The sequence below is a fragment of the Dryobates pubescens genome, chromosome 19 (assembly GCF_014839835.1).
Source record: "Dryobates pubescens isolate bDryPub1 chromosome 19, bDryPub1.pri, whole genome shotgun sequence".
Classification (NCBI taxonomy): domain Eukaryota; kingdom Metazoa; phylum Chordata; class Aves; order Piciformes; family Picidae; genus Dryobates; species Dryobates pubescens.
In genome coordinates this window covers 8,567,120-8,711,298 of record NC_071630.1, presented here as the reverse complement: position 1 = coordinate 8,711,298, position 144,179 = coordinate 8,567,120, and the positions used below count along the sequence as shown (strand labels likewise).

The 144,179-nt window shown below is 43.3% G+C and overlaps 1 protein-coding gene across 2 annotated transcripts; it reads left to right on the top strand.

Annotated features, from left to right (window-relative positions):
- The first annotated feature begins 29,108 nt into the window (after positions 1 to 29,108).
- On the top strand, positions 29,109 to 118,872 carry CDH11 (cadherin 11). Of its 2 annotated transcripts, XM_054169992.1 has the most exons (14): positions 29,109 to 29,127; positions 29,345 to 29,496; positions 74,539 to 74,669; positions 94,390 to 94,788; positions 95,736 to 96,030; positions 96,795 to 96,914; positions 98,065 to 98,232; positions 100,954 to 101,141; positions 102,634 to 102,887; positions 104,295 to 104,431; positions 104,634 to 104,755; positions 107,062 to 107,179; positions 116,202 to 116,453; positions 117,701 to 118,872. In XM_054169992.1, exons 4-14 carry the CDS (start codon positions 94,561 to 94,563, stop codon positions 118,195 to 118,197), a joined length of 2,379 nt encoding a protein of 792 aa, XP_054025967.1. In that variant the 5' UTR covers positions 29,109 to 29,127; positions 29,345 to 29,496; positions 74,539 to 74,669; positions 94,390 to 94,560; the 3' UTR covers positions 118,198 to 118,872. The 2 variants fall into 2 exon arrangements, with proteins under 2 accessions (XP_054025967.1, XP_054025966.1); XM_054169991.1 differs by lacking the exon at positions 29,109 to 29,127 and having other exon boundaries at positions 29,176 to 29,496.
- The last annotated feature ends 25,307 nt before the right edge of the window (positions 118,873 to 144,179 follow it).

Sequence of the window (144,179 nt, the reverse complement as noted above, 5' to 3'; positions counted from 1 at the left end):
CACTCCCCTCAGTCTTCTATTTTCCAGACTGAAAATCCCCAATTCTCTCAGTCTTTCCTCATCAGAGAGATGTTCCAGTCCACTCAGCATCTTTGTAGCCCCTGTGGATCCAATGGAGATTTTTATACATTTGATTTTTCCTTTATCTTTTCATTTGTTATTTCTAAGGCAAGTAATTAAAAAACCCCATACAATTAGCCAAGTAGATGCAATTTAAAGCTTTTTTGGTTTGTTTTTCTGCAGGATGGTGACTTAATTTTTTTTTTTGGAGGTTAAATATGGAATTTTAGAAGTGTCCTGTTTACTTTTTCAAGTAGATTGAAGGCAGGTCCTTGTGGCCCTTTTTTACTCTTACCTTTGCAGCTGCAATTATGTCTAAGCTTTATAAAATCAGAATCTTATCTCTGAAAATCTGTTTCCTTCATGGCTTTTGTGAGAGCATCATCAGTTTAGATCTTTCCCACACATGTTCATGATTATGTCCTAATGAGGAGGTATTTTTCAAACTCGGGAGTTAAAAAAGAGGGGAAACTGTGTATCTGATTCTTCAACCCCAGGAGGTAATGTGGGGTTTGCTTTATTTTGACTGGAATTCTTCCTTCATTATGTACAATTCTAATCCAGAACACATTTGTATTTCCCTCAGACTGACATTCCTTCAGCATGTGCTTGGATGGGGGTCTGCAAAAAGACTGAAGTACCCTTTCACAAGGCCATTTATTTATTTGTTACATTTTAAAAAAAGAGAGAGAGAAAAGTGTTGGTGAGTCTCTATTCCATATCTTTATGCAGTGTGCCCAGGTGGCCAAGAAGGCCAATGTCATCCTGGCCTGCATCAGAAATAGTGTAGCCAGCAGAAGCAGGGAAGTCATTGTGCCCCTGTACTTGGCACTGGTGAGGCCACACCTTGAGTACTGTGTCCAGTTCTGGGCTGGGGAGAGGCCTCAAGCACAAGCCCTGTGAGGAGAGGCTGAGGGAGCTGGGATTGTTTAGCCTGGAGAAGAGGAGGCTCAGGGGTGACCTCATTGCCCTCTACAACTACCTGAAGGGTGGTTGTAGCCAGGAAGGGGCTGGTCTCTTCTCCCAGGCAACCAGCACCAGAACAAGGGGACACAGTCTCAAGCTGCACCAGGGGAGGTTTAGACTCGAGGTGAGGAGAAAGTTCTTCACCAAGTGAGTTGTTCGTCATTGGAATGTGCTGCCCAGGGAGGTGGTGGAGTCACCATCCCTGGAGGTGTTCAAGAGGATGTGGCACTTGGTGCCATGGTCTAGTCATGAGGTCTGTGGAGACAGGTTGGACTCGATTATCCTCGAGGTCTCTTCCAACCTTAGTGATACTGTGATACTGTGATCAGCCCTGCCCTGCCACCAGAGCTGTTTTGAGAGAATAGAGGATTAGGCTGTCACAAAAATCAAGATGCAAGGGACTCATAAATTCTTTGATGGATTGGTCTGTTATACAAAGATATTTATTAGGTATTTCAAAATTAGATTTTTTGGGGGTTGATGTGGCTTTTTGCTGGTGTTGATTGGTTGGGTTTTGTTTGTTTGTTTGTTTTCCAAAATTATATCATTTTGAAATGATGTCATTTCTTCCCTTTACATAATAATGTCTGCCATACTATAATAATCTCTTCCATTCACATGAATGCCTTATTTGCTAATCCTGGAAAGCCACATCTTGGACAGTTCTGTGGTAAACAGACATTTAAATCCTGATGTCTTTTGTAGAAGACACTTAAATCCTAGTTCTGCTCGTTCTGAGAACCTATCTTGAAGGCATCCTGATATATTTTACTCAGAAGAAAACCCAAACACAAAACCTCATCTTTTTGGATTAAACCAGTCAAAATTATCAAATTCCCACCAACAAAATAATGCAATCTAAACTTTTTGTTTGAGAAATGTTAAATCTTTTTGCAGTGTGAAGGGCCTGGGGCATCCTGTGCAACGTTCACACCCTTTGTTGGTGAGGAATATTAATGCTGAAAATAACAGCCATGAGGGACTGGTTCTATAATCTCTGTTTAAAACAAATCAAAACAACAATTAAAAGACCTCTCTTGATATCCTGTTTCTCCTCCATTCCAAAACTAAAAATTAAAAGACCTCCTCTGGTATCCTGTTTCTTCTCCATTACTAAAAAGAATTTTGCAGCTAAAATAATCATGGAGAAACAATAGCTGCAAGTAAAAGAGCACTAGGGGAGAAATTCCTTCTGTAGCTCAGGCATTTGTGAAGACAGGCATTGTGTATATTGCTCAGAGAACAAGTAATCAAAAAGTGGCTTTAATTTCAGGATTGGATGGAACCATTTGATTATCTGGTTTGACCTTTTATGTGCAATAAATCTTGCCCTTTTCCTTGACTGTGTTGGGCCCCATGATGCGAATGAGGTAAGAGCATGTTAATAAGAAAAGCATCTAGATGGGAAACGATGAAGACACTGCAGATTATTGTAGTGCTCAATTATCCATTACCCATAGATGCCTAGTTTGGGTTTGTCTGCTTTCAGCATATTTTCTGTCAGGCATGTTTAGGATTTTTCAGCTAAGTTTGCTGCTTGAGTTCACTGTGTTCATCAAAGAATTTAACATTATTCTTCTGTAAAGCACAACATTTGGTCTCAAATGTTCTCCATTTGTCACTGAAAGTTCCCATTGTCACTGTGACATTACTGAGGCAAATTAAGAGTTCATTGGTGCAGTTGTAGCTACAAATCAAACTGTTAAATTCTAGTCTTGCTTGGGTGGCTTTGCCTGTGTGTCTTGTTAAGAATCATGTTTCCTAAGTCATCTCCTTGTGGTATTTCATCTTCTGGGAGGGGACCTTACTAACTTCTATAAATACCTGAGGGGTGGGTGTCAAGATGAAGGTTCCAGGCTCTTTTTGGTGGTGCCCAGTGATAGGAAGAATTTCTTCACCATGAGGGTAGTTAGACACTGGAACAGGTTGCCGAGGGAGAGGGTGGAAGCCCCATCCCTCAAGGTTTTTAAGGCCAGACTGGATGTTGCTCTGAGCAACCTGATCTGATCTAGTAGAAAGTGTCTCTGCCCCTGGCAGAAGGGCTGGAACTAGATGATCCTTGAGGTCCCTTCCAACCCTGACAATTCTGTGACAAGGAACAATGGGTGCAAGCTGGAACACAGGAGGTTCCACCTCCACATGAGGAGACACTTGCTTATGGTGAGGGTGATGGAGCCCTGGAAGAGGTTGCCCAGAGAGGTTGTGGAATCTCTTTCTGTGGAGACTAAAACCCACCTGCATGCATTCCTGTGTGGCCTGCTCTAGGTGATTCTGCTCTTGCAGGGATTCTGGACTCGATGATCTCTAGAGGTCCCTTCTAACCCCTACCATTCTGTGATTCTGGAGGGCACATTACCTTCAGCATGCTTAGTCACCTTAAATTAATTACCTAACAGCATTTCTGTGAGTGAAACTCAACTATTTCCTTAAAATGAAGAGCCAGCAGAAAGACTGTTATTTAATTTCACAGTTTCATTTATAGGCACTGTTTGTTTTAAACATTAATGTTAATATTGTTAATGCTTTACAACATTTTTTGCTACTACTTTCTTAGTAACCATAATACTTATGGCTATTAATTCTGTTAAGATTATGTTTATACTCTGCAGAAGTGAAAGCATAAAAGTTCCTGGTAATAGGCAATATAAAAGAATATCCAGAATTACAGCAGCACTGAAACATAGGTATGGTTTGGGGTTTTTTTCTTTAAGCCTGTATTTCCCCTTAGTGGCAGAGCTACATCAGCACCAATATTCCGATACCTCCCTGCCCACCCATCAGTGGCAATTCCAAACACTTGTAAGTAATTCTTATTTAAATTTTGAAGGAAACAATGGACTTGAAAGGTTACTGTCTTACAATCAGTTGTAGAGTTCTGCACAGATCCAAAATAAGTCACTGGAAAATAAATGAAAACACTGCAAATAAAAACCTAGAATCACAGAACTGTAGGGGATGGAAGGGATTACCAGAGATCATCAAGTCCAACTCCCCTGCCAAAGCAGGATTACCTAGGGAAGGTTACACAGAAGTACATCAGGTAGGCCTTGTGGAGTCTACTTCTCTGGAGACTCCACAACCTCTCTGGGCAGCCTGCTTCAGAGCTCCAGCACCCTCACAGCAAAGCTTTTCCTCATAGTGAGGTGGAACTTCCTGGGTTCCAGTTTGTATCCATTGCCTTCCACTTTTTCTTGTTGTACTTCATTAGGATCCCCTTTGCCCAGCTATCCAGCCTGTCTGGTTCTCCCTGCATACGCAGCCTGACGGTGTATCAGCCAATCCTCCCAGTTTGGTATCACCAGCAACCTTACTGAAGATACACTCTTATCCCCTTCTCCAGGTCACTGATGAAGATTTTGAATAAGACTGGACTGAGTAGTGACCCCAAATACATTCTTACTACACTGGAGGCATTAAGAAAGTGAAGTTAAAAAGCAGGAACCCTCCTGACATTAATGCCCAAAGCAAGTAGGCCCTGTACCACGCTATCGATTGCATACAATTATTCACTGCTTACTGATCTGGTTAGCTGAAGGTTAAATAAGAGTAGTAGTAACGTGGAAAGAAGAAAAGGAAGCAGAGGAAAGAGACAGAATGATGGAGTGGAATTATTTTATTGATAGCTTGGATCAATTAGTTGTTTTCCCCAGGAAACTTCACAAGTTGTCCTATCATCATCAGTAATGATCTCCTGCTACAGCAATAGCTTTTTCTCTCTTCTAGCAGCCAGAGAGCTCTGCATCTACAATGTAGAATCCAATTTAGTTTTATGTTGCATTCTTCATTCAAGGCATAACAAAATGCTTTTCAAATAGAGGCAGAATTACTTTACTTCCCCCCCACCCCCCTCCATATAATTTCCATTGCTGCTTTCCCCAGTGAATTTTCCCAGATGGAAGCAATGCTCACTACAGCAGTAGTCCAAGACGTGTAACGTACAGATGGGTTGGGATTGGATTAGCTGATGCTGCTGCATTGTAGTGAGCAAGTCAATATCAACAGGTCACAGATGGAGTTAGACTAACAGAAGATTTTAATAAGAATGTCTAAACCAAACATTTCTCCACTGGATGTTTTAGTGTGTTCTGCTGGATGTTTTAGTCCATATAAATCCCTTAGCGCTGTCGAAGTTAGAGGATTACTTTGGCTTCCTCCAGGGAATCTGTAAATGCTGGGACTTTTATCACTACAAAACCTCAAGATGATGTAGAAGGTTTTACTCAAGACTTGTGGAGCATGTGCTGTTTATTCTTCTCCTAATAAATGAGTCATTTAAAACAGGAAAATTCAGAAGAGGAAATTTGCCATGGTGCAGCACTTCTCATTCCACATTTCAGCTGAAATGGGATGCATGTTTCAAGGTGAAGCCAAGTTCCTTCAATATCCCTGAAATATAGGAAGATTTCATAGAATCACAGAATGTTAGGGGTTGGAAGGGACCGCTGGAGATCTTGTCCAACCCCCTGCTGAAGCAGGATCATCAAGGGCATGTCACACAAGAACAGGTCCAGAAGGATTTTGAAGAGCTCTAGAGGAGGAGACTCCACAACCTCTCTGGGCAGCCTCTTCCAGTGCTCTTGCACCTTTAGAATAAAGAAGTTTTTCCTCATTATGAGGTGAAACATCCTGCATTCTGTTAACATTTCATGAAGATCAAGTCACAAAAGGCAAGATGGAGTCAGGTATGCCCCACCTTTTTGTGCAGTGGAGGGCATTGTAAAGGTTAGAAACCAGAAGAGTAATGGCTAGGTAAGATTCAACCACTCAATTAAGGTCCTGAGTGTAGAATAAGAACTCCAAGGCTTCTCCATTTCCTTGACTAGAACCTGTGGAGCTGAGAGTACATTTTCCTGCAAATCTCTGTTGGCTAAGTGAATGTGATACCTAAAAGTCAAGCAGAAAGTGTGTTGTGATGTGTTTACTCAAACAGTAAATATAAGGCTTAGTTAGAATGCAAACATTTTCTTTTTCAAAGTGATAGTTTAGGCAAAACTTTGACAAGCATTATAAAGGAATAAGCCCAGGGATTCCTAAACTACATTTTTCTGTATCTCCAGACAGTTGTGCTGAATGATACAAATAATCATGTTAAGCCACTCACTAAGAATCATAGATTCATAGAATTGTTTGGGTTGGAAAAGACCTCTAAGATCATTCAGTCCAACCATCAACCCAACACCACCCTGGTCATTAAACCATGTCCCCAAGTGCCATTTCCATATGTTTCTGGAACACCTCCAGGGATGGTGACTCCACCATCTCCTTGGGCAGCCTGTTCCAATCACTGATCACTCTCGCAGCAAAGAAATTTTTCCTCATCTCCAACCTAAACCTCCCCTGGCACAGTTTAAGGCCATTTCCTCTTATTCTATCACCTGAGACTAGGGAGAAGAGACCAACCCCACCTCACTCTGGTCTCCTTTCAGGGAGTTGTAGAAAGCAATGAGGTCTCCCCTCAGCTTCCTCTTCTCCAGACATTACCTACAAAGGCTGGTGTGATAATTAAAAGCATTCTACTACATTCTCATACTTCATTTTTGCAAGTCAAATGAGGTTTGGTGCAATTTACATCAGATATCCTGGGCTGGTTTTTGTTTGCTTGTTTTTTGATTTGCTTTTTAGATGTTGTTTGGTTGTTTTGATTTTTTTGTGTGTGTGTTTTGGTTTGGGGATTTTTTGGGGTGTTGATGTTGTTGTTGAGGGTTTTTGGTTGGTTGGTTTTGGGTTGGGTTTTTTTTGTTGGCTTTATGTTTGAAACATATTACCTGAAATGTTATTTTTCCATGGTAAAAGGGAGAGTAGGGCTAGTCACAGTGCTTTGGAAACTTGCATACCTTTAAGACGAATGCCAATTAGCACCTTTTTATTGTAGGGATTTTGTAATATCTCTTTTCTTTCACCTTTGTTCATTGCCTTGTAGCTATTATCCTCCCTTTTTTTATATTGCATTTGATGTCTTACATGGTTGTTTGGGGGTTTTTTTTCCTGCCTTGTGATTTAAGCATCAAGTGTTTATGGTTTTTGTAGGTCACTTGAATGTTATACTCACACTGCGTTCTTGCAGGCAGTCTGTGCTTTGAACAGAAGCAGCAATATCTAGTTTCTTTCTAGTCCTTTCCCTTCACTTTATATGATTCTATTTGGTTTCCTGAACAGTGTTTCATGTGTCTCTAAGTTTTACTGGAGGATCAACACTTTATTTTTTATAATCATGTTGTGAACTGGAGAGGGACAGGGATCAACATACAAATAAAGAAACAGAGTTATTTCTCTTTGCCAGTGGCATAAATATAAATGAGTTTAGTGGTGGCTTGAAGAACAGCAGCCTGAGAAGAGAAATTGTGTTCTGAATCAGAGGAGTGATCCAAACATGTACCTGTGGAGAGCAAATAGTGCTTTAAGCAATAGTGCTCTCTGGCCTTTTGGCCTTTCTGTTAAGACCTGGTACTCCACAAGCCAAGGACCAGTGCACTGCTGGTACTTATACACTGCTGAGAAGCTAGCACCTACAAGCACTTGTGGAGATGGCACCTCAGTCAGAGCTTCCCACGATGTTGGTTGTTTGGTCTTCCCTGAGTTCTGGAGCAATAGAATAGAATAGAATAGAATAGACCAGTTTGGAAGAGACCTTCAAGATCATCGCATCCAACCTAGCAACCAATCCAACCCATCTAATCAACTAAACCATGGCACCAAGCACCCTATCAAGTCTCCTCCTGAACACCTCCAATGATGGTGACTCCACCACCTCCCCAGGCAGCCCATTCCAATGGGCAATCACTCTCTCTGTGTAGAACTTCCTCCTAACATCCAGCCTAAACCTCCCGTGGCGCAGCCTGAGACCGTGTCCTCTTGTTCTGGTGCTGGCTGCCTGGGAGAAGAGACCAACCTCTGCCTGTCTACAACCTCCTTTTGGGTAGTTGTAGACAGCAAGGAGTTCTCCCCTGAGTATCCTCTTCTCCAGGCTAAGCAACCCCAGCTTCCTCAGCCTCTCCTCATAGGGCTTGTGTTCCTTTGTGTATGTCCTTTGTGTTCTGCACTGCTCTTCTCAATGAGGAATAGAGTTTGCATGGCTGCAGGGCATGGCGCTACCTAAGTGCCCTTATTTGTGCTGGTGTGAGGAGAGGAGAGAGTCGATTGATTTGTCCACATTTTCAGATTTGTGTATTGTCTTTCAGAAAGCAGTAGGTAGCTGTTCTGTAACATGACTCTTAAGTAAGCAAACAGGTTGAGGCCAGCTTGTGGTAGACAGATGTATGTCTGTGGTGCGGAGATGTGATACTGAACTTCCCCAGGGAACAAAATCCTAGACTTCCTCAGTCTGCAGGATTAGCACCGTGATTATCAGTTAGCTGGCAGGATTAGCACTATGCTAATCATTCCTCTGAATGATGAGCATGGATGTCCAATTTGCTCTGATGGCTGCTCAGGGTCAGAACAAATAGCGATGTCATCTGCTTTTCGCCCTTTGGACATGGCATATGTGTCCTTTAATTGCCTCAAACCACTCTGTGCTAAGAGCTGAGAATGCTGATAATTGTTTTCCATCAGAAAAAAAAGCAAAAGGAGCTGCTCCCAAACTAATCTACCTGTTTTTTCTATTAAAAGCATCAAACATGTTAGCTTCCAGTGTACTCTAATGGAAACCTTTCTGTGTATCTGATGTGATGTTTCCACAAAGAATTACTGTTACCTTGAACATTACCAAGGCAAAATGAACCCATCATTCCTTAGAGGAATTGACATTAAAATGAAGCTATTCCACCCCCATATTGTAAGTAATATAGCAATCTACACTTTAGACTCCCTTGGCTTTTTAAACTGTTTCTAACATGTTGTGCAATACAATACACTTGATTTGGAAAAGAAACACAACTGTCTCTTGATAAAAAACAAGGAGGCTGATGGAGCTTTTCTAGAAGTATGCATCACAAATAATAGCATCACAGGATGGCTTAGCTTAGAAGGGACCCCAGTGATTATCTGTTGCAATCCCCTCTGCCGTCCAGGCCTCATCCTATCTGGCCTTGAACACCCCCACAAAGGAAGCACCCACAACCTCCCTGGGAAACCTGTTCCAGAGTCTCACCACACTCATACTGAAGAACTTCTTCCTAAGATCCAGTCTAGGAGGTTGGAGTGAGGTGGTGGTTGGTCTCTTCTCCTTACTGTCAGGGGATAGAAAGGAAATGCCCTGAAATTGTGCCAGGGGAGGTTGAGGTTGGATATTAGGAAACATTTCTTTCCAGCAAGAGTGGTCAGACTTTGGAGCAGGTTGCCCAGGGAGGTGGTGGAGTCACCATCCCTGGAGGTATTGAAGAAATAAGTAGATGTGGCACTTTAGGACATTGTCTAGTGGTCATGAAGATGTTGGGTAGAAGGTTGGACTTGATGATCTTGGATGTGTTTTCCAACTGCAATGATTCTATGATTCTAAATTTCATCTCCTGGATCCAGGTTTGGATCTAATAGTAGCAGGAGCTTTACACTGGAATAAGTAAGCTGTTAAACTCACAAATGAATTCATGTGTAAAAATGCCCTTTCCTAAGGCACTTTGTTTGATGACAATGATACCACTGCTTTATAATTATGATGATAATGCTTTGCATTTCCTTGGCATCTTTCATCTCAGGATTTCAAAGGACTTTCCAAACCTAAGGAGTGGGGCTTCATGGCACCTCTGGAGAGGAGAAGAATGAAAAGTCTGGTTTTAATTGCTTTGTTACAGAGCACTTCTGTTCAGTGGAGTTATGGTTTATGGTGTGTGGAGAAGGCAGATTTCAATATTGACAAGGCAACAGATTTATACAATCCTAGAATGGTTTGGGGTCTTAAAGATGATCTAATTCCAACCCCCCCCCACCATGGGCAGGGACACCTTCCAGTAGACCATGCTGTTCAAGGCCTCATCCAGCCTGGCCTTGAAGACCTCCAGGGAGAGGGCATCCCCAACTTTCAATTCATTTTGTATTAACTTAGTTACTCTTCTCTTCTCTTGGGGTGGATCATCTTGCTGTAGACATCAGTATGATTAGGAATCTGATTAGATTTGCTGGGTTTGTTTGCTTTCTGCTTGCCACTGCTAGCATTTAAATGATTTTTAAAAGAAATACTTTGGAAACTCTCTTTGTTCTGACCATATATTCTTCCCCTTTAGACAGAAGCCATGCGTTCCTTTCTTATGCACTGAGATCAAGTTTCTTCTCAGCTCTCAGCCATCTTCACAAATTCTTCTGTTTTTCTGGTAGCACAGAACACAGGTCACCAGTGCAGTTAATATTTTCCTGTGCTTTGCAGAACTATTTCTGTATTTGGGGCAAACATCTATTTTGGATGTATGGATCAAGCACTTTTTTTTTTCTCTCCTGAGCATCCTTACACAGATTACAAAACAATAGAAGCAGTATATTATGTAATTATAAGCAATGCTTAAAGCACACTTCATTTTCCTCTTCTTTTTAGGCATTTCCATGATTTCCTAGTTACATAATGTTTTCTAAGCATAGATTATCTGACCTTTCCTCTTTGCTATTTAGCCAGGTTTTCAAATATGTGCTTTGAATGACACGGATTACAATGCAATATTGTGATGGCAAATGAGCCTTACCTGTGAACTCCATCCAGAAAATGCATAATGGTTATCTTAAACACCACACTGCTTTTAATAGAACTTCACTTAACCATCTTCATCAGTCATCAGATGTCATGTAATCTGCACCATGAATGACTTAAATCAATTATAGAATGGCTTAAGTTGGAAGGGACCTCAAAGATCATCTGCTTCAAACTCCCCACCATGGGCAGGGACACCAACCTGGCCTTGAACACCCTCAAAAGAAGAGGCACCCACAACCTCTCTGGGCAACCTATTCCAGAGTTTCACCACCCTCATACTGAAAAGCTTTATCCTAAGATTCAGTCTAACCCTACTTTCCCTCATCTTTAAACTATTTCCCCTTGTTCTGTCTCTAGACATCCTTATGAAAAGTTCCTCTGCAGCCTTCCTGCAAAATCCCTTCTGGTATTGGAATGCAGCTCTAAGGTTCTCCCTGAATCTTCTCTTCTCTAAGCTGAACAACCCCAGCTCCCTCAGCCTGTCCTCCTAGCAGAGGTACTCCAGCCCTTGCGTCATCTCTGTGGCCCTCCTCTGGACTCACTCCAAGAGCTCTGATGCTGGGGACACCAAAACTGGAAGTAGTAGCAGAGCAAAGGGGAACTGTGTTCTCAGACTTGATTATATCATTAGGAATGTTTGGGTTTGCACATTTTAAGTGCTCCTTTTATTTCCACATTTCATTGCCTTTTACATATCTAATATATATGAAAATTGATGCAAATGAGCTATTTTTGGCTCTTTTTTCCCCTTTTTTTTCTGGGAAGATGTAAATTATAAAGAAATATTTTTATACAGGACACATTATCAAGAGAACATACCCATAAGCTCCTGGGGAACAAAGCCATAGAAGTACTTTATTATCAAACCAGTGAACTCTATAATTTGAGAGTTCAGCAGAATATTTCTGTGCACACCATTATCCTATTAATTGATGCACTCCACTCTCAGAAAACTTATTTAAACTGAGTGGAGAACTGAATTTTTCCATTTTGTTAGCTGAATGAAACAGTTTAAACATTGATTTTTTTTTTTTTAGTATTTTTTTTTCCCCCTTAATGCAATGGAAATTCAAAGTGTTCTCACAGTTGGACTGCAGTCTGCTCCAAGAGGGCACTACAGCTAAGTTCTAACCACTCAGATTGGTCAGTTTAGTTCTCGCTACATTTCATTTTGGTTTCTATCTCCAAACAACAGTTTCACACAATTTGTTTCAAATCTCACAGAATCTCACAGAATCACCAAGGTGGGAAGAGAACTCAAAGATCATCAAGGCCAACCTGTCACCACAGACCTCATGACTAGACCATGGCACCAAGTGCCATGTCCAATTCCCCTCTTGAACACCTCCAGGGATGGTGACTCCACCACCTCCCTGGGCAGCACATTCCAATGGCTAACAACTCTCTCAGTGAAGAACTTTCTCCTCACCTCGAGCCTGAACTTCCCCTGGTGCAGCTTGAGACTGTGTCCTCTTGCTCTGGTGCTGGTTGCTTGAGAGAAGAGACCAACTCCCTCCTGGCTACAACCACCCTTCGGGTAGTTGTAGACAGCAAGAAGGTCTCCCCTGAGCCTCCTCTTCTCCAGGCTAAACAATCCCAGCTCCCTCAGCCTCTCCTCATAGTGCTTGTGCTCAAGGCCTCTCCCCAGCCTCGTTGCCCTTCTCTGGACACGTTCAAGTGTCTCAATGTCCTTCTTAAACCGAGGGGCCCAGAACTGGACACAGTACTCAAGGTGTGGCCTAACCAATGCAGTGTACAGGGGCACAATGACTTCCCTACTCCTGCTGGCCACACTGTTCCTGATGCAGGCCAGGATGCCATTGGCCTTCTTGGCCACCTGGGCACACTGCTGGCTCATGTTCAGCTGGCTGTCAATTAGCACCCCCAGGTCCCTTTCTGTATGGGACCTCTCCAGCCACTCCGACCCCATCTCCAAACAACAGTTTCACACAATTTATTTTAAATATATAGATAAAAGTAAAGCTTGAACCTCCCAAAATCATTTCCCTTTCCCAACTCCTCTTATTCAAACCTGCACACCACATTTAATGCCAATTTGCCAATAATTTGTGGTCTAAACCTCAGTTTGGCTGATAACAAATGAAACTTCAGGTAAACCTGTTAAGGTGGTGGAGTCACCATCCCTGGAAGTGTTCAAGAGGGGATTGGACATGGCACTTGGTGCCATGGTTTAGTCATGAGGTCTGTGGTGACAGGTTGGAGGACTTGATGATCTTTGAGGTCTCTTCCAACCTTGGAAATTAACATCCTCAACAACTGTAGCTGATAAAAAAAAAAAATCATGAAAATGAAGGCCCAAATCAAACAAGGCACTGAATATTTTGTGCTGAAAGAGCATTTTTATTAATTGGGATTTTAATTGGAGGTTTACAGAAGCTGAAGTGCCAAATGCTTTGGAAGGGGAGAGAGTGAGTGCCACAAGGGCTGTTGGTTAGGACAGAGAGGTGAAATGCATGGAGGCTGTGGATGGAACTTGAGGCTAGGAATCCTCTACTCAAAAATGTGTTTTATTCCATGGACTACTCAGGAATGTCATGTAGGACATGCTTCAGTACATGGTGTAGTACATTTTGGTCCTTTTTTTTTTACCCCACTGTAGTGAATAAAGAATACCACTATTATATTTCTTGGTGACAACTTCATTTCTAGGAAATGAAATTATACTGAAATTTGAATACTTCCTCTGGTCTTTTGTATCAGAATCTGCAGCCTGGATGTCTGATTTCAGGCTGTAATTGCTGTGGGCAATGAAAATAAGCTATTTTACTCTGCACATTTCAGTTCCATTGTTATGTCTGAAAAACTGCAGCATAACTGCATGAAATGTGAACTTAGAGCATTGTTGTGCCATATCTAAATAACAATATAAAAACCTTGCTTCTGAATTAGGGAAGGTGCTCTCTTGAAGGTTTATCTTCAGCCAAATTGAAGGGCAGTAGAATTGGGAGACTTCAAACTAGCCCATTATATGGTGTTTGATGTTTAATGTGGAATGTCTCTGTCTAGTTTAGGTTATTTAAAATTACTCTCCCCTGGTACCTTTTAATTCTCAGTTGTCACTTACCTGAAGAGGATGATTTACAGAGCTTGATTTTCAGGGTTAAAGGTGCAAAATAGTGTGTATGCCCACATTGTTTGGGGTTGAGGCAACACTTTGGTGTACAGAACCATTATAGCTGTGCTCAGAAAGCTTATCTTTATCTGCTCAACCCCATGCCTAGGTGCTCTGTACACGTGTGCAAAAGCAAATTGAAAGGACACACACCACTCAAAACTGGCACAAGGTTTGAGATACAGCATTAAGCTCTTAAAATTTGTTACCTATAGGTCAATACCACAACAGAATTCCCTGTTTATTTTTCAGTTCTTTGGGATTGTCATTTATTCAGGACATCTTTGTGTCCTCTTATGCCAGATGAGAAATTGATTTGAATGCAATGAAAATTGTCCTCTGCCTAAAGAATTAAAGATTGGACTGTTGCACTCACCTCCTTGTTGCTCTTAGAGTATCCTGCAAATAACAGCTACAAAGGTCTAGAGCCACAGGCCAGAAATAATTCTTTCCATTAAATCCTATAGGAGTATCACGTAATGAACGAAGGGAAGGAAGATGTAGAAGAGGCCTCAAGCACAAGCCCTATGAGGAGAGGCTGAGGGAGCTAGAATTGTTTAGCCTGGAGAAGAGGAGGCTCAGGGGAGACCTTATTGCTGTCTACAACTACCTGAAGGGAGGTTGTAGCCAGGTGGGGGTTGGTGTCTTCTCCCAGGCAACCAGCACCACAACAAGAGGACATAGTCTGAAGCTGTGCCAGGGGAAGTTTAGGTTCAAGGTGAAGGGAAAGTTCTTCACAGAGAGAGTTGTTAGCCATTGGAATGTGCTGCCTGAAGAGGTGATGGAGTCACCGTCCCTGGAGGTGGTCAAAAAGGGATTGGACATGGCACTTGGTGCCATGGTTTAGTAGTCATGAGGTCTGTGGAGACAGGTTGGACTTGATGATCTTTGAGGTCTTTTCCAACCTTATTGATTCTATGATTCTATGAGCATCACTGGAATCCGTATTCTGTTGTGGAAGTTCTGAATATCACTCTTGAGCCCAGGAAAGAGCAAAATAACTCATGCCAAGACACTGAAATGCCATCTGAGTGGATTTGATTCTGTAAGTGAACAGGAATTAGACAAATCTGGGCCTTGATATCTAAACATATCTACCAGTGCTTTAAACCTAAACTGATCTTAGAAAGCTTTTCCAACCAAAACTATTCTGTGATTCAAAGTTTGATTGAGTGAGTTGCTAGAAGAGTAGCCTAAACCTCTCCAACAGCTCAAATCAGATGACTTCAGTAATGTGCTGTCATAAATGGCCTCGGAATTCCCTTCCGCTTGCTTAGCCCTCCTTGTTCTGTTACACTCTGCCATGGTGTGCAGTTTCTCTGCCAACTTCCAGGTCCTTAAAAGAGGTTCTTTTGGCAGTTGCAGATGCCCTTATGAGCAACTGCATTTGAAATTTATCCAACTCTCAGACAGTTGTAAAGTCTTGCAAATTGAAAATCCTTGGATCTCCTGGGATGTCACTGTTTAAGATCATGTTTAATCTCCTTTTAATATCCTCTCAGCAGTTTGATCCCGATCTCACAGGGATGTAAATTCAAAGTAACTCTCCTGAAGTCAGTGTAAAATCTGAGTAAGCCAATGGTGTTATTTTGGATTTGTGGCATGAGAACAGGATCTGGCATGGCATCCTTATGGTTGAGCTCATTGATATAAAAAGTTTCATGAATCACTTTTCTTCCTTCTTTGTCTTTACTAGCCAAAAGGGTTTACTTTTGCTGTATTTGAGCTTGATCTGAAGATTACCAACTGTGATAATTAATCCATTATATTCTCTAGCTTCTTCACCTCACTTTTTGCCTCTTTATTTTGCACTTCTCGGTTTTTGGTCTGTTACCTTTACAACAGAAAAGGTACTGAAATGGTCCAGGAAAAATGTGAATTTAGTTGCATGAATCACTTCAATAAAAGAAAAAATAAAATCTCCTTTTCTCTGCATGATCAGGAAAATCTAACCATTTGGGAGAATTAGAATAGAATAGAATAGAATAGACCAAACCAGGTTGGAAGAGACCTTTGAGATCATTGAGTCCAACCCATCATCCAACACCATCTAATCAACTAAACCATGGCACAAAGCACCCTATCAATCTCCTCCTAAACACCTCCAGTGATGGCAACTCCACCACCTCCCTGGGCAGCACATTCCAATGGCCAATCACTCTCTCTATGGAGAATTTCTTCCTAACATCCAGCCTAAACCTCCCCTGGTGCAGCTTGAGACTGTGTCCTCTTGTTCTGGTGCTGGTTGCGTGGGAGAAGAGACCAGCCCCCTCCTGGCTACAACCTCCCTTCAGGTAGCTGTAGGCAGCAATAAGGTCTGACCTGAGCCTCCTCTTCTCCAGGCTAAGCAACCCCAGCTCCCTTAGCCTCTCCTCATAGGGCTTGTGTTCCAAACCCCTCCCCAGCTTTGTTGCCCTTCTCTGGACACATTCCAGCAACTCAACATCTTTCCTAAACTGAGGGGCCCAGAACTGGACACAGGACTCAAGGTATGGCCTAACCATTGCAGTGTACAGGGGCAGAATGACCTCCCTGTTCCTGCTGGCCACACTGTTCCTGATGCAGGCCAGAATACCGTTGGCCTTCTTGGCCACCTGGGCACACTGCTGGCTCGTGTTCAGCTTACTATTGACCAGTACCCCCAGGTCCCTTTCTGCCTGGCCACTCTCCAGCCACTCTGACCCTATTTTAATAGTGACATTGTTGAACTCTTGTAGTCATCACTACTACTGATTTGAGTATTACAATTAAAGGGCTAAAGGTCTTCTCTTAGATGTGTGAGTCTGTGTAACTCTTGGGGACATAAAGGGGTTGTTTAGCACTATTGTTCTTAAATTCTCTCTTTCTAGTACTCTTGAATCAGAGTTTTCAGATACTGTTGAGCTACCCCAAGCAGTGCAATGTGATTAAAACTTCAAAATGCCATGATCAAAGTGAAACGTGCTTGAGCTATAGTATATAGCCACATACTTTGTGTGGCACCCTAAAAAATCAGGTTTTAAGGGGCAGATTCATGATTTCTTTTGCAGAAGGCTGGGTGAAATGCCCTTGAAATAACTGGATTTTAAAATCTGAGGAATCTAGCTGGCTCATTTTCCCAGTATCTTGGTCCATTCAGGACAGGTCTCATTGCCTGTTGTGGAATACAAAGCAGGCAGCAATGGAGGAGAGTGTCTGCTGCTTTCTGAAATGCCACAGAAGTCAACTTCTTCCAAGGTGCTTAGAAAAGCTAAGGAGAGTCAGAGTAATAAACACACCCTTAAAAGCAGAAAACACCTACAGAGAACCTCTTAGAGGTTACTGCATGGGAGAGTGCTGCAGTTACTGCTTTCCATGGAAATGAGTTCATCTAGATGCTAAACATTTTAGTGAGGGCTTCTTGCACATTCCTAGACTGCAGCAGTGGAAAATGAAGAAAGATGAGGCTTGCTCTGCATAGGTCTGATGGAAATGAAAGCATTGTCCATGGATTAAAGGCTCTGCAGATCCAGAACGTATGTAATTTTCTCCAATACTCCTAGGAAAGAGCTATTCAGATGTGTTAAATTGTATGGAAAGCTTATGTGAAACATTTCTGTGTGTTGTGTAACCTGAACATTGGCTGAGGATGTCTAGTCCATGTCAAGATTCACCTTAGCTTCTCTTTTAAATATGCAGTTTTTCTTCCTTCCTTGTTAAATTAACAGGGGTGGTGTATTGGATTTTCCAATGGAAGAGATTTCTCTCCTAGCTGTATTTGACAGTGTGGCAGCACAGTCTGAGCATGTTTTCCACAATTCCTTAGCACCCACAATATTTCACTTGGAAGGAAAAAAAAATTGTTTGGTTCTTTAAGCATCTGTGTTAATCTGTATTCTGATTTTGAAGAATGGAAGGCAAACAGTAGCATATCTCAGCTATTGAATCAACAGAAGATTTGTGGAGGTCCTTTTCCTTTTCCTTTTCCTTTTCCTTTTCCTTTTCCTTTTCCTTTTCCTTTTCCTTTTCCTTTTCCTTTTCCTTTTCCTTTTCCTTTTCCTTTTCCTTTTCCTTTTCCTTCTCTTCTCTTCTCTTCTCTTCTCTTCTCTTCTCTTCTCTTCTCTTCTCTTCTCTTCTCTTCTCTTCTCTTCTCTTCTCTTCTCTTCTCTTCTCTTCTCTTCTCTTCTCTTCTCTTCTCTTCTCTTCTCTTCTCTTCTCTTCTCTTCTCTTCTCTTCTCTTCTCTTCTCTTCTCTTCTCTTCTCTTCTCTTCTCTTCTCTTCTCTTCTCTTCTCTTCTCTTCTCTTCTCTTTTTCCCTTCCCTTCCCTTCCCTTTTTCCCTTCCCTTCCCTTCCCTTCCCTTCCCTTCCCTTCCCTTCCCTTCCCTTCCCTTCCCTTCCCTTCCCTTCCCTTCCCTTCCCTTCCCTTCCCTTCCCTTCCCTTCCCTTCCCTTCCCTTCCCTTCCCTTCCCTTCCCTTCCCTTCCCCCTTCCCCCTTCCCCCTTCCCCCTTCCCCCTTCCCCCTTCCCCCTTCCCCCTTCCCCCTTCCCCCTTCCCCCTTCCCCCTTCCCCTTCCCCCTTCCCCCTTCCCCCTTCCCCCTTCCCCCTTCCCCCTTCCCCCTTTCCCCGTCCCCCTTCCCCTTTCCCCTTCCCCCTTCCCCCTTCCCCTTTCCCCTTCCCCTTCCCCCTTCCCCCTTCCCCCTTCCCCCTTCCCCCTTCCCCCTTCCCCCTTCCCCCTTCCCCCTTCCCCTTCCCCCTTCCCCCTTCTCCCTTCTCCTCTCCCTTCCCCCTTCTCCTCTCCCTTCCCCTTCTCCTCTCCCTTCCCCCTTCTCCTCTCCCTTCCCCCTTCTCCTCTCCCTTCCCCCTTCTCCTCTCCCTTCCCCCTTCTCCTCTCCCTTCCCCCTTCTCCTCTCCCTTCCCCCTTCTCCTCCCCCCTCCCTCTCCCCGTCTCCTCTTTTTTTTTTCCTCTCCTTTTCGTTTGCCTCAGAAGCTACAAAACATCACCAAATATACAGAACAAACAATCACAGAACCATAGAACTGCAGAACCGTTTCAGCTGGAAAAGATCTCTCTTAAGATCATTGAACTGCTGAAGCAGTTCAATGAGGAGGCCACAAAGATGATCAGAGGGCTGGAGAACCTCCCCTGTGGGGACAGGCTGAAAGAGTTGAGACTGTTCAGCCTGGGGAAGAGATGACTCCAGGGACACCTGATAGTAGCCTTCCAGTACCTGAAGGGGGTCTACAAGAAAACTGGAGAGGGACTTCTGACAAGGGCTTGCAATGATAGGGTGAGATGCCACCTCTCTGGAGTTGTTCAAAGCCAGGCTGGAGGAAGTCTTGAGCAACATGGTCTATGTGGAAGGTGTCCCTTGCCCGTGGCAGGGGGGTTGGAACTAGATGGTTGTCAAGGTCCCTTCTAACCCAAACCATTCTATAATTCTATGTCTAGAGAACCCTATGATTTTTAGAATCTTGTTAGATAATCTGTCTAGACACAAAGATAACTATCTCTCTGAGCTCCCTGAAGTGAAGCCTGGCATTTTCAAGCACATCTGTCATCTCCTGTCTGAGTGTGATCTATAACCCTTAGCCTCCAGGGACGGGGACTCCACCACCTCCCTGGCCAATTACCTCTACCACATTCCAATAGCCAATTACTCTTTCTGTGAAGAACTTTCTCCTTACCTCAAGCCTAAACTTCCTCTGGTGCAGCTTGACACTGTGTCATCTTGTTCTGGTGCTGGTTGCCTGGGAAAAGGGACCCACCCCCACCCGGGTACAACCTCCCTTCAGGTAGTTGTAGACAGCAATAAGGTCTCCCCTGAGCCTCCTCTTCTCCAGGCTAAGCAACCCCAGCTCCCTCAGCCTCTCCTCGCAGGGCTTGTGCTCGAGACCTCGCCCCAACCTCATTGCCCTTCTCTGGCCATGTTCAAGAGTCTCAACATCCTTCTTGAATTGAGTGGCCCAGAAGTGGACACAGTTCTCAGAGTGTGGCCTAACCAGTTCTGAGTACAGCTAAGCAATGCTGGCCTTAGGTTATTGAGAAATACGGAGAAAAAAAATAGCACCAGACTCTTGAAATAATTGTCTGAACTCAAACAAAACGATGCCGCCTTACCCAGAGGAGCCAACAACAACACAACCTTTTACTGAGTGATCAACCCAACTCTGAGCCGTGTGGCAGCTTTGTAGTAAAGCAGCACCATGTCATTTTTCAATAAGTGTAACAGCAGAGATTGTTTTCCTGTTTTGTGATTGATTGTTGTGTGAATCACCTAATGTTTTTCAGCCATGACTCATCTGCCCAACTCCAAAGTCTAGTTATATTTTTATCTCCTGATAAAAAGCCATCTTAAAGAATTAGCCTCCCGTGGACTTTAAACAGTCAAGGCAACCTATATGCCTTTTGAAACCATGTTTTTCACTACTCCAGCTCATTAGAGAAAAGTTGCTTAGTGTTCTTTTATTTTTTGTGGGATTTTGTTTCAGTAGCAGATGGGTCTTAATGCAGTGATAGTATATCACTGCTTGAGTATCATGCATGAGTTAAAGTACAATTTATGGCTAAAGGCTTGGAATTTGGTCATTATTTTGCTAGTTTGTACCCAGCAGCTCCATTTTAGGGTGTCAGGTAATGATAGGACTAGGGGGAATGGAAAAAAAGAATAGAAATGGGTAGATTCAGATTGGATGTTAGGAAGAAGTTCTTCCCCATGAGGGTGGTGAGACACTGGAACAGGTTGCCCAGGGAGGTGATAGAAGCCCCACTCATGGAGGTTTTTGAGGCCAGGCTGGATGTGGCTCTGGGCAACCTGCTGTAGTGTGAGGTGTCCCTGCCCATGGCAGGGGGGTTGGAACTAGATGATCCTTGAGGTCCCTTCCAACCCTGACAGTTCTATGACTCAATGATTTACAATTGTTTTCTGAATCTTTGCAATCATGAGAGTGATTGATCTCTTGGGTCTGTGCAAGATGGTTATTCATATAGTGATGTAAAAAATGCCTCTTGATTTTGCCCTTGTATGGATAGATAAGCAGCTACCAGCTCATACTACTTGGGACAGCATGGGGACAGACACAAAAATCACAAATAACAATCTGAGATACTTGAGGCACATGCTGGGCAAGATTGACTATCTCAAGCTGTGGGCATTAAATGAAGAAAGATCTTTGTGCTAGATAAGCATGACTGCCTGGTGCTCATCAGTGCAGAGGGGTTAGCAGCTGAGATTACAGGAACATCATTCTCCTTTAAATCTTCTTGGGCACAGTTTGGGCTATTTGCAAACTGACGTGGGACAGACCCAATACACATGTGAAGGCTATTTGTAGCAGAGCAAGAAAGTGCATTCTAACAAATCAGATGTGTATTCTTTAAACAAAACACAGGAAATTGGGGGTGGGGTGGGGGGGTGGGGGGGCTGCAGAATAGAAGCAGCATAATCCTGCACAAAATAAGTGACAATAAGAAATGGAATTAAATGTCATTATTCCCAGTTATTTGGCTAGGCTGTATCTTACTCTGAGATGATGTGTGTACAAAGCCCTGCATGCTCTCTGGGAGGATGCAGTGATTATTTTTTTTTCTTCCACACTTATTTTCTAATAGAACAAATGATATAAGCTATAAATGGAGTGCATTAGAGGCATATATTTGGAGGCATATACTTGGAGGCTTCACCCTGCTTGACAGCCCGTGCAGAAAGTGCCCCACACACAGATAGATGTGTGTGCATGCACATGTGTATACAAACGCATTGCTTTCTTCTAATGCACAGGGTCAGAAACAAATGAGTCTCCAGTTCCTAAGTAAATAACCCCTTGTCTACATTAGAAATTTAGTTTTCTGATCTGTATTTCTAAAAACACATTAGCCATAGACATGCAAAAGTTGATGAGGTCTGTCTGACTCAACATTTAGGCTTTTTATTTTTTACCCCCAAATTCCTTCATGCTGTAATTTTTTGGTACTGGGTTGAAACAATAAAGAGAGGCTATGGTTGTGAATCTCCATGGGTCATCAGACTCTTTGCATACAACACTTTTCAGTTAATATCCTTATGAATACTGTTCTCTGATAGGTGACTTCAGTACTGTAAAAAACACACAGCTCCTTGGTGGGGTCAAATCTGTAATCCAGGGCAACCAAAATGCTCTCTCAGTGCTTCTGGAGATTTCCCAGGCTTGAGAGAACCCTTCAGAACACAAAAGCTGACTAGTCCAGTCCTGTCTGGTCTTTGCTATGTCACAGTAGAGCAGAATAGAATAGAATAGAATAGACCAGACTGGGTTGGAAGAGACCTTCAAGATCATCACGTCCAACATAGCAACCAATCCAACCCACCCAAACAACTAAACCATGGCACCAAGCACCCCATCAAGTCTCCTCCTGAACACCTCCAATGATGGTAACTCCACCACTTCCCCAGGCAGCCCATTCCAATCGGCAGTCACTCTCTCTGTATAGAACGAACTTCTTCCTAACATCCAACCTAAACCTCTCCTGGCACAGCCTGAGACTGTGTCCTCTTGTTCTGGTACTGGCTACCTGGGAGAAGAGACCAACCTCTGCCTGTCTACAGCCTCCCTTCAGGTAGTTGTAGAGAGCAATAAGGTCACCCCTGAGTCTCCTCCTCTCCAGGCTAAGCAACCCCAGCTCCCTCAGCTTCTCCTCATAGGGCTTGTGTTCCAAACCCCTCACCAACTTCGTTGCACTTCTCTGGACTCACTCCAGCAAGTCAACATCCTTCCTAAACTGGACACAGTACTTGAGGTGCGGCCTAACCAGTGCAGTGTACAGAGGCAGAATGACCTCCCTGCTCCTGCTGGCCACACTGTTCGTGATGCAGGCCAGGATGCCATTGGCCCTCTTGGCTGCCTGGGCACACTGCAGGCTCATGTTCAGCCTACCATCGACCAGCACCCCCAGGTCCCTCTCTGCCTGGCCGCTCTCCAGCCACTCTGACCCTAGTCTGTAGCACTGCATGTGGTTGTTGTGGCCAATGTGCAGAACCCGGCACTTGGATGTGTGAATCTCATGCAGATGCCGGGTTCTGAGGAAATGGGATGTTGGCCAGACTGTTGCTGCATCCTTACTTAGCACAACAGTTTTTAAAACTGAATAAAATAGTCCCTGAAGATTCTGAGGGCTCTGTCAGGGTAAGATAGTCTCAAAGCTCAGAGAAATCAGGTAGAAATGTCTAATTGTTCATACTCAATACATATCAAAACACTTACTTGGATTGTATCAAACAAGGTAGGTTCCCTATCAAAGTCTTGATGATAACAGACCTAGATTTAAAAGGTATCTGAAAACTGGAGAACAGAAGACTTCTGTTCTGCTGCAGCCTAAATGGAATTGGACTCAATTCTGTTAAGGGTAGGCAGGTGCAGTCTGAGTCTGACCACTTGGGTTGATTGAAGATGGGGATTTTCAACTTCATCATGAAAATGAGTTAAAATGTGCAACACCATCAAGGCCAGACTCCATTGGCAGATTAGTGAGAAGACCTTTACTTCGCTCTGGCAGAGCAGTGAGACCTTTCTTTTTCTTTGTAGTGAACAGGGAAAAGAGATAACCAAGCCCAAAATATGATTTCCTCCTTGTTATACTGAGCACACCAGTCCTGTATTTAAAAGTACCAACTGGGCATTGCTTGGAAGAGGTGAATCAAGCTGATGATTTGTCATTGCAGCTAGTAACACTTGCAAGGATCTCCATGTGCACATAGGAAATGTAAAAAGCATCTCCCCCCGCCCCAAACCCCTGTGTAATATTTGTGTAGTTCAGTTTGGGGTTTACTGCAATCCTCTTCCCACTGGGGAATTTCCTTTTCCTTTTTGCCTGTTTTAACCTTTCTCAAGTAAACACATGTTGTTATATTTTTTGCATTTCTACAAGGAAGACATTTGTTGTTGGAAAAAACCCACCAAAACACAAGAAAGCAGCTTTAGACACCAGCTGCTTTGAGCTGCCCATTTTTCATTGTGTAAAAGCCTGTCTCCTTGCCTCAAGATGCACAATTCTTCTGTGCTTGTCTTCTCTCTGTGCTGCTTTCCCTTTTTTTGGACTCATTAAGAACAATAATTTTTCTCTCCTTCAATCCTGCTCACCCTTTGCATTTTCATATAGGAATCAAATTTTCCTTTGCTTTGTGATTGATTCTATGGCAATCAGGCTGGTGAGAGGTCTCAAGCACAAGCCCTGTGAGGAGAGGCTAAGGGAGCTGGGATTGTTTAGCCTGGAGAAGAGGAGGCTCAGGGGAGACCTTATTGCTCTCTACACCTACCTGAAAGGAGGTTGTAGATAGCTGGGGGTTGGTCTCTTTTCCCAGGCAACCAGCACCAGAGCAAGAGGACGCAGTCTGAGGCTGCACCAGGGGAGGTTTAGGCTTGAGGTGAGGAGAAACTTCTTCACAGAGTTGTTTGACATTGGAATGTGCTGCCCAGAGAGGTGGTGGAGTCACCATCCCTGGAGGTGGTCAAGAGGGGATTGGATGTGGCACTTGGAACCATGGTTTAGTTAGTCATGAGGTGTTGAGTGATAGGTTGGGACTTGATGATCTCTGAGGTCTTTTCCAACCTTATTGATTTCATGATTAGCAAAATGACAGTGAAGTTGAAGGGCATTTGGGGCAAAAAATCTCTGTTTGGACTATGTGAAATGTACTTTGTTGTAAATCTTTTTCTTTTCTTTCACTGTCTCTCTTGCCTCTTTCTAAACTCCTAGCTCCTGTGGATAGCAATATACTGTTCATGTGCCTTTTAAATGTCTAATGCTTTCCAGGTGAGAAGAAAAGTGAAAGCAATTGCAGGTCTCTTAAAGGTAGCTGAAAAGGAAGAGAGTCTATTGGAAGCCATGTGGGAAAAAGAGCCTCTAGGGTCTGGAGAAAATAGGCTCAAAAGATGGAAAGAAGTTTCTTCTTTCATAATTATTGTGTAGATGTGCCCAAACTATTGAGTAAATGCGACAGTGATATATTCTTCTTTGTGGAGTTTCCTTTCCAGAGTTCACAATTCAAGCTTTTTCATGCACAAATGTCCATCCTAAATTTACAACCTGCCTGCTTATGCTTATTGCATGAGCTCAGCTGCACTGTTTGCTGGAGCAGCGATTCCATTCTGAAGCGCCTGTACCCCTTCAGCTGCTTAGAAAACAAAGCAGCCAACTTATTTTCAAGTGATAAACGGGTTAACTGCCCAAGTAATGAGCAGAATCCTACCAAACTTCAGATTCTGTAAGCCCACAGCAGATAAAGAAGCATTTTTATTTATTTATTTCGGGGTTTTAGGTTTTGCAAAGTTATCACAGATGTTCTTAACCTAAATATATGGATATGCAAAACCAAATGCTGTTTAAAATATGTATAAACTTCCTTTATTTATGTCTAATGCTGATTTCATTCTGACACCATGTTGCAAGCAGCTGCAACTGCTAACTCCAGACCTCAGTGTGCTCCCTTGCTGCTCTGCCATGACTTCCATGGCAGCAGAATAACTAAGGCCAGCCTTTTTAGTTTGCATCTAACATTGAGTACTGTGTCCAGCTCTGTGGCCCCCAACACAAGGAGGACATGAACAGGATGGAGAGACTCCAGAAAAGGCCCACAAAATGATCAGAGGGCTGGAGCATCTCTCCTACAGGGACAGGCTGAGACAGTTGGGGTCGTTCAGCCTGGAGAAGAAAAGTCTCCAGGGAGACCTTAGCTGCACTTCAATATCTGAAGGGGACTGACAGTGGAGCTGGGGAGGGACTGTTTAGAAGGGCTTGAAGGGACAGGATGAGGGGCAACAGTTTGAAACTGGAGCAGGGGAGATTTAGGTTGAACATTAGGAGGAAGTTCTTTACAAGGAGAGTGGTGAAATACTGGATCAGTTTGCCTGGAGATGTGGTTGAGGCCCCATCACTGGAAACATACAAGGTCAAACTTGGTGGAACCCTAAGCAACCTCATCTAGTTGGAGCTGTCCCTGCTCAGTGCAGAGGAGTTGGACAGGATGACCTTCGAGGTCCTTTCCAACCCGATGCATGCTGTGATTCTGTGATTTTTGTGAAGAGAGGAGGCCACCATAATGAGAAAGATTTCCCACTAGTTAACCTGATAGTGTCCACACTGATGTTACATTGGCTTCAACAAGCTGTTTGTAAAGTTACTATCTAGCCTAAGGCTTTGTAGATGAAGAGTTAGCAACCATCAGAAATACCCTGCAAAGGCAGAAATTTGCTTCTTTCCCTCAATGTGGTATGTGGGAAGTATGGCAAAGTCTGACCTGGGCAGCCTATGGGAATCTCCCATCTAGCATGATGTGAATGCACGCAGGAGCACTGGTTGGAACTCAGTGGAGGTGTTCTGCAGATGTTTTGGGGTACTCTTCTTCCCTGTATGACTCTTTTGTGTGGCCCACTGTCATTTCTCACTCAAGGATTCTGTGCAGTGTTTCTCCTGAAATGATGGCAGGGTGATTTGGAACTGCCTAAATGGAAAGGGTAATGGATAAAGGGAATCTATACCAAATGTTGTAATTTCTCAGCATCACATGTTGATTTTTATTTGACTGCTGCTTAACTAACATAAAAAGTAGGACTCATCTCATCGGACTTGCAGGTGGTTGTAGGTATGTTTCTAATCTGAGCAAGTTAAGAACCTTTTGGTATAGAGAGAAGCACCTCCAGGTAGTGGCCTGTCCCTGTTGGAAGGACTTCTTTTTGTTGACATTAAATGAAATCTTGCTATAGATAGCCTGTTAGATATTCAATTTTAAAATGACTTAGGGTAGATGAAATTAATTCCACAATGGTTATTAATGTAATCAGACTTGGGACTTAGCCAGAGGTGCAAACAGGAGGTTTGGGTTATTTTGTTTGCAGATAAGAACCTAGAGGAAGCTGGTGGGAAAAAAAAAAAGAAATGAGAGAAAAATAATAGCAGATTCTGATTAGTTTACACCAACATTTCAATGCAGAAAGGAGGGTGCAAGCCACTCACCAGATCAGATGTGACCATACTCATTTGTTAACGTGCCTCCTTGAATGGAATTAATGAAACCTTTCATTGTAGATCAATATGCTCTTTGACTAGAGAATATTGTGGGTACCTATTGTATATGCTTAATTAGATTGAAATTGCTTTCACATTTCCTTTATATTCCAAAAAATCTGATCTCAGCAGTTTAAAAAAGGGAATTGCAAAAGTCATCCCTTCCACTGCACTGCTAATGCCAGCAGGAGAAGGGGAAAAGGGAAAAAAACCTCGGCCAGATGCCCAGCTCTGGGCTTCTGCTTAGTGGCAGTTTTGGCAGAGCTACACTAAGTAGTACTCACTACAGTGTATCCATAAAGAAAACAAATGGTAATTCTCATACTATCATCAGAGGAGACTGATGGTGTCCATTAAAGGCAATAGGTTTGGACTGGAACTGCATGGAACTATTTTGAGACATATTTCCCTTCCTTTCCTATTTTCTGTCCAAACCACCACTTTCTTGACAAAATTGTTCCAAATTCATGTGCATCCCTCTCCTGCCTCAACTATGTCTCCCCAAAAACACTCTTAAATGGTCCTTTCCATGTTTTTTTTCCCCATAATTAATTACATTTTTAATTTTCTATCAAACCCCACTCCTACAACTAGTTTTCTCAGCACCACAGCCCTACTCCTATCAAGATAAAGCCCAATACCAATTAATTAGCTGTCTTATTACCTGATGCTTTCTGCTCAGCCCATGGTGTTTCTGGGTTTATTCCATGGTTTCCCCTGTCTGTCCCAAGCTCTGAGTTTCCCACACCAGGATTGATCTCCATGCTACTTGCCTGCCTGTGCTCAACAGCTGGGACCCACACTGCTGTCCTAGCTGCTTTGTCACTGCTCCAAGTAGTGCCTTGCCCTGCATCTAGAGCTGAGCCCTCCTGCCTGTGCCCTTCCACCTCACAGTACACACAGACCTCTCCCTGGTGCATTTGCAAATCAAACTGTGAACTCTCAGAATACCTCTGAAGCAAATTAATTGGAGCCCTTAATTCTTCAAGGCCCCCATCTCTGCAGTCAGAAGGCTCCTGCTCTTTCCCTGGGGCTGACATCAGGCAGGGCTTGCTACTCTGTTGTGCTAACTTCAGTGTCCCTCAGCCTCCTTAGGATGCATTGTTTATCAGCTTTCCTCCTTCCAAATTCTTTGTTTGTACAGTGGCAGGTTTTGTGCCAATTTTTTTCCCCCTCTTTGCCTGGAGTTATTGGCAGAGCTAATTAACCACAGAATATAAAAGCCTTGTTCTTCGGGGCCAAGTGGTGTGGTCACAGAGCAGCGTGAGTGCTGCCTTGTGGCGTGGGGGTTGAACGGTCCGATGGGTTGCCTGAGGATGGGCACATTATCTTGACAAAGAGGCACCTAGTTATTTCCAACAGCGAATGCTCCTGCGGGGCTGAGCATTGCATCCTTCCTCGCTCTGCTCTGCTCTTCAGCTACACAGATGGCAGCGACTGTGCTGACAGCCACCTCAGAGCACATGGGTCTTGGCCACTCTGAGGGGAGCTGATGGGTGAGAGGGGACCTGCAGGCTCATGTGGGCTAGACGGGAGGGGATGGCTGGACTCGATCTTAGAGGTCTCTTCCAACCAAAACAATTCTATGATTCTATGAATGCGTGCTGCCTCTGGGCTTGGATGAGTGTATCAGCTCAGAGCACTTCTTCCTGGGCTCACAGAGCTCAGCCTTACCTGGGGATCATGCCTGGGTGTGTTACATTAGCGAGAGTAGCAGCACTTGGTTCAGGTGTGTTTGAGAAAGAAAGGGTCACCCCCTCCACCTCTAGCAGTCTGCCTGGGCAGAGAGGCCCTGCCTCAGCCTCTGTCTGGGAGCTACAACAGACCAAGATTTTCCACATCCATAAATGCTTGGGGAACTTCGTTGTTGTGGTTTTTTGGTGGATTTTTTTTTTCCTTTCCCCTGGACAAATGTCTGATCATGACAGGAACCATGTCTGGGTTGGGTATAAAATGCCCCTGCTGTTTGTCCAGCTCAGATGATCTCTCTGTGAGAGTCATGAGGCAGGGGTAGCCCCCCAGCTAGAAGACTTGCAGCAGAAGTGGCCGCGGTTGGCCGTGCCCGGGGCTGTTCCGTGGGTTCCAGCCCACCCGCACCGCCGTGGGGTGGTCCTGGGCTGCCTGCAGAGGAGCAGTGACAGAGAAGGGACAGGGCATCCCTCCCGCAGCCTGCCAGCACCGCAGGGTGCGTGTCCCCGTCCCCCTCCTGTGGGTGCCTGTATGGCTGAAGGGTTGCAGAACCGAGCGTGGGGTGGGGACAACGTACCCTACCCACCCACGGACTGCCTGGGCGAAGGGAGAGAGTACCCTGGGCTCCTCGTCCCCTCGCTTTGCTCTTCCTACCCCAACTTCTCCCCCGTAGGCATCGGAGGGCACTCAGGATGCGGGAGGGCAGGCTCTGGGGTCTGCTTTCCTCTGGGGGTGGGGGGAAGGGAGAAGAAAATAGAGAAGAAGCAACAGCCTCCAGCTTTTCCCTTCCTCTAATCTTGCTTCACTCCTCCTTGCTCCTTCTCCCTCCCTCTCCCCTTTCCTCTCCCCTTTCCCCTCCCTCCCTCTTTCTAATTCCTGCCACTAGCTCGGAGCCTCATTCAGCAGCCGCTGCCCGTGGAGTGTAATAGGCTGAAGATGCTGCCGTGTCTGCTCAGTGTCTAGTTGTGAATGGGACTTGCCTCCTCTCCCTCCTCCGGAGGTGGCCAAGGGAAGCAGCCAGCCACGCCGGACCCGCAGGTAAGCGGCGGCCGCAGGAGCGTGCCGCGGGAACCAGCCGGGGCACGCCGGCGCCGGAGTTGTCTGGGGTGAGCGGGGCGGCGGGGTGCGGGACGCGCTGCTGCCGGGCGAGGAGGCGGCTTGGCGAGGGGGAAACGAAAAGAGCTCGGGGAGACGAGCCAGAGGAACGAGCAGGAGGATGCGTGCGGTGCGCCTGAAACTTGCGGCTAGCAGCGGGGCTGGGGCTCGGGCGTGCGGCGGGGGCCGAGCAGGTGTGCGGTGGGCAAGGCTCCGGGAGCGGAGCTGCCGGCGAGCGGCGCCGGGGCCGAGCAGCGCCTGGAGCGGGGCTACCGGCGAGCGGCGCCGGGGCCGAGAGAGGTGCGCGGCTCTGCCGCAGCTCCGTGCGGAGGCGGCCGGCGGGCTCCCGGAGGGGCGAGACAGTCTCGCCACAGGGAGAAAGGAAACGCTGTCGCAAACGGTATTGTTTTATTATTTTTTTTCTCTCTCTCTAGCTCTTCTACGGAGGGTGGAGGCGGGGGAGTGGGGTGAGGGGGTGGGGGGGGAGGGCGAGTATTTGCCCGTTTTAAAATGTTCCTCCGGAGAAGCAGATATTGAAAGCCCCGAACTGAAAATCTGTTACTTGCACTGTAGCTCCCAGGCGTGAAATGGATATGCAGAAATTAGGAGTGCATGAAATGAAGGATACTCTATCCAGAATGAAAAAAAGGGGAAGACTTTGATTTATATATTTCTTTTTATATTTTTTTTTTAATAATATATTTTGCTTTCTGGTTTTCAAATGCATTACTATTCACAAGGTACCAAAATGGTATCTGTCTGTAATGCGGGCTAGCCCCAAAAGCATTAGACTCTTGGGTGATACATGCATAAGCACATCCCTAAGAGACATAAAATAGATCAGGCTGTAGGTCTCCATAAATACCATTAACTTTTAGAATAAAAGTGCTTCCTGTGCAGTCCTCCGGGAGCACATATAGCAGTCTGACATCATGATACGAATGCCTTCACCTCCTATAGAAGTCCCCCTTTATTGTCTACTCTTTTAAATATTCATTTGGTGAGGAGAGGACCAGTATGTGCTAGGAGATCTTTGTACCATTGCTACTAAGGACCGTGTGGCTGTGTAACACAGTATTTACCTACTAAGATATCTGTGACAAAGGAACCTCTTTAGCAAATGAGGTCACTAATTCAGAAATTGGCCCTTTATAAGGAGAATGCTAATTTCTTTTTCACATTCCTATGGCTAGTAACTCCCTGGGAAAGACTTTCTTCCTGTTGATTTGTGATGGTGATACAACAGGAATTTTACAGACTCTGTGTTCCTCTGTTAAGAAATGAAATGTTTTTAGCTAATTAATAATGAAACTGTTGAATGAGAAAAGCACTAACAGATTCAGAAGCAGGGAAGCATGCACTCAGTCATTACTGAGTGTCTCTCTCTCTTTTCCCTCCCTCCCTTTTTCTTATGCTTGCTTTACTGTTTCCAAAGTGTGTGTGATTCTCCAGGTAAATACTTTGTTCTTTTTTTTTCCTATGCTGGCTAGAATATACCAATAAATACATTCGTTTTCAGTGTAGACCTTCTGCAATAATTAATCTGACATCTGCCTCAGCCAGGTCCGTCCACTGAGGTTTGGAACACAAATCGATGATTGTACTCAGTCCTTTGGATGATTTTATGTGGGGAAATACACAGCAGTATATGGAAGTGGAATTGCAGATGCCTGCTTATGAAGAGCATTTTCATAGCAGAGCGGTGAGATTCATGTTGCTGGGGAGATGGGCAGGAGGAAGAGTAGAGAGACTAAGAGCAGGGGATCTGGTTTGAGCTTCATACCTTAACACACAAAACATTTTTCTCACCTATTTCTTCGCCTACCACACTCTAGAAAACCAAAGTTTCTGACTGTACTTTTAAAGCAGTTCTCCCTCCCCTTGTAGGAGAGCAGCAAAACAAAGTTTCAAGACCTTCACTAAAAGAATGGGAAATTCTTTAGGAAAATTACCTAAAAGTCATCCTTCTTCTGCAGACAGGCTCTTGTTCTTAGGCCCTGGAATGGGATCTTGTTAATTTTTTTTCACCTCAGCCTTGCATTAGGCCATCAGAGAATGAGCATGGACAGAGAATGCTGTTTATAGACTTCTCTACATCAGCTTTAACTTTGCTGAATTTTTAAGTGTTGGCTGTCCAAAAAAATCACTGAGAACTCGATCGCTTCATTACCAGAAATGCTGCTACGATAGATTATGTCAAGAGATGGGATAAGTCGTTGCAATTTGGCATCAGCGGTTGCAGAAGGAAATCTGTATGGAAATGGTTGATTGAGAGTCAGGACAGCCAAATGAATTTTTCTTTCACATGACAACATGGGCAAACTATGAAGGTTAGAATGGTTTTTTTATGATTTGTCTGATCAAAAGCTTTAAATGTGGTTTCAGCTTCTACTAATACGTTATCCTGAGAACATTTGACACATTTAATTTAATTGAGTGTAAGGAACATATGTGAAGTTCAGACTTCCAGTAGACTGAGACTAACATTTCTGTTTTCTGCAAATGCTGCAGTGAAACAAAGCATAACTTGAGAAACAAATCTTCTGTTGCTGAGATTTCCACACTGTAAGTTATTTCTGTCTCAGATGTCATAGAAAATCTAAGCCATTTCAAACTTTCAAATGTCTTTGTTTTTATGAGCAGCCTAAACCAACTTGGAATCCATTTTGTGAGCTGGATGCTCAGCAAAATATCTTCAGCCTGTGAGAAAGAGAGGTCACATCTGGAATCAATTATTTGGAAACAGTTTAACAACATAGTTTCTAGACTTACTCTTTTTTTTGTTTGTTTTTGGTATGTCTCTGAGTTTTTTATGCAATTTCCTACACTACACCAATTTTTTGTTTTGTTTTTAATGGTACTTTAATTTTCATTGTCCCTTTTTGGGGCCATCCTAAAGCTTAGGGAGATTGATGGAAAATTGGTCATTGGTTTAAGTGTAGCATACACCCTTTTTTTGGCTTGTTTTTAATGGTATTTCAGTTTTTGTTGTTTCTTTGTTGAGGTCAACCTAAAGCCTAGGGACATACATGGAAAGTTTGCCATTGATTTTAAGTGTAGCTTGGACTTTGTCCATGTGAATTAAGAGGACTTTACTCTTAAGTATTGTCAGTTTGTCATATTTGTATATTATTTTATGTATATTTACGGATATTTCATACTGTCTTTTATCAGTTAAGGAACACTGCAGCCATTTATTTCTAAAACTTTGACACTATTTGAGGAAAAAATGTGGTTTGGGTTTTGATGCTGAAGGCTAGGACATTCTTAGACTGTGAAATGATTGATTCATTTCCGTGCAAGCCTGTGTACGCCAAATTATTAAACCCATTCATTTTCTGTCCCTGTGCAAGCAAGGACTTTGTAGTCATTTCAGCGTTACCGAAGGGCAGCAGATTTGCAGACGGGACTCCCGGGGGAGAGATTTCACTCGGGGAGCCGGGATTTTTGGGAAGCTTTTCTTCTCTTTGTCGCTCCGCTTTGCTCAACAGGTCGGTGTGAAACTACCGGAGGCGCTGCCGCGGGGGCAGAGGCGCGGAGCGGTGCGGAGCTGCGCGGTGCGGGGCTGGCGGTAGGCGGGAGGGCACTAGGGGGCGCTGCTGCTCCGCGCTGCCGCCGCCCCGCCGCCTTTCCGGGCGGCGATGAAAAGCCGTTTTGTTACCACCGGCATCGCTCGGCCCTCCCGGGGGAGTCGGGATTCAATCTCGCTGTGGTTCGGGCTAATGCGCAGGCAGTTTGTCAGGATTAACGTCTCTCTAGCCAGTGGCTCGCGTTACCTTCGGTGTCCCCTTCCCACCTTGGCGCTCGCTGCAAAGTTTGGGAATGCTGTAACTTCAGATGGTCTGGAGAGTGCCACAGCTGCAGTCTGGGTGTCAAACGAGCAGCCCTGTCCTCTCCCTGGCAGCCGTTTGATAGCTGTCTCTTCCTTCTTCGAGACACTGGAGTTTTGCTATGCCAAAAGAAGGCATTTAGAAAGAGAAACAAAACCATAGAAGCATTAAAGTAGGAAAAGCCTTCTAAGATCAAGCGCAACTTTCTATACTACACCTCCATGGCCACTAGACCACAGAATGGTTTGGGTTGGAAGGGACCGCCAAAGGTCATCTAGTGCAAACCCCCTGCAGTCAGTAGGGACATCCTCCACTAGATTGGGTTGCTCAGAGCCTTGTCGAACCTGATTTTGAATATTTCCAGGGATGGGGCTTAACTACCTCCCTGGGATACCTGTTCTGGTGTTCCACCACCCTCATGTTGCAGAACTTGCTCCTAACATCCAGTCTAAATCTACTCTTCTCTAATTTCAAACCATTGCCCCTCATCCTATCACTGCAGGCTGTTGGAAGCAGTCCCTCTGCAGCCCCCTTTAGATACTACAAGGTCACTATTAGGGCTTCTCAGAGTCGTCTTTTCTCCAGGCTGAACAGCCCCAGCTCCCTCAGCCTGTCCTCGCAACAGAGGTGCTTCAGGCCCCTCATAATTTTCATGGCCCTCCTCTGGACCCCCTCCATCAGGTCCGTTTCCTTCCCGTGTTGTGGCCTCCAGAACTGGACACTATTCCAGGTGAGGTCTCAGCAGGGGAGAGTCAAGTGGCGGAAGGGATAGTGACTCTTCACCTTGGGCAGCTCCGCTGGTGCTGAATACAGGAGCATGACCACTTCCTTACTCCCGTTGGCCATGCCATGGAGGCTTGAGTGCTCTTATCAAGGATGCCTCCTTGATAGAAGAAGAAGAACAACAGCAACGAAGACATATTAGGCCAAATTGGTCTAATTTTACCCATACACATCTAGGTCAGCGGAGCTTACAGCTGAAGAACTGAAAAGGAGATTAGTCCAAATAGTTTCCATGTATCCTGTAGCACCTTGGGATGTAAAACACATTGTTACAACCTATCAATGCAAATACTCGTCAATGGCAGTGCAGATGTTAAACGTTTCCAGGCTGGGAAGGATTCTTGTTTCCACCTGTCTTGTTCTGCTGTTCTTCCCTAGACATCCACTCAAGGCAGGATGCTGTTCTGCACAAATCTTTGAACTGATCCACTGACCAATCGGATTCCTGTGTATAGGACATATATTATATAAGTATCAGAGTGCAGAACTTCCTCTTATTGTATTCTGTCCACTGGGGCAGGTATGCTGCCAGAGGAGCTCATGTGTCTAATAGAAATTGTCTGCAACTTCAATGCCAAAAAATGGGCAGCACAGTCCCACAACAGTTGTACAGCTTCCTGGCAATCACATCAGATTTAGGATATTAATTAAGAATTATCTTAAATTAGCAGCTCTTGGTGAGAGAGTAACTACTGCACTGGAAAAGCAGCACTGCTTTGCTGGGGAGCACTGTGTTGTAAAGAGTACTCCAGTGTTTGTTAACAGCCCATCCTCAGTGCTCCAAGGCAGGGAACATCTCTTAAGCTGCTAGATGCACTCAAGGTGGGTGGAGAAGTCAGAGCTGCCAGTCATCTTTAAGACCCTCTAGAGAGCATTACACATGGATGGGGCATTAGCAGTGCCTTGCAAGCCAGCAGGAGTTCAGGGACAAATATCTGGAGCAGCCAGCCCTGCTGCTGAGCAGGGCCCGTGGGGAAGGTGACATTATGGTTAATTTTGCCTGACAAAAGCATAAGGGCTTCTCCCATAACTGCTTGGGTGGTGTGGTAGCTTTCAGGCATCCCATTCCCACTGAGCTCTGCTGGCTTCATGAGCCATAATTTAGCACTTTAAAATTAAAGTGCTGGCTTAAGCAAATTCTAAGGGGGTTTTGTGTTGTTGCTGTGGGTTTTTTGTTGTTGTTGTTGTTTTGTTTTTTTCTCTCTAAAGTTTGGCAATGAGTAAGAGCCCATTCCCTTCTGAATCAGCAAGAGTTCATCAGAATACTTAATTGCAATGAAATGGCAGGCAGAGTTGGAGTAGGAGAAATCAATGTAAATGAATTAAAAGGAAAGGACCAAGTAACTGAATTTAAAAGAGGAGCCAGGATTTTCCAGAGTGACTGGGGAGCAGTCCAACAACAGGTTTCCAAATACAGCTCAGTATTACACCAAGCATTTAATTGTTCATCCACAGATAAGACTGTAAGCCACATCATAGATAAACCAACTTAGGAGGCAGTTGTGGATCATGAAGTGTTATGAACTGGACAAAAGTGAGCAGAACTTTAACACATGATTGTAAGCTGTTGGAAGGACCTTTCTAGATCAGTGGTTACGCTTAAGCTTCCATTTAATTGTGTTGGTGTGGTCTGACACTCTTCCACTGTACTCCCAATGGTGCTGTGGAGACACAGGGCCACACAAAGACTAGAGTGATGAGCAGAAGGAATTCTGTCACCCTTTAAAATGCACTTTGCAGATTTATTTATGGTTATGATCTTCATAGCACCAAGCATTTAACTCCCTTAGGTTTGTATGGTGCCACTAGAGCAGGTTTCCTTGTGCTATCAGAGTGCGTTAGCACTACCCCACAGCTTGAAGACAGCCTGGCTTAGATGGCTGTGCACAGGTTTATTAGAATCGTAGAACTGCTTGGGTTGGAAAAGCCCTCTAGGATCATCAAATCCAACCATCAGCCTAGGACCACCATGGTCATTAAACCACGTCCCCAAGTGCCATAGCCATGCTTCCAGGGATGGTGACTCTACCACCTCTCTGGGCAACCTGTTCCAATCCCTGACCACTCTTGCAGGAAAGAAATATTTTTCTAACCTCCAACCTAAACATTTCCTGGCACAATTTCAGGCCATTTCCTCTTGTTCATGCTAGCAAGTGAAACAGAGGTTGAATTTATGGCTTGCAGCCTTCATTTCTTGTCATGGGATCTCCTCATCACACAAAGCCTATGCTAGTTTGGTAAGATAAAAAAAACTCCTTGAGGTCAATCCCGTTGATGTGCTGCTTCTACACTGCATTCCAGTCCCCTTCTACAGTGTGATCAGCAGACATTCCACGTGAAAGTATTTCATTTAAGGTTAAACTGGTGCCATAGAAACTTGGCTTTGACATAATTTCTATCCCAGGGAGGCTGCTGATATATATTTTAAAATAAAATAAAACTCCAGAAATGTATTAATTGGTCTCAGTGGTTAAGTTAAATAGTTAAACACATGCATACAGCTCAGTCTGTCAAGGAGAAGTCATTAGCTCAGTAGAAGCCAGAGATGATAGCTCTATTTGAAGCAGGAGACTAAACCCTATTTCCATTCATGCTAACTGTTTTATTAATACATGTATGTGTTGGCATTAAGTCATGCATTTAAATGGTCTGTCCCTTCTTGATTTAAAGTAATTATCTCAGAGCTCCTGGCTGCTGGATGAGTAACTGCATTACTCCTTTCATCTTTTATTAACAAATATTTTGTGTTATTGTGTCCAGTTCTGGGCCTCTCAATTTAAGAAGGACATTGAGACTCTTGAACATGTCCAGAGAAGGGCAACAAGGCTGGGGAGAGGCCCTCGAGCACAGCCCTGTGAGGAGAGGCTGAGGGAGCTGGGGTTGTTTAGCCTGGAGAAGAGGAGGCTCAGCGGAGACCTCATTGCTGCCTACAACTACCTGAAGGGAGGTTGTAGCCAGGAGGGAGTTGGTCTCTTCTCCCAGGCAACCAGCACCAGAACAAGAGGACACAGTCTCAATCTGCACCAGGGGAAGTTTAGGCTGGAAGTGAGGAGAAAGTTTTTCCCAGAGTAATTTGCCACTGGAATGTGCTGCCCAGGGAGGTGGTGGAGTCACTGTCCCTGGAGGTGTTCAAGAGAGGATTGGACATGGCGCTTGAATCCATGGTTTAGTTAGTCATGAGGTGTTGGATGATAGGTTGGACTTGATGATTTCTGAGGTCTTTTCCAACCTCATTGATTCTATGAATGACCAATATTAAAGCAGTGCAATGCTGCTGGGTCTGTTCAATACCTGCAGCACAGTGCTCAAACCTTCCAGTGTCATGTTGCATGTAAGCATCATTATTTACCTGCAGAGATTACCAGGCTAATGTAGCTGAACAATCAGACATTTATCCAATGCACACAGTGAGCAAAGCATTTTGAAAGATGACATCTCCTTCCCATCCTCTTCCAGGAATTGAAATTCCAGGGAAGATCTTTAATATTTTGCATGAGTGCATGCTGCTGTTCATTCACAGTTTCAAACCCAATTTCTGCAGACAAGAGAGGTCCCACAATTTTTGCAAAGCAGTTGAATAATAATTTTGCTAGGGGGAGTGTGTTCTGATTCAAATAGAAAACCTTGTCCACCACTGATTGTAGCCTTTTTATTTGTTACCATTCCAGTTATAGCTGGTATAGCTCAGAGAATAGAGCTGATTAGTATGCATTTCAATTCCTGGTGGCAATTTACAGAGCATTTCTGTTTCTAAAGCAAGAAGAAAACATAGAAGGCATTGGCATTTACATGCAAACAATTTATCATTTGCATACAAAAAGGCTGATTAGGTACCAATGCAAGTGACTGTTAGGTCAGACTGAGAACTGATAGTTCTTTCTGTCCTTAAAATTGTCAAATTTGCAATATTTATATGGGAGGGAAAAAAATTGTTCCTAAACTCTGAATATGTAGTCTTGTTTCAAGTACTACAAGCAACTGTCCCCTTAGAGCTCTCTGAGGTTCTTCTCTCCCCCCTACTCATAGAATCATAGAATCAACAAGGTTGGAAAAGACCTCAGAGATCATCAATTCCAACCTATCACCCAGCACCTTATGACTAACTAAACCATGGCTTCAAGTGCCACATCCAGTCCTGTTTTGAACACCTCTGCCCCGCTGAGACCATACATGGAATACTGTGTCCAGTTTTGGGATCCCCAGTTCAAAAAGATCTGCTGGAGAGAGTCCTATGGAGTCTATGAGGATGACTGGGGAACTTGAACATTTCTGCTCTGAAGAAAGACTGAGAGACCTGGGGCTGTTTAGTCTGGAGAGGAGAAGGCTGAGATGGGATCTGATCAGTGTCTAAAAATATCTGAGGGGTGAGTGCTGAGATGAAACTGATAAGATATTTTTGGTGGTGCCCAGGTACAACAGGTACAAGTTGGAACACAGGAGGTTCCACCTCGATGTGAGGAGACTCTTCATTGTGGTGAGGGTGACAGAGCAATGGAACAGGCTGCCCAGACAGGTTATGGAATCACCTTCTCCAGAGACTTTCAAAACCCACGTGGATGTGTTCATGCATGACCTGCCCTAGGCGAGCCTGCTTTGGCAGAGAGGCTGGACTAGATGGTCTCTGGAGGTCCCTTCCAACCTCTGCCATTCTGTGATTCTGTGATCTCTAGTTCATGGTTTTTGATGGTGCAGACTTTGGCTATACCCTTGTAGTGAATCTAGTTTAAGATGATCCCTTCCTTGGTGATTCCCAGACCTGTACCTCTACACTGCTCAGAGCCCACTGATCTGTACAAAGGGGACTTGGAGACTTCAGAGCTAATTGAGGTATTGGTGTGATCTGGGTTACAGTAAAACTCCTACAATGTTTAAGACTATTCTCTGCATGCCTGAGGGAGTTGGGGCTGTTCAGTCTGGAGAAGAGAAGGCTCTAAGGAGACCTTCTTGCAGCCTACCAGTCTCTTAAGGGGCCCTACGAGAAAGCTGGGAAGGGACTTTTTAGGGTGTCAGGGAGTGATAGGAGTAAGGGGAATGGAACAAAACTAGAAATGGGTAGATTCAGATTGGATGTTAGGAAGAAATTCTTCCCCCTGAGGGTGGTGAGACACTGGAACAGGTGGCCCAGGGAGGTGGTGGAAGCCTCATCCCTGGAGGTTTTTAAGGCCAGACTGGATGTGGCTGTGAGCAACCTGATGTAGTGTGAGGTGTCCCTGCCCATGGCAGGGTGGTTGGAACTGGATAATCCTTGAGGTCCCTTCCAACCCTAACAATTCTATGATTCTATGCCCTTCGGTAATGTTCTCTTCTCCTAGGCTTAGTTCTCAGTTTCTCAGATTCCTGCATCGGTGTTTTGAGTTCATTGAACTTGCTTATGTCAAGGTTGTACTTCGTGTACCTTAGTTTATCATCTTCTGCTCCTTCTCTGCAGCACAAAATTGAATATTCAGTGGACTTTTCACTAAGGAGCAGCTGAAGGACCTGGATTTGTTCAGACTGGAGGAGAGGAGGCTGAGGGGAGACCTCATTGCTCTCTACAGCTACCTGAAATGAGGTTGCAGTGAGGTGGGGTTGGTCTCTTCTCTACTATCAGGTGATAGAAGGAGAAGAAATGGCCTGAAATTGTGCCAAGGGTCAGTTAGGTTGGATATTAGGAACACATTTCTTTGTGGCAAGAGCGGACAGGGATTGGAACAGGCTGCCCAGGGAGGTGGTGGAGTCACCATCCCTGGAGGTGTTCAAGAGATGTGTGAACTTGGCACTTGGGGATGTGGCCTAATGGCCATGGTGGTCTCAGGTTGATGGTTGGACTTGGTAGTCTTAGAGGTGATTTCCAACTGTAACAATTTTATAGTTCTATGAATGGCATTGAGGTGACATTGAATGCCACCTTATTGTGGACTCTGCTAGGGAATTGCCCACCTTTATTTAATATATGTGCAGAATTTTGTTGTTGCTGCTGTTCACAGACTCTTTTTAGTGACTTCTGTGAACAGATAAATTGAAACTATTTATCAGATGGTCACACATCACTAGTTCAAATTCTCCCTGGTCAACCTGCTACATAACAGAGAAACTGTATTGGGGTCCAGGGGGTTATTCAGTTGGCATTAGTGTTATACAATAGCCTTGATATGGAAATGTAAAGTAATTTTGGTTTAAATTAAAGTAGTTCACTCATGTTTTTAAACAGAGATTAGATGGAGGTGTGCATTTCAGGGCTAAGCCACTTTCTACTCTCACTAGGAATGCTATCAATACACCATTGTGTGTATGAAATTGCACTAATATTTGTTTAATTATCCAATCAAATGGAACAAGAAATTAGTTTGGCTGAAATAATCAAGTCTATAGAGAATGTGCCAGCTCTGATAACTTAGCAAGACTTGACAGTTGCTGGTTGTCATGACCTTGGCTGTTTTAATGATGAGCTAGAGGTCAGGAAGTCTGCTAACTGCAATTACTGCCTTCAGAAGATTCTGTAGACCAGGAGCAGACTTGAACCAGGTTGTCTGCATGGATCAGATCACTGCTGAACTGGGTGCAGCTCTGTCTTTCGTTCTTCTAGCTGTTACATCCTGTTTCTGGCTCTCACCGTACCCAGTCCATGGAACTGCTTAGCTTTTATGCTATTTCACTCCAGAAAAGGAATCGTTATCAAGTTATTTCTTGAAAGCTGTTCATGATGTGAGAGCTACCAAAAAATGGGACTTGTATTTATTTACTGATTGGGGAGGTGGGGGGCAAATAAAATTACAGAAGGTCATTGATACTTGAGTAAGAAAATGAAGTCATGGAAATGAAATTAATAATGTGTACAAAAGGCTTTTCTGTTGATGTTAAATCACTTAGCCCACTGGAGGAGAGAAAAAAAAAAGAATGTTTTTGCCTAGAGGTATACCCCATCTGGAAATGAAATCCATTTTTGCTAGAAATGGAATCATTCAAAATAAACAGTGGAAAAGCTTGTGGTTTAACTGTTTCCATGTGCTTAGCAAGATACTATGTTTAACCCATAAATGCCTTGGGCAGTTGATAACCTGGAGTTAATGAATGCTAATCGCTTCTTCAATTTGAGAGCAGCAGCTTCTCCTTTCCTGCTTTTTAACATGCTTGGCTTGTTTGTTTATGTATTTACATACCTTTTTTTTTGTTTAATGTTTGGGGTTTTTTGATCAGGCAATGGAAAAGGCTGCTCAGGGAGGTGGTGGAGTCACCATCCCTGCAGGTGTACAAGAAATCTGAGGACATGGCAGTGTGGGACACGGTTTACTGGCCATGGTGGTGTTATGTTGAAGGTTGGACTCAGATGGTCTTAAAGGTCTCTTCCAAAGGAAGCAATTCTATCACTCTGTGATAATTATGTCACAGTGAGGATGTTGTGTCACTCGGATAAGAAGGTTTCCTGTTTCACACTTTATGTACAGCTCCTGTGGCTTACTGGAACAGCCCCAGAAAAGTCTATGCACATGAAGTTACTTCCTCCTCCTTACCAATTGATTATCCACATTTCCCCTTTGGGCTTTATGAGAAGTCCAACAAATTACAGAATACAGAATTAACCAGGTTGGAGAAGTCCTCAGTGATCATCGAGTCCAACCTATCACCCAACACCATCTAATCAACTAAACCATGGCACCAAGTGCCTCATCCAGTCTCTTCTTAAACACTCCCAGTGATGGTGACTCCACCACCTCCCTGGGCAGCACATTCCAATGGTCAATCTCTCTTTCTGTGAAAAACTTCTTTCTAGCATCCAGCCTAAACCTCCCCTGGTGCAGCTTGAGACTGTGTCCTCTTGTTCTGTGGGTGGTTGCCTGGGAGAAGAGACCAACCCCCACCTGGCTACAATCTCCCTTCAGGTAGTTGTAGAGAGCAATAAGGTCTCCCCTGAGCCTCCTCTTCCCCAGGCTAAGCAACCCCAGCTCCCTCAGCCATTCACATAGGGCTGTGCTCCAAACCCTTCCCCAGCTTTGTTGCCCTTCTCTGGACACGTTCCAGCAACTCAACAACTTTCCTAAACTGAGGGGCCCCAGAAACTTCTAAAGAAACAAATCAAGTGTTTTAAATGTAAAGACGTGAATTGCTATCTACATCCTCAAGTCCCAAAATAATTTGTCTATTATCTGGAGTAAGGCAGGCATAGTCATCCTGCTTTCTTTAGCCTGTGTCCTTATGAATTGAGATGTCAGGCTGCATGACATGAATCCTTTCCACAGCTGTGCCTTGAAGGACAGATGCATTTCTACCATGAGTGATACCAGGAACAAAAAAAATCCTGTTTGCAGAGCTGTTTTTTTCACTTCTCAGCAGCCTAGTGAGGTCATTTCCATAAACCATGAAACTGTTGCTAAAATTAAGGGGGGGGGGATATATATATATATCTATATATATATATGGCTGTGTTGTTGAAGCTGTATTGGGAACTGAGTAAGAGATACCTATACATTAATTATGCCTTCTAATTATGCTCTTTTAGTAACCTCCTCGTTTCCCTAAGGAATCCTAGGGTGAATGAAGAGAAGCATAATTCCTCATTTGTGGAGAGGAATTCTTTCAGTAATCACATTCAGATTTACAAACCATGTGGGAGAGCAGCATCTGTACTGACTTCTAATTTCTCTGCTGCTTTGCAGGCAGCATGGCTAAGACTTTGACTTGGTAATGGCAAAGATGATTTCATCCAGGTGCTTGCATCTGAGGGGGGGCGGGGGAAGAATGAAAGCCTTAAATCTATCTAGTTTTTAGTCTGCAGAAGAGGAGGCTGAGAGGAGACCTCATTGCTCTCTGTAGCTCTTTGAAAGGAGGTTGGAGTGAGGTAGGGATTGGTCTCTTTTCCCTAGCATCAGATGATAGGAGAGGAAATGGCCTGAAATTTTGCCAGGAGAGGTTTAGGTTGAAGATTAGGAACAAATTCTTTTCTGCAAGAATGGTCAGGGATTGGAACAGGCTGCCCAAGGAGGTGGTGGTGTCACCTTCCCTGAAGGAGTTCAAGAGATGTGTGGACATGGCACTTAGGGTGTGATGGCCATGGTGGTGTTAGGTTAGATTGCACTTGGTCTTAGAGGGCTTTTCCAACCAAAACAGTTCTGTGATTCTAAAAGCATTCTTTCACCTGACTAGACAAGTGTGTGCCCACTCATGTTTCTTCCAGGAAATAGCTGGAAAGCATGGAACACAATGCAAACTCTTGTATCACAGAGACAAAACTCCTTCCTTCTCCTTTTGTTTTGTGTCTCAGTGAGATGCAATCTAAAGAGCAGCTTCCACAGGCAAGTTTACTTGCCTGAAAAGTAATTTCAGCTTGTTTAGGAGGAGCAGGAATTTAAACCTTTCAATAAACATCAAGTCTGTGGTATAAGGATCTGAATTGGACCTTCTATACCTTCTCTACTCCTATTGGAGTAGCATTCCCCACTGGTACCACGGTAATCGCTTGGAAATGCTAGCTCCTTGCATGAAATTGGCTAGTGGTGCCAAAAGAGTTAAAAAACATATGGGCTAGCTATCTGGCTAGAGCTTCAAACAGCCACATTCTACATCAAAAAGGGACTACAGCAGCTCCTTGATCAAAGTTCAGGTAATTTAATTATTTGCCTTCATGAATCAAGGGGCCCTTGAACGAGCTCAGGATATCTGGATATTAGAATATGGGAAATTTATTGTTTCACTCCTTCTAATATTCCAACATCAAAGAGAGCTTTTTCCTATAAACAAAGCAGTCTGAAGTCAAAGAATTCAAGCAAGAGCTAGCGTGGAGGGATTCTGTTTGCTAGGATCTTTGTGAGCTGGAAATTAAGCTGATTCCTGTGGGGTGAGATATTTACCGCTGCGATTCTTTGTGTTTATTTTATATAACCAAACATCTGTACCAACTCCTGCAAGCTGCAATGCCTAGCTCCTGCTTCTCTATGTTCATTTAGCTGACTTTGTTTTTCCTGCTTCTCAATTTTAAGTGGTTCCCTCCCTCCCCCTCCCATTTTGCTTTTGCAAATCTCTCGCTTGTCGAGCTCTAAGCGACTCTTTGACCACGTCATGCTTTGAGATTCTAATTAGCACAGCGTAATGTAGACTGTGCACTCTAAAGCAGAGGAGCCCTCATTCATAGCTGATTCCCCCAGCAGCCCCAACCTAAAGCCAGAAAAAAAATCACAGCTGATGAGAAGCAGCCCATGGTCTGGAGCAGCAGCCCTGGCTCCTAAGCATTCTCTGTGCTTCTCCCCATCGGTGGCAGGCACGTTATTGCAGGCACCTTATTAAGCAAAAATTGATTGGCATATTGAAAACCTGAAACACAGCAGAGATCTGCATGCTGATACAAGAATGGCCTCTCTGCCTGCTTAAAGAAATAGCCCTTCTTTTCTAGGAAAGACTAATTCCTTTGTCTCTTTCCTTTTTGTTTTCATTTTTGCATTTCCTTATTTGTGGTCCACCGAATTTTCATCTACAGCTGGGGCTCAACCCCCATTTATTCTTTTTTTTTGCCCCCAGACACAAAATACTGAAATTCCTTATGGTAAGTGCCAGTCCTAGTGTGTGTGTGTGTGTGTATGTATGTTGTATGTTTGTCTGTTGTGTCATTGCTTCCTAACAGCTCTCTCATTGCCTGTGTTGTTCTGGTTTGATATGTGTTATATTCACGACCTGCAGCATTCCTGTGTGTCAAACTGCTCTTGAAGCCAGGGACAGGTCTCTGTGCAGAGTGCTTCCTTAGATCCTGGCAGGAAAGAACTATAAATTAGTGGGAGACAAGTCAGTAGAGAGAGGAAACAATTGCAGTCGCTACATGTGGTGACAAATATTTTCAAGGATATTGTAGAAGTTATATAAATGGAAAGGAAAAACAAAGCAGATTGGCTCGTCCCACCTGCTCATATTTACCTGGGAAGTAGTAGGTGCTACACATTGCTAATTTTGCAAAATTTCCTCCTGCAAATGAGAATTTTCCTTCGAAAATGCCACGGTAATGTTTGTAGAACAAAAGAACTGCAGAAGTATGATGTGTGAGCTCATTAATTATCTCATCTAGCGCAGTAAATGTGCAGATTCACACATTGCATTGGGTTGGAAGGGACCCTCAAAGGTCATCTTGTCTAACCCCCATGCAGTCAGCAGGGACACCTCAACACTGGTCAGGCTACACCTGGAGTCCTGTGTCCAGTTCTGGGCCCCTCAGTTTAGGAAAGATGTTGAGTTGCTGGAACATGTCCAGAGAAGGGCAACAAAGCTGGGGAGGGGTTTGGAGCACAAGTCCAATGAGGAGAGGCTGAGGGAGCTGGGGTTGCTTAGCCTGGGGAAGAGGAGGCTCAGGGGAGACCTTATTGCTCTCTACAACTACCTGAAGGGAGATTGTAGCCAGGTGGGTGTTGGTCTCTTCTCCCAGGCAACCACCTACAGAACAAGAAGACACAGTCTCAAGCTGTGTCAGGGGAGGGTTAGGCTGGATGTTAGGAAGAAGTTTTTCACAGAAAGAGAGATTGGCCATTGGAATGTGCTGCCCAGGGAGGTGGTGGAGTCACCATCACTGGAGGTTTTTAGGAAGAGACTGGATGAGGCACTTAATGTCATGGTTTAGTTGATTAGATGGTGTTGGATGATAGGTTGGACTTGATGATCTCGATGGTCTATGCTGTGCTAATTTATGCTATTCTATATCAGGCTGCCCAGGGCCCCATCAAGTCTAATCTTGAATGTCTCCAGGAATCAGGCCTCCACCACATCCCTGTGCAGCCTCTTCCAGTATTTCACCACCCTCATTGTAAAGAACTTCCTCCTGATGTCCAGCTTAAACTTATCCTCCTCCAGTTTCAAACCATTGCTTCTCGTCCTATTACTACAAGCTCTTCCAAGCAGTCCTTCCCCAGCCTTCCTGCAGGTGTCCTTCAGTATTGAAATAATGAAGACAGCAGTGCAGCATTCTGCAATTGATTATCATGCTGGTGAGGAGCTCTACAAAGTATTTTGTTTAAAGTAGTGACATGATGCTTGGAGAGCCACGCTCCTCTGCTTCAGGTAAAGGCGGTGTAATCTGCTTCACAACTCTGCTCCCTGTAAAAACATCTCCATCAGCTCTGTGCTCTGCAGTTCTTCACAAGCAGGTTACAGAAGCAAATCAGCTATGTTCAGTTGTGAGACATTCCAAATTCCTGCCACAATTCCCAGCTAACTGTTAGTGGAGAAAAATATGTTGTGTGAGACTTGAAACCACCTGAGACTGCTGGTTTAGTTCCTTCAGTTTGGACAGGAAATCTTCTTTTCAGCTTGAAAGACCTTGCTTTGCATTTCAGTTAACTAAACATGTTTGAAAGAGGCATGGCTAGCAGATAGAGAGGGGTGATTCTGACAATGCCCTGTACTGATGAGAACTCATTTGGAGTACTGTGTCCAATTCTGGGGCCCCCAACACAAGAGAGATATGGACCTGGTGGAATGGGTCCAGAGGAGGTTAGGAAGATGAACACCTTCCCTGTGAAGATGGGATGAAAGAACTGGGGCTGTTCAGCCTGGAGAAGAGAAAGCTCCAGGATGACATTAGAGCTGCATTTCAATACCTGATGGGGACACACAGGAAGGCTGGAGAGTTGAGCAGGACGAGGGGCAGTGATTTGAAACTGGGGCAGGGGAGATATAATTTGGACATCAGGAAGAAGTTCTTCACAATGAGAGCAGTCAAATACTGGAATAGGTTGCCTAGGGATGTGGTTGAGGCCCTGTTCCTGGAGACATTAAAAATCAGAGTTGATGTGGCCCTGAGCAGCCTGATCTATTTGGAGGTGTCCCTGCTCAGGGCAGAGGGATTGGACAAGATGACCTTTGAGGGTGCCTTCCCTCCTGATGCACTCTGTGGATCTGTAAATCACCGCCAGGTGAGAATCTCATTCCATGTTTGCCAAGAGCTCAGCCAGTAGAAAGATGATTGTTTTACTCCTGGTGTCATCCCAGCCAAAGAACTTCACTTGATCTACAGCAGTCTGACAGCCAGCACTGCCAGCAAGTTTTATGTGTGTGTTATATCTACGTAGCAGAGCTCACACCCTTCCTGAATGCCTGCCATCATTTCACTCTGAAACCTCTGATGTTCAACAGGACCTGAGTTTATGGAAGTCTTAATTTCTGCCCTGTAATCTCTGTGCTGGTGTGAGGGGTTACACTTGCCAGTGTCACTGCACATGCCTGTGCCATTACCAGAGGAGGAGGAGGAGGAATTGATTAGCAATAACACACTTCATTAACACTGTGCTTTCTCAATCATTGTGATTGTGGCTCTTCCCCTAAAACATCAAGTGGAACAGGTTTCATTTCAACCAAATCAATCTAATGTGTGAAAATTTACATAATTTCCTCTTACTGCGTTTATGGAGCAGCAGGAATTTTAATTTGCATTGTCTGCATAGTCTATAATCAAAGTGTTAAGAGCACAAGGTTTATTCATTATGTATGGCATGTGGTGACAAATTTACATAATAGGTTGCATCTTGCTGAAACATTCCTTCTTTCCCCATGCCCACCTATGCAATTTGGGGTATAACTTATTTTCTGTAAACCTGTTAATTCGATTAGAGAAGCCTTTTGAGTTCCATAGAAAGGTTTAGTAGGGAGAAGTGGCCTTGGAAAAATAAATAAGTGGCTAAAATCTCTTACTGAGAGATAAGTGCCTTGAAAACTGGGCTGTGGATCCTTAGTTCAGGGGAAAGCTGCAGTGTGTTCTGTGACTCTATGCTGAAGGCAAACAGTCACAGATTGAGCAGACAGGCACTTTTTTGGTTTGCTGGGTTGATTCTAAGAAAGCTTTCAAAGCTAAATTAGGGACTAAAAAAGCAATTAAGAGATGAAGATGCTCTAAACGTAAACTTCCATCGTTGGTTGTTGCCTGCTAAGGCAAACCTTTATAGAATTATAGAATTGTCAGGGTTGGAAGGGACCTCAAGGATCATCCAGTTCCAATCCCCCTGCCATGGGCAGGGACACCTCACACTACAGCAGGTTGCTCAGAGTCACATCCAGCCTGGCCTTAAAAATCTCCAGGGATGAGGCTTCCGCCACCTCCCTGGGCCACATGTTCCAGTGTCTCAGCACCTGCGTGGGGAAGACCTCCTTCCTAACACCCAATCTGAATCTACCCATTTCTAGTTTTGTTCCATCCCCCTTAGTCCTATCACAGTATCACACTATCACTCCCTGACACCCTAAAAAGTCCCTCCCCAGGTTTCTTGTAGCCCTCTTCAGGTACTGGAAGGCCACGATTAGGACTCCTTGGAGCCTTCTCTTCTCCAGACTGAAGAGCCCAAGCTCCCTCAGTCTGTCCTCACAGGAGAGGTGCTCCAGCCCTTTTATGTTATGAAAACAGCTTAACAAGATATTTTTTGATAAAAAAAATATTCTATTTTGTAGCAAATAGAAGGGGAAAAACAACAACAACAACAACAAAAAAAAAAAAAACAACAAAGAGAGAGGATTTGGATAGCATTTGTTGCAGCTAGAAATATCTACATAAGGAATGTCCAGAGAAGGGCAACAAAGCTGGAGAGGGGTTTGGAACACAAGCCCTATGAGGAGAGGCTGAGGGAGCTGGGGTTGCTTAGCCTGGAAAAGAGGAGGCTCAGGGGAGACCTTATTGCTCTCTACAACTACCTGAAGGGAGGTTGTAGCCAGGTGGGGGTTGGTCTCTTCTCCCAGGCAACCAGCACCAGAACAAGAGGACACAGTCTCAAGCTGTGCCAGGGGAAGTTTAGGCTGGATATTAGGAGGAAATTCTTCACAGAAAGAGAGATGGGCTATTGGAATGTGCTGCCCAGGGAGGCGGAGGAGTCACCATCACTGGGAGTGTTTAGGAAAAGACTGGATGAAGCACTTGGTGCTATGGTTTAGTTGATAAGATGGTGTTGGGTGATAGGTTGGACTGGATGATCTCTGTGGTCTTTTCCAACCTGGTTAATTCTGTGTTCTGTGAATGTGTTGTATCCATAGCTTTAGAGACACAGGTACTCTATGGAGTTTCATAGAGCTGCCATACCATCAAGATTTATCATTTAGATCTTGGAATCACTGAGTTTTGTATGTGGCATGCATAGTTTTCCTCTCCCTTTTTACTGCCCAAGTAAGGATTTTCAGGCTAAACTCTAGGAATATACATTTATTACAGCACAGTCTCTTGCAATGCAGCAGTCAAAGCAAATACAGTCCCTGTTCTGTCATGCACAGAAATTCAGGCAGTGCAACTTTATCTGCTTCTGATCAAAGAAAATCTCTGTAGAACCTCTTAAAAGCAATTCAGAATGTATTTTGATGTTGACAGTCATGCTCTTAAAACCCCTGTCCATGGAACATCTTTTTGAGTCCTCTACTGAAACATTCACACAAATAGTTTTTATTCATCAAATAGGGTTTGGTTGTTTTCTTTTTTATTAAACCCCTGCTCTGATGTTAAGAGTTTAAAACTGTCATAGTGCATTGTGTCTGAACTGCAACGAAGAGGGGGTGTGGGGGTGTTACATGCATGATGACTTGGATTTTCAAATTACATAAGCATTGGAGCAGACACAAATCTGACATTTGTGAATAATTCCAGCTCTGTGTGGCAGTGGAACCTTGGGTTTGTATAGCGACTGTTCACATCCAGCATGTGCCGGCTGCTTCTGAACAGTGCTATGGCAATGTAAATCCAGCCAGACCTGGACAGGCTGGAGAGGGAAATTGAATGCAATCCAACAAGGACAAGGGTAGAGTCTTGCATCTGGGAAAGAACAACCCCATGGACCAGGATAGGTTGTGGGCTGATCTGTTGGAGAGCATCGTGGTAGAAACTGACCTGAAGGTCCTGGTGGACAGAAGGATGTCCATGAGCTAGCAATGTGCCCTTGTGGCCAAGAAGGTCAAGGGCATCTTGGGGTGAATTAGAAGGGCTGTGGTGAGTTGTTCGAGAGAAGTTCTTACCCTGTACTCTAGCGAGGCTGCATCTGGAATATTGTGTCCAGTTCTGGGCCCCTCAGTTCAAGAAGGACCTTGGGGAACTGCTTGAATGAGTCCAGCACAGAGCCACAAAGCTGCTGAAGGCAGTGGAATGTCTCCCTGTGAGAACAGGCTGAGGGAGCTGTGGATCTTGAGCTTGGAGCAGAAGAGCCTGAGGGGTGACCTCATTGCTGTTGCTAAAGATGTGCAGGGCAGTGTTGGGTGGACAGAGCCAGGCTCTGCTCAGTGATGTCCAGTGATAAGACAAGGGGCAATGAGTCCAAGCTGGAGTGGAGGAGATGCCATGGGAGCAGAAGGCAAAACTTTGACCGTGAGGGTGCCAGAACCCTGGAGTAGGCTGCCCAGAGGTTGTGGAGTCTCCTTCTCTGAAGACATTTGAAATCCACATGGATTCATTCCTGTGTGACCTGCCCTGGCAGGGCCTGATTTTGGACTGGATGATCTTTTGAGGTCTCTTCCAACCCCTAACATTCTGTGATTCTGTGAAATGCAATTGCAAACATAAAAAGTAGAGCAAGCACTGTAAGTTCACATTACTAAAGCAATAAGATTAATACACACAGTCAGATAATGCTCTGTAGGTTTAGAGAGGTGCAAAAGACAAAGGAAAGCCAGGTAACCTCTGAGAGGGAGAGAAAATCCAGGGGCAGGGGACACTCATTTTGCAGCTGAACTCACCAATGAAAGTGATTACGAAGCTGTAACACTGTGGTGTTCCATCTTATTTTCAGCTCTTCACAGAAGTTACTGTCAGTGCTTGAATAAATATTGATGAGCATTGATGAGATCCCCCCTTGGTCTTGTCTTCTCCATTCTAAAAATCCCCAATTCTCTCAGTCTTCCTTCATAAAAGAGACATTCTCATCCCCTCGTCATCTTTGTAGCCCTTTTCTGTGCCCTCTCCAGCAAGACCCTGTCCTTCTTGAGCTGGGAACACTGGATAAAGTGTGTGGCATCAGAGCACTTTTGAGTTGGCTTAGTCCTGCTGTTGTGACCTGAAGTCTAACCAGAAATACACACAGTTTAGAATAGAATAGAATTAACCAGGTTGGAAAAGACCTTTGAGATCATTGAGTCCAACCTATCACCCAACACCATCTAATCAACTAAGCCATGGCACCAAGTGCCTCATCTGGTCTCTTCCTAAACACCTCCAGTGATGGGGACTCCACCACCTCTCTAGGCAGCCCATTCCAATGGTCAATCTCTCTTTCTGTGAAAAACTTCCTAGCATCCAGCCTAAACCTCCCCTGGTGCAGCTTGAGACTGTGTCTTCTTGGTCTGTGGGTGGTTGCCTGGGAGAAGAGACCAACCCCCACCTGGCTACAACCCCCCTTCAGGTAGTTGTAGAGAGCAATAAGGTCTCCCCTGAGCCTTCTCTTTTCCAGGCTAAGCAACCCCAGCTCCCTCAGACTCTCCTCATAGGGCTTGTGTTCCAAACCCTTCCCCAGCTTTGTTGCCCTTCCCTGGACATGTTCCAGCAACTCAACATCTTTCCTAAACTGAGGGGCCCAGAACTGAACACAGTTTGCTGCTGCCAGGAGAAAAGACAATGGTCAAAGCTATACATCTTTACCAGCTCTGCAGGTGCCATGTTCAGCAATGCACCTCCTTCTGAAGGTGCTATCCTTTTATATCCTGCTTCCTTCAATTTGAGATGCAGCTTTTCTTGTCCACGGCTTCAGCAGCTGTCATGTAGATCAGCCTTCAGCTGCAATCTGTGTTTGTGACACTCTTTATGGAACAAGAAAAATGTGGTTTACAACTCCATATGAGGGATGAAAGAGGAATCAGATAAAAATGTCTTAGAAGTGGAGCAAATTGTCTCTTTGAATGGCTACAGAACTTGGTCAGCCAGTAAAAGAAATAAAATAAAATGCACATGAATGCTTTGAAAGAGCAGAGTAAGATATTTATTGTAAATACTGTGACACTCTGAATAAGCAGGAACACTTTCATTCTGCAAACCAAGTACAGTTTCACTGTTTAGCTTTGTTTGAAAAGGCTACAGCTAATCCAATTAGGGAAATGCATAACATTATGGTAATTAAAAGACCAACAGCACCAGCAGTACTTCTTTCTGGCTTCCTGAGGGATTGTTTGGTGTCTAGGCAGGAGAACAGGGGAATGGTTCAACTCTCTCTTAGGTGCACTTAAGTCAGGGCAGTCCTAGGTATCAATACAGGCTGGGTAATGATGAAATTGAGAGAAGCCCAGCAAAAAAGGACTTGAGGTTGCTGATGGATGAGAAGCTGGGCATGAGCCAACACTGTGCAGCTCAGAAGGCCAATGGCAGCCTGGACTGCATCAAAAGCAGTATGGGCAGCAGATGAGAGACGGGATTCTGCCCCTCTGCTCTGGTAAGATTTCACCTGCACTCCTGTGTCCAGCTGTGGAGCCTTCAGCACAAGAAGGACATGGACCAGATGGAGTGGGTCCAGAGGAGGGCCACAAAGATGGCACCTCTGCTATGAGGACGAGCTGGAGTTGTTCAGCCTGGAGAAAAAAAGGCTCTGGGGAGACCTAATAGTGGCCTTCCAGTACCTGAAGGAGGCTACAAGAAGGCTGCAGAGGGACTGTTTGCAAAGGCCTGCAGGGATAGGATGAAGGACAATGGTTTGAAATTGAAGGAGGTTTAGATTGGATGCTAGGAACAAGTTGTGTACCATGAGGGTGGTGGAACGTTGAGGCAGGTTGCCTATGGAGGTAGTTGAGGCTCCATCCCTGGACATATTTGAGGTCAGGCTGGACAAGGCTCCAAGCACCCTGATCTAGTGGAGGATGTCCCTGCTGACTGCAGGGGGGGTTGGACAGGATGACCTTTGGAGGTCCCTTCCAACCCAAACCATTCTATGATTCTATGTTGCGGTTTGGGCAAGACTTAGGTAAGCTCAGTTCAGACTGAGACTGTTTTTCAACATATGTTTTTCTTTCTCTACCATGGAAAATGACTTTGGTTTTTTTTTGACCATAGTAACACCTGGGGCAGCAGAAACCTCTTGTTTTAAGTGCTGATATTTATGTGGTGCTTTAAAAAGAGGTAAAAACATTAATGTTGACAGCTTTCAAAGGAAATAGATCGGCTGCAAGTAGACAAACCACTCCAGTAATTTAGTGGTTCTTTCCCTCCTTTTGATCCTTTTTTTTTTTTCAGTTCAGGAACTACAGAAAAATTCAATATTTAATAGCTTTTTGGGAAACACAGTTTTAAATCAGGGAAAGATCAGCAATATGACATTGCTGGCTCCATAGGAAAAATGAAATGTCATGTCACTGAAATAAGTGCTACAACACTTTGTGAGGCATTTTCAGGAAGGTTGGTTTTTTCTTTTCATTCTTATTTTTTGTTTTACTTGCATGATTAGATTGTATAAATACCCTGCTGTGTACAGGTATGTTCTCATCTCTCCATCTCCTAGTACATGCTGATGGGCTGTCCTCCACTCTCAGATGACAAGCAGCCAGCAGCAGTTAATGACAGCACTGGAATTTTTTGGCACCTTTTTTACACTGCACTGGCTCTGTGCTCACAGGATAATTATCTCTCAGCTTTGCTTTATGTCACTGAATACAGGACATAAATCAGAGCTGCTTCGAGAAAACTCTTAAGGGATTTATCTGTGAAGCTATGGTCCTTTAGTGTTTGTGGGGAAAGGGGCTCTTGGCTCCAAATATGACCCACACAGGGGTGGTACTGATATTGGTTTCTTGATTTTTCCTGAAGTGTTAGCAGTGAATTAGAATGCCCAAAATCAAGACTTGTCAATGAGGTGACAAAGTCAATTACCTGAGAAAATCCTTTTCCTATGTCTAGGTAATTTTACCCTGAGGGTAGTGAGACACTGGAACAGGATGTCCAGGGGAGGTTGTGGATGTCCCCTCCCTCCAGGTGTTCAAGTCCAGGTTGGGTGAGGCCTTGAGCATCTTGGGCTAGTGGAAGTTGTCCTTCCCCCAAGGCAGGGAGGTTGGAACTAGATGATCTTTAAGGTCCCTTCCAACCCAAACCAGGGTGGTTGGAATTAGATGATCTTTAAGGTCCCTTCCAACCCAAACCATTCTGTGAATCTATTCTGCTCTGTGAACTTTGGGCAGAGCAATAGGGGATGATGAATAACTTCATACAACCTTGGATGTGAAAGGAATCTTAGCATGTATTTATGTGGAAGGCATCAGTACTTTGGAGGATGGATTAGTGTGCTTAAATAGAAGCAAAGGGAAAGATCAGGGAAGTGCTGCACTTAAAATTCCTGTTTCATGTTCACTTTTATTCTGCAGCAAGCTCTGTTTATGGGTTCCATCGTAAGAGCTGAAATAAAAGATAGAGTAAGCAGTGCCAGAGCCAGGAAGAACATGGATCTTCCTTGCTCCATATGCACCCTGTCAAATAAAATTTCTTTTTATTCCTCTTGCAATAAGGCAGTGATGAAATGAATTTTTATTTCTGACTTTTCACCCCCCATATTGCTTAGTCTTCCATCTTTGCAATGCCTGGATCCTTCTTGTTTAACCTGTGTCTCCAATGCCCAGTTTCCAATGCACTAATGCCAGATTCCCTTTCCACATTCTTGGATTCCTTGCACTCCATGAGACTTTTCAGTACTGAAGTTTTATGGGTCAGGTCTAGGTGTTCAAAGTACCATGTGCAGTGGATTCCCAACTTTGGTTCAAATTTTCCAGCATGTATATGTACAGGGTTCTCCTTATTTATATAGTATAGTATATTAGGTGAGGGACTCTTTAGGGTATCAGGCAGTGATAGGACTAGGGGGAATGGAATCAAACTAGAAGTGAGTAGATTCAGATTTGATATTGGGAAGGAATTCTTCCCCATGAGGGTGGTGAGACACTGGAACAGGTTGCCCAGGGAGGTGGTGAAAGCCTCATCCCTGGAGGTTTTTAAGGCCAGGCTGGATGTGGCTCTGAGCAACCTGATCCAGTGTGAGGTGTTCCTGCCCATGGCAGGGGGTTGGAATTAAATGATCCTTGAGGACCCTTCCAACCCTGACAATCCTATGACAATTCTTTCTTTATCCCCCCCCCCCCCCCCCCCCAGGGATTCTATTATTTCAAGCATAATTCTGTACTTCAAAATCCTGGGTGTACTAAATGATGTATGAAACACTAAAATAAAAGGCAATCATAGGTGTCTTGTCATGCTCAGAAGCAAACAGTATCAGAAGTCTTTTGAAGAGGTCAAAGATGGGTGCAAGGAAGCTGACTGAAGAGGTTTGAATTACTTATGCCAGAATAGCTACATGGCACTGAGCCTAAATGGATGTCAGAAGAGTTTCTCCTGTTGAGTGATCAAGATGAAGCTGCTACAGTCCTTCCAACTCATTCAGCTGTACAAGCTTAATTACCTAAACCTGGACTGAACCCACTGACTCAGTCTGGTTCCTCTGAATTGCAGTCATTAAATAACTTACCCCCAATAACATCCTGGTGTGAGTTGTTGCTCCTAAAGTCATTTGGAAGGAAGACTGTTTGAGTAGGGAGCTTGGAGCAAGGGAACATCAGGAATTTTCTGTTAATAGTCTGATAAAAAGAAAATAAAGAATGAGGTTGTTAATTGTTTGTTACAATTGCCCTTTGATTTGATAACTTCCAGCTTGGAGAAGATGATCTCTGTTTTTAGTTTTGGTGGTGGTGGGAGGGTTGTGTTTGTGTTTTTTGTGGTGTTATATATATATATACACATAAATGACTCTTGTGCTCTTTTAAATTCACACTTGCATATTTGTTATATTCTCACAAAGCCTGAGAACACCAAAGGACATTCCAGTACCTGAAGGGGGCTACAAGAATGCTGCAGAGGAACTGTTTCCAAAGGCCTGAGTGCCAGGATGAGGGGCAATGATTTCAAACTAGAGAAGAGCTGATTTAGATTGGATGCTAGGAACAAATTCTGCACTGTGAGGGTGGTGGAACACTGCAACAGGTTGCTCAGGGAGGTAGTTGAGGCCCTATCCCTGGAGATATTCAAGGTGAGGCTGAACAAGGCTCTGGGTAACGTGATCTAGTGGAGAATGTCCCTGCTGACTGCAGGGGGGTTGGACTGAATGACCTTTGGAGGTCCCTTCCAACCCAATCTGTTCTATGAGAGATCCAAATATTAGGAGCATTCCTTTCTTTGGAAGCCTTTGTAGGTTCCTTTCTTCCTCACCATTTACAGTATCACAGTATTGCCAAGGTTGGAAGAGACCTCGAGGATCATTGAGTCCAACCTGACACCACAAACCTCATGACTAGACCATGGCACCAAGTGCCACGTCCAATCTCCTCTTGAAGACCTCGAGGGATGGTGACTCCACCAGCTCCCCGGGCAGCCCATTCCAATGACAAACAACTCTCTCGGTGAAGAACTTTCTCCTCACCTCGAGCCTAAACTTCCCCTGGCGCAGCTTGAGACTGTGTCTGCTTGTTCTGGTGCTGGTTGCCAGGGAGAAGAGACCAACCCCTTCCTGGCTACAACCACCTGTCAGGTAGTTGTAGAGGGCAATGAGGTCACCCCTGAGCCTCCTTTTCTCCATGTAATTGCAATGCATCTATGGAATCAAGAATGGCCTGAGTTGGAATCGGCCTTAATAATCATCTAGTTCCACCCTCCTCCCCTACCACAGACAGGGCCACATTTCACTAGACCAGACTGCTCAAAGCCTCAGCCAGCCTGGATTTAAATAATTCCAGAGAATCAGCTGACGCCAGGTCTTTTCTTTGCCAGTAGGTTGGAAAAAATGCTTGGCAAACATCAGGTTGGTAGTATTGTGCTTGAGCATGAATTCCTATTCTTTTGTTGTTCTTCTTCTTGCTCTAAAAATTAGATTTAATGACAATGGAGTGCAGATGTTGTTTCTTCTTTGTGTATATGTGAGAGATTTCTGACTGAATTGCATATGCTTCATATATTTGCTACTTGTTTCTGACATGGTTTTGTTACTTATTTCTGTGTTCAATAGATTCATTTGGGTTTTGTGATTTTTGCCGTTGTTCTTCTTGTGCCACTGAGAGTCTGGCTAATCTTGGGATGTGGATTACAAAGGATGGAGATTAAACCAGACACCTAAGGAAGCTTCACAAGATTCTAAGCTCAGACTTTTCATAATCCTTCACATAAGTGTAAATATGACTGGGTGCGATGCAACTCTTTCTGATGTTTTGGATTTGTCATGGTTGTGTTAATGATGTGGGAGTAAGGATGAATGCTCAGCCAAATGGTTTGTACTAAGGAAATAAAGCAACACGAGCAAATGCTGCATCAGAGGTAGCTTTGCTGGATGAGAGTCTCTATAGAATAGAATAGAATTAACCGGGTTGGAAAAGACCTCTGAGATCATCAAGTCTAACCCGTCATCCAACACCATCTAATCAACTAAACCTTGGCACCAAGTGCCTCATCCAGGCTCTTCCTAAACACTCCCAGTGATGGTGACTCCACCACCTCCCTGGGCAGCCCATTCCAATGGGCAGTCTCTCTTTCTGTGAAGAACTTCTTCCTAACATCCAGCTTAAACCTCCCCTGGTGCAGCTTGAGACTGTGTCCTCTTGTTCTGGTGCTGGTTGCCTGGGAGAAGAGACCAACCCCCGCGTGGCTACAACTCCCTTCAGGTAGTTGTAGAGAGCAGTAAGATCTCCCCTGGGCCTCCTCTTCTCCAGGCTAAGCAACCCCAGCTCCCTCAGCCTTTCCTCACAGGGCTTGTGTTCCAGACTCCTCTCCAGCTTCTCTGGACACGCTCCAGCAACTCAACGTCTTTCCTAAACTGAAGGGCCCAGAACTGGACACAGGACTCAAGGTTCAGGTAGCTGAATCACTGTCTTATGCTGAGCAGGCAAAGGAATATGAACACTGACCAAAGAATAATATAGAAGTGTAGGAGTTGAGAACCTGTTGATATAATTATCAACTTGGTAATCCATTTTTTGTTGTTTTGTCTACGTGTTTGTGCAGAAGACAGTGTGCAGTTGGTGGCTTTCAGAAACAGTTGCAGTGTTTTAAAAGTGAAAAAAAAAATCATTAAGCATTGATTTCATCAAAAGAATGGCAAATATGTTAAGGCACAAAGAAGTAATTGCTGAGAGCATTTATTTAGCTGGCTTGCATTGATTGCAGCTTGGAGGTACAGCAGGTCCACAAAGACCAATATTAAACCACAGCAGCTTAATGCTGTTGTTTATTCTGGAACTGTATCTTTTAGTAAAGCATCACAAATCCATTTAATATAGAGACACTTTCTGCATAGTTGAGATTTTGAGGTGGGTTTTTTGTATAGGAGGGTAGCTAATTTGTAACAAAGAATTCACGATATCATAGAATGGTTTGGGTTGGAAGGGACCTTCAAAGGTCATCCAGTCCAACCTCCCTGCAGTCAGCCCGGACATCCCCGACTAGATCAGGCTGCTCAGAGCCTTGTCCAGCCTTACCTTGAATATCTTCAGGGATAAAGCCTCAACTACCTCCATGGGCAACCTATTCCAGTGGAGGACAGCAGAAAATATTGTAAAAGATTTCATAACAGCAGCTCAGCTGATAACTTCTGGTGCTTTAAAATATAACTGGGGGGGGGGGGGGGGGGGGGGGAAGATATGTATTGAGAAAAGTTTGGATTTGGGCCAAAAAATTTAAGACCTTTATGGTTGATTAAACTGTTTTGCAGCTAAAGACTGCTTTTCTCTGAACCAACCCATTCCCTCATGCAACTAAATGCTGCCATATGTTGAAATTCTCGCAGGCCTCCTAAGGCTGACCCAGAAGAAATGTCAACAAATGTTTGTGAGTCCTAGTGGCCCTGTAACATTTTCTTTAAAAAGTGAAGAATGGAACAGCAGGAGCTGTAACACTCCCACAGAACAGACATATGAAGGCATATGGCTAACATAGCAGCCTGCTGGCTCTTCAAAGCTTGCTGGCTTCATTCTTAAGACTCCTTTTTTTTTTTTTCCCTTCCCCTTCTCTCAGAACAGCTCAACTTGTCTATTTCACAAGTTGCTCTGTTCTACTCAGAGCTGAATTTAGCAAGCCTGGGGTCCTGTACGGTCCCTGACCTGCTCTAGGAAAGCAGAGACATCTGTTCTGCGAGGTGGTAGACTGGTGAAGGCAGGTATGGTGCAATGTGGTGCCCCTTGGTTTCTCCTGAGTCTGGCATATCCTTGAAGTATCTTTAGGCAGTCACTCACCATGTACATACAGAAGCTTAGATAGCAGTCACAGAACCATAGAACTGTTGAGGTTGGAAAAGACCTCTGAGGTCACCAAGCCCAACTACTCGCCTAGAGCTCACTAATCCCATCACTACTGCCAAGCTACTGCCACTAATCCATGTCCCTCAGCACCACATCCATGCATCCTCTAGGGATGGTGACTCACTACCTCCTGGAGCCTTCTCCAGACTGAACAGCCCTAACACTCTGAGCTTCTCCTAACAGGAGAGGTTCTGCAGCCCTCTGATCACCTTCATGGCTTCCTCTGGGCCCACTCCAACCATTCCACATCCCTCTTGGGTTGGGGCCCCCAAAGCTGGATGCAATATTTCAGGTGGGGTCTCACAAGAGCAGAGTAGAGAGAGAGAATCACAGTATAACTAAGGTTGGAAGAGACCTTGAGGATCATCGAGTCCAACCTGTCACCACAGACCTCATGGCTAGACCGTGGCACCAAGTGCCACGTCCAATCTCCTCTTGAACACCTCGAGGGATGGTGACTCCACCACCTCCCTGGGCAGCACATTCCAATGACAAACGACTCGCTCGGTGAAGAACTTTCTCCTCACCTCGAGTCTAAACCTCCCCCAGCACAGCTTGAGATTGTGTCCTACTGGTCACACTTCTTTTGATGCAGCCCAGGGCATGGTTGCCTTCTGGGCTGCCAGTGCCCATTGCTGTACACCAAGACGAGAGGAGAGCAGCTTAGGGCTCAGTTTCCAGTGCTCCAGTATGAGCCTTGTTCAGGGAACCTTAGAATACATTTTGAAAGGGTATTTTGCCCTGATGCTGTGCAGATGTGGGAGCTTTTCTGTCATCTAAATTTATCTGTCTGATGCAGTACAGGATTTTGCTCTGAAACTTCCACCTTTGGGGCATTTTTATTTCATTCTGTTGTGCTATATTGGTAGATGTGGAGTGTTTTAAACCATGAAATCCTGACTCTTGGAGTCACAGAATTATGTATTTTTTAATACCACAAGATATTTCCTCACAAAGTCTTTTGGAAGATTATTTATGTAACCACCCACAAAATTATATTGTCTCGATGTGGAAGATTGCTGAGGTTTATTTCTCTCAAATGTGGTTGGGGAAGTTCCAGTGCCCTGAAGAATAAAAGCATCAAACCAGCATACAAAACATAAAACACAAAATTCAACTTTTAGTGGAGTTTCAGTGGTTTGTTCCTCATGGTCTCCCTTTCTCTGTGCACTGCAGTTAGTAAGTAAGCAATAATGTAAGAAAAGAAAAAGAACATTTTGCAGGAGATTGATAGAATGAATAATTAGATTTCTTTTTATAAAGGGAAGTGGGGAAGGTTTTCATTGTTGTCATTTGAAACTTTTCCAATGCATTTTCTGAAGTGTTCAGCCATAATTCAGCATGCAGAATGCTGTCAGTTGAGAAGGAGTAGGTTATGCTTTCAGATGCTGTGAATACTGACTGGAGAATCGGCAAAGTTCTCCACACTGAGCTAAAATTATTAGGTGACTTGTTTCCATATAACTCATTTAGGTTGATACTGAAACCAAATGAATAGGTTGTTAAGGTGTGTCAGATTGTCAAATACTCATAACTCTTATGAACCTGAAGATAATGTCAAGTGTCACCAGCAGGATGAGGGAGGAGATTCTTCTCCTCTCCTCTGTTCTTGTGAAACACCCCGTGGGGCGCTGCATCCAGTTCTGGTGCCCCCAGCACAAGAGGGACTAGGAGCTGCTGGGGTGGGTTCAGAGGAGGCCACAAAGATGATCAGAGGGCTGGAGAACCTCCCCTGTGGGGACAGACTGAGAGAGTTGGGACTGTTCAGCCTGGAGAAGAGATGACTCCAGGGAGGCCTGATAGTAGCCTTCCAGTACCTGAAAGGAGTCTACAAGAAAACTGGGGAGGGACTTTTGACAAGGGCTTGAAGTGATAAGGAGAAATGGCTTTGAGCTTGAGGAGGGAAGATTTGGACTGGAGATTAGGGAGAAATTCTCTCCAGTGAGGGTGGTGAGAAAGTGGAAGAGGTTACCTAGGGAGGTTGTGGATGCCCTCTCTCTGGAGGTGTTCAAGGCCAGGCTGGATGAGGCCTTGAGCATCCTAGGCTAGTGGGAGGTGTCCCTGTCCACTGCAAAGGGGTTGGAACTGGGTGATCCTTAAGGTCCCTTCCAACATAAACCATTCTACGAATCTATGCAGGGGGTTTGGACTAGATGACCTTTGGAGGTCTCTTCCAACCTAACCCATTCTAGGAAACCATTCCACAATATGTGAGCATCTCTTTATAGTACCCATTGGCTCAGCCAATGGAACATGAAGTGTGTATATGGCTTTATTTTGGCTCAGTTCCATAGCATACATATGACAAAAGGTTTACTCCCTTAAGTGAGAACTACAGCTACATGATTCAAGTTCTAGAGCACCTTAGTATTCCTTGTGAGAGTAAATTAGCTCACCTTCACAGTATCATTTGCAGATACAGGCATTCATTATTATCTGTAGTTTAGTGATGGAGCTGAGGAGCAGAGGGCATGTCGACAAAGTCTATTGTTGGCAGATGGAGTCTCAGCCCACCAGAGCTACACAAACATGTTTATCACGATGCCAAATCTGAATTAGCAGGTCTGATCACAAGCTCATTTGCCTCAACTCGCAGTAGGACTTTGTGGGTTGGGCACAGTGTGCCTTGCTAACTGCATTTATTCAGCTTCAGCTCAGCTTGGAACCCGGGCAGAAAAAGCTGACATCTGCCAGCAATATACTGTGTGGATACTCCCAGCAGATCTGCCCAAGGCCACCCAGGAGGCTTAAGTTATGGCCTGGAATATTCTTCCACCCCTGCCCAATGCAGTTGAAAAGGACTTAAAAAAATAATGTTACTCCTGTACATAAAATTATTCTGCTTGTATGTTTCCAGAGAAGCTTTTATCAAACAGACCTTGCCATGCTTTTGTTAGAGAGTCCCTTTCCTCATGTTGACAGAGCAATTTCTTTCACTGTTATAAAGATAACTTTGATTTTGATTAGGCACTAGGTTATTTCCTTGTGAAATCTTGATTTTTGATTTCCTATGTTAATATTGGGCACTCCTGGCTGTGAGAGGGAAAGCTTTCTTCCAAAAGAAAGCAACTTAGAGAGAGAAGCAATGATAAACATTCAGAATGGCTGCAAATACAGAATTAACCAGGCTGGAAAAGACCTTTGAGATCATCAAGTCCAACCTATCACCCAACACCATCTAATCAATTAAACCATGGCACCAAGTGCCTCATCCAGACTCTTTTGAAACACTTCCAGTGATGGTGACTCCACCACCTCCCTGGGCAGCACAATCCAATGGCCAACCTCTCTTTCTGTGAAGAATTTCTTCCTAGCATCCAGCCTAAACCTCCCCTGGTGCAGCTTGAGACTGTGTCCTCTTGTTCTGTGGGTGATTGCCTGGGAGAACAACCTCCTTTCAGGTAGTTGTAGACAGCAATAAGGTCTCCCCTGAGCCTTCCCTTCCCCAGGCTAAGCAACCCCAGCTCCCTCAGCCTCTCTTCACAGGGCTGTGCTCCAAACCCCTCCCCAGCTTTGTTGCCCTTCTCTGGACACATTTCAGCAACTCAACATCTTTCCTAACTGAGGGGCTCAGAACTGGACACAGGACTCAAGGCGTGGCCTAACCAGTGCTGGGTACAGGGCAGAATGACCTCCTTGCTCCTGCTGGCCATGCTGTTCCTGATACAGGCCAGGATGCCATTGCTAGAATAATTTTAAATAGTGGAGCCAGGTTCTCAGCTTTCAAGCAGCTTGGAGGTTTTTGTTTATTTGTGACTGTGTTTTAAAAATTTCTTTTTATTTTACTGTCCTTATTATTTATAAGTACATCTCCTTAGCTGGTTGAACATGAGTTTCCCAGATGATTGCTAGAGCTCATTTATTGTTGTTTAAAGCCAATGCCTTCATAGCACAAAGGGCTATCTCCATCAGACCAAACTCCCTTCAGTAGCAGTAAGAATTCTTGGCCAATTATGCAGTTGCTCCTGAATATGCAGGATGCTTGCTCTGTTATTATTTGGTTATGCATATTTCTATCTCACAATCATTGTTTTGAAGAAACCTCATAATGCACTTGCTCATAGCTTCTAATGATTATGCTACGGAGAATTAAAGTCTCGCTGGTGTTCGGGAGGCAGAATGAATAGCAGGCAAGTGTTAAACATTCACATTCTTGGCTCTTCTGCTGGATCTTGGCGGTGAGCTGCAGTGTCACAAGCACCTCAGTACATGCTGCAGCTGAAGTACAGAAGGGCTGGAGCACCTCTGCTCTGAGGACAGGCTGAGGGAGCCAGAGTTATTCAGCCTAGCGACCTCCTTGGAGCTGCCTTCCAATACCTGAAGGGATCCTATAGGAAGGCTACAGAGGGACTTTTCATTAGGGTGTCTAGCAATAGGATAAGGGGGAATGGTTTGAAGCTGAGGGAGAGCAGGGTTAGACTGGATCTTAGAAAAAGGTTCTTCAGTATGAGGGTGGTGAAACTCTGGAGTAGGTTGCCCAGGGAGAGCACTCCCTGAGGAAGTTCAAGGGCAGTTTGGATGAGGCCTTGAGTAGCTGAGTTAGCTGTCCCTCCTCATGGCAGGGAGGTTAGAGTAGATGATCTCTGAGGTTCCTTCCAACCTAAGTCATTCTGTGATTCTATGATCTTTCTCAGGAAGATTTGGACATGATGATCTTAGAGGTCTTAATCCAACTGAAACAACTCTGTGGTTCTCTGCTACTAAGTAACAAAATAATTCAATTAAAACAAAAAAAAAACATATTGTAGTTTCTAGAGAGGAATATCCTGAAATGACAGGTGGTGGTGGAACATCCTTTTGTCCTTGTTCTGGAAAGCTCTGTTAGTTGTGAGTAGAAACTGCACAGAAAGCATAATGAAATGCTCTTACTGCTTGCATGTCTTCCAATTATCTACTTACTGATATTTTGCTGTATCTTTAATTAATCATAGAATTGTCAGTGTTGGAAGGGACCTCAAGGATCATCTAGTTCCAACCTCCCTGCTATGGGCAGGGATACCTCACACTAGAGCATGTTGCTCACAGCCACATCCAGCCTGGCCTTAAAAACCTCCAGGGATGAGGCTTCTACCACCTCCCTGGGCAACCTGTGCCAGTGTCTTACCACCCTCATGGGGAAGAACTTCTTTCTAACATCCAGTGTGAATCTACTCACTTCTAATTTTGCTCCGTTCCCTCCTATCACTTCCTGACACCCTCAAAAGTCCCCCCCCCCCCCAGCTTTCTTGTAGTCCTCTTCAGATACTGGAAGGCCACAATCAGGTCTCCTTGGAGCCTTCTCTTCTCCAGACTGAATAGCCCCAACTCCCTCAGTCTTTTAATATTTATTTAAAATGATATACAGCTGAGCACAGTTTGGAAACATCAATTCATGAGGTTTGCTGAGTCCTGAATTGTGTCATTTAAAGAGGCTTGGCTTTGGAATCAGGGATGTTTAGCTTGTCTGTCTTCATTTTTTAAGCTTTCTTTTGTTAGTGCTTAAAGACTTCTATGGACAAATTAATGTGTTTGACATTGCCTTGTCCTTGTTGGAGAAGCCAACTGTGTGATGTCTTTGGAGCAAATACAGAAGGACATGAGGAAAAGAGAGCCTGAGAAAGACAGCCTGAATGCCTTTTGGTTGACCTAGAATGAATTTACTATCCATCCTCCCTTCCTTCTGCCCTCCCTAGATCTAGAGAAGCTATGACAGGGGGAGGGGAATAGGAAAAGAGGTGTATTTGGTCCAGAAATAAGAATGAATTAAACTTTTTTTAAAAGCTTTCCAAACGTTTGAAGAGTCATTGCTGGGCTTGCAATAGGCTTCCCAGAATGAATCATGTATCTTCCTGGGCTGACAGAGACATTCAGTGTGTTGAATGAGACACACAGAAATTCAGAGATGTCAGATCTCTGTGGTGGCTTTGAACAGTTCCTCTTTTCTTTATTTATTAATATAAGGGAGAAGATAGGAAAAAAAATGTCCCAAAGACCAAAGAACTCTTTCTCTCTTGAGTCTCTTGGACTGATTCTGAGCTCTTCTCCTTTATTGTATCTGTGATGTCTCAGAATTATTCTTTCTGGGGTGTCTTCAGTGGACCTGGAACCAGCAGGGTGATTTTGTAGAACATTTATATAAAGCTTTTTTGAAAGGTTGGGGGTTTATTTTTTAATGTATTTTTTTTTTCTGTGCTGAGTGTCCCCTACAGCTTGACTAATGGGGGCATTCAGCATATACTTCAGTGAGTCTCAATTTTTAGGTTTTCTTTTCAGGTCACTAGAAGAGATTGATAAAAGAGAGCAGAAGAAAGCCAGAGGAAAGAAACAGAGAACAGCTTACTGAAATTGGCAGCAGAGGAAGATAAGATTAAATAGAGCACCAAATGCAAGTGAAGACAGTCAGAGTAGCATTTGCTGTAGAGGAAGGATCTGACCATTTGTGTTTATTGGGGGAAAAGCACCAGAGTATGACTGTGAGAATGGTGAGGGGAGGAAGCAAACAAGAAACAAAAAAATCTGAAGGGAAAATTTGCCATAATGCTGACTAGATTGCACTCTAGTAGTCCCTGAATCAGTGGAAGCTGAGTTCTAGTATGACTTAGAAGGCTTTAGAGCAATTCTGTCTGCCTCTTGCAATGATAATAATTGATTTTGTATGCTTCGTATGCATAATGTTTACCCAGAGAGAATATATTAGAACATTTCACTGGTGGTCCTTCAGGAGCAGGCATTTAAGTTAATCTGTTAGCAAAGAATTTGGAGAACAAGTGAAGACTTTTTGCAAAGGCAAGGAATTCATATTATATAAAGAATGGTACCCAGAAATATTTGTGAATGTCCTTATATATATATGTATGGATATTCATATGCTTGAAGAAGCTCACCATGAGTCAGCAGTGCCTTCATGCAGCCCAGAAGGCAAATTGTGTGTTGGGCAGCATCAAAAGCAGTGTAGCCAGCAGGGTGAGAGAGGCCATTCTGCCCCTTTACTCTTCTGGGACCCCACCTCCAATACTGTCTTCAGTTCTAGTGTTCCCAGCATAAGAAGGACACAGAATTGTTGAAGCAAGTCCAGAGGAGGGCCACAAAGAGGATTCAAGGGCTGCAACACCTCTGCTATGAGGATAGGCTGAGGGAGCTGGGGGTGTTCCGCCTGGAGAACACTCCAGGGGGACCTTAGAGCTGCCTTCCAGTACTTGAAAGGATCCTACAGGAAGGCTTGAGAGGGACTTTTCATAAGGGTGTGTAGCATTAGGACAAGGGGGAATGGTTTGAAGCTGAGGTTTAGATTGGATCTTAGCAAGAAGTTCTTCAGTACAAGGGTGGTGAGACTCTGGAAAAGGTTGGCCAGGGAGTTTGTGGATGCTTCCTTTTTTTGGGGGTGTTGAAGTCTAGGTTGGATGAGACCTTGAGCAGCTGAGTCTAGTTGTCTAGCTGAGGAGTCCATGTCCATGGCAGGGAGATGGGAGTATATGATCTCTAAGGTTCCTTCCAACCTGAGCCATTCTGTGATTAGTATTCATTACCAAGCATATGTATCTAGACATGTATATATAAGAAGCAGGTATCTGCTTGCTGTGGATCCTCTTCTTCCAAATGTACTTTTCAGAAGAAACTCAGAGAAGTTTGAGCTCTTGAAGTGGTGGGCTTGATTTATGATATTGAAAATGACAGAACATACCTGCCTGCAGGCCTCCCAGTCCACTTGTATTCTTAGTACCTGGGTAGATTGGGACTGCAGCAGCATGAAGCTAATTAATACAGACTTTCTCCTCAAGGGCTTGTCATCTACCTTCAGGCACTTGTGACCCAAAAGCAAGAAAAAACCTGATAAAGTCATATTGTATTGGGTGAGCACAAAGCCTGGGTGCTCATGTGTTCCAGGAAGAGATTTTTAAGAGGGCCTAATTTATTCCTTGTGAGCCCACATAAACCTTTTCTCTTCCTGCTATTTAATTTGGCCTTGGACAGATTAGTTTTGGGCTTTAATCTGACTTCTGTTAATCTCCTGAAAAGCATTAAGATGTATTTTTGTCTGTTGGGATAGCATAGGGCTATTCTGCTTTTTGGTTCGTCAGTTTCTGCCTTCACATATTAATAGCTAAGGACTTAAGACAGTCAACTCTTTTTCAATGCAGAGTATTTGGAAGTGGTCAGTCTCACTGTTCCTTTGGTTGTGGAGTTGCTGAGTGCTGGGGGGATGGGAAAACATTTTGGTATAGAGAGTATAATGTAAAATGAGAAGAGTTGTTAAGAAAGAGAACCAATATTTACTGCTTTGGTCAGAACTTTGTGTGAAACCTTCGTTGCAGCTCTTGGGTTTTGTCCTTTTCTCACGTGTCCTGTGCTGGGTAACAAGGTCCTTCTTTCCTTCTGGTGGAGCAACTGTTTGTTTCAAAATCTGTTTTCAAGCTTCATTTTATGCCAGACTTCTTATGTGAATCACGGGTTGAAAATGTAGCTCCTCCAGGACTGCAGAAAACAGATGTGAACATTTTTCCTACCTCAGAAGCAGGAGGTAATAAAAGCAGTCTGAAGGGTTCAAGTATTGAGATGATGAAAGCCAATAACAGAGGAAGTGTGTGCTCAACACAAGGTACCCCTTAGGTCTGCTGTAGGTGGTCTGAGTGCTCAGGAGCACACATAGAAAGATACAAACATCCCCCAGAGCCCGAAATGTGGTCAGTCATTGAAGTCATTGGCCCTGACCTGCCAATAGTCCCTGTAGTTGCATACAGATGCATTTCTTTATGGAAAGAGTGGTCAGGCACTGGAACAGGCTGTCCAGGAAGGTGGTGGAGGTTTTCAAGTCTATGATTCTATGATTTATAAGGCAGATTATGCAAGATTGTCCTTTTTATGCTTTCTGATGCAATTCTTGCCTGTTGTTTTGTTCCATGCCTTTTTATGTCACCATCTTTCAGCATAAGGTGGTAAACCCTTAAAGAGTTCATGTCACGGAGAGACCTTGGTCATGCTGCTAATTTCAGCTGTTGACAATAATGAAGTGATAGCCTTAATAGCCTAAAGTAGCTTTGAAATTGGTGCTGTTTTCAGTAAGGGAGTTGGACCAGATGACCTGTGGAACTCCCTTCCCACTTTAAATCATTCTAGGGTGGTATATTGGTTGCTGTTTGTGGGGATTCACATTACCTGACTTAGCTGCCTGTAGTAAGTGGAAAAAGATAGATTCTTCTGGAAGGTGATTCCAAGCATAAGCTTGTTTAGATGCTAAGATAATAGCTTGCAGGAACAATTTATATGCAGGCAAGGACACTACCATCCTAGTCAAGGTACTCAGATATATATTTTCTGGCAGGGTTAAATGCCAGTTTTGCACTAAGAGACTTAAACTTCAGTGCAGATCCATTTTTATATGTATTTTTTTTATACCTAAACAGAGCCTACTGACTATATAAAAAGCTGGTATGGTTGGGTGCCACGTAGTAGGAACTGGAATAAAACTAGGAGAGAGCTGTCAGGAAACAGATCTTATTGAAGACATATTTCTGAACTGGGAATTGCCTAAACGATCAGAATAACTTTATGCGAATGCTATTGATCCAGATGATCCAGCTTGGAGAGGGAGGGGAGTTTGGGCAATGCATGGCATAGGATAGCAAACACCCAAAAATAGCAGATGAGAAGGCAGGTTGAAACTTTCCGTTACATCCCGAATTCTGTCTGTATCTTTAGAGCAGCTAATTATTCACTGAGGAGAGAAAGTGAGAGAAAAAATGATGAAGCTCTGCACCCAAACAGTAGAGATACTCAGCTGGCATGTGGGAGGTCTGAATTCAGGCCTATTTCCTCTGATTTTTGTACCAGCTAGCACATCCTTCATAGGTGAAAAGTTTTATAGGCTGCCTTTGTTCCCTTGTAGAAATGGCTTCAAGGTTAAGTGGTGCCTGGCAGGGTCAGCCTGCAAATTCATGCTGCAACCGTGGAAAGCTCACATATTCCTCGATCTTGGATTTTTGTCTTGTGAATATGATCTGGAACCTGTGATATTTTTAATTTAAATGTGGTTAGACTCTCTTTCCCCCCCCCGCCTTCTTTTTGTATTTTAACAGTATTGCTTATTGTGTGCATGGTGAATATTTACTTTTCCACTTTAATAGCAGTTTAATAGGGCAGATTAGAAATACCTGTGAGTTTTGTAGGCTTGTAGTAATTAGGCATGGGGTGGGGGGTGGGGGGAAGAAAAGCTGTTTAGCCACTTCAGCCCACTTGCCTGGGCTATGGAAAAACTTTGTTTCCCTAATGCAGTTGAAAAATTAGCTTACTGACCCAGTAGTTAACTGACCCAGTAGCTTATGACTGATAATTCAGTCAAGAAGTTTCATCTTCTTCAGGTTTTAGCTCAGCCATACAGGCTGCTCTGGCACTTCACAGAATCACAGAAGGCGTCAGGTTGGAAGAGACACTCAAAGGTCATCTTTTCCAACACCCCTGCAGCCAGCAGCAGGGACATCAACTAGATCAGGTTGCAGAGGGCCACAGCAAGTCTGGTCTTGAATGTCTCCAGGGACAGGGCCTCAACCACATCCCTGGGCAACCTGCTGTTGTATTTTACCACTTCTAAAGAACTTCTTCCTTATGTCCAACCTCAATCTCCCCTGCTCCAGTTTCAAACCATTGCACCTCATCCTATCACTCCAAGCCCTTATAAACAGTCCTTCGCCAGCTTTCCTGTAGGTCCCCTTTGGATATGGATATGTAGCTCCAAGGTCTGCCCAGAGCCTTCTCTTCTCCAGGCTGAACAGCTCCAATTCTTTCAGCCTGTCTTCACAGGAGAGGTACTCCAGCCCTCTGATCGTTCTTGAATGTGGTCAGTACTGTTTGCTTGAGCAACACCTTAGACTAGGAGGGCTTGTCTTAGATAATTGTGTATGATGTAAATCATCTTTTTATAAGCACTTCTTTAGTAAATTGTGATTGAATAGCTGTTTATGTGGAAATAAACAGATGCAATGGTATTCTGACTGGGTTAGAAATGCTTATTTTTTTAAAGTATTCTTTGGAATATTTTAGTCTCTTTCACTTCTCTGTGGTAGCTGCTGGAGTTTTCTTTGGGCTTAAAGCAAGTGGCAATAATTTGGTGATCATTCCATTTCAGATACTGATCCCTGATGCCTCCGTATCTCTCAGTAACAAGGAGCTAAGCACACAGAGTTACAAATCCACAGCCGAAATCCTATTATGATTGTAAATAATTTGTCTCTATTTCATAAACTCCCAGATATATCCCAGGTTTATTTCTGTAACACTCAGGTGTGTCCCAATTTAATTTCTGTAAGTGCCCTTCTGGAAATATTTTCACTTTTTAGAAAGCACATTGGATGCAGTTTTGCCCCAAAGAGCTCTGCACATCTCTGCTCTTTTCCATCTCTTTCAAGTGTGTGTGATGTACCTGGGTCTGTTTTCACAGAGACAAATGTGTGGTCAGTGCAATTCCCTGCGATCAGGAAACCGAGGAAAAAGGAGACAGGAAAATAAAGAGGGGTCTGGGGTTGTTCTAGGTTTCCTTGCTTTAAATCTCATCTTTTGCCTGCTCCATGATTGTATTAGTTTACATTCATTTTGCCAAACAGACCGCAAAGCTGTGAATATTTATTTAGTTCTGCTGCTAATAGTTTTTCTAATAGGGAATTACTCGGGTACAATGAAAGACATTTGTAAATGAAGCAGATAAGCCCTTTGGCAGACAAGGAGTGTTTTGTTCAACACAAGAATTCTATTGTCCACTGCTTTAGTTGTCAAGTGCCTGGGGAGCCCAGGATTTATGATGATGTTACAATGGCCCTTTCAGAGGGAAGGCTAAGAAGCTGTGAGATTCGGTTCCTCTGCTTTTCAGACTTTCAAATCTTTTTATCATGCAAGGACAATGCAGGATTCAGCTGCTTCTTAGGCCACAGGCCTGCCCATTTAACATCAGGCATTGTGAAATAATTACCATAGTGACAATGGGGTTGGGGTTGTTTCTTTCTTCCCCCCCCCAGCTAGCAACATTGCAAAATGGTTGGGGTTGTCACTAAGAATAAAGTGACTCTGAAGCCACAGCTTATTTAAAAAAACTAAGATCAAAATCTTCTTAGGAGGTTTGATTTAAAGTGCCACTGTGTGGAATCTCTTTGGAGCATTGGAACTGTTTAATGATTTGAGGTTTTGTTGTGGTTGGGTTTTTTTAGGAGAAGCATTTCTTGTAATTATAATTGGACTTGGAAACAGACTTTTGTAAATAGAGCAGGTCGTTTTTCTTGGGGCTTTTCTCCCTTTTGTAAAGGTTGTAGTCTTATCAGAACCTTTCTGTGGAAACTGTATTCAGCTGCAGCAGGAAAAACCATGATAGGCAGCAAAAGTAGTGTCTGATACTCCTGTATCAATCAGCCAAAGTATTCCTTGTGCTGATGGAAATCAGCAATCTTAAATCAGGGTTTTTCATCAAAACTGATACCTGAAGGAGTTTCTCTCTCCTTGCTTGGTGCTAATATGAAGATTTATTTTCTTCAAATCATGATTAGTGCTACAGTGAATATTGATTTGTAACCTCTGATGTCTGTTTAAATTCAGTGTAACTGGAAAATGAAGCCTTTCTTTGGCAGTTAAATTATTATTGTATACCTGGACACAGGTTTCTGCCCCTTCAATCTGCTCTGCTGAGACCCCACCTCAAATACTGTGTCCAGTTCTGGTGTCCCCATCATAAGAAGGACACAGCTGTTGGAGTGAGTCCAGAGCAGGGCCACAAAGATGATCCAAGGGCTGGAGCGCCTCTGCTATGAGGACAGGGTGAAGGAGATGAGATTGTTCAGCCTAAAGAAGAGAAGACTCTAGAGGGACTTCAGAGCTGCCTTCCAATACCTTGTACTGAAGAACTTCTTCCTAAGATCCAGTCTAACCCTACTCTCCCTCAGCTTCAAACCATTTCCCCTGTTCTTGTTGCTTGACACCTTTATGAAAAGTCCCTCTGCAGCTTTCCTGTAGGATCCCCTCAGGTATTGGACAGCAGCTGTAAGGTCTTCCCAATGTCTTTTCTTCTCCAGGCTGAACAACCCCAGCTCCCTCAGCCTATCCTCATGGCAGAGGTGCTCCAGCCCTTGGATCATCTTTGTGGCCCTCCTGTGAACCAAGTGCTTTCTGTATTAGTGCCTTGGTTGTCACTGCACATAAGCTTTATTGGTGACTTGGTCACAGCAGAAGCCACGTAACCTTATTTCTTCCTCTGATGGAGTTGGGGTGAAATCTGTTGATGTAAGCAGTGCTATGATCCTATGGTTCTATGAATATTGAATCTGTGATCTCCAGTCAATGTCTGTTCATTTCTTCTCAACAGCTCTGAAATTTGGCCTCTGTTGCTGAACTGGTTTTTTTTGCAATTAAAACTTGATTACTTTAAGAGGAGTGAGGAATGGATATAAAATAGGTATAAATGAGATGGCTTGAACAGTTAAACACTGCAGAAAATTGCTGATTGGGATATATCAATCCAAATTACAGAGGCTATTTTGCAATAATTCTTCCTAGAAATCATCAGTTAATAAAGGACTGGGTAATCTAGCCTGATTTCCTTGGCTAGAACTAACCCTAGACCTAGGATTCATTTACTGCACATTTAAGATTCTGTCCAGGTATCAAATGAGCATCAGAATAGAATAGAATGAATCAGGTTGCAAAAGACCTCAGAGATCATCAAGTCCAACCTGTCACCCAGCACCATCTAATCAACTAAACCATGGCACTAAGTGCCTCATCCAGGCTCTTTTCAAACACCTCCAGTGATGGTGACTCCACCACCTCCCTGGGCAGCCCATTCCAATGGCCAATCTCTTTTTCTGTGAAGAACTTCTTCCTACTATCCAGCCTAAACCTCCCCTGGTGCAGCTTGAGACTGTGTCCTCTCATTCTGTGGGTGGTTGCCTGGGAGAAGAGACCAACCCCCACCTGGCTACAACCTCCTTCAGGTAGCTGTAGAGTGCAATAAAGTCTCCTCTGAGCCACCTCTTCTCCAGGCTAAATTAGAGTATCTAATCTAATTAGAGTATCTACAACAGTACATAAAAAATAGATCACACTGAGTATTTTTTTTCTGTTCAATCCCATTTTTTTACAGTGTCAGAAGCACACAGGATGGTGAGGTGCTGCTTTCTGAAGCTGTCACCATTCTTAACGTACTGATTTAAATTTCAGAAAAGACTCAGCTCATCTCATAGGAAATGATTCAGCTGGTTTATTTTCTCTACCCTCTTTCTACAGACTGTCTCAACTCACTGTCCCATTTCTGAAAGGATTTTAACCACCAAAACTGCTGGAGATGAACTTATGCTTCCTCCTTTGCTTCCTTCAGATGTTTTATCCTAGATACCTTGCCCCTGCTGTAGAGGTAGCTCTGCTTAATACAATAATCTACTCCTTTCTCCATTAAATGATAAAAATACTTACTTTCTAATAAGCCTTTAGAGCACTTAGACACGTTCAAAGCACATTGAGTTGGGTAATGATATCTGCAGCTATTACTTCTTTGCCTATAGTGTGTCTTGTATTGGATAATGTTCCCAGGACACATTTTTTTTTTGTACAGAACCATGTTTTTTGGTGTGGTTTGGTTTTGTCTGTGGTTTTTTTAAAGAGGTAACACAAAAGATGTAAAGAAATTTTGATATGTCCTCCAGCATTGTAGTTATGGAAACATTCTTGTAGTAGTACCTTATTGCTCTCTACAACTACATGAAAGGAAGTTGTAGCCAGGTGGGGGTTGGTCTCTTCTCCCAAGTAACCAGCACCAGAACAAGAGGACACAGTCCCAAGCTGCACCAGGGGAAGTTTAGGCTTGAGGTGAGGAGAAAGTTCTTCACAGAAAGAGCAATTGGCCATTGGAATGTGCTGCCCAGGGATGTGGTGGAGTCACCGTCCCTGAAGGTGTTCAAAAAGGGATTGGATGTGGCACTTGGAGCCATGGTTTAGTAGTCATGAGGTGTTAGGTATTAAGTTATAGGTTGGACTTGATGATCTCTGAGATCTTCTCCAATCTTGTTGATTCTATGATTCTAAGTCTGTTAAAGTAAAAGCTGTTTATTAAGTTTCTCCTTGGAATTCAAAGTATAATTTAATTGCTTCACTCTAGGTGACTGTGCTAGTTATTAGGCTGGCCTTTAGTTGGATCTCAAATGATCTTTTCCATTCTTTGCAGCCAGAGCTGAAGTACTGGAGAAGTGGCAACGGAAAGCTTGCATCTGCTTTGTCATCATAGCCTCCTTCAGTGGCATTTCAAATGTGTGGAATATGCTACATAAATTGGCAACAAGTTCCCAGTGGGTGAAGGTAAGTGGTGCATCCAAATGTCTGAACTTCTGAGTGGTGTCAGACGTGTGGCTAGCCTCTTGCTCCTGTGGTGTCTGCAGCATTTGTACAATGTAGGCTACATTCCCTTGGTGATAATCCCTCCCTTGATGTGTGTTGTCAGCCAATTTTTCTTTTTCATTATAGAGTTTATCCACTAGGTCTTGACTGTCACTCAGGAGGGCTGATGTTGTAGACCACTGACCATCCTTCTATGTCTGTAGAATATGGTTTGACAAGGTGCATTTTTGGATCACTTTTTAACATGCCTTGTTTAAAATATCAGCAAACTTCTTCAAAACTCACAGCAATGTAGCACTGAAAACCCAAAATCACAGAATCATAGAAGGGTAGGGGTTGGAAGGGACCTCTGGAGATCATTAAGTACAACCTCCCTGCCAGAACAGGATCACCTGGGGTAGGTCACAGGAATGCACCCAGATGGGTCTTGAAAGTCTGCAGAGGAAGAGACTCCACAACCTCTCTGGGCAGCCTGCTTCAGGGCTCCAGCACCCTCATAGTAAAGAAATTTCTCCTTATGTTGAGGTGGAACTTCTTGGGTTCCAGCTTGTATTCTTTGCTCCTTGCCTGCTAACAGGACACCACCAAATGTAAGAAATTTTCTAATATTTAGATTTCCAACTTGACTTTATCAGTCAGAAAGATTTATGCTTTTCTTACTCAAGGCCTGCATGAGTAAGTGGTTAAATTAATATTTGCTTTATTTGTCCACTGTTTTGTGCAATGCCACTGAGCTTAACATGACCTGGGTTAGAAAAAGAATTTAGTGATGACCCTGAGGCTTCAGAGGAGGTGGCTGTGGAAACTGTGGATGTAGAGCAGCATGAGAAAACCTAGGCCTAAAAATAGTTGCATTTGCTGCTCTGATGTGTTGAATTTTTCATATGCTCTTTGTCTTTAAGTTGTGCAGCTGCTGCAACCTGTGATCCCACAAAGATGAGAACTGTCCACATAAAGGAGTATCCACACTTTAAAAAAACCAAACTTAGAAACAGATTAAATGTAATAGATAATAAACACATAAGTACTCTTCTTTTTGCAGAATCAAAGGCATGATCCCATCTGAATTGTCTAGACTAAGGAGTGCAAAGCTAGGATATTAAAGCTCTTTGTCTAGCTGACTCATTCACAGGTTTTACATTCAGTGCACTCAAGTCCTGCTTGACAGATGCCTCATGTCTGTGGCAATGTCCTTGAATGATGATAATCTTATTTCTGGCAGCCAAATGGGCCATACACTTCCACATCCTTGAGAGAAGCTGTGCAGGATTAGAATAGAATAGAATAGACCTTTGATATCATCGTGTCCAACCCGTTATCCAACACCATCTAATCAATTAAAACCATGGCACCAAGCACCCCATCCAGACTCTTCCTAGACACCTCCAGTGATGGTGACTCCACCACCTCCCTGGGCAGCCCATTCCAGTGGCCAATCACTCCCTCTATGAAGAATTTCTTCCTAACATCCAGCCTAAGCCTCCCCTGGCACAGCTTGAGACTGTGTCCTCTTGTTCTGGTGCTGGTTGCTTGGGAGAAGAGACCAACCCCCCACCTGGCTACAACCTCCCTTCAGGTAGTTGTAGACAGCAAGGAGTTCTCCCCTGAGCCTCCTCTTCTCCAGGCTAAGCAACCCCAGCTCCCTCAGCCTCTCCTCACAGGGCTTGTGCTCCAAACCCCTCCCCAGCTTTGTTGCCCTCCTCTGGACACGTTCCAGCAATTCAACATCTTTCCTAAACTGAGGGGCCCAGAACTGGACACAGGACTCAAGGTGTGGCCTGCCCAGTGCTGAAGTATGCACAGCCATGCTAATGTAGACTGCAGCAATTAGTATTAGGCTGAATCAGCTTGCATTTGACAGTGATACCAACAGCATCCAATTTAATTTTGGTGGGAAACATGTAAGCTCCTTTTCTGCTTAGGAAGAGTTGTAGCTGAGGATATGAGATTCTTACCCTGTCATTCACTGAGCACAAAGGCCAGATTCTGCAAACTGTGCTCAGTTCTTGTCCAGATTCAGCTTTGCAATAGCAGATTTCTTTAGGTTCTTCTTAAACTAAGGCCTGAGAGTGAAATGTTAAGGAGAGTAATCTGCTTGTGTCAGCCTCATTTCATATGAGCTGTGTAATGAGATGGAGCCTGAATTTGTTACTTCTGCTTTGTTGATGCTCTTCAAGACTTGCTTGAGCTGAAATACCTTTGGAAATATTGTTGGAATATTTATAACGCATAGATCCTGGTCAAACAGATACCAGAGAAGAATGACTGTATGAATAGAAATTACAAAGGCTTCCAAAAGATATCAAGTGCCCAATCTGTTATAAACTCAATACCTCATAATGTGGCCATTTGAGATTTTTCTCTCTGCATTTTAATAGAAAATTATTTCCATGAAGTGTGATTGCCTTGAGAGAATCTTGATTTTGTTCAAATGTGTAGTCTGCTGTTCAAAAAACCTGACTTGTACTGAAATTCAGCTGTCAGTGACAGAAAGGGTGGTTTGGGTTTTTTTTCAGTGCAAATGCTGAAACAACTGAGTTATCTAACACTCATCTCTGCATTTTCTCAGCCTTCTGGACAAGCCCTGTTTGGGCTACAGTGTGCTCTAAAGCAGCTTGGCTGGACTAAGTCACAGGAAACTCTTGAGGGATTCCCCCCAAGGCATGAGGTTTGCTTAAGCAAAGGAGAGAATGGAATGGAATGGAATAGGAATGGAATGGATTAGGAATGGAATGGAATGGAATGGACTAGCTTGGAAAAGACCTTCAAGATCATCAAGTCCAACCTATCACCCAACACCATCTTATCAGCTAAACCATGGCACCAAGTGCCTCATCCAGTCTCCTCTTAATCATCTCCAGTGACGGTGATTCCACTGCACAGACTGCAGATATTGGTCATAAGTGTATTCTGCCATTCAAAGTTTCCTATGCAGCAAAAATATTATATACACTATACTGTAAAAACAACCCCAGACTTAGTGTATTTAATTAATTTGAGGTGTTTAACCTCATTTAACTGCCTTGTTAGTCACAGGTGAAGAAAAGCTTCTTAGAAATGGCTTGGATATCTTTCAGGGGTACCTGCTGGTGTCATCATGCAAACATGCAATTTGTCTGGCTCTGCTAATCTGTATAAACACTAATAAAGTCACACAAGTTGTGACTGGTAAAATCTAATGGAATGCAAAGGCTTTTCCCATTTTATTCCTGACAAACTGCATTTGCAAGCATTCAGTTACTTTATTTTAAAATGGCTTTTCGATTACATTCTAGCGCTGTAGGGGAAAGCCTTTTGACAAAGGCATGACATAAACCATTTATATTGCAGCTCCATCATAGTTCCCATAGCTAAACTAGACTGGACAGTTCATTAAAAAGAAAAATTAATAGTACAAGGTTGCAGGGAAACAATAACAGATTATGACTGGCCTGTGGCAGCCCACTGAATTCATGTAGTGGAATAAAAATGATTCCCTTGTCTCGTAAATGAAGGTTTGTTCCAAGGTTTTAGACAAAGTCTAAAACAGGAAAAAGCAATGCAGTTTCTTAACTCTAAAAGCAATGCTTGGCAATTCCTGAAGATGATTAATGTATGCTTTTGGGGGGGTGGGGATAGAGAGCACATATTTAATAATATTTGAATGCATAACAAACATAACATGAAAGAGAATATATTAGAACACAGTAAACAGCAAAAGGTGTCATTTTCTCAGGGCTGTACAGAGGCATGGATAGGCAAATGTGAAGGTAGAGTCAGGACTCAATCCCATCTTTGCTTGTCTGAGGTAGCTACTGCTCTAGACCAGTCTAGGACAGGTTGGACTTGATGATCTTTGAGGTCTTTTCCAACCGTATTGATTCTCTGATTCTGAAGTTGCTGGTTTTAGGGTGTGTTGCTATTCTGCAGTGTGCCAAAAACAGTGAAACATTTGTGATTTAATGACATTTCTGTTAGGTCCATTGCTGCTACCTGTGTAACATCAGATGTGATTTATCTCTTGCTTAAGGTTATTCTTAAAGGTGTAACCAAGTCCTAATGGCCTCCTTCTCCATGTTACTGTGTAGTTTCTTACTTCCCTCAGGGTTTCATGGTTCACATTTTCTGTATTAATTCTGGTATGTGTGGCAAGCACACAGACTTATACTTTCATGTTGAAATCTGAGTTTTATTATAGCAATGCTATAAATTCCTGTCTCAGAAGTTATTTCAAAGAATATAGGCTCTGGGATGCATTAACCATTTGTTTTGGCCGGTGGCCACAACCTTGTAATGAATTCAATGGGCTAACAGGAGAGGCCAGAAAAGGGGAAGTCTGAGCCAGTGTAGTGTTTGGAATCAAATATAAGACTGACTCTGCAGGGTGTTCTCTGGTCCTGTGTTTATTCATGGTCTTCTTGTAGAAACAACAGCCTAAACCACTGAAAAGTCATGGTTCTGGGATCTAATCCCCTTTTACAGGTTCATACCTACTTTTAGAAGACAGCTTGGGTACATGGCCTCCCATTCTCCCTTCTCTGCCCCCAGAACAGAAAAACAGATTATGTAACCTCAAAATCTGGTCACTCAGAGAGGCCTCCTGGCATTCTTGGCTAAGTTTCATGCTATAAGCTCTATTCTGTGAACCGAGGCTGCGCTGAAGCAAAAATAACCATCCAACCAAAAGAGTCTCCCTTGACCTCCTGAGCTGTTTTCATACTTTCACTGCAGGCAACATGTATGAGTTGCAGCATGCTGGAGAGAGGAATATTGCTCTTCATTTTTCAAGGGAATGAGTTTTGCACATTTAGCACTCACTAATGAGCTGCTCGTTTCAGGACTGGCTACTAACTGCAGGCTTCATCACTATGTCCTTCTGTGTGCATGCCCAAAGATAGCATTTGTTTTCCCTCCCTCTCTGCCCTGTAAAAGACACAGGAGAGAGCAGCCCCATCACAGGGAAGGGTCTTTCAGTGAATCACAATGACTCAGTCCAAGGAGAGCTCAACAAAGACTGTGTTGTGCTGTTTCACAGTACAGCTAGTGACCCAGTGGTTACTGCTGCTTTGCTGCTCCCAGGATAAACAGAATAACACAATAGTTCTGTATTCAAGAAACCTCACATCAGATGGAATTAACTTTTCTTTCTTTCTTTCTCTTTTTAGATCTGTAGTGATTATTTTTTTTGCTTAAGAAACTACTTTGATTTAACAAAAATAAAGATCAATTAAAAGTTAAAGTGGGAAAACTTCCCAGTAAAGAAAAGAATGGCAATGGCTTTTTTAATAGCTCTCAGAACCAACTTGTAAGCAGAGGCTGGTGCTCTTGTTGGCCCAGTTATTGTCCAGGTTACTACTTCTCCCCACATGCTGTTGCCTCCTTTCTGCACAGGCTGCATTGCTGTTAACATGAGCTCACACATGGTTGGCAATGTTGCCTTTTATTTCACTGAATCATTTTTCCTGTGAGCTGTTACCAGTGTGTTGCATCCAGGTTGCTAGAAGTCTCCATCAGTTTATTATGCTACAGCTCGTGGAGCTCATTTAGGCCAAGGGAACAACAGGCTAAGAGTGTACCGTTATGTCCACTTAAAAGTAATGCACACAAGCTTTCTTATATCTGCCCTTTCCCTGGTGCCACATTCCTCAGCAGCTGCCTGTCAGGCAGATGTCTTCAGGCAGAGATGGAGATGCAGAGTTTTACATTTCAGAGCACTACAAAGATGATTCCCTCCTCCTTATTCCAGAACCCATCTGGAGTCTTTTCTCTGTTTGCAAACATGCTCCACATCTCCATGCCTTACACTTTCTTCACTGGCCTGTAGTTCCATGTGACATCCAGAATGCCATGATTTATGCCTATAAAATATTGCCCTTTGTTCTCTGTTTTCTCTAAAACTGGTTTTGTGCAGCTTCCAAGGCTGTGTTTGTTCACTGGCCAGTAGCTGACCCCTTGAGAACAGTTTACAGCCCTGAGGCCTCCACTTACTGTCTTCATAGAATCATAGACTGGTTTGGGTAGGAAAGGACCTTAAAGATCATCTAGTTCCAAACCCTTCTGCCATGGGCAGGGACACCTCCCACCAGCCCAGGTTGATCAAGGCTCATCCAGCCTGGCCTTGAACACCTCCAGGGAGGGGACATGCACAGCTTCCCTGGGCAACCTGTTCCAGTGTCTCCCCACCCTCACTGTCAAGAATTTCTTCCTAATCACCTGTCTAAATCTCTCCTCTTCCATCTTAAAGCTATTCCCCCTTATCCTATCACCACAAGCTCTTGTAAGAAGTCCCTTCCCAGAGTTCTTGTAGGCTCCATTCGGGTACTGGAAGGCCACTGGAAGGTTTCCCTGGAGCCTTCTCCTCTCCAGGCTAAACAGCCCCAGCTCTGAACCATGTTACAACACAGTCATCCAAAACTAAGCAAAAAGCCAAAACAAATGACCTGGTACTCAGATAACTTGCTATAGCCAAGTGAATTAGCCAAAGCCCTGAGATGTGATTGAAGCCCCATCCCTGGAGACATCCAAGGTCAGGCTTGGTGGGAGCCTGCGTAGCCTGATCTATTTGGAGGTGTCCCTGCAGACTGCAGGGGGGCTGGACAAGATGACTTTTCAGGGTCCCTTCAAACAATGCCTACTGTGATTCCGTGAGGCCCACATATGCCCCTTGAGACCTAACAAGTTGTGATGGGTCCTGAGGACTGTGCTGGTAGCCTCACACACAGCCTTTGGCGTGCTGCAAGCAGTGATAACACAGTTTTACTGGCTTAGAGAGCTCTGGGTTTGTGACAAGTTGAACTTGCACGTGGAAATATTTATTGTTTTTTTAATGTTAATTACACCCTATTATTAAATAGGCATTTAGTAAACATTCATCTTAGCAATCTTATTCTTGCACAGTCATGTCATGTATTACAGATGGGTTTAGTTATAGCTGTTTACAAATATTCTATCACAAGTACCCTCCTGTGACCTTCTTAATGAGTTCTTCCTGCTTGTAAGATATATTTATCACTCTTCAGGGCTGATTCTAAGCCCTTTTGCTGAACCATAGGATCAATAAGGTTGGAAAAGACCTCAGAGATCATCAAGTCCAGCCTGTCACCCAACACCTCATGACTAACTAAACCATGGCTTCAAGCGCCATGTCCAGTCCTCTCTTGAACACCTCCAGGGACAGTGACTCCACCACCTCCCTGGGCAGCAACAACACTCTCTGTGAAGAACTTTCTCCTCACCTCAAGCCTAAACCTGGTGCAGCTTGAGACTGTGTCCTCTTGTTCTGGTGCTGGTTGCCTGGGAGAAAAGACCAACCCCCACCTGGCTACAACCTCCCTTCAGGTAGTTGTAGACAGCAATAAGGTCTCCCCTGAGCCTCCTCTTCTCCAGGCTAAACAACCCCAGCTCCCTCAGCCTCTCCTCACAGGGCTGTGCTCGAGGCCTCTCCCCAGCCTCGTTGCCCTTCTCTGGACACATTCAAGTGTCTCGATGTCCTTCCTAAACTGAGGGGCCCAGAAGTGGACACAAGACTCAAGGTGTGGCCTAACCATTGCTGAGTTCTGGGGCAGAATGACCTCCCTGCTCCTGCTGACCATACTATTCCTGATACAGACCAGGATGCCATTGGCCTTCTTGGCCACCTGGGCACACTGCTGGCTCCTGTTCAGCTGGCTGTCAACTACCCCTCGGTCCCTTTCTGCCTGGCTGCTCTCCAGCCACTCTGACCCCAGCCTAAAGCTTAAGCCAAAAAGGGTTCACAAAATTTGTAGAAAATAAGTTTTTTTTAAAAGCCACAATCTTTCTTTCTTTTTTCTCTTTCCTTTATTCTTTTTTCTTTTTCTTTTTTTCTTTTTCTTTTTTTTTTTTTTTTTTTTTGAAGGCAGTGTTTAACCTGCCAGCCATTGCATTTGAACAAGAAATATGTCTGTCTGCTCAGAAAGATGTTCCCTGTTCTTGGATGAATCCCCAGATCCAGTTTCTCCAGCTGGTCCCCGTCTGGTACTTTATTCTCTCTAACTACTGGATTTGCAGGAAGCTATTTTTTATTGTAGGTGACAAACAAATGGTACCAGATCATTCCTTTTCCTTTTGCTCACTCTCCTGAGCTTTTAAGCTCTAAACACTGTCTTTAGGTCTTCAGTGTGGCAGGAAAATACAAGCTTTGCATTGTAGAAGAGCACCATATCACTATCCTTGGATGTGATATTGTAAAAGCACTGTAGGGAAATTCAAGTAACTAATCCATATGGGTAAGTTTTATGCAACCTTCTATTATTTACCAGAGGGAATTAGAGGAAAAAGGCAGATGGAGGTGTTCAGCATTATGCACAAAGGAAAACACTGCCACTGGAATTTTGCATAGGCTTTTAAATGGAGCATTCCAGGTTCCTTCTGACGTGAACAAAACCAGCACGTGCCACTGTAGTGCTTTGTAGAATCACAGAACATACCTGGTTGGAAGAGACCTTCAGGATCTCTTCCTGAACGTCCAACCTTTGACCCAGCACTGAAGGGTCAACACTAAACCATGTCCCTAAACACCAGGTCCACATGCTGCTTAAACACCTCCAGGGATGGTGATTCTACTACTGCCCTGGGCAGACCATTCCAATGTTTAAGAACCTTTTTAGTGAATAAATACTTCCTAGTATCCAGCCTGAACCTCCCCTGGCACAGCTTGTGACTGTTTTCCTCTAATCTTGTTGCTTGTTATCAAGGAAAAGCATCTGGTCCTAGGCCACACCTTGAGTACTGTGTCCAGTTCTCAGCCCCTCAGTTTAAGAAGGATATTGAGACTCTTTAACATGTCCAGAGAAGGGCAATGAGTCTGGGGAGAGATCTCAAGCACAAGCCATGGTTTAGTAGTCATGAGGTGTTAGGTGACAGGTTGGACTTGATGATCTCTGAGTTCTTTTCCAATCTTATTGATTCTGTGATTCTATGGCCCCTCCTTGCTCCAACCTCACTTCACCACTTCTGGTGCAGTCTGATATAGCAGAGAACAAGGCAGAAGGCTATATCAGCCTGTTCTGATGGCAAAATCAGTGGATGCTACAAGTTGCTTAGCCAAGTATATGACAAATTTCAACAAAGAATCTTTATCAAACTTTAAAAAAAGCTTAATCTGAAAAACAAAAACATGAACAAAACTCCAGGAGCACTCAACAGGCTGCAACTCATAATTTTAGCTTGGCTTGTAATCAAGAGGGAAAGTACAGATGAAACATCAAGTTATGCGCTTGACAATTACTTGGACTGCTGAAAGCCTCATTTCTCTCTATCAGAGGTGATAAAATTGACAGAGATGAGAGCTGTTTGATCTGATGAGTTGCCATACACTGGACTTTCTTAACAGAATCATAGTAACCTGGTCTCCAACGCCTCATGCTTTTGCAAACCTGATTTATTTGGGAAATGCTGCTTAATGCAATACCATTGCTTATTACTCTAGGGCTTTCAGTCACTTTCATCTTGCCCACCAGCTACTTGCTTCTAACGTGTTAATTTGGGATTCTAGTTCACAGCAGCTCTCTTGGGCTTAACATGGATGGTCTTTAAAAGCTTTCTATTGACACATCTTCCATTTTCTTTCTCTTTCCACTCCCAGGACTGTCAGCAATCATTTTAGTTTGTTTATTTCCACTCTCAGGTTGACATTTCCTTCACAAAACCTGAAAAGGTTCAAAGTTACTAAGCATTCCATCCTTCTTCCAATAACTATAACAAGTACCAATGTATTTAGAAACATTATGCTTGGTGGCATCCTTCCTCATCTCTCTTTGCTCTAATGGTTTCCCTTTCCACAGGAATCACCATTAGTGCAAGAGGACATTTTGGTTTAATTACCACAGTGGGTGACTTCAAGGGAAATTAGTCGGATTGAAATAGTGATATCACACTGGCAGCTTTTTGAAAATAACATTTTGGTAGAAAATGTGCAGAACACAAAGGTTTGTTTGATGTGAAAAAGTAAAAAGCTTAATCCTATTCTTTGGACACCTTCCGCTAGCCCAGGCTCCTCAAGGCCCTGTCCTGCCTGGCCTTGAACCCCTCCAGGGAGGGGGCATTCACAGCCTTCCTGGGCAACCTGTTCCAGTGTCTCACCACCCTCACTGCTAAGAATGTCTTCCTCATCTCCAGGCTCAATCTCCCCTCTTCCAGCTCAAGGCCATTGCTCCTCATCCTCTCGCTACAAGCAAAAGTTCTTCTCCATCTTTCCCTTTCAGAAGGTTGGGCAGGATGATCTTAGAGGTCTATTCCAACCAGATATATTCTGTAATTTTTGTGTCTTCCTTCAAGTACTGGAAGGCCTCTGGAAGGTTTCCCTGGAGCTGTCTCTTCTTCATGCTGAACAGCCCCAACTCAGCTTGTCCCCACACAGGAGGTTCTCCAGCTCCCTGGTCATTTTGTGGCCCTCCTCTGGCCCCACTTCAGAATCTATCTAACTGTAGGTGATTCATAACTCCAGCTATGAATAACAGACATCTCATCAAACAAATGCTTTTTTTTTTTTGCCAGTTTCCCATGACCAGCTTTCTGTGGAATGTCAGTTTCAGAAACTAGGGATTTTATGCAAGAACAGCTGTAGAGAAGCATAGAATTGTTTGGGTTGGAAAAGACCTCTAAGATCACTGAGTCCAACCATCAACCTAAGACCACCACGGCCATTAATCCATGTCCTGAAGGGCCACATCCACACATTTCTTGAACACCTCCAGGCACAGTGACTCCAGCACCTCCCTGTGCAGCCTGTTCCAATTCCTGGCCACTCTTGCACCAAAGAAAATTTTCCCAGTATCCAACCTAAACCTCCCGTGGCACAACTTCAGGGATTTAAATTTTGCCTCTTCTCCTTGATAACATGGTACCAAAAATTATATAAATCATTCAATTATAGCAAGGCATTGCCTTGAAACTATTGCTATCACTGGTTTCTGTCAGAAGAACAAGAAATTGTTTTGTTGCAATCATCTGTAATTACAGGTCAGAAATAGTGCACATGCATAGTCTCTGGGATCTATTAGTGGTTCATCTAATCAGTTACAAATATGTAATGAACAGATTTAACTCAAAATGAATTATATTTGTGCAAAATATACTGAATCATTTGGCAAATCATTTGCTTGAAAAACAAATTGCAAGTGCAAGCTGACAACGTCTGTCTTTGCTGTGCTATTTATATGCTTCGCATCTAACTGCATCACCTGGGCTGCCCAGGGAGGTGGTGGAGTCACCATCACTGGAGGTGTTCAAGAGGAGACTGGATGAGGCCCTTGGTGCCATGGTTTAGTTGATTTGATAGTGTTGGGTGATAGGTTGGACTTGATGATCTCAAAGGTCTTTTGCAACCTGATTAATTCTATTCTGTTCTACCTTAGCGCCTCCGGGGGTTTTGGGGCTTGGACCGCAATATTGAGAATTAATGTCTTAGTCCTTGTAGCTTCAGACTCCTGGAAATTACAGAATCACAGAATGTTAGGGGTTAGAAGGAATCTTGAAAGATCATCCAGTGCAAATCCTCCTGACAGAGCAGGATCACCTAGTAGGATCACACAGGAATGCAACCAGAGAAGGAGAGTTCACATCTTCTCTGGGCAGCTTGTTCCAGGGCTCTGTCACACTCACAGTGAAAAAGCTTCCCTTTCTGTTCCTGTGGCACCTCCTCTGCTCCAGCTTGCACCCACTGTCCCTTGTCCTGTCATTGGATGTCACTGAACGGAGCCTGGTGCCATCCTCCTGACACTGCCCTCCACATCCTTATAAACCTGAATGAGGTCCCCCCTCAGCCTCCTCCAAGCTCAATAGCCCCAACTCCTTCAGCCTGTCCTCACAGTGAGATGTTTCACTACCTTCAGCAGCTTTGTGGCTCTGTGCTGTACTCTTGCAGGCAGTTCCCTGAGGTCCTTCTTGAACTGAGGGGCCCAGAACTGGACACAATATTCCAGATGCAGCCTCACTAGAGCAGAGATAACTACTCTGCTTTGTACTCAGAGCAGGTCAGGCTTCACAGCAAGTCAAAGGGAAAGCTGTAACTAATGAAGGTGGTGTTTGTGATTGGTTGTGTGTTTGGGCTTTAAGTTAAATGGAAATCATAAAATCATTGAATCAATGAGGTTAGAAAAGACTTCAGAGATCATCAAGTCCAACCTATTATCCAACATCTCATGACTAATTAGAAAAAGACATCCACCAGGGGAGGTCTAATTTGGATATTAGGAAAAATTTCTTTCCTACAAGAGTGGTCAGACACTGGAACAGGCTGCCCAGGGAGGTGGTGGAGTCATCATCCCTGGAGGTGTTCAAGGGGCATGTAGACATGGCATGTGGTTTTGGGTTGATGGTTGGACTGAATGATCATAGAGGCCTTTCCCACCAAAAGAATTCTATGGTTTTGTGCTCTCAGAAGATGCAGATGAAAATGTTGCTTGAATTATAATTTTGTGATTATTTTTTTATTGAAATAATGATTTAAATCTGTAGTGTTGCTGTGGCCTCCCATTAGGTACCTGAACAGTGATGGTCTCCTTCATTAGAGCTGTTGAAGCTGTCTGAGGAATGTGTTTGACTCCTTTGACATCTTGTGCTATCGAGCCAAAATAGGTCTGTTCACAGCAAATCTCTGCCTATGAAAAAATTAATTATTGATTCCATTTTTTATTTAAAAAGAATCAAAGTGGCTTTTATGCTCTTTATGGGAGAAATTTGCACTAAACTGGAACAGTTCAGCAAACTATCAGAAAAAAACCCAACCCCTTTTGTGTGTATGACTGGAAGATCTGAACTCTTTCCTCTACAGCTCCAAGAAAGATGAGAAAAGCAGAGGGCTCTTTGATTAGGAATTTAGCTCGCACCTTTCTTGCTCTAGCAAATGTATTTGAGAAAGGGACTTGTAGTAATTCAGTGACTTGTCAAGTTCTATAAAGATAAGTGTTACAGAGAATTTAATTATGGGAGCCTCTCTAAATGAGAACTGCAGTGGTTGCTAGACTTAAAGTGTTGCCAGGGTGCTTTGCATGTGCTTCCAAAGGGGCAAATCTTTTATCATAAGCTTTCCTTCTTGAGGGAGACCCGATTAGGGGACTGGAACATCTCTCTTAGCAGGAAAGACTCAGGGAATTGGGGCTTTCAATCTGGAAAAGAAAAGACTGAGGGCGAGTCTCATTAATGCTGATCAATACTTCAAGGGTGGGCAGCAGAAGGATGAGACCAGTCTGTTTTCACTGGTGCCCAGTGACAGGACAAGGAGTAATGAGTACAAACTTGAATACAAGGAGTTCCATATAAACATGAGGAGGAACTTCTTTAATTTAAGCATGCTGGAGCACTGGAGCAGGCTGCCCAGAGAGGCATCTCTGGAGACATTCAAAACCTGCCTGGATGTGCTGTGTGTTCCTGTGTGACCTTTAAGTGATCCTGGTTTGGCAGGAGATTTGGACTCGATCTCCAGAGGTCCCTTCCAAACCCAACCATTCTGTGCATCTGTGAAAGGGACCAGGGGATCAAATAGTCTAATAGAATTACATTCAAAGTGGAAAAACCCCTTTTGTAGAGGGGCACATTCATCATGTAAAGACCGCACAGATGCAGTAATACTTTCAGCATTTTGGCAGCGCTGCTGAAGCTCCTTTAGAAATGAAGCTATGAGTGCAACACCACAGACTGAGTTTAGATTTCTGATTGCATGGAGGCTTCCAGCCCTTCAGTGAAAGATTCCAAATCAGGTCTGAAATGGATTACTTGTTGGAATTCTTTCTGGTTGGGTTTGGTAGCTGCATAGGCACATCTGTAGTCATTAGGTTTTGATAGGTTTTCAGTCTTTAGTGCTGATTTTCTGACTCATTTTTAGGGTGAACCCAAATAACTGTCAGTCAGAGCATGAGTGTTATTGAGCTATTCATAAGTATAAATTCTTAGAGGGGAAAATAAAAATCAGAGTTGCTTTAGCATGTAAGTATAGCATTAGTAGCTGGAATTAAGTTGACTTTAGCTGTCATTTCTTTCCTCTGCAGGGTGTCACTTATAGCCACTTACAGAAGAGCAAACTACATTGAAACTAGCATGGGCACAGGCTGCAGATGTATTGGCCTTTAAGTACACATGAAATTATGAGAATTCCAGTTGGAGATGCACAGGAACACAATTACTATTTAAAATAAACTCCACCAAGAGCTTAGTCATTACTTCAAATGACTCTATCAATCACCATGTTCTTTAATAAGACTACCTTTCTTCTTCCTTATTGTTTTCCTCCAGAGTTTATGCTCCAAAACAGACAGCTTCTCTCACATTTATCTTAAGTGGATCTCCCCAGGGCAGCAAGTAAATGTAAAACTCTGTTTACAGCCATTTTTCATTTCCCAAGCCTTTTAATATCATCCTCTCAGGCTTATTTCTGTGCCATTCACTTCATAATGTACTAAGTTGTCTTCTTACTTTCTGCTGCTTTGTATAAGGTACACTAAATGGCAATTTCACTCTTCTTGAATGAGTACAAATTAAATCAAAGCCTGGTGAAAGTACTTTCCTTCCATGATAATTTCAGAGGTAGATACTGAAGGATATATCACATTATATTAGTCAGGAGGTCATTTTTTTCCTACTTCTTTCCTACAAAATGACTTCTAGTTTCAAAGAGGCATCATTTGATGATTTCATCAGTGGTTTCCCTAATACTGAGTCTCCAAGCTGCTCCAGGAAAATGTGGCCACATTTCAAAAACTATTCTTTGGAGCAGCTGGGGATTATTGGCTTTAAACATCTCAGTAATCCAATATAGTGCTAAAGACCACAATTTAAAACTGCAAGGGATTAAGATTTCCTTTCACAGGATTTGAGAGAACTCAGAATAGGAATTTACAAAACTTAGCATTTTTAAGGTGACTTCTGTCGCTGGAGATGAAAATCACCAGTTCTGTAAAGATTTTATTTATGTATTTAGTGCATACAGACTTTGCTTTGGCCTAGAATCCCTCTGCAGTAGGATACTCCTAGAATCTTGGCTGTTTCTGCACCAGTCAAGTCAAGAGAAAAAAGTTTTGTTAAACGGGAAAAATGAAATTAGAACAAAATGTTAGGTTATCAAAATATGTGAACCTGGGGCTGTTCAGTCTGGTGAAGAGAAGGCTCCGAGGTGACCTAATTGTGGCCTTCCAGTATCTGAAGGGGGCCTACAAGAAGGCTGGGGAGGGACTTCTCAGGATGTCAGGTAGTGATAGGACTAAGGGGAATGGAATGAAGCTGGAGGTGGGGAGATTCAGGCTGGACGTGAGGAGGAAGTTCTTCACCGTGAGAATGGTGAAGCCCTGGAATGGGTTGTCCAGGGAGGTGGTTGAGGGCCCATCCCTGGAGGTGTTTAAGACCAGGCTGGATGAGGCTCTGGCTAGCCTGATCTAGTGTGGGGTGTCCCTGTCCGTGGCAGCGGGGTTGCAACTGAATGATCCTTGTGGTCCCTTCCAACCCTGACTGATACTATGATACTATGAACTTCACTGGTTAGGGCTGGGTAGCTTTCTGCAACAAGACCTGGTATTCTTCAAAGATATTTTCATAAGCAGGAATTTCTTGACAATTCTTAGGCATCAGGTATTTGAATACAGCAGTCTCCAAGGGGATTAAAAAAATCCATGGCAGCCTGAACTCCTGCCTTCACGCTGCCCTGCATACATTCACCAATGCACACGAGTAATGAAGCAGTTGTGCACAGAACTGTTCTACATCACTCAATTCATGTGTTTTATTAAATGACTCCCAAAGTAGTTAAATTCATGATATGCCCTACAGATAACCACTATGGGACTTGGCTGGTTATTTCACGTAAAAATCTTCTTTTCTGCCTCTTTTTTTTTCCCCCACATGAAATGCTTGTTTTTTATGACCCCAATTACAGTGTTTGAGGAAGAAAGAGAATCTTAGCTAACTACTTGAGTTAAATGTTGGAGTATGGTTTCTGAGGCTGCTCAGAACAGCCCTATCCCAAGATCAGATCATAGAATCAGAGAATTGTTAGGGTTGGAAGGAACCTCAAGGATCGTCAAGTTCCAACCCCCCTGCCATGGGCAGGGACACCTCACACTACATCAGGTTGCTCACAGCCATATCCAGCCTGGCCTTAAAAATCTCCAGAGATGAGGCTTCCACCACCTCCCTGGGCAACCTGTTCCAGTGTCTCACCACCCTCATGGGGAAGAACTGCTTTCTAACATCCAATCTGAATCTACCCATTTCTAGTGTTGTTCCATTCCCCCTAGTCCTATCACTCCCTGACAGCCTAAAAAGTCCCTCCCCAGGTTTCTTGTAGGCCCCCTTAAGATACAGGAGGGCCACAATAAGGTCTCCTCGGAGCCTTCTCTTCTCCAGACTGAATGCCTAGGTTCTTGTTAGCTTTGCTGATGGCATGGAAGAGGCCCATACAAAGCTGTGTGCATTGCCTGGCCACCCCAGGTCCCCCCCTGCCTTCATGGACAGGGTGGGTGCTCAGCCAGCTGTGCCTGCCCCTCCGTCCTCACGCCCAAAACTCAGGCACTTTTAACTCCAGGACTAATATGATCCAATATTTATTCTGTCATTAAAAAGCTATTAATTTCCTTGTCTGGTGATAAAATTATTGTAAAATAAATCATTCATCTTTTCAGCTAATTGTAATTACAGCTGAAATCTCATTTGGACTGGGACTTGCTATATTTACTTGATACTTTTGCAAACCATTTGAGGCCATAATCATCCATTATTATATTGCTACACTGTGCTCTTGACTGTTTTCTGCCAAGTGTATTCCTGAGAACAATTGCTATTTTAATCTGTCATCCAGAAGTCATGGCCCAGACGAATCAGAAAGATTGTTTAGTCTATTCTGATTTGGCACATGGTCTTTTAATGGCTCAGAGGAAGTCAGCAGGAATGTTTGGGATTATTTTTTGCTATAAATATGATGATGGAAGTTTAAAACAGCCCAGACTCCACTTCCGTGACTGCTCTTGTCATTAACATGCAACAAGTGAGAGGACAAGAGGAAATGAACCCAAACGTTTAGTTCCTTATTTAAGGAGCATTTGTAAGCCCTGGTCTGTCAGTGTTGGGGAGAGGGGGGGTGTTTTTATGTAACTGTGCAGAGGGAGGGCACGACCACTAAGGGTCTGAGAAAGTCATCCCAAGAATGGCTCAGGTTGGAAGGGACCTTGGAGATCATCTACTCCAACCTCCCCACCATGGGCAGGGACGCCTCTCAACTAGACTCAGCTGCTCAAGGCCTCATCCAACCTGGAATTCATACTCCCATGCAGGAGACATCCACATCCTCTCTGGGCAACCTATTCCAGAGTCTCACCACCCTTGTACTGAAGAACTTCTTCCTAAGATCCAATCTAAACCTGATCTCTCTCAGCCTCAAACCTTTTCTCCTTGTTCTGTCTCTAGACACTCTCATGAAAAGTTCCTCTGCAGCCTTTCTGTAGGATCCCTTCAGGTATTGGAAGGCAGCTCTAAGGTCCTCCTGGGAGTTTTCTTCAGGCTGAACAACCTCAGCCTATCCTCCTAGCAGAGGTGCTCCAGCCCTTGGGTCATCTTTGTGGCCCTCCTCTAGCCTCACTCCAACAGCTCTGTGTCCTCAGTACTAGTGAGCTATTTCCCTGTTGCTGGAGTTACAGGATGTGGTGCAGGTTCAAGCTTTTGCCTATATTCACATTTTCTCTGCTACAAATAACAGTGCTTAAGATCTCCTTATTTATCATAAAAGCTCATTCTGTTTTAAAGGTGGTAACATGTATTTATAGCTGTGCCTGTATGAATATCACATTTATTTGTATCTTTTAGGAGAGTAAAGTGAATTACACTGAAAGCTGAAACAAACAGTGTAGGAACCTTGTGAATATTGGCTGTTCTGTAAAGATTGAAGGCGAATATATTGGAACCCCCAGGGACAAGTCAAAGTGGCTTTTATGATGGATTGCTTGCTGCTGCAGCTGTAGACCTTAGTTCAGGTTTCACTCCATGATGCAATTTCTGCTTCAACTATTACTTCTGACCTAGTGTTTTAAGAATTATTAGAATGTAAGAAATCAATGTAATTCAGGGAATTTAAATCAAAGGGAAAGCAGGAACAAATAATCAATCATTATTTTATATCAAAAGTATCTGAATGTGTTTTTATTGGGTTTTGGCATTTATCATCACCAGCACAAAGACAGCAGAACTGGCAATCAGTGTTGCTTCTCTGCTTTGATAACTCAGAGGTAGAAGAGCTACTTCAAAGGCCTAAACCCTACATCATAGACTCATGTTTTGGTTGGAAAAGACATCTAAGATCAATCATGGAGTCCAACCATCAACCTATCACCACCACGGCCATTAAACTATGTCTCCAAGTGCCATGGTCACACTTTTCTTGAACACTTCATGGAACTTCTGATGGGATTTCTGTCAGCCACTGCTCCTAGAAAAATAAAGACAGGTGTTTTCAGGATGTGAGGCTGTTGATCATAGAAAGGCCTTTTTCCAGGCATGTGTAGAAAGAGTATATTCTTGACACGCAACTGTCTTGGTATCTATTTTATATCTAAACATGTGGCTTAACAACTTATAGCTAAGGCTTATACATAAGCTCCAAGGAGGGCTTAGACATAAATGATGTGTTTTGACAGTTACCTTGCATCTTGGGCTAAATCCATTTGGAGGGATCATGAGAGAATATGATTCTCTGTCTTTCAACTTCCCTAACCAGCAAGTCAGGAGATTTCACAAGGTGGCAGGTGTAGCCAAACGTACTCATTAGTCAGCATTTCAGATGTATTCATATATCTTAAACTAATCCTTTTCTTGAAACTTCCCCAAGATATTTCTAAGTTTTATTTTGCTCAGTAAAATAAAAATTTCTGTTGCACCTCAGAAATATGAAAGAAGTGACAGTCTTCTCCTTGTCACAGAAACACAGAATCAGAGAATCAATAAGGTTGGAAAAGACTTCAGAGATCAGCAAGCCCAACCTATCATCCACCACCTCATGACTAACTAAACCATGGCTTCAAGTGCCACATCCAATCCCTTTGGTGACTCCACCACCTCCCTGGGCAGCACATTCCAATGGCCAATTACTCTTTCCGTAAAGATCTTTCTCCTCACCTCAAGCCTAAACTTTCCCTGGTGCAGCTTGAGACTGTGTCCTCTTGTTCTGGTGCTGGTTGCCTGGGAGAAAAGACCAACCCCCACCTGGCTACAACCTCCCTTCAGGTAGTTGTAGACAGCAATAAGGTCTCCCCTGAGCCTCTTCTTCTCCAGGCTAAACAACCCCAGCTCCCTCAACCTCTCCTCACAGGGCTGTGCTCGAGGCCTCTCCCGAACCTTGTTGCCCTTCTCTGGACACGTTCAAGAGTCTCAATGTCCTTCTTGAATTGAGGGGCCCAGAAGTGGACACAATACTCAAGGTGTGGCCTAACCATTGCTGAGTTCTGGGGCAGAATGACCTCCCTGCTCCTTCTGGCCACACTATTCCTGATACAGACCAGGATGCCATTGGCTTCTTGGCCACCTGGGCACACTGCTGTCTCGTGTTCAGCTGGCTGTCAACCAGTACCCCCAGGTCCCTTTCTGTTTAGCTGCTCTCCAACCACTCTGTCCCTAGCCTGCAGCACTGCATGGAGTTGTTGTGACCAAAGTGCAGCACCCAGTACTTGGACTTGTTAAATGATATCATCCTTTTTTGACTTTCTTTCAGGAATTAAGCTGGGAAGCCGTGGAGCATTAAAGTGATGTGTTCAATGTGTGGTGAAGGCATCTTATGTGCAGAACGTTTGATCTGAAACTTTTCACTAGCCCCAAGCCTTTTGACTTCCAAGGTGGAAGGGGTAGATTCTCGGATACTCCTGTGCCTACACACTAACCAAAAATGAAGGAGGACAGCTGTTTACACGCCGCTCTCATCTGCCTGGGCATGTTGTGCTACAGCCACGCTGCGGCTACAGAAAGACTGAACCACACGAGGCCATCGCTTCATGGGCACCATGAGAAAGGGAAGGAAGGACAAGTGCTGCATCGTTCAAAAAGAGGATGGGTGTGGAATCAGTTCTTTGTTATAGAAGAGTACACGGGACCAGATCCTGTACTGGTGGGAAGGGTAAGAAAAGTTTTCTTGTTGCTTCATCAGTTACTATTATTAATTGATATTATTATTATTTAGTAAGTTGCCTTTTATTTTTCTCCTTGCTATTCATTTTCTGTTAGAATAGAATAGAATAGAAATTAACCAGGTTGGAAAAGACCTTCAAGATCATTGAGTCCAACCTATCGTCCAACACCATCTAATCAACTAAACCATGGCACCAAGTCCCTCATCTTCCTAAACACCTCCAGTGATGGTGACTCCACCACCTCCCTGGGCAGCACATTCCAATGGCAAATCTCATTCTCGGTGAAGAACTTGTTCCTAACACGCAGCCTAAACCTCCCCTGGTGCAGCTTGAGATTGTGTCCCCTTGTTCTAGTGCTAGTCATCTGGGAGAAAAGACATTAAAATCTAGTTGGCAATCACTGATTGGCCCATTCACTGCATCTCTAGCAGAATATGATTCCTATGAAGTGTACAAAATCCTTGTAAAAATGGCTCTTCCAGTTTCATTTGAATAAATGAAATTCATCTTCTCATGTATTCTCTTAAATCTCAAAGCTTAGGTCTCAGTGGCACACTACAGAATCACAGAATGTTAGGGGTTGGAAGGGACCTCAAAAGATCATCCAGTCCAACCCCCCCTGCCAAAGCAGGGTCACCTAGAGCAGGTCACACAGGAGCACATGCAGACAGGTTTTGAATATCTCCAGAGAAGGAAACTCCACAACCCTGCTAGGCAGCCCGTGTGGTACCATGGAAGTCTTTGCAGGCAGCTTCTCTGAATGCAGAGCAGATGTGTGCACAGCATGTGTTCCAGCATGGGTTATTGCCTGGTGTAGGACGAGGTTTTGTAAACAACAAAAATGAGAGGGACTTAATGAAAGCTTTTGTGTCATGAAGGCATATAGGAAGCGTATACCATCTTGTTAAGATATGTCTGTCTTGTTGTTTTGTAGCTTCATTCAGATATTGATTCTGGAGATGGAAACATTAAATACATTCTCTCAGGTGAAGGAGCAGGAATCATTTTTGTCATTGATGACAAATCAGGGAACATCCATGCAACAAAGACTCTGGACCGGGAGGAGAGAGCTCAGTACACTCTGACGGCACAAGCTGTAGACAGAAACACTAACAGACCTTTGGAACCACCTTCTGAATTCATTGTGAAAGTTCAAGATATAAATGACAACCCACCTGAGTTTCTTCATGAAAACTACCATGCCAATGTGCCAGAGAGATCAAATGTAGGTAAGTACTCATAAATGTTCAGTTCCTGGGCCCATGAAGATGTTGTCAGTATGTCTTAGGTTTACTTAATTCTTATCTAGACATATGGAAAGTAAAATTTACTTCATGCTCAGCCAGTGACTTTGTCTAAATCTGCTGACCAGATCTAGCCCCTCACAGTTACTGACTGTCATGCTTGAAGTAGCTCTCAATGCTTCTTAGAACAGGACCATTTCCTCCTGGGATGCAATGTGAATGTCCTCTGGAATTTAGAGAGTGCAAATTCCTCTAGGGTAAACATCAAGATCATTCCTTCAGCAGAGCTGCGAAATAAAGCTAAAGAGTTACTGCCACACTATCTATTCCATTTTCATCTTCTGTTTGAGCTTGTGTCTGTCTCAGACACTTCCACAGGAATTATTTCTCTGAGACTTACTGAGGAAAATGTAAAAAGAAAACTGTTGTTTGGCTGTCTAATGACAGAAGCAATATAACGCTTTAACTGCTGAGGGAAAAAACCCGTAATGGTGCAGCATGACTGCTGACATTTATATCTTCACTGCTTAGAACATTAATCCACATCCCAGCTGGTGGCAAACCTTTTTGTATGACTCTGTTTTGTTGGATACAAATTGCCAAGTAATTTTTCTTTCCCTTTACCAAACCTGGAAATAAAAAAGTTAAGAAGTAGTTCTGCTGTGTGGCTGAAAGCTTCTCTGCATGCTTCTTACAGACATCTTTGACTCTGACTGTATTCCTTCTGGGTTTGCTTTCCATTTTTTTAGGTACATCAGTTATTCAGGTAACAGCTTCAGATGCTGATGATCCTACCTATGGGAACAGTGCCAAATTGGTTTACAGTATTCTTGAAGGTCAGCCGTACTTCTCGGTGGAAGCTCAAACAGGTATTATTGAGCACTTTGTTTGAGTAGGACCTCATAACTGGAATGCATTAAAAGGAAGAACTGACTTTACTGACTGAGGCAGTACAGTTGGGTTTATCTACTGATTTGTTTCAGCAAAGTGTCCTTTGCTCTGTCTTAGAGGCATAGAGTCATAGAATGGTAGAGGTTGGAGGGACCTCTGGAGATCACTGAGTCCAACTCCCCTGCTGGAGCAGGATCACCCAGGGCAGGCCACAAAGGAACACATCCAGATGGGTTTTTGAAAGTATCCAGAGGAGAATCCACAGCCTCTCTGGACAGCCTGTTCCAGTGCTCCAGCATGCTCACAGCAAAGCAGTTTTTCCTCATGTTGAGGGAGAACTTCCTGGGTTCTAGTTTGTATCCATTACCCCTTGTCCTATCACAGGACACCACTGAAAAAAAGCCTGGCCCTTTCTTGACACCCACCCTTCAGATATTCATAAAATCAATAAGATCTCCACTCAGCCTTCTCTTCTTCAGAGTAAACAGCCCCAAGCCTCTCAGCCTTTCCTCATTAGACAGATTCTCTTCTTTGTCCTTGTAGCCTCCATTGGACACTCTCCAGTATATCCCTGTCCCTTGTGAACTGGGGAGCCCAGAACTGGACACAATACTCCAGCTGTGGTCTCACCTCTGCAGAGTAGAGTGGGAGGAGAACCTCCCTTGACCTGCTGGCCACACTTTCCGTAATGTACTTGATTCTAGCTGAGCTCTTTTGCAGGTTTGTCCCATCTCTTCTGCACTAGATAGGTGACACTATTTCTTTTGTGGTATGGCATGGTGTGACAGAGATGGCAGAGGCTGTGCTGAACTGCCATTCTCCAGGCGTGTTCAGCTGTGTTGAGAATCGATGTCTGAACTAGTTGGAGGTGCCCCTGCCAACTGCAGAAGGGTTGGACAAGGTGACCTTTGAGGGTCCCTTCCAACCCAACGCAATGTGTGAAGCTGTGAGCATATGTTCTGCTTTCCTTGCATAGCATGACTCACAGCGATGGGAAAACAGAATCTGCACCATCACCACCAAAACTGCTGTGTTTTAATGCATGCTCAAACCACGGTATCCAATTATATTTCTGTGATGTGAAGCTGTCAAAACTGATCTGTTCCCTATTTTCTTTTGTGTTTGTAGGAATTATCCGAACTGCCCTTCCAAACATGGACAGAGAAGCTAAGGAAGAGTATCACGTTGTAATACAGGCAAAAGATATGGGAGGACACATGGGAGGCCTCTCAGGGACAACCAAAGTGACAATTACACTTACAGATGTCAATGACAACCCACCAAAGTTCCCACAGAGTAAGTAGCAACAAGATCCTTCCTCACATTTACTACTAGTCCCAGTGTTTGCATGCTATTAGACAAACCCAAAGCTTCAGAGGTTGGACCAGATGATCCTTGAGGTCCCTTCCAATCTGGCCTTCTGTGATTCAAAAGGCAGTAATGGAGGAATGATCTCAGCACACATGTGAACAGAGAAAGATTGTTTGGACATTTTTGCCAGTAAGTTGCAGAGCTTTAGTATCTGGATTATTTGCTTTGTATTGCAAAGTGAAGCATTTTTTAAGGTCAGGGTTACATTGCAAAGTTTCATAGCCCCACACTTAATTTTTGAAACTAATGGAGCGTGATGTGTAAGAAATACTAGAAACATTCCTATGGTATCATTAGAGACACAGAGTCTGGACCTCTCTGTTAATGGAGAAAGGAGCCCCATTTCTTGAGGGCTCTTTTGTGTGTTAAAATTGGTCAGAAATACTAGAAATTGTTCCTGGCCCTGCTGCAGTTTCATAATTCTCATAGTTACAGGATGGATGTAGAGACCATTTTGAAAAAGCCAGTGGTCTTTTCACAGAATGTTAGAGATTGGAAGGGATCTTGAAGGATCATCCAGATCAGGATCACCTAGGTCACACAGGAACTCATCCAGATGGGTTTGGAATGTCTCCAGAGAAGGAAACTCCACCACCTCTCTGGGCAGCCTGCTCCAGGGCTCTGTCACCCTCACAATGACTTCTAAAAATGTTTTCAATGAACAGTGAATGCCCATGAGGGCAAAAGTCTACAACTACCTGAAAGGTGGTTGTAGCCAGGAAGGGGTTGGTCTCTTCTCCCAGGCAACCAGCACCCGAACAAGGGGACACAGTCTCAAGCTGCGCCAGGGGAGGTTAGGACTCGAAGTGAGGAGAAAGTTCTTCACTGAGCGAGTCGTTCGTCATTGGAATGGGCTGCCCAGGGAGGTGGTGGAGTCACTGTCCCTGGAGGTGTTCAAGAGGGGATTGGACGTGGCACTTGGTGCCATGGTCTAGTTATGAGGTCTGTGGAGACAGGTTGGACTTGATGATCCTTGGGTTCTCTTCCAACCTTAGTTATACTGTGGTACTGTGAAGATACTCCTCAAGACTTGCATTTACCTTGGCAATGCAAACTAAACTTAGTACAATTATGTATATTTTGTTTCAATCAGGGGTTGGAATGTTTTGCTGGTGGTCAAATAAAGTCCTTTTCTTTATACCTGTGCTATTTACTTTTCACGTATGACATTAATCAGGGCTGACATTAACACAGTCACTCTTCACAGTTGGGTGGAAATTCATTAATGGACCCACACATCTGTTCTGCATCTCATCTCTGCATGGTTTGGGGTTGTTATACTTTGGAGTGCAGTGTACACACCATCCCTGTTTCTCCTCTGTCCTGAATCTGTCTCTCTAACAGCTCTTCTCCCAGTGTTGCAGCTTCCTGGACCCTCATGCAAGAGCTTAAATGATACAGCCAGTTCCTAACTGCCTAAAAAATAAAATCTATCTTAGCATTTTCTACCATTCTGTCAGGAAAGTGCTGAAAGTGCCAGGTTTTGCAAACCTCTCAAACATACCTTTTCACAAACAGCATCCCTTTTCACACTAAATCCTAACCTGAGACCCCAGGATATGGTATTTTGTTGAGTAACTCCATCATATGGTGGATTTTTCACTACAAATTCAAGCTGCATGACTGAGTGTTTTGGGAGAAGATTAAAAATTAGTAGAAGTGCCTAAGAGCACTAAATCATTCACTCCCAACTTAAAACCTGAACTGGGAATGGTTTCTAACTCAAAACCAGGTTTTGACCTTTTTCTGCAAACAGCCCAGTGCTTAATATTTTTAAGTGTTCCTCTCCTTTCTTCCTTTTGTTTTTTCCCCCCTTTTTTATTTTTTTTTCTTTATGTTCATTGCTCAAACCCTTAATGAGTTATGTGCTTAAATTTTGGATTCTGGAGTTAATGACCTATTTTGATGACATGTGCCAGTTGTTCATATGGGTAATGAGCCAAGTCTTTGCCTGGTGTAAGCCTCCTGATGTTCCTGGGGTGCTTGTGTAGCAACAGCACAAGTGTGGCAAAGAGAATAAATAAATTATCCCATTCTGTTTTTTTTTTTTCTTTTCTTCAAATTTATGAATCCTGATGAAGTGTTGCAAATGCTGACATGGATTTGTCCATAGAATCATAGAACCATAGAATGTGTTAGGTTGGAAGGGACCTTAGAGATCATTTGCTCCAATCCCCCCGTCGTGAGCAGGGACACCTGGCAACTAGACCTGGCTGCTCAAGGCCTCATCCAACCTGGACTATAACAACCCCACAAAGGAGGCACCCACACCCTCCCTGGGCAACCTATTCCAGAGTCTCACCACCCTCATATTGAAGAACTTCTTCCTAAGCTCCCCTCTAACCCTGCTCTCCCTCAGCTTCAAACCATTCCCCCTTGTCCTACTGGTAGACACCCTCATGAAAAATCCCTCTCAGGTCTTTCTGTAGGATCTCTTCAGGTATTGGAAAGCAGCTCTAAGGTCCCCTGGAGTCTTCTCTTCTCAGAAGACTCACTTCTCAGAGCTGTGTATTACACAGCACTCCTGCAGGAGATTTGAAAATGTAAAAATATGGCTGTGTTTATTTGGAACAGACAAGCTAAATCTATAAATGTACAACTGGAGAGCAGACTGCACTCTTAAATGCTTCTTTTTTACTTCACCAGGTGTGTACCAGATGTCAGTGTCAGAAGCAGCTGTCCCAGGAGAGGAAGTAGGAAGAGTGAAGGCCAAAGATCCAGACATTGGGGAAAATGGCTTAGTAGCTTATAGCATCATTGATGGAGATGGAATGGATATGTTTGAAATTACAACAGATTATGAGACTCAAGAAGGTGTTGTAAAGCTGAAGAAGGTGAGTAGCACCTGCTCCTCTGTGGCATTCTGTGTGGCTGACAGAGTATTTGGCACCTATGGCTTTACCACGTAAGCTAGACTTTCAGTAAATGCAATTTCACTCCTTTTGTTCCTAAAGCTGTGATTAACTCTTTCATATTCCATTTCCCCATTAGCTGAATTGGAATGGAAGAGAATAACCCAGAAGAGTTACATAAATACTGTACAGTGGATTAATTGCCCAAACTAAATGAATTCATAATAAAAAGTCACGGTAAAATACCATGCTCTCAGCTTCATTGTTAATGAAGTTTTGCCTAGTGCTGATAAGTAGCAGACATTCACTGTTGCTTTATGTTCAGTCTGAACAGCCTCATGCCCTTCTCTAGTTTGAATTCTTCAGCTGTGCATTGTCCACAATATTGTTCTGAAGGAGTCACAGGCTATGAGAAAAGCAGCAAACACCACCGAGGCGATTTCATGTAGAGGCAATCTGTCTGATCTTTTGAAATGTTCCTATTCATTTGAAAATGGCAAATTATAAAGCATCTTGTTCATTATTTAAGCATTATTATTTGCGATCTTGATAGCTGTTATCCCTCTTGGAAAACATCAAAACTGAAAGGAGAAGGCAACATAACTTTAAAGTTAAGCCTGCCCTGCCCATCAGGGCAGTCTCTCAAGGAGAGACCCAGAGACCTCCTCTGGTCAACTCCCTGCCGTGGTTCAGTTTCTGTGTCTGCTCCATAGATGGGAGTGTATCTTTTGTGTATTTTAAAACATGGACTAACTGTCTCTCCACTCAGTCTCTGGTGTTAGCACACCCCATGGATTGTGGTTAGCACCTGCATTTTGAGGCTACCAATACTGCAGCTCTCTAGCTGTTTGATGTCAATGACAAAGCAGACATGCTGTGGCTTTGATCAGGCCCCCCGAAAGAATTACTCCACGGGGCATTATTTCACCTCCCTTTGTAAAGCAGTATGGGATCTGGGGACAGAAAGAACTGCAGAAATGAAACCATCTTCATATTTTCCTAACTACTTGAATTACTTAACTTCTCTGTGTGCTGTCTCATGGTGCAGCTAATAACAGCTCCAGCCATATCCAGATCTCTAAAGGAATGCCTGCCAGCTTGGGTTAGACCAAGCCTGGCAGTTTGTGGTTACTCCTTTCCTAACCGTTGTTCTTTTGTGCTACCTGGAAGGCTGCATGAAGAAAAGGTTAATTTTCCCAGTAAAGATGACTGTCTGAGTGACTCAGCAAGCAAAGAGCAAGACAAGGACTCTGTTGGGATATTTTGAGTGCCTTCCTATGCTGCTCCATACATAGAATGTAGCTCCTTCCATTTGAGTCTGTATGTTTATAAATACACACATTTCAGTCCAAGCTTGTTGACAGATGCTCACATTTGTTTTATGTCATTGGATACTAAGGGACTGCTTGATGCTTTTACACTCTAATTCTCCTGACTGTGGAATGCTTTGGCTTCTTGTTTGTTTTTTTCACAGCTCTTGGATTATGAAACCAAAAAGTCCTACAGTCTGAAGGTAGAGGCAGCCAATGTACACATTGATCCTAAGTTCATCAGCAATGGGCCATTCAAGGACACAGTAACAGTGAAGATATCAGTGGAAGATGCTGATGAGCCACCTGTATTTTTAAAGCCAAGTTATATTTTTGAAGTGCCAGAAAATGCAGCATCTGGTACTGTGGTTGGAAAAGTACATGCCAAAGACCCTGATGCTGCAAACAGTGCTATAAGGTATGCTTCAGCTGGTTGTTTCTTTCTAAACCTTAGCTTTTAGGATTGTTATGCAAGCTATACAGGCAGAGTGATACTCTAATTTCACCCAGAATATTAACAATGTTAAGTATAGAACATTGGTTTTATTTCTTGTTCCATGAGCTACAGGTTTCTCAAAGCTCCTATCAATAAGAAACCACATCATAGCTGTGTCTAACTGAAAGGATATCTGTGTTCTCAGACTCTAATCTAAACTACGTTTTCTATAAAATAACAATACCCTGTGATGTTCTCACAGCATGGTTTTTGTCAAAGTATAAAAGTCTAGGCAGTACTTTAAAGATTATGTTGAGTAATTGTTAAGAGTTAATTGTTAATGGCAAGCACTTAGAATCACAGAATCTCCAAGGCTGGGAAAGACCTTTAAGATCATTGAGTCCAACTGTAACCCAACTACCATGACCACTGAAAAATATCTTGAAGTGCTACATCTACAGCTTCTTGAACACCTCTTAGGGATGGTGACACTACGCATCTCCCTTGGTAGCCTGTTCCAGCACCTCACCACTCTCTCAGTAAAGAAGGTTTTCCCAATCTCCAGTCTAAACCCATTTCCTCTCATCCTATCACTGGTTACTTGGAAGAAGAGACCAGTCCCCACCTCATTCCAACCTCCTTTCAGGTAGTTGTTAAGAGCAATAAGATCTCCCCCCAGCCTTCTCCAGGCTAAATAACCCCAGCACCCTCATCTTCTCCTTGTATGATACCTTCCAAACCCCTCACCAGCCTCATTGCTGCTCTTCTCTGACCACATACCAGGACCTCAGTGTCTTTCCTACACAGACCTACTTTCAGCAGTGACATTGCATAGTCTTCTATTCACTTATATTTTGTTTGTCCTGTTAAATTCTGAAACTCTGGTTAATGGGTGTAGTTAACATTTCAAAGAACTGCAAGGTGAAGACATGAAAACCAGAGCTGTGTAACACTGTGTAGGTAATGCATGGTAGAATCTGCTACGATCAGTTAACATTCTGAATAGTCCAAATATCAGAAGACTTAAAAGATCTTAATGATTAATGTCAAACAGAAGAAAACAGAAATATCTCAGTAGATGTTTGATCATGGTTTATAAGAGAATGAAAATGAGAGACTATTTGGAGACTTCAATGGAGAGACTTCAAAGAAAAATGATCTTCACTTAGTACAAATATTCCGATGTAACAATTGTTCTAAATGTAGAAAGCAAACAGAGGAATCTCCTCTTAAAAGAATGCGTATCATCCCTTTGACAATGCTATTAAAGGCAACAGTAAGTATGATTCTTACCCTTATTTTAAAACAATAGCAATACTAAGCCAACTTGGATGCATGAAGCTGCTCAGCCCTTGTTTTATCTAATTCCTGGCTCTTAACCTTCCCTAGGTATTCAATCGATCGTCACACGGACCTGGAAAGATACTTCAGCATTAGTGCAGAAGATGGCAATATCAAGACAATAAAAGCTTTGGATAGGGAAGAAATGGCTTGGCATAATATCTCTGTCTTTGCAGTTGAAGTCCGTAAGTATTTCCCCCAGGTGGTTTAGAACCAGCGCTATCAATTCTGCAGTCTGCTAATTGTCTGTGTTTGCTAAGTGCATTAATCTCAACAGAAATCCTATTCATAGCCTGTTTCGTTGTTACCTGGATACAGCTGGGGTTTTGTTTGTTTTGAGGGGGTTTCCTGATTCTGTTTCATGTTGCTGTTGCTTTACTCCCGCAGACAAACAGCACCAGGAAGCCAAAGTTCCAGTTGCAATTAAGGTCGTTGATGTCAATGACAACGCTCCGAAATTTGCAGCAGCCTACGAAGCTTTCGTCTGTGAGAATGCCCGAAGCAATCAGGTATGGCTGTGCCCACCACCTTCCCTGGGCAGGAGTGGCTTTCCTCAGGGTGCTGGTAGCCCAGTTTTGTATTGGCAGCTCAAATAAGTGGCAGCAAACAAAGATTTATTTAGAAATGTTGAGCAAAATGCCTAGAGCATCCAGAAAGACATGTCACTGTGCTTTTATTTGGAACTGCCATCAGCAGATACAGTGCTACCTGCAGGGAATAGGGCTGCTGTTGACTGATTATCCACCAACACATGGGCAATGAAGATAGTTTGGAGCAGCTTTCCTAGCTAGGAGCCTGTTTTGGATATCACAGAAATCATGCAGTGGTTTGGATTGGAAGGGACCTTGAAGATCACCTCATTCCTACCCACCTGCCATGGGCAGAGACACTAGACCAGGTTACTTAAGACCTTGAACACCTCCAGGGAGGAGACATCCACAACCTCTTTGGGCAACCTGTTCCAGTTTCTCACCACCCTCACTGGAAAGAATTTCTTTGTAATCTCCAGTTTAAATCTCCCCTCTTCCAGTTTCAATCCATTGCCCCTTGTCCTGTCACTACAAGCCCTCGTCAAAAGTCCCTCCCCAGCTTTCTTGTAGCTCCGTTCAGGTACTGGAAGGCTGCTCTAAGGTCTCCCTGCAGCCTTCTCTTCTCCAGACTGAATAGCCCCAACTCTCAGCCTGTCTTCATAGGAGAGGTTCTCCAGGTCTCTGATCATCTTTGTGGCCTCCTTTGGACCCAATCCAACAGTTCCATGTCCTTCTTGTGTTGGGGGCAGCAGAACTAGACATGGTACTGCAGGTGGGGTCTCATGAGAGCAGACTAAAGTGCACAGTAAAATACTCAGCCGCCCATGGGAAAAGTCACAATACAAAGCTTTAGACTTTAGCCTGCAGATTAATCCCTGAAAGATAAATCTGGAGAAGCTTCACTGTGAGGGAGCTGTTAGCATATAGAAGCCACTACACAGGCTCTGCACTTTTGCAGTTAGTGCAGCAATTTGAAAAGGACATTGTGCTTACTCCCTTTGAGCTGCCAAGTTGCCTGCAGAATTTTATTTAGTCTGTTGAGTTCTGCTTAGCAGATATGGGTACAGAAGCATCTCTGTGTAGGCATCTACCTCTACATCTAAAACTCTGTTGGTTAAATAGGATTTTATTTAGTCTGTTAAGTTCTGCTTAGCAGATATGGGTACAGAAGAATCTTTGTGTAGGCATCCACCTTTACATCTAGAACTCTGTTGGTTGAATAGGGTTTTATTTAGTTCTGCTTAGCAGATATGGGTACAGAAGAATAGAATAATAATAATAGAATAATAGAATAAACCAGGTTGGAAGAGACCTTCAAGATCATTGCGTCCAACCCATCAACCAATCCAACCCACCTAAACAACTAAACCATAGGGGTGTATCATCTTTGGAAGAAAGGTGAGGCAACCCACAGAATATTTAAGGATGTTGCTAGGTCATGTAGGAAAAAAATTAGGGAGGCAAAAGCACATTTGGAGCTTAAACTGGCCTCTGCTGTGAAGGACAACAAAAAGTCCTTCTATAAATACATTAATAGCAAGAGGAAAGGCAAGGACAACCTCCACTCCTTGGTTGACACGGAGGGGAATGTTGTAACAAAGGATGAGGAAAAGGTAGGGGTACTTAACACCTTCTTTGCATCAATTTTTATTAGCAGGACAGAATGTCTTCCAGACTGCTGGCCTGCAGAGCTGGCAGAAGGAGCCAGGGAACTGCATAGTTTCCCTCTGTTCCAGGAGGAGGGGATAGTTAGAGATCTCCGCAGCCACTTGGATCCCCATAAATCCATGGGACCGGATGGGATGCATCCTAGGGTGCTGAGAGAGCTGGCATATGAGCTGGCCAAGCCACTCTCCATCATTTTTCAACAGTCCTGGCTCACTGGAGAGGTCCCAGAAGACTGGAAGCTGGCCAACGTGTTACCCATCCACAAGAAGGGCCGGTTGGATGAGCCAGGGAATTATAGGCCTCACCTTTACAGCTAGAACTCTGTTGGTTGAATAGGATTTTATTTAGTTCTGATTATCAGATATGGGTACAGAAGAATCTCACCTTTACATCTAGAACTCTGTTGGTTAAATAGAATAGAAAATAAGGATTGCCTAGTCTAGATTGGAGTCTGCTCTGTGTTTCTAATTGCATACACTTGTGGAGGCATTTGATATGGGGGAGGGGGATCTGCTATTTCCAAATTTTGTGTATCTAGGAGGTTTCTCAGGGTGTTGTCTCTATGTGCTGTGCCCAGAGAAGGAGCTCTTTGTTGACAGAGTATTTTTCATTTGCAGCAATTTATAACAATTAGTGCTGACGACAAGGATGACTCGGCCAACGGACCAAGATTTATCTTCAGTTTGCCACCTGAAATTATTCATAATCCAAATTTTACTCTCAGAGACAACAGAGGTTTGTGTGAAGACTCCCTTTATACTAGAGCCCAGTGAAATGACAGAGTAAAAATAATGGCCCACGTAATGTCATGCAACAGCGTTTTCATTTGCTCTGACAAAGTGTCTGCTTTCCAGAGATTTAGGGGAGGAAGGTGGGGAAAACAGAGCTGAAATCCAAGGAATAATGTGCTGCTTGTTAACTCACTTTCATTTTCTTGAGTACATATTTTAAATTACATAGTAATATCCTAGATGAAAAATCCACTGACTTTTGGGCTCCTAGGAAGAGGGTAAAAAAACACTGCCAGAACCGGTCCCCAGATGTAATTGGCAAAAATCCTTGATTTAGAGAACAGTTACTTGCTAAACTAAAGTTAGCTGAAGCAGGATAAATTGTTAGGTTGTTTGTATTTGCTCCTGTTACTCTGCTTGCTAGTTTTTCTAGATCATGGATCACAAGACACATGGACTGGATTCCTAATGGAATGAAATCACTGCCATGCTAAGCTTTTGTCAAAAACACAAACATGGATTCCTGTTCTGAAACAGGTCCAGACTGGGTGTATCTCAGGCTGAGGGTATCCTGATCCCTTTGCCAATTTTCTGTTCATGGTTTGCATAGAATCACAGAATGGTTTGATGGAAAGGGACCTTAAAGGTCATCTAGTTCCAACCCCTGCCATGGGCAGGGACACCTACTGCTAGCCCAGGTTGCTCAAGGCCCTGTCCAGCCTGATCTTGAACACCTCCAGGGAGGGGGCATCCACAACTTTCCTGGGCAACTTGTTCCAGTGCCTCACCACCCTCACTGCAAAGAATTTCTTCCTACTCCCCAGTCTAAACCTTCCTCCTTCTAGCTTCAATCCATTACCCTGCATTCTGTCACTACAAGCCCTTGTAAAAAGCTCCTCCCCAGCTTTCTTGTAGGTCCCCTTCATGTACTGGACTGCTGCTCTAAGGTGTTCCCAGAGCTTTTTCTTCTCCAAAGTGAACAGCCCCAACTCTCTCAGCCTGTCCCCACAGGGGAACTTCTTCAGATCTCTGATATCTTTGTGGTCTCCTTTGGACCCACTCCCACAGTTTCCCGTCCTTCTAGTGCTGAGGTCTCCAGAACTGGATGTAGTTCTCCAAGTGGTGTCTCATGAGAGCAGAGTAAAATGCTCAGTAAAATACTCATCCTGTTATGGAAAAAGACACAGTGCAGTGCATTAGATTTTACCCTACAGATTTATCCCTGAAGGATTCCCTGTGAGGAAGAGGGGTTGTTAGCATAAAGAAGCTGCTCTACAGAAGTCTCTACAGATTGATGTTAAGATGTTTGAAATGTGTAGACAAAAAAAAACCCCAGGCATAGGTGAGCATCAAAGCTTGCTCGATCATCTAACATAACAGCCCCAATGAACATAACTTGCCAGAGGGGTGTAAACAGAAAAAGACAGATTTAGCCATTCTACAATAGGTTTCTATTTATTTAATGATAATCAATATTCAATTGTCAATTCAATATTCATTTGTCATTTTTTCTGTGCAGGGGAAAAAAAAAAAATCCAAACCAAAACCAAACAGCTCCAGCTTCTAAGAAATTGATTTTAATTAGCAAACTTTAATGTCTGAAGGAAACTTGACTCTTTTCTGAAAAGCAGAACCCAGCTGAACTGCTTTAAATGATGAATACAAATGATTTCTTCTAGCTTGCCAGAAGTGCAAAAGGCAACATCATCCAGAGCCATGAGTTCAGTTAAAAAAATAATCTTCTTTTCTCTCAAGTGTTATGTTGTGGCACACTTTTATATATCTGTATCAACATCTGAAGTGAGAGTAATTGCCATCAGAGCTCCCCACCAGATTTTCTGCTGTTCTTGAAGGATCAAAGTACTGCCGTTGCCTAGTGCTTGACACTTGTACATACATAAAGCAATTCATAAAGGATGCAGTGGAAGGGGCTGTATTTATTCTCTGTAAAGTAGTAAAACACTATTCTTGAAAAATTGATGAATGTGTTTTCAGAGAGAAGCAAACAATATTTGTTGAGGTTTTTGTTTGTTTGTTTGTTTTTTGTTTGGGTGTTTTTTTTCTCTTGGGACTGTGAGGCCAAGTTTCTCTGTAAAAAATGGTCACCAGATCAGACCGAGAATGGATTAGATTTTATAATTGAACAAAGGAAGCATAGGTCAGAATTGAGATGCTCTGATACAGCTGCAGGCAAATGGTATTAAGCTTGCTGACTCCAGCCAATTCCACTAATCCTTCATTTCCACATGCAGTGAATTAATTCTTTTATTTGATGACAACGGTAACCCAGATAAGAATGTTCTGTAATTGAAATGATGAAGTCAACCGAACTCAGGGAGTGGGCCCTGATAATGCTGCAAAAGGTTATTTCAACAAGACAATGTTTAAGAATTGAATCTTCCTGTAGAATTTCTTGTTTGAAAAAGGGATTGTGTAAGGAAATCCATCCATATCCATTGTCTTTGGGGTATCTTTTTTGTACAGTCTTCAGTGCAGTGATGCCAAGTTAACTATTTCTGTGAAGGTTTGTGGTAAGTTGTGGTAGAGTAAGTTATGGTAGTAAGTAAAGTAAGTTATGGTTAGAATAGAATAGAATAGAATAGAATCAATGAGGTTGGAAAGGACCTCAAAGATCATCAAGTCCAACCTGTCACCCAACACCTCATGACTACTAGACCATGGCACCAAGTGCCATGTCCAAAATCCTCTTGAACAACTCCAGGGATGGTGACTCCTCCCTGGGCAGCACATTCCAATGGCTAACAACTCTCTCTGTGAAGAACTTTCTCCTCACCTAAACTTCCCCTGGCACAACTTGAGACTGTGTCCTCTTGTTCTGGTGCTGGTTACCTGGGAGAAGAGACCAACCCCCTCCCGGCTACAACCACCCTTCAGGTAGTTGTAGAGGGCAATGAGGTCTCCCCTGAGCCTCCTCTTCTCCAAGCTAAGCAACTCCAGCTCCCTCAGCCTCCCCTTACAGGGCTGTGCTTGAGGCCTCTCCCCAGCCTTGTTGCCCTTCTCTGGACACATTCAAGAATCTCAATGTCCTTCCTAAACTGAGGAGCCCAGAACTGGACACAGGACTCAAGGTGTGGCCTAACCAGTGCTGAGTACAGGGCAGAATGACTTCCCTGCTCCTGCTGGCCACACTATTCTTGATGCAGGCCAGGATGCCATTTGTCTTCTTGTCCACCTGAGCACGCTGCTGGCTCATGTTCAGCCAGCTATCAATCAGCACCCCCAGGTCCCTTTCTGTTTGGGAGCTCTCCAGCCACTCCGACCTCAGCCTGTAGCACTGCCTGGAGTTGTTGTGGCCAAAGTGCAGCACCCGGCACTTGGACTTGTTGAGTGCCATCATGTTGGACCCTGCCCATCAGAGAGAGCAAAGCTTAAAAGTTAAAGGTCTATGTACTTCTACATACAAAACCAAACTTGTCAGAGAGTTACAAGTGAAATATTTCACATGATCATTTAAAGGGTTTTTTCAGTTGTAAATCTGAGTGGTTTATATACCATGCCACCACTTTCAGATGGAATTGCTAGTTTCAAAGGAAAAAATGGCTTTATTAACTGTGAAGAACAGTTAATGAGAACTCCAATGTTTGGGTCTATTACAGAACTTTAAAGTGAATACAGTCCTGTAATTATCATTTAATAGAGTTTCTTTCTACCACCTCCTAAAAGTAATCACACGTTGCAGTAATCCAAAAAGTGTGATCGTGTTCTACATCCTATTAACAGCCTACTGTGTTACCAAGTTTTTCAGCTGAGACTATCTTCCATAGAAAACATGAGATAATGGCTTATCACATGCTGTGATAGAACACTGAATTACTTTTGTGCTGTTTACTTACATTACACCACGTAAATAACCAGCACTCTGTTTGTCCAGGCTCTGCTCAATTTTGCTCCCCTTGAAGTCAGAGCTTCAAAAGAGCAGCAGAGGCTCACGACACTTCACAGCAGAGAGATGGATTTGTAGAAAAATCATTTCCTCCTTTTAATCCTGCTCCATCCTAAACTGAGCTGCCCTTAGCTTGGGCTCACTCACCTTGTGTGCAGGCCTGGCAGACAGCCAGTGCTGCTGGAAGGATTGCAGCCACCTTGCTCCTGACCGGGCTACACAAGGAGACATTACACGGCAAAAGTGAGCTGTAGGAATGTTCTCAGTTACACAAAACAGTGCTTCCCAAAGACTGAAATGAAATTTATGAGTCCATTCAAATTAGTGATTTAAAATTCACTTTTCTGGTAGAATTGCAGTATGTTAGAGACCCACTGCCAAAGCAGAATCACCTAGGGCAGGTCACAGGAATGCATGCAGATGGGTCTTGATAGTCTTCAGAGAAGGAGACTCCACAACCTCTCTGGGCAGCTTGCTGCAATCCTGTGGTTCTCAATTCCAAAACTTTTAATCAAGACATTTTGAATCATGAACATTAAACTTACAGGGTTTTGCCATGGATTATCCACATCAATTGCCACTTCCTTGTAATGATTTTAGACAGTTGGACCTCTCTAATTGTTTAGGTTTCCTGCTGAATCAGCACTCACATTCTGATACAGGAGATAAATGTTCACACTGCAGTCAGCTTCTTTAAGCCAGAAGCCTCCTCACACATTATAGATGTTAACAAGCCTCATAAGCTAAGTTACATTGGCCTGGCCTGCATGTAGAGGAAAAAATGTGAAACCATCAACAAGGTCACCAGAAAAACAAGATGACAGTGAGAGGTCAGGAAGATCACTCTAAAGATCACCATAAAGCAATGCAATTTTAACTTCTAATTGTGAAGATTTTCATGGAAAGCAGAGGTAATCTTACAACACTTTTGAGTATTGAATATCCCCCACAATAACAGCTGGAAACGTGAAAGTGTGTCTGTTTTCCTGAATGGGGTTGAGGTGCCTATTTTCATTTCTTTGGTCTTCTGTCAGCCCCCATTGTGTTTGTTAGGGCTGTCAGTCATAGTATCAATAAGGTTGGAAAAGACCTCAGAGATCATCAAGTCCAACCTGTCACCCAAGACCTCATAACTACTAAACCGTGGCACCAAGTGCCACATCCAGTCCCCTCTTGAACAACTTCAGGGACGGTGACTCCACCACCTCCCTGGGCAGCACATTCCAATGGCTAACAGCTCTCTCTGTGAAGAACTTTCTCCTCACCTCGAGCCAGTTAAGTAGCTCCCATATGTGTTAAGTAGTAGTTTGAAGATGGCATTGACATTTAACTACTGTTTCTTGCCTTTAAAAATGCCATTATACCTAGATTACAGCTACATTCTGGGGAGTTGAAAATAATGGGGGGAGGGGAAGAGGGATGAGAATATTAGCTAGGGATATATGTTATCTTTTGTCTAAGTAGAAGGGTGTTGGCTTTTTTTTCCTCTTATGGGTATTATGTTTTCTTCTGAATGTGAGAAGTAAGGATAAACAGATGAAAAAGTATTCCAAAAGATTTCTTTTTAAGTGTTGATAAATCATGGAATCATAGAATGGCTCAGGCTGGAAGGGACCTTAGAGATCATCTACTAGTCCTTTCTTAAAACTTTAGCCGGGCATCTCGATAGGATTTTTCTTTATATGTATATATATAAAACTAGAAATCACTTCAAGTTAAACCAACTATATCAACCACTGGATCAAATTCAGCCTTAGTGTCACATAGTCGATTGCAGTGGTGTTGGCCAGTCTGTGTAATAAGTGAGCAATTTACTACCCTTTTCCTATCTTTAGTTAGGAATACAATTTAAGCTGTAAAAATTCAGGAAGGATGGGATGGGATGGAATAGAATGGAGTGGAATGGAAAAGAATGGACTAGAATAGAATGGAATGGAATAGAATGGAGTGGAACAGGATGGAATAGAATGAAGTAGAAGGGAATTGAATGGAATAGAATGGAAAAGAATGGAATGGAGTAGAATGGAATAGAATAGAATGGAGTGGAATAGGATGGAGTAGAATGGAATGAAATGGAGTAGAATGGAATGGAAAAGAATGGACCAGAATACAATGGAGTACAGTGGAATTGAATGGATTAGAATGGAACAGAATCATAGAATTGTAGGGATTGGAAGGGACCTCTGGAGATCATTTGAATGCACCCTCCCTGCCAAAGCTGGATCACTTAGGGCAGGCCACACAGGAGAAGGAGGCTGCACAACCTCTCTGGGTAATATAAGTAGAATATAAAATAGAATAGAATATGAAAAGTATAGAAACTGCTTAGCAAACAGATTAAATGCATTTGCATATGCTCTTGCCTGTGTTTCTTTCCACATTGCAGCCTCTAGGCAGTAGTAGCTCAGTGCACTATTAATGTTCATATTCTTCAGCACAAGGATTATCTGTCCTATTGTCTGTTCTTTCATTTGGTAGATCAGATTTTTGCTCTCATATTGAGGAGATGAATTATTAAATGCATTTTAAAGAACCTTGTAGAATTGTTTTATTCTCTATCAATATATATACACACACACATATTAGTTCAAGTATTAGTTGATGAATTAATAGATATTAGATGTGACATTTCTATTTATACCAAATTTTTATGAGGCCATTAATTTCAAGTTCTAAAATAAGGCTTCTATTATGCACACAGTGACACTACTAATGTCTTTCGAAACTGTGGTACCAAGCTTATGTTGCCTGTAAACATGCAGTAGGTTAGACTGAAAAGAGATGAAGGGCACCTTCAAACCCCACAAGTAATAAATAATTTAACCTCTATCAACTTTTCTGTCCTTAGCAAATATGACAATCATGTAAAGGAGAAGTTAAAAGGATGGGTTTGGTCCAGGTGTTATTTTTGTGAGGCCTCAGCATCAGAAAGAATTCAGTTCTGTGATACTGAAGTAACCACACTGGGCATCAGGTATGGTTTGCCTGGCAGGAGGGGTGTAGATGTGGGGGAGATTAATTAATTTGCTTTGTAGCAAACAGATCATAACTAGGACAGTCACAAAAAAACCTCAAATAGAATCATCCTTTCTGGTGTGATCTGCAGCAGTTCCTAGTGGGAGAGCCAGACAAGCAGGGCCCTAGGACAAACACCTTCCTCATCCCATAAACTGTCCTGTGTCTGCCCAGTCTGGGGACAGTTTCAGAAGTTGTCCTACATTAGAGGTGCTGCCTGTGCTGCTGGTTAATATAAGGCAAGAATACTTCTCTTTTGGGATAATTTATTCACAAACTTTCATGGAAATAGCAGTGATTAGATCATTAGGAGAGGTTTTATGATTTGCATTATTAAATTCTGGAATTTATGCTGACTCTTCAGCAGGGAAATGATTAATCTTCTGCAGGACCCTGAGGCAATAGTAAAATGGGTACTGGTGGAGGTGAACAGCCCTCCCTTCATAGACAGAAGAATCATTCTTTACTTCTATTTCATCTTCATAGATAAAAGAATCATTCTTTTCTTCTATTTTATCTTAATAGATAACACAACCATTCTTTTCTTCCATTTTCTTTCTGTTATGCAGGGAAGAATAAAGAACACAGCAAAACACAATAGGTTGTGTGAAGTAAATCCTCATCCTAAACTGGTTTTTGAAGGGCTGAGAACCACAGATATGATTGTTTCATTTTATTTATTTCAGGATGTTTACAGTTTTATAAACTTTGGTTGGGTCTGAGAACTGAGACACAGAGAACACAACAAAGAAAGGCTGTTTGTGTTTCCTTGGCTTTGTCTGGCGTGGCTGGGAGCAGGAAGCGCTGGTGTCTCATCCCAGCTTTTCATCTCACACGCTTCCCTTTCAAATGCTTTTGCCCCAGAAAGGGTGAAGAACTATCCAAAGATGACCTGTGCTGAGATGGGAGATTTGATTTCCATCCCCTGCACAAGGAGGGGCAACCTCTTAGTGAGAACGACTGGAAATAATGTTAGAGAGGAACTTTAACTCTTCCTTGTATCCACAGAATTGAAAAGGTGCCCTTTGTGTGTGTGTGATCAAGCTTGCTGAATTCTGGCTCTGAGAGGTTGGATGAAACCAGCTCCTGCTAAAAATATCCAGGGCTTGAGCATTTCCTACTGAAACACAAGGACACTAAGTTTCAAACCTGCTAATGGCACAGTAAATGTTGACTGTCATTTTGATATGTGCCTCATTAACAACCCACTTTGATCCAGATTTCTGCTTTCTGTTCCAAGAACAATAAAGACACCAAGAACAATAAAGCAGAGATTTTTTTTGTATTATTATTTTATTTTATTATTTTCTTTTACATGTTATTTTATTTTATGTTTTTATTTTACTTTAGTTTTATTTTATTTTACGTTTTTATTTTACTTTAGGTTTATTTTATTTTATTGTTTTATTTTACATTTTGCTTTACTATTTTGTTATTTTATTTTATTTTACACTTTATTTTATTATTTTATTTTATGTTTTTATTTTACTTTAGGTTTATTTTATTATTTTATTTTACATTTTGCTTTATTATTTTATTTTATTTTATTTTACTTTATTTTATTTTATTGTTTTATTTTACATTTTGCTTTATTATTTTGTTATTTTATTTTATTTTATTTTACATTTTATTTTATTATTTTATTTGATTTTACTTTATTTTATTTTACTTTATTTTATTTTACTTTGTTTTATTTTTTCTTTTCATTATTATCCTCCACTGAAGACTCTTAATTCTGGAAAGAACCTAGAGCCAGCTCCAACAGCAGTAGAGTCATTCTGGTAGATGGTGAAGTATTGTGAGCTTGCCCAAAAAAAGTCAGTGGGGTGCTAAAAGGCGGCTCTGACAGAGGCTTTGTGATCCTGGTGTTACTCTCATCAGTCTAAAATAAACACAGTTCAACGTGGTGCTGTGTGAATGAAGCTCCATACTGTAATTGCTTGTAAAGGCAAGAATTTGTACTGGTTTATTGCACAAATAGTGCTAAGACATCTGGAAATTCAGAGCCATTTGTAGCAAGACAGATTTTTTTTTTCTCCTCCCAGTATTTACTGAGAGGATGACTTTGTGGCACTAATAATGATCCCTCTTTCTCTTCTTCAAACAGATAACACCGCAAGTGTTCTGGTGAGACGCGAAGGGTTTAGTCGCCAAAAGCAGGATTTGTACCTCCTTCCTATTGTCATCAGCGATGGTGGACACCCCCCTCTGAGCAGCACCAACACCCTCACCATTCGGGTCTGTGGTTGTGACAGCAATGGCTCCTTGCTCTCCTGTAATGCTGAAGCCTACATCCTCAATGCTGGATTAAGCACTGGAGCTTTAATTGCCATTCTTGCTTGCATTGTGATTTTATTAGGTAAAAACGAGATGTTCTTTCTTTGTTGCATTAACCTTGCCCTCAGCTTCGAGATGGAGAAATGAATCTTCATTCCTAGCTTTTATTTTTGTAGGAGGTACTAATCTGCCTGGCTGAAATACAGTAGCAAACACCAACCAATTTGTCCAGGTGTGATCAGAGAGTGTCCTTTTGTGGCCCAATAGGAGTTAATCAGGGGCACTGTTAAAAGCAGGTCATGATACACAGTTTGAAGTTTTGTGATCTTCCCTGGATGACAAGTTCCTTATTGAGGTCAGCCAGGATTAATGGCTCCTACCAGCTATTTCCCTCTAACTTCTCTTGTGTTGAAGACAAATGAATGACTCAAAGGATCTGCTTTCAAGGAAGTGCTGTAAAACATTTCCTGATGACTTGAGAATATTTATATAAAATGGCTTGTTTTGCCCATCGTCATTTTTAGTCTTTCTTTTCTTACTTATTGTGAAGTTATTTGAGAGAAATCTGAAGTGAGGAGGACTGCAACAACAAAGCTTTGCATGTGGTTTGAGGGGTTGCTTAAGGAAAAAAGAAATCCATTGCCATGGAACTGAAACGTGGAATTTGACTAAAACTTTGGGCATAGAGGAGAAAGTAAAGATCAGTCTTTGTTTTATTGCAGATATACATGGCTGGCTCCAAGGCAGTGTTAAGAGTGTTCATGCAGCACTGGGGCCCCACAGATGCTTTTCTTGAATTAGCCTTGAGTTAATGAGCAATTAGTAAGAGCAGTGGTATTCAACCCAGACAGAAACCCTCACATCATTATGTTCAGTTCTGTGGGCAAACATTGATGTTTTTGCCTAGCTGTGTATGATAAGAGTGCAGATGTCAGCAAAACTGCATGGGAACCACATAACAGAATCACAGAATGGTTTGGGTTGGAAGGGACCTTAAAGATCACTCAGTTACGACTCCCCTGACATAGGCAGGGACACCTGCCACTAGAGAAAGTTGCTCAAGGCCCCATCCAACCTGGCCTTGAACACATCTTCTCAATCTCCAGTCTAAATCTCCCCTCTTCCAGCTTCAGTCCGTTCCCTCTTGTTCTATCACTGCAAGCCCATGTAAAAAGTCCCTCCTCAGCTTTCTTGTAGGCCACTTCAGGCTCTGGAAGGCCAATATAAAGCTGAGGTGTCAGTGAGTGCAACGATCAGTTTAGAAAGGAGCTGCTGTTTGGGAGTGGACTCTAACTTGTTTTGTGTTCTTTTTTGTTTTGTGTTCTGTAGTCATTGTAGTGTTGTTCGTAACGCTGAAAAGGCAGAAAAAAGAACCCCTGATAGTTTTTGAAGAAGAAGATGTCCGAGAGAATATTATCACCTATGATGATGAAGGTGGAGGAGAGGAAGACACTGAAGCTTTTGACATAGCTACTTTGCAGAACCCCGATGGCATCAATGGATTTATTCCTCGTAAAGACATCAAACCTGAGTATCAGTATATGCCAAGACCAGGGCTTCGGCCGGCTCCCAACAGTGTTGATGTTGATGACTTTATCAACACGAGAATACAAGAGGCTGATAATGATCCAACCGCTCCTCCTTATGACTCTATTCAGATCTATGGCTACGAAGGAAGAGGCTCAGTGGCTGGTTCACTTAGCTCGTTAGAGTCAGCGACCACAGATTCTGATTTGGACTACGACTATCTACAAAACTGGGGACCTCGGTTTAAGAAACTTGCAGACTTGTATGGCTCCAAAGACACTTTCGATGACGATTCTTAACAATAAAGTTTAAGATTTGGCCTTAAAGAACTGTGTCTGATGTTCTGAAGAATCCAGAAGAAATGTAAGCAGGTATTTTTTTAAAAAAATCAAGGAAAAAAAAACCCCAATCTCGCTTCAGTTCGCCAGAGAGGATTCCTTTGATTGCAGAAAGGACATCAAAGTGGTAAATACTGTGAAATACCTTTTCCTACAAAGGGTAAAAACCAGAGAAGTTGGGGCTGCCAGCTTCACTGAAGGAAACCAACCCACCAACCACTTAAGAAATACAAAATATTTAAATGCAGGCAAATGCTAAGAGCGAACTTCCAAGGAGGGGAAATCTTTTTCTGTGTCACGAACGTCTGAAAAAAACCCTTTTGTCAAAGAAGCTTCCACACGTTAGAAAAGAGAACAGTTCTGAGCTGTAATTTCGCCTTAAACTCTGGACACTCTCTATTGGTAGTGCATTTTTAAACTTGAAATCTATACTATCCAGCCAGCTTAAACCCATATGATGTATGTACAGTACAATGTACGATTACCCTGTCTCTGGAGCATCCGACTTGTTACTGCTGATTCTTGTAAATCTTTTTGCTTATCCTTTCATCTCGAACTAATACATGCCAGATATAAAGAGAGAAAAACCAACAAGCCAACAAGCAAAACAAAACTCTGTCTTGTGGCAGTGGGGGGGGGGGGGGGGGGGGGAGATGCCCAATTTCTATGTCATTTTTAATGTATCTATTTGTACAATTTTAAAGTTCTTATTTTAGTATACATGCGAAGCGATCAGTATCCTGACATGTAAGAAACGTTACAGCATCACACTTATATTTTATGAACATTGTACTGTTTGCTTTAATATGTGCTTCAGTATACGAAGCAGACTTTGAAATAAACTGATTCTTTTCTTTCCTTTTTTTTTTTTTTTTTAATTTTATATATATATTTTTTGTTTGTTTTAAATCCTTGTTCTGGTTATTAAGCAATGAAGTAAAGGAAACAAAACAGCAAACAACCAACCGACCCCAAACGGAGTGTTTTTACCGTCCCGTTTCTAGCTCTGACTAATTTCCTCCAGCCGTGACCTTTTTAAGTAGCCTTATTTATGATGTGTTTGTAGTTGGTTTGTTGCCTTGTTAAGTGATTATTTAAAACAAAACAAAACAAAACAAAAATCAAGTACATTTTGCTAAATGTTTTCTTTCTTTTTAGATTTAAACAGACAAGCAAAAAGAAGGAGTAATAGTGTAATGTCTGGTGAATATCTTTTGATACCCTCTCTATCCACAGCTTGTGGCTGCTCCCAGAACGCAGCGCTGATCTTCGTGTAACGCTGCTGTGGTTGCTGGATGAAATGAAGTGTAATCCTTTGCAATATTTCCCATGTACTATGCTTTTAGCTTAGGTCTTAGCAATTCCAGAGGTTTCACGAAGGACTTTGTCAGTGGACAGGAGTGCTCTGTACTCAAAACAATTTACTCCAGACAGACTTGTGAGTTTCCCTATCTGTGCTAAGCTTCTGTGGGTCCTAGAGACGCCAGTCTGACACAGTTTAGCTCTCAGTTCCCTAAGGACTGTTCCACCTGACAATTACCTTACCTGAGTAGTAATTAAGATTCTGGCACTCACTTTTTTTTTCCCCTTTAGTTTTTCTTTTTACTATTTTGACTTCCTTCCCCCCCCCCTTTTTCCTTTTCTTTTTTTTTACCCTTTCCTTTTTCCTTTTTTCCTTTTTCCTTTTTTCCTTTTTCCTTGTTTTCTTTTTCCTTTTTTCTTTTTCCTTTTTTTCCCCTTTTCCTTTTTTTCTTTTTCCTTTTTTTTTCCCCTTTTCCTTTCCCCCCCCCCCCCTTCCCCCCCCCTTTTTACCTCCCCCCCCCCCCCCCCCCTTTTTTTCCTCATTTCCTGCAGTATAATAGCATCATCTACGGAGAGGAAGACGTTTTACTTTGTGGTGACAAATACAGAGTGCTTTCAGAGTTGTCCTTTGTGATGTATGTTTCGGGGTTTGTTTTTCTTTTTAACTGAAAAGTTAGCTGTACCTTTGTTGTTTGGGGTTTTTTTTTATGCTAAACTCAATATAGTTTGCTGTTTAGGGTGAGAGATCAGCAGCTGCAATATGGGAAGAGGCAATAAATAGACATTAGAGACCTTTTATTTTTTTCCCTACTGTTGATTTTACAGACCCTGTCCTTCCCCTGCAGTCAGCTACCAAACTGCTTGATCTGAGAGGGGATGGGATTTGGTGGTGTGTTGCTTTTCCTTCCCCCCCCATACCTGTAGTTAGATTCAAATCTAAGTCTTTGTAAGATTACGAATGATGTTTCAGCTCTATATTCATAACACTTTCCCTTCTCCCCTTCTATTCCTGTGGGTTGTTTTTTCAAGGCAGAGTTTGCTAAATCAGCAGATTTGCTCTCCACTCCTCCTCGTAATATTTCACTTTCCTATAGCTGTATGCATTCTATATAATCCTCTAGTTTATTATTAACTCAGTTCAAATTTCTTGGGTTGTTGATTTCTTTTTGTTGATTTTCTTTTTCCTTTTCCTCTGTTTATAATCCAAAGACTATTTTGCTAGATTTGCACATTTCTCCATTATAAATTTAAGGAAACATTAGGGTGGGAGGGGCAGGGGTGGGGCAGGGGAATATATAATTAATGAGTATCAATTTTACAAATTAACACGCTGAAATAAAGTTCAAAAAGAAAAGTGATTTGTAGCACTCCATCCTCATTGATGCTATCTGGATTTCTTTCACTCTTGAGCAAGTTTTAGAGTCAATACCTGCATTTTTTTCTACATTTTTATGTTGGATTTTTATGGAGGACTTTGTCAACTACCTTTTTAAAGTAGTTTTAAATGCTTTGAGTTTTAGTCTATTGTTTGTAGCACTCTCGTAGATGCTTGGAAATAAATTTTCTTTCCCTTCTGGTTTTGTCCTTTTTCATTTGAATTTTTGTTTTGTTTTGTTTTGTTTTGTTTTTGCCTCCCCCCACCCCCACCCCCCTTCCCAGGGAACATGCAATTATCATAGAGCTTTGTTAAGTTAGCCTTGCTAAATCTCAGCTGGGGCTACCTCTGAAATGCTGGGAATTATACTACTCACCATGCCTCATCTGCGGCACCCTGAGTGAACAGTGTATTTTGGCACAACACCACGACATTTATTTGTGTTCAGCTTCACAGCAGTGGTTGCTGGAGTCTCAGGTTTATAATCTGAGAGTGCAAAAACCAGCCCAGAGCAGCAGTGCTAGTTTGGTCCCTGACACAAATCAGAGAAGACTGTGGGCTGGGGTTGTCGTTTGGCACAGTGCTCCCAAGGATCCCAGCAAGCTGGGAAGAGATTTCTTTGCATGAGTTGCTTTTAGCATAATCTTTCTCTCTTCTGACTGAGCTCAGGGAAGGACTGAGCCTCACATCTATGGAAGACAACTGAAAGATTAATTACAGCATCAGTGGGTTTGAAGGCAAACACTAATTAAAAGGAGGATCATCGTGACTGAGCCCAGTAAGGTAAGGGACAGCGGCAAGTCTCTTTTTATCATAGATTTTAGAGAATGGTTTAGATTGGAAAGCACCCTAAAGATCATCTAGCTCCAAATCCCCTGCCATGGACAGGGACACCTCCTGCTAGACTAGATTGTTCAGGGCCCTGTCCAACCTGGCCTTGAACACCTCCAGGGAGGGGGCGTCCACAGCTTCCCCAAACAACCTGTTCCAGTGTCTCTCCACCCCCCACTGTAAAGAATTTCTTCCTAACCTCCTGTCTAAATACATCAGCTGAGCTGCTCTGAATACCCTAACCAGGACTGATGTTCATTTGGTGAGCTGAGTGTATGTATGGCAAGAATGGGCAGCTCCTGGTCTAGCTGCTTCTTGCCAGCAGAACTTGCATCTGAGTGAGGTTGCTGTGCTCCCCATCTCACCTCTACCCACGGTGCATTGGTACACTATCTCTTTCATCACTGGCAAGAATTAGGAATGCAGCTTCAGTGCTGGTTGCCAAGGGAGCTCTCAAAACTTACGCTGATATGGAAGGGGAGGGTTTGTTTGGGGTTTGGTAGATTGCCTCTGTCATATTCTTGCGTTATGTCAGGCAGGTTTTGATACTGTGTCAAGGGTTACAAGCTGCCATCCTGCCACCAACATCTACATGATCTCTGCAAGATCATGGCTCAGAAACTGATATGAGCAGAGATGAGGAAAGCTTTTAAATCATTTGCATGTTTTCTTGGCTCTGTGGTATTGACTGAGAAAATAAAATGCTGGATTTTGCCATGTTGGTGCTGAGAAGCTTACAGGACAAGTGAAGAACAGGAATTTAAATCATTCTCACAAAGAGGCAGCTTTAGCTTTCTTGGACCTAAAAGCTTGGGATTCATTCCTCATCTAATAGAGTTCTCAGAATGACATGATTTTATTGACAGACTCAGTAAACAAAACATCTAGCTAGACCCTGTGCAGCCTTCCACCTTACCAAATGATTGAAATACTGAGCTGGAACCAAAGCTGCACAAGCAGCACCAGAATTACAGCCTCTATTAATAAGAATAACAATAAATAATAGCTAAACTTTGCTATTGTTTTCCCTAATTTGGGCTGAGACTGGAGATCGAGTAGTTTGGCCCAGAAGGCCAAGCACATCCTGGGCTGCATGAAAAGATGCTTTGCCAGCAGATCCAGAGAGGTGATTCTGCCACTTTGCTCTGGTGAGACCTCACCTGGAGTACTGTGTACGGGTCTGGAGCCCTCAATATAGGAAGGACTTGGACCTAATGGAGAAGGTCCAGAGGAGGCCACAGAAATGATCAGGGGTTTGGAGCACCTCTGCTATGAGGACAGGCTGAGGGAGCTGGGGGCATTCAGCCAGGAGAAGAGAGGCTCCATGGAGACCTAATAGCAGCCTGAAGGGGACCTACAGGAAGGATGGAGAGAGACTGTTTACAGAAGTCTTCAGTGACAGGATGAGGGGCAATAACTTCAAACCAGAGAAGGGCAGATTTACATATCAGGAAGACGCTCTTTACTATGAGGTTAGTGAAGACTGGAACAGATTGCTCAGGGAGGTGGTTGAGGTCCCTTCCCTGGAGATATTCAAGGTAAGGCTCGACGAGGCCCTGGGCAGCCTGATCCAGTTGGGGATGTCCCTGCTGACTGCGGGGAGGTCAGACTGGATGACCTTTGGAGGTCCCTTCTGGCCTGGACCATTCTATAATTCTCTGACTCATCCCTGTGCCCAGGGATGGCAGCAAAGAGGTTTTTCAATTATTTATTATCACTAATTTCAGTACTGGATGAGGAAAGCTCTTTCAAATCCTTGACTGACTGAGTGACCTGGGCTGGCTGCAAATACCCAAGCCAGGAGGAGGACAATTTGAACTGCGATATATAGATTCACAGCATTTTGAAATACACACTTCTGGTAGCTCTGCACAAATTCCTGGCCCTTGCCTGCTCATCAGCTTCATCTCTGTGCTCATTACTCCCTCTTTTAGTGACTGCAAGCCCTGCTGCCAAAATGCTCTGCCTTCTGAGACTAAAGGAAGGGCAGGAGTGATGACTTCAGGTGTCAATAGCACCTTTGCCATGTACAATGTGGTGACCTTACGTGTGCACAGTGCACTTTGCCAGTGGCCTAGACCCAGACAGAGGTGGGGATTGTATATGCCATGGGCAAGGGCATGATGAGATGTCTGCACTGTACATGGAGCAGTTCAGGTTTCATGGTGGAAAGGCAGACAGCAGAGATGCCCAAAGAAGGGGAGACTCGTTTGTGCTGTCTGTCTTTCCAGGTCAGGGAAGAGTCCTTCTTCAAGAGGCTTTCAGGCTTTCTGATGAAGCAAATTTGTGTTCTATAAATAACTAAATATTGACCAGGGTAGAGACTTGAACCTGAGACTATCAGAATCCCTGTGAGTTCCCTAACTGCCAAACTCCAAACCTGATATTATTTTATTTTGGTTTGGTTTGGTTTATTTTATTATTTTATTTTGTTTTATTGCTTTGTTTTATTTTATTGTTTTATTTCATTTATTTTATTCTTATTTTATTTTATTTTAACCTTTTTTTTTAATGTTTGCTTAGCCCACTTGCAGTAGCCTGTAACTGCCTCAAGAAGAGCAACAGCCAAGACACCAGCCAGGCTGATGGGCAGAAGGGGAACCTGCTTTGGAGCTGCAGCTCAAGACTGGCAAATTCACAGCTTCTCACCCAGACTGCCAGGAGGTGAGAAGGAACAGACACCCCTCTTGGTGGTTCTTTTTCCTTTTACATTTGTCATATCAGGACCAATATAATCTAATTATCTATCTGAAACCTCTTGGCTTAGTCTTTTGAATACAGTGGTGCTCTTTTAAAGTAATTCAGAATAAAATCTGGAGAGTTGGACCTTTAACAGCTTTGAAAGACTAAGAGAAAAGAAATCTTACTCTATTTTTTTTTTAAGCTATTCCCCAAAATTATTTAAGAGAAGCCTAGCATTGGTGGTGGTTAGTGAAGGAGACTTGGACTTTATGAGTGCTTTGGACTGAGATTATCTCTCACTTCCCTTTTTATTAAACAACAAGTGCAATAACATGTTTATTTTAATCCATATGCTGTTCTTCAGGCCTTTCTGCAGGTCAGGGTTTTATTTTGCTGTTGTATTCTCTTCCAGCCTAAATTATTCCATGAGTCCATGACTCACTCCTTTAGCTGCCAAGGCAAATTTCCTCCAGCTCTCTCCCCAGCAGCTTTGCAGACACACCACTGCTCTCCCAGAGCTGCCTTCCAAATGTGAAGCACTTCTCCATTGTTCTCTGTGATGCAGGGAGGTCTAAAAGGGGCCAGGGGATTTGGATTTGGTTTTGTTTTGGAGCTGTGAAGCTTTCACTTCCACAACTCCAAAACTGGCTTTTGGTGTGTTGCTCATGCTCAGTACCCTGTCTCTGGGTGGTAAGGAGCAATCTTTTTTTCAGGGAGTAATAAACTGCTTCATTCTTGGCAGGGAGTCTTAGAAAGCCAAATTGTTCCCCTCCTGCCAAAGATGGCCTTCCTTCTAGGAGACTGTTCTCCCTGCTGCAGCTCAGGCTCATATTTTCCTTCTTCTTATTAGCAAGCTGAAGAAAGTCATCATTAATCAAATGCAAGCACATTTAGCAAAGTTCAATGCATATGAAAAATTTATGTCAACCTTTAGGCTCTATGACAGCCCCAAGGCTTCACTTAATAAGTTCTATAATGACTTACTGTTAATGGCCAATTCCCATTATCTCTTTGAGGTCTATTGGGCCTTTCAGTAACATTTTCCATTATTGATTATGGAGCTGCTGCACGTTACCCAGATAGAGAAGCAAAGCTGTTGCTTGCTTCCTTTGCTTTCTAAAATGGAAAGTTGGGTGCATTCAACTATAAAAAACCCAAACCTCCCAGAGCCATTTTTTTCTTGTGTTAATTTATGTGTCTCTAGTAAAGCACAACTGGGAGTGAGTGAAAGTAGCTACTCCTGAGGGGCTGGCAGAAGCTCTTGGAATTTACTAGAGGTTTGACATAGCTTTAAGGGCTCCAAACCGGTGAAGGGTCTAAAGAACATGACTTGCACAAGGGAAGTGGGGTTGTTTAGGCTGGGGAAGAGAAGGCTGAGATCTCATTGCGCTTTATGACTCCCTGAAGAGAGGGTGACAATTAGACTCAACTTTTCCAGCCTGAATCAATTCTCTGATTCTGTGATGCTGTGTTCTAGGTGCAGATGTGGTTGCATTGTCAGTGAGATGGCTTCTGACCTTGCATTTCTGCGCTTGGAGCAAGCTTAATGTTGCAGGCAGGGTGGGAAAGGGAAGGAGGGGTCAGTAAGCAAGGAAGACTTGCTCTGTTTTCACTTACATGTTGGAGTAGCTCACTGGTAGGCACTGACCTTGCTGGTGTCTATCTCAATGAATTCCTGCTGTTTTCTTCTTGCTTTTTCAAAGCCTTTTAAAGCAAGTCCCACACATTTATTTTCCTTTCCTATTCCCCCTCCCCCTTTTAGCTACAGTTGCTTATTGTTACTTACATGAATGAAACATACAATCAGTTCTCTTTAGGTGGCTGTGACACAAAATTGTGCCATTTTGGCAGTTCTTGGTGAGATGCTTAGGTGTTATTGGAGGGATTTTTCTCTGTGAAAAGAGTTTTGCATGGAATTGGGCACTTCAGAGCAGTCTGCAGTGCAGCAGCAGCAGTACGTGTAGGCAGATAAAATGTTCCTATTGTTTTATTTAATGATGTTTTAACACAGTGCAAGGTATTATCTTCCAGTAGGATGGGAACACTTAGATTCCAGTAGTGTTACCTCATTATACTTACTATTATGAGTTCCCAGTAGTAAATGTTGTGCTAAATAGTACATGTCTGCAGGATCTAGGCTTTAGAAAATAATACAGTTATGAGGACTGAGCAATCTTGAGAGATTGTGTTCAGTGAAAAGCATTTGCTGGAGTATTGTGCAAAGCCACAGAAGTCAAAACCAGTGCTTGGTTGTCACAAACCTTTCCCTTTGAATTATTTTTTGTTGTATTTTATTCTTTCCCCCCCAGATTTCTGAAAGAAATTAACTGTCTGAGATTAAATATCATCAGCAACCAAAACTGCAGAGCCTAGGGCACTCAGCCATGCTGTATTTGACCTCTGCTGAGGCTGTTAGCAAGGATGGTAGATAGTTAGATGATGACAGGTTATGAAGTATAGATTTCTGCTGCATCAACAGAAAATGTCATGCAATTGTTTCAGTTGGCAAAGCTCTCTAAGATCATTGACTCCAGCTGTCACCTAACACCACTGTGGCCATTGAACCATGTCCCCAAGTGCCATGGCCACACAGTTCATGAACACCTCCAGGGATGAGAACTCCACCACCTCCCTGGGCAGCCTGTTCCAATCCTTGACTACTCTTATAGCAAAGAAACTTTTCCTAATCTCTAACCTGAGCCGCCCCTGGCACAATTTCAGGCCATTTCCTCTCCTCCTATCACCTGGTACTGGGGAGAAGAGACCAAGTCCGACCTCACTGCAACCTCCTTTCAGGGAGTTGTAGAGATCACTGAGGTCTCCCCTCAGCCTTCTCTTCTAAACAACCCCAGATCCTTCAGCTGCTCCACATAAGTCTTCAGACCCTTCACCAGCCTTGTTGCCCCCACATAGACTCAATGTGCCCTATGATGCATTGCAAAGCCACCTAATCCCAACTGGATCCATCCATAAATACATGGCATGGCTCTTTCATTCTCAGCTTCACATTTCTGAGGCTGGACCAGTGGCTGGGTGGTGGAAGAAGTGGCCAAGCCCATTCAGAAATCTGCTGGCTGCTGCTCAAGTGAGATCACAGTATAAACAAAAGTGAGATCACAGTATAAACAAGCTATTTATTGCTGAACTCTTTAAAGAATTAAAAGCTCTGCATAACCCTGAGCATTCCAAGGAGACTACTGGTGGCAAACTGCTCTTAGCCATAGTAGATAATCAGGAACTTCAGCAAAAAAACCCAAAAAAAGCTTTACTATTAACTCTGCTTCAAAATAAAAAGGGCATCTACACTTGACTGTAATAAAAAACTGGTGCAGAATGCCTGCCTGATAATAACAGAGACCACAGTTTTAATGAGAGTTGAAGAGAAAAAAAACCAGAAGGAGTAGAATTTGTGAATGTTTATTTGCCCTTGGTGGGTGATGAGACAATATGAAAGTCCCTGTTGTTGGTTTTCCCTCTTTTTTTAGCATGGAGGTCAGGACAGAGCTGTGCTAATAAAAGAGCATTAAGCTCCCGCTGCACCTATAAAATCCAGAACCTAAACTAACCCTTGCAGGGCAGTGCATGAAGCTGCATGCCAGCAATTCATTGCAGAAATGACCCCTTCCCATCTCACCTCCAAGAGGTGAGCCAACTTTCAGCAGCACTCAGCTCTTCTGTTTATTTGGCACTGTGGAGGTTACTGCAATAATCTGTCTCTGAGAGGACTGTGTCCTTTCTTGTGACCTCCTGCGTGAGCCTCAGGCATTATCTTTCTTTGTTACCAATTTGTGTTGGCTGCAGAGTCTAAGGGCAAAATTTATGAGATGTTCCTGGGAGTCACAAGCTGGAATCGTCGCTGAGGGATGAGAGGCTGGGCTTCCTGCCCACTGCAGGGGGCACCTGGGCTGGCCTGGGAGCAGTGTGGCTGTGCCAACTGCAGAGCTGCAGCTGCCAGGAGAACAGCATCCTGTGATAAAACCACCAAAAAACCCACCACTCCTTTGGCCAGAAAAAAGACACTTTTCAGTTTGAGGAATCAGGAAACTGATGAAAAGAAGCATTTCTAGGAAGGCTGCCTGTGTATAAAGGCCAGCAGAAGAGGTGCTGAAGCAAAGGCAGCAGGGGAAGGAGGAGGAGCTCACCTTACACCATCCAAGTCTCCTTGTGCTTGCTTTACTGTTTGTCTTGAAAGCTGTTTCAGGGAAGAGTGGGAGGATAAAAGATTCAGGCAATCTTATGGCTGGTTGGTACAATGTCATACAAGGGAGAAATAGAAGTCTGCAAGACAAGCAAAGCAATCTGAGCATGTCTCAACGGCTAAAATGAACTTGGTCCTCAAAGGTCACCTCAGCCCCCATGCTCCAGGCCCCAGTTTGGTTGCATTGCCATGATAGAGACCCTACACCAAGGCACAGACAGGGGAGACTAATGGGTGTGGGGAAAAGGTTTGCTTCTCTGCTGGAAGAAAGAGGGCTGCTCTGAGGTCTGGCAGATTGGAACAACTCCATTTATAAGGCCCTGCAGATCTGTTGAGGGTGTGACATTTCAAAGGCTCTAGCCCACCACTGACTTCAAAGGTAACCTTGCAGCTCTTAAAATCCCTTTCTCTTGTAACCCACTGACCTTTAAGGATAGTGACAGACACCTAGAAAACTTCCATCCAGTCTCTGCTTTCCTACCCTGTCATGCTCTGGGACTCCCCTGTTGGTTTAGTACGTTTCTGCTGTCATAGCAGTGGGGGACTCACTATAAAGCATGATGTAGCCTTTAAGTTGTTCACTCACAAAAGCTTCTTCATTCATAGCTGAATGCCAGTAAAAGTGGGGTGTCCAGCAGGTCAAAGACTCTTGCACTTGATGGGGCCAAGTTAAGAGTGCTTTTAGAGTTTCCATTTCTCTCTTGCTTAGAAACACCAGGGTTAGTCATTTTCTGTCATTGTGAATCCCATCATCACTTAAACTCAGAAACCTCACAGAATCATTGAATTGTTTCAGCTGGAAAAGACCTCTAGGATCATCAAATCCATCCACCAGCCTAAGACCACCTTGACCAGCAAACCGTGTCCCAAACGGTCATGTCCACACGTCTCTTGAACACCTCCAGGGATGGGGACTCCACCACCTCCCTGGGCAGCCTGTTCCAATGCCTGACCACTCTTTTAATAAAGAAGTTTTTCTTAATCTCCTCTCTAAACCTCCCGTGGCACAATTTCAGGCCATTTCCTCTTGTTATTTCATTGCTTGCATTGCTTTATTAGACATGAAATTTGCTACATGAGTTCCTCCTCTCTTTGAGGTTGTCCAAGCAGAGTTCAGAGTGCTCTTCTTTGTTAAACTCTATTCATGCTCATCGTAGCAGAGGTTACATGCTTGATTTGCTCTCTGGTTTTTGGCTTTGTTTTCCTGAAATATGGTGTTATAGAATAGAATAGAATAGAATAGAATAGAATAGAATAGAATAGAATAGAATAGAATAGAATAGAATTAACCAGGTTGGAAAAGAACTTTGAGATCATTGAGTCCAACCCATCACCCAACACCATCTAATCAACTAAACCATGGCACTAAGTGCCTCATCCAGTCTCTTCTTAAACACTTCCAGTGATGGTGACTCCACCATCTCTCTAGCCAGCCCATTCCAATGACTCTTTCTTTTCTTCCTTGACCTCTCATAGATGGCATTTAAAATGTGCTCTGTGTGGCACCCCCAGTCCTCCCTTCATATCTTTGCTACAAGCATCCAGTACTCAAAATATTTCTCTCTGGAAAACAAAAATAATTTTACTCCACAGGTTTAATTTGTTTCAGTTAAAGATCAGTGTTGTCATGGATGTGTTTAAAGGCGGTTTGGATGTGGTGCTTGGGGGTATGGTTTAGAGGTGAACCTTGTAGAGTAGGGTTATCGGTTGGACTTGGTGATCCTGAGGGTCTCCTCCAACCTGAGTGTTTCAGTGATTCTGTGATAATATCACTCTCACCACATTAATGAACAAATAGGGTCAATACTAAATCATTGCTCACTTCAGCAGGTCCTTCTGGTTCACTTGCAGGAGCTAGAAGTAGCCTAGAGATGGCCTAAGAAGTGAGGGCAAAGTGTAAGGGCCATATGAATCTGAAATAAGGTCAGAGGAATCACTGCGCAGGGTTAGGCTAGGAGGAAAGGCTGGGGTCGGAGTGGCTGGAGAGCAGCCGGGCAGAAAGGGACCTGGGGGTACCGATTGACAGCTGTTGAACATGAAACAGCAGTGTGCCCAATGGCATCCTGGCCTGCATCAGGAATAGTGTGGCCAGCAGGAGCAGGGAGGTCATTCTGCCCTGTACTCGGCCCTGGTTAGGCTACACCTTGAGTCCTGTGTCCAGTTCTGCGCCCCCTCAATTTAAGAAGGATATTGAGACTCTTGAACATGTCCAGAGAAGGGCAATGAGGCTGGGGAGGTGCATCGAGCACAAGCCCTATGAGGAGAGGCTGAGGGAGCTGGGGTTGCTCAGCCTCGAGAAGAGGAGGCTCAGGGGAGACCTTCTTGCTGTCTACAACTACTTGAAGGGTGGTTGTAGCCGGGAGGGGGTTGGTCTCTTCTCCCAGGCAACCAGCACCACAACAAGAGGACACAGTCTCAAGCTGCAGAAGGGGAAATTTAGGCTGGAGGTGAGGAGAAAGTTCTTCACAGAGAGAGCTGTTAGCCATTGGAATGTGCTGCCCAGGGAGGTGGTGGAGTCACCATCCCTGAAGTTGTTCAAGAGGAGTTTGGACATGGCACTTGGTGCCATGGTCTAGTAGTCATGAGGTGTTGGGTGACAGGTTGGACTTGATGATCTTTGAGGTCTTTTCCAACCTTATTGATTCTATGTTTCTATGACAGGTAGCCATATGCAAATGTAATGCAGAATAGTCTCTCCCTGCCAAAGAAAAGAAAAAAAAAGAGAAGCAGAGAGGGGCTTAGGGACTGCCAGCACAGATTATTCAACTTTCATTAACTCTCCTAAGAACAAGCCAGAGAACTGAATTTGGATTCTTGCTGCAATGTTAAACTGCAGCCCATCTGTTTTCCATCCCCAACAATGCACAGGCCAACATTCATGGGGGGGAAAAAAAAAAAAAAGTAAAAAAAAATCAGAGAGAAAAAAAAAGTAAAATAAAATTTTGCTGTAGGATTTGAAGGTTTAAATAGCAGTTACCTCAAAAACTCTGGTGCATCTCTCCTGCTTCAGCGATGCAGTTTGGAAGAGCATTTGCGGCCCGTGTTTGAATACTGCTTGAAATGATTCAGGAGTTTTGCTTGACGAGAGGTTGCCATGATCCAAGGCCCATATGGCTTGTTTTGGAGTGTGGAAAGGTCACTGCTTCTGTTAATACAACTAGTACAAATACTTCCCTGCCATCTGACGATGTTCCTCCTTATTCAGATTGGCAGCCATTTCACCCCGCAATCTGGAATTTCCTCTCGACGTGGGTTGTGGGAGTGGAGATGCTTAACAGTTTTAAAATCAAAGGTTGACTGCTTCTGTTGAGTTATACTTGGAACCAGCCATGTTCTGCACGGTGAGAACATCCCAGATGGAAAGGACATATGTGTTGGAGACAATAATACATAAATAGTGTATACAATTTTATATAACCCCTACATTCTTCTAGCTGTTACATGCACTCCTGTAATGAGACAGGTGAATGAGAGGACTTTAATACTGGTATTTAAGTCCGTGTGTCGCAAGCTTACACAATAAACAGAGACTTCTAGAGACAGATTTAGCTCTTCACTATTTTTGAAACATATGCATTGATACAAGAAAGCCCTGAAAAAGCCTTTGGCGACTTTCTCACACAATAGGACTCCCTGAAAAAGCCTTTGGAGACTTTCTTACACAATAGGACTCCCTGAAAACCCTTTGGAGATGTTCTTACACAATAGCGCTGTAGACAGCACCCTAAGTTCACTTTATGAGGTCCATCCTGGATGGAGATGCACTTTCATGCAACACACACACAGGCACCTGTCAGATACAAGCTATTCTGGGGGAAAAGAAGCACCAAAAAAACAACCAAAAAAAAACCCCCAACCACCACTGAGATGCTGGACTGTGGCCAGAGAAGGGCAACAAAGCTGGTGAAGGGTCTAGAGCTCATGTCTTACGAGCTGCAGGTGAGGAAAATGGGCTTGTCCAGGCTGGAGGAGAGGAGGCTGAGGGGAGACCTCATTGCTCTCTGCAACTCCCTGAAAGGAGGTTGCAGTGAGGTGGGAGTTTGTCTCTTCCCCCTAATATCAGGTGATAGAAGGAGAGGAAATGGCCTGAAATTGTGCCAGGGGAGGCTCAGGTTGGAGATTAGGAAGAGTTTCTTTCCTATAAGAGCAGTCAAGGATTGGAACAGGCTGCCCAGGGAGGTGGTGGAGTCCCCATCCCTGGAGGTGTTCAAGAACCACGTGGTCGTGGCACTTGGGGACATGGTTCAATGGCCATGGTGGTGTTAGGTTGATAGTTGAACTCGATGACCTTAGAGGGCTTTTCCAGCCAAAACAATTATCTAAGTTATGTTTTTTTGAGGAATGAAGTAGGTGAAAAGTTTCAGTGGAAATTTTAGAGCTAAGAAGGAGAAGAATTCTGACAGCAGTTTTTGTTATGACATTTCAGCATGGCTAAGGTTTGGAGCCAGGATGTGAAAGCTGTTGGGATGCTAACCATGTTGTCCCTGATTTACACTTAGCTCTCCCAAAGAAAACACATCCAAATGTGGAAAACACAAGTTCCAGAAGGAGAAAAAAAAAATCATAGATCTCAGTTTGCAGCTGGTCAGTGAGGACCTGTGGGCAGCCAGATTCTCTAAAGAGTTGGGGCAGAAAATATTCTGATCCTCTCCTTGCCTTCCCCATGCTCAGCACTAGCTCCAGGATGAGTTTGAGCTTTGAGCTGCCTAAGGACACTGAGAACAGGATGTGGGAGGGGTCAGCACCATGACACTTTTGTTTGTTTTAAAGGCTTTAAACAGGTTTTGCTTTTCTTAAAGCAATTAGAGTCATTTTGTGACCCTGCATTGCTCAGTTTCAGCCACAGCACATTTCATGCTCACTGTAAGTTAGCTGCAATATTGTTGTTTTTTCCCTCATGACCATTGTCTTGCTTTATGGAGCTTCGCAGAAACTGTGGCAATATTTGTCTCCCCTCTAGTGACCTAAACACAGGCATATTTCTTTTTAAACCTTCTTCTTCTAATTTGTAATCTCTTGTTTGAAGTTATTTTTCTCTCAATAAATACAGAGCATTGACACTGCTTTGTGAGAACCTTTTTAGGGAAGAGGGCTGGGAAGAGCTGTTATTTTCTTAACATATGTTCCCTGGAAATTAATCACCTCTCAGATGAAGAACCTAATGGTTTGTGGCCACACAGTTATTAGAGTCCCATTAAGTACTAAAACGTAGCTGCCTTTTTTTTCCAAGGGTGCTTCGATGGTCAACAAGCCTTACAGAAGAAATCCAAATGCTTCTTCTATGCTTCCTCATACCTCTGATTACAAATTAGCTGAGGGTTTTAATGGAGCTGGGTGCCAATTTGGTATAAAAGAAGCATTTAAAAGACTTCTAGGTTCTGTTGGTGCCTAGTGCAGGCTGCAAAAGAGCCCTAAATCAGAAGTGTCCTTTTTTTTGCCTCCCCCCAAGCATTTCCTGCAATTTCTTCTGAAAGGCTCTGTGCTCCATGAACCTATTTGGAAGTTTCTATCTTCTTATGGAACTAAGGAATGTTTTTGTTTGTTTGTTTGCTTATTTGTTTGTTTGTTTTCTCTCTAAATAATTGAACCAAACTCGGTGGGGAGAAAAGTCCCACAGTGAATTTTAATGGCCAGAGAAGAACTATTAAAGGACAAATTAATGCTGCACAATGGGAATGTTTTAACCAGCATGACCACTGCAAACTGGAATCCAGCTTGCTGAATTCCACCCAGGAACAAGAGTGAAACTTCTCACCCAAAAGTGATACCTTAATCCCCAACTTTATGGCTTTACAACCCTAAGAAACTCAACACCTGACTGCTTCATAAGCTGAGTGACCCAGAAAAGTCTTCATTTACTTTTTGGTCACAGACATTTCTCCAATGAATCTGTTTAGACTAATCTTTACTTTTCCTTTTTACACCCAATAGTGATTTATTTATCTTTTTCTACATTTTCTGCTCCAAATCTGTAACTAAATTTTAAAGGCATAGCTTAAAACCACCACACCTTATTACAACCATCATTGACATGTTTGGGCCTTCATGCTAGGTGAGGGAAGACGTCCACACCCACTAAAAATTAAAGGGCAAATTTACATAGGTTCACTCTGCAAACCAATAGGAAAGTTAAGGGGATGGGGGAGCTGCAAAGAGCCTTCTTGCAACCTCCTGTTGCCTCCCACACACTCTTTGCTTCTCAGCAAACCTTCTTCTTCTGCATCATTTAACTGGCAGAACTCTTTTAAAAGAATCATTATTCTTATTTATTAATTTATTTTTAATGAGTTCAGTTTTATCTGGTTAAATGAGCTGAAATGATAAAGCAAGAAGAGAAAATAACAAAATTACCTGGAAGCCACCCAAACTGGCTGCAAGGTTCTGCTCAGTGTGAGGATGACCCTTCCTTCTTACCAAGTCTTCTGATCCCGACAGGGAGGTGCTACTTATCACTTACTGACTCCAAAAGATCCTGTAGCCTTTGCACAGTGCAAGGCTGGTTCTGCAAGCCCTCCTGTGCCTTGTCTCTTACCCCTTTCCCTCCAAAAACACCCAGAGATCCTGTGGAGCTTCTTCCACAAGTCATTTCCAAGCAAAAATGTGGGTTGACTATTTTATTTTATTACATTTCTTTTTTTTTTAATGTATATCTCATTCCTTGAGTCACACTGACATATGTTCATGTAACTTCAGGTTGCCAACAGATTACTGTGTATTTTGGCAGCTTGCAGTTACATGCTATTGAATTACTTGTGTTTTTGGAGGGCTGAGTAATTGTATTGATGGCCCTTAAACACTGCTCCTATAGCAACTGCTGGAGCTCCAAGAGCTTCAAGTCACCAGACATATTAACGGCAGCACTGAGACTTAACCCATTATTGAGAAAGGCAGTGAAAGGTGGGAAAGGGGGAAATGGAAGGAGGAGGAGAAAAGAAGGAGAAGGAGAAGGAAAGAAGGAGGAGAGAAGGAGAAAGAGAAAAGGAGGAGAAAAGGAGAAGGAGAGAAGGAGAAGGAGAGAAGGAGAGAAGGAGAAGGAGAGAAGGAGAAAAGGAGAAGGAGGAAAGGAGAAGGAGAAAAGGAGAAGGAGAAAAGGAGAAGGAGGAAAGGAGAAGAAGGAAAGGAGAAGAAGGAAAGGAGAAGGAGGAAAAGTGAAGGAGAAGGAGGGAAGGAGAAGGAGAGAAGGAGAAGGGAAAGGAGAAGAAGGATAAAAGAAAAAGGGATAGAAAAAGGGAAAGGAAAGGGGAAAGAAAAATAAAAAGGGAAAAGAAAAGAGAAAGGGAAAGGAAAAGGGAGAAAAAGAAGACCAGAAAGGGAAAATTTCCAAATTCTCCACACCTAAAATTTTGCTTATCACAACTCTGTCACAGCTGTCCTCAAATCTTTCCCTTCCCTTCCCTTCCCTTCCCTTCCCTTCCCTTCCCTTCCCTTCCCTTCCCTTCCCTTCCCTTCCCTTCCCTTCCCTTCCCTTCCCTTCCCTTCCCTTCCCTTCCCTTCCCTTCCCTTCCCTTCCCTTCCCTTCCCTTCCCTTCCCTTCCCTTCCCTTCCCTTCCCTTCCCCTCCCCTCCCCTTCTCTCATCCCTTTTTATATTCCTTCCAGTTGTAAAGGAATGGCTCTAAAGATTTAAAAGCCCTCAATCCTGCCCCTTCTGCCCCAGTACTGGTTATTTTCTACATCTCAGGGTTTCCAGCTCATCAGTTTAGCAGTCCTGACTCACTGCTTTCCGTCTCTTGTGGCTGGCAGTTTAGGAAGCAGATTTCATTACAATAAAAGAACAGGTGCCATTCATATCCTTAACTTGCCTTTTCTTTTTTATATCACTGCATAACATACATCTGTCTTATTGCTGCAACAGAAAACAGAAGCCCTGAGCTCTGTTTGCTGATTATTCCACAGCATTTTTCTTAAGATCAGGACTGTTCCCCCTGTTCTGGTCAAACTCTAATTAACAGAGTGATAGCATCACTGTAAAATCCTGCTATTCCTATTTTAAATAATGTTTAGTGTGTACTGCTGCCCTTTTCTGTCAAAGCATTGCTGCGTGTTTTGGCACAAAGATATCTGCATTTCTATATCTTCCACCAATTTTACAGAGGTTTTATAAGGCTTAATGAATGGAAAATGCTTTGAAAAGCTGTAGATAAAAGGCAATTTTGAAGGCAGTCATTAGTTGTAAATACCCTCATCAGAATTTCTCTTGCTAATCCTTTCTGCTCTAGCTGTGCAGGCTGTGCTGACAGCACAAAAACTTCCATTCCTCCAAGGTTATTCTAATGCCAACCTCCAGACCACAACTGGAAGAGTCACTTCTTATATTTATAACTTTGCTGGCACGATTGCCACCTTTTCCCTAGCTTTGATCAGTGCAAAGTGTGCCACCTTAACGCTCCAGATCAATAGCAAAGGAAAAAATTCATAGACTTTCTAACAGTCTCACCATTAAAACTAATATTGTGTAACTGGAAAGCAACTGCTTCAATTAGGGGGAATATATGGCTTCATTTTGTAGGCACAACCTTTACATTTGAAGGTTCAGTGACATATGGGCTCCCACTGGTGCTGTAATTACACCATGCCTAAAAGTCATCATTAGTTTAAAATGTGGAGGCAATTTTTTTTGGCATATATATATATATAAAAAGAACAATCTTTTGCTGGTTAAGAATGCAGGAACCTTTTCTTCTTTAGCTCCAGTCTGAGTGGGACTCAGTCATTTAGTTCACAGTTCCTCCAAGTGGCTGGGGACATACCCCTTGGTGTTGGCGTAGGATTTCCAGGCTGGCAGCTGTACCTGTGAATAGCAGACTTACAATGGTCCCTTTGAACGTGGGCTGTAATTGTAAGACAATGGGGGATTGTTTCTCATGGCATCAAAGGTAATGTCCTCCCAGTGCAGGAATTAAAGCTCTGCACCCTGGTACTCACCTTCAAGAAAGGAGGAGGACCAGGAATATTTAACACAGGTGGGAGGCAAAACGAGGCCAGCTGAATCACAGAGTGGTTTGGGTTGGAAGGGACCTTCAAGATCATCTAGTTCTAACCCTCCTGCCATGGTCAGGGACAACTTCCACAAGACCAAGTTGCTCAAATCTGTGTTCAACCTGGCCTTGAACACCTCCAGGGAATGGGCAACCTCCTTGGTTGGGAGGGAAGCCACGAAGATGATCAGAGGGCTGGAGCACATCCCCTGTGGGGACAGGCTGAGAGAGCTGGGGCTGTTCATCCTGGAGAAGAGAAGGCTCCAGGAAGACCTTAGAGCAGCCTTCCAGTACCTGAAGAGGGCCTACAAGAAAGACGGGGAGGGACTTTTTACAAGAGCTTATAGTGATAGGACAGGGGGCAAAGACTGAGCTGGAAGAGGGGAAATTTAGACTGAAGAACAGGAAGAAATTCTTTCCAGTGAGGGTGCTGAGGCTATGATTCCAGTGAGGGTCTCTGAAGCTATGATTGTAGTTTCTGGAGGTTCAACACCACAGTGTGTTTGATGCACAGATCTCCAACTCCTTACAAACTTCACCCAGCTCCCTCACTGCTAGCTCAGGAGTGTTTCCTCAGCCCACATATGCTTGTCTCCTGAGAGGGCTCCTGGTAACCCAACTGCTCAGCCTCCCAGCACACTAACCCACATTTCCCACTGGGCCTGTGGTGCTCCCAGCCTCCCACACACGTCCCTGCTCACAGGGCTGCTTTAGTCAGGGGCTGTAAATTCTCTCACACCAGAAGGGCACAACAGATACCCACTTTTACCAGATTTCACCTGGTGTATCCAAGTAAAATCCCTGAGGACACTCATTAGGCAATGTTAATTATGGCAATCAGCCTGCCCAGGCTGACCTAATTATAAATAATTAGCTTATCCCTTTATTTCCAAGCCTCTCTCCCTAGTGAGAATGCACTTTCAAGACTTTGAAACTAGCAAAACTCCCCTCACAGATTTGCTTTTCAGTTGCAGCAACAGCAATTTTCCCTTATGTACACATCTCCATGCCAAGCAGTTACATTTTGCCTTGTTCACCTGCAGCTCTCTCCCCAAGGAAGACCTTAGAGCAGCCTTCCAGTACCTGAAGAGGGCCTAGAAGAAAGATGGGGAGGAACTTTGTACAAGGGCTTATAGTGATTGGATAGGGGGCAGTGACTGAGCTGGAAGAGGGGAAATTTAGACTGAAGAATAGGAAGAAATTCTTTCCAGTGAGGGTGCTGAGACACTGGAACAGGTTGCCTGGGGAGGTTGGTTGTTGTACATCAGATGTACGTCAGAACACCCATAGGATTAGGAGCTCCTAAGAACTTTTCTAGGCTTCTGCCACCTGCATCCAAGAGGTGCTGTAGATGTGTCCAGAGAAGGGCCATGAGGATGATCAGAGGGCTGGAGCACATCTCCTGTGAGGACAGACTGAGGAAATTGGGGCAATTCAGTCTGGAGAAGAGAAGGCTCTGAGGAGACCTAATTGTGGCCTTCCAGTATCTGAAGGAGGCTACAAAAAAGTTGGGGAGGGACTTTTTAGAGTGTCAGGGAGTGATATGACTAGAAAGAATGGAGCAAAACTAGAAGTGAATAGATTCAAGATGGATGTTAGGAGGAAGTTCTTCACCATGAGGGTGGTGAGACACTGGAACAGGTTCCTCAGGGAGGTGGTAGAAGCCTCTTCCCTGGAAGTTTTAAATGCTAGCCTGGATGTGTCTCTGGGCAACCTGATGTAGTGTGAGGTGTCCCTGCTCATGGCAGGGGGGGTTGGAACTAGATGATCCTTGAGGTTCCTTCCAACCCTAACAATTCTATGATTCTATGTTTGTCCTTCACAGCCTCCATGTCGAGCTCATGTTTCTATTGCCAGGCAATGATGGACCTTTCCCCCTTACCTTTCTCACTGAAAAGGACACAAGTGAAACCCAGTCAGTGATGTCAGCCTACAATAATTTTGAAATAATTCCCATTCCAAGGATTTGTGCTCCTGGCTCATTTGTGCTAATGCAAAGTACTCCCCAATGTGTCAAAATTTCCTACTTTGAATACTAAGTTGAAGCTCATTAAAGCCAAATTATTTTTTCCCCTCCAATGATTCCCAAGTTCTCTGAATCAAACTCTGTTTATAAAATTCTCCCAAGGCTGTCTTGTGCCTTTCTTTGTAAAAAGGCATTTGCAAAGTTTCAAGCCACCTGTATTTCTAATCATGGCATTTACTAATAGTTAGGTCTGTAAACAACAAAGCTCTCTGCTTGGTCAGAAATGTAACCTGGGCGATGACATTTTGCTCAAGAAAAATATTCCAATGACTTCAAGTGGAAACTGATTGCAAGAAGATTTCTTGCTATGTACCATGAATTCTAAGCACTGTCTGAGGACGAGGTGAAGTTAACCTAAAGTACAGGTTTTCCTTATTCTTGTGAAGCATTGGAATCTGACCACTTCCAAAGGCAAGGTGTTGGGATAAATGGAATGCTGAGCAGTGCAAATTCCTGCATTCTGTTTGATTTTGCATGGAAGAAAGGGCAACCATGTTCTTGGGTCACAGAAAGAGCATTGCTACAATAGATGATTTGTGCTAGTGATTTGGTTTATATAGTTATCACAAATAATTAATTCTCACCAAACTAACCAATCTATTTGATTTTTCCTTGCATTGCTGTCTTGTGAGCATTATTTTAACTAAATGCAGACTCTACTACTAGTGGTGTTGCTAATACTCCTTCCACTATGGAGAAGTGTACTTTGTTTAGCATAAAAATGTAGAAGGGTTGGAAGGGACCTTAAAGATCATCCAGTTCCAACGCCACCACCACCACCATGGGCAGGGACATCTCCCACTAGCCCAGGCTGCTCAAGCTTTAGTCCAACCTAGCCTTGAACACTTCTGGAGAGGGGGCATCCACAGCCTCCCTGGGCAATTTGTTCCAGTGTCTCAGCACCCTCACTGGATTGAATTTCTTCCTATTTTTCAGTGTAAATCTCCCCTCTTCCAGCTCAAAGCCATTATCTCTCATCCTACCAGTACAACCCCTTTTAAAGAGTCCATTCCTGGCTTTCTTGTAGCCCCCTTCAGCTACTAGAATGCTGTTCTAAGGTCTCCATGGAGCCTTCTCTTCTCCAGGCTGAATGGCCCCAACTCTATCAGCCTGTCCCCATTCAGGAGGTGCTCCAGACCCTCTGATCACCTTTGTGGCCTCCTCTGGACCCACTCCAACAGTTCCATGTCCTTCCTTTGTTGGGGGACCCAGAACTGACTGCAGCTCTCCAGGCGGGGGCTCAGGAGAGCAGAGCAGAAGGGGAGAATCACTTCCCTTGTCCTGCTGGTAAATTACAATATATGGCATACATATCATACATACTCCTGCATGGCAAATTATGCCATAAAAGAATGAATAAACAAAATTCTTATGACAAAAGATAAATTAAAAGATGCCTTAGAAAAATACAGACCACAAAACCCAACATATATAAAAAAAAGGAATATAAGTCAACAAAACTTGACACAAAAAACCTCAATGAAATTTGACATAAAAAAAAAAACCTCAACAAAACTTGACATAAAAAAACAACCCATATCAACAAAACTTGACATACTTTTAAGTTCATTTCTCCATGGATTCTCTATTCTTGTTGTGTTCTAACCCTTTAACATCATTTGTCTTGTCTCTTGTTTTTGCTTGAGTACTACAAAACGATCCTTCACTCTATTACTCCCCTTTGCAACCCATTATCTCGGCCCAGAGGAAGCTGCATTTCTTGCAGGAACTCCTCCGAGCTGCTAACCTTTGCTTTGCTTGTATAAAGCACTGCTCTCAGGCAGACTCTGCTGCCTCTTATCTCCCTGATCCAAGCAGAGGTGTCAGAGTGTCCCAGGGAGCCATTAATCAACAGCCTCCCTCTGCCTTTCAGCTCTTAGAAGCTCTCCCTGAACCTGGAGTGGTTTCGGAGGTCTTAGAGCAAAACAGCACAAGAAGCTTTTACCACCAATACCTTTCATAGATCATCTAAGCTGATTGATGATAATACTGACTATTAAATATTTATGGTTTAGAAGCATGGGAAAGTTTTGAAAGGCATATTTTAAATTTATATGAGAGGAGCAGTAATGTCAGTGCATGAGAGATGCTTTTCATATAGTGTGTTGGACTAGGAGGTCTGTCCTGCTGGAAATGCTCTCTTCATCCTTTTGTTATCTTTGTTAATAGAAAGTGCACATTTATGAGGTAAAAAGTAAAAAGATAAGAGGGGGAAAAGAAAGAAACAACCAAACACAAAAAGGTGAAAGAGAAGAACGAACTTGTCTCAGGCTTTTTGTCAGTAAGACCAAAGAAACAAGCTGTCATGTTTCATGTGGCTGAAGTACCACTTAAGGCAGATGCTATATATACAACCCAGTCATGAATAATTTACCATGGCCATACCGTCTAGGGCTATGATCTCACTTTTCCCTCCACTTTCCACAAAAGATGGGAGTACCCAGCAGGTCTGACAGCTTGTGGCTGGAAGAGCCATAGATACTGAGGGAGAAGAAGTGGGGAAACCTCTGTGAGCAAAGCAGTCCTGTTCTCTCCCACCAAAAGGCATCCTCCATGCATGCAAACTGGGGAGATACTGAAGGAAGCTTTCGCCACATACCTTTTAAAAGAATCCCCTGAGCTCTTCACACACTTGAAGGATAGTTTTTTTTAACCTAATAGGCCAATGTTAGGAAGAAATTCTTCACAGAGAGAGTGATTGCCCATTGGAATGTGCTGCCTGGGGCAGTGGTGGACTCACCATCATTGCAGCTGTTTAGGAAGAGACTTGATAGGGTGCTTCGTTGCATGGTTTAGTTGATTAGGTGGTGTTGGATGGTGGGTTGGATACATGATCTTGAAGGTCTCTTCCAACCTGGTCTGGTCTGGTCTATTCTATTCTATTCTATTCTATTCTATTCTATTCTATTCTATTCTATTCTTCTATTCTGTGCTGTTCCAATTTCAGTTTGATGAACTTCATTCTGCCTTCCACCCTAAAGATGCTGCTATTAATTCCATTTACCTTCGCAAGAGTAAAGCATTACTTGTGCAAGGTTAAAGTACCTTTAATTACCCCAGAAGAGCAGTGACACTTTTAGAGTGTGCAGCCCTACATATCCTAGACACAAAACCTGGTGGCTTAATCTTCTCTTCCCATTCTAAGTAACAATTTGCATGAGTGAGCGTTCTTGGGATTAGTTGCATAGCCCAGAAATGTCCAGGGCTTGTTTAGGATTAACAGGCTGAAGAAACAAGACATTTTTAATTTAAACTGCTGCATTTTAAGAAATGTTTCTTTAATGGCTCATCACAACCTTTTTTTTTTTCCCCACCCTCTCTGAATGGCTTTTTCTAAATCACATTGTACTGAGAAAGTCTTTTCATGGCAGTTAAAAAAAATCCAAAGCATTTGGCTACGTGATCTCCATAAAGCACTGTTGAATATAAGACTTTTCTTCTGTACAGGCCAGCACAAAGCCTTTGCCCTACATAAATGTTCTGGGCAGCTGTTCAGTATGGCTGATTCCACTTAAAATTACAAATTGAGGCACAAAATGCCAAGGGTATGAACTCATTGCTTCATAGTTACTGTTAATTTTCACACACCCTCATTTCTTGAGCTGTCATTAAACTTCAAAAAGCAAATCCAGGAAACAAAACTACAGAGTCCTAACTGAGGTCTAATGACTTTCTGGGCTCTCTGAAAACAAGGTGTCTAACCAAACAATAAACCACTCAATAGAGAGTGTTATTGCTTTGAGCACAGCACACTGCCTCCTCTTGGTTCAAATTGCAGTATTTCCTTCCATACCATCTGGTCTTCTTATAAAAGAAATTTGAACAGGCTTTCTGGACAACCAAGAAATTACTTTCCAGTTCCAAGCAAGTTGTCCATTTCCAATGGTCCTGCAGTGCCTCCCAGTCAACTCGGAGCTCCTCTTTCCCACTATTCCAGACATTATTTTGACAGAAGGCTTCCAGCACCCACTTACCTCCAGAGAAGGATCTGCCCATCTGGCATCAACAACAGCTCATTGTGAGATCCATATCACTTGAGGAATGGTAAATGGTAGGATCAGTTTAGATTGTGACAAGGACAGAGGAGCATTATCTGTGTTTTTCCTGACTTTGATGAGCTAATTTTTTTGAAACTTCAGCATTCCACCAGGGAAGTCTGGTTTTAATACAGACAGACAGCAAGATAAACTTAACAGTGTTGTAACAAGGAGAGCAGACCCAGTTTTATCTTCATGGAAACATAGCTAGGGCCCATATTTAGTCTTTCATCAAAGCATTTAAACATGGAATTTGAGTAAGCATCACATCTAGCTGTTTTATGGGCCTGGGCCTTGGGTGACCAGAGAATGCTGAGCCACTGCCCCCTTTGAAACCAAATGTGGGGCCAACCCTGTGGCTGGAATATTTACTATGAGTTAATGTTAAATTTGTGGAGTTTGTAGATCTGTTTTATACAATATGGAAGCAAACTGATTTTGAACAGTCTTTGTATTTCTGTTGGTTGGAGAGAAGTGCCTAAGCAAGCCTCACTAGATGAGCAAAGCTGATAAACA

Bases quoted from the DNA above. Each gene is read 5' to 3' on its own strand.
- CDH11 (XM_054169992.1), top strand. From the start codon at position 94,561: ATGAAGGAGGACAGCTGTTTACACGCCGCTCTCATCTGCCTGGGCATG. The intron at 96,915-98,064 runs GTATTATTGAGC...TTGTGTTTGTAG, and splicing joins CTCGGTGGAAGCTCAAACAG to GAATTATCCGAACTGCCCTT. The intron at 104,756-107,061 runs GTATGGCTGTGC...TTTCATTTGCAG, and splicing joins AGAATGCCCGAAGCAATCAG to CAATTTATAACAATTAGTGC.